The sequence below is a fragment of the Erigeron canadensis genome, chromosome 9, assembly GCF_010389155.1.
Source record: "Erigeron canadensis isolate Cc75 chromosome 9, C_canadensis_v1, whole genome shotgun sequence".
Lineage (NCBI taxonomy): Eukaryota > Viridiplantae > Streptophyta > Magnoliopsida > Asterales > Asteraceae > Erigeron > Erigeron canadensis.
The window spans coordinates 414,292-538,905 of record NC_057769.1 but is presented as its reverse complement, the minus strand read 5'-3'; the positions used below and the strand labels follow the sequence as shown (position 1 = coordinate 538,905).

Below are 124,614 nucleotides of genomic sequence, written 5' to 3'. Positions count from 1 at the left end.
TTTGCAATTTACATTCTTTTTTGTTTCCAAACGATTGATCTCAATGAACAAATGTATAGGCGTTGTAGTTTCTTTACAACTTGGTAGTTCAGGAGGCATATGTTGCAACATGTTATTTGTCATTTTTTAAAAATATCTCTTGTACACCACCATCAATTGCATTGTCTTCACACCTACCTTTTTATGTAAAAATTAGAATTAATACCATTATCAGGTTTTGATTCATAAACATGTGTTCTTTGGATAACATTATGAACTTCATCTACGAATAATGCAAGTTCATTATCATTAGTAACAATTAACAATCAAGACCTTGATTTTTTATATTTTTTTTAATAACTCATTTTTAAACATATATTTGATAACTAAAATAAACGGGAATTTATTTAAATATAAGTGAATATAGTAACAAATATTAACCAATTAATTCATTTTTGTCTAAAAAAATAGTAACAAACTAACTGGTAGCTGCTAGCTATAAGCTGTTAGCTGGTGGCTGAAAGCTAGAAGCTGGTAGTTGTAACTGTAAGCTGGTAAATGTAAATGGCTAATTGCTTGGAAAGTACCTCAACTTGTCACTTTTTACTTTATTGAAGTCAAAACTAAAAAGTGTCCTATGTTGGGGTCAAAAACCGGCTAAACCAACTATTATAGGTCTGTACCGGTTAAGGCATGATGTGGGACCGGTCATTACTTACGTGGCAGCCATGTGTACACCAAGAACCCCACTTAACAATATATTAGACCCATTACATCCCACTTAATGATCAAATTAAGCTTTTATCATCATCATCATCAAATAATAATTATTCACAACCTAATCATTAAAATATGGATTTTCCATGCCATTTGCAAATTGCAGACATATGCGAAACATCCAAAGATTCATATTTCCATTATGATTTTCACAAACCCAAAACACTTTGCTATACAAATACCCAGAATATTTTGCTATATTATAGATATAGATTTAGATATAGACGTGGCATTCAATACAATAAACAACACAAAAGGAATTTATCTTTCACTCATGAACAACACTCCTTGTCAATCAACACATTTCCTGTAGATCACCACCTCACCCACATCAAACGCCATTTTCGTTCAAACAACACAAAATAATAAAAACCCACAATACTTCTGATGCAAGACATTTGTTGACCAACTGAACCAAGAATATAGATATAAACATCTGTTGCCGGAAAAAAAACAACTGTCGTCGAAGATCTAATTTGCTAGAAACGAGATCTGGTATAGATCTGACCAATACTTTTCATTCCCTCTATTAAATACGAGATCTGTGAGGGTGGTTGTGGCGGCGCGATGGTGACTTTCAGCTTTTGCGGCGGAGACTACGAGACCTGGGATAGAGGCGGAGGTGGCATCGGGGGTTGGATGGTTAATGGTGGCGGTTCGTGGTGGTTTCCCGGAGCATAGTGGTGGTGTCTATCCATTTTTATAAATTTATATTTGATGATCTGATTAGAGAAGTGTGTGTTGGTTGTTGGAAATCTTGTTGAAGGTTTGATAGCTAAATAGAAAATCAAGGATATGATTTCCTTGATTAGGTTTATATATGTCGAAAGTGGGAAAGAACATCCATGGTAGATACATGAGCACTGAATTTGAATTTGTGCTATCTGATGGAAATGAAAGATTTATTTATCACTTTTTGGCTATATTTTGCTGCTTACATTTTGGTTTATTGCATTTTCTTTTTATTTCAAAAAAATTAAAAATTATTAAAATGATGATGATGACGATGGAGGTTGTTAGAATTAGAAGATGATCAGATGAGTTATTATTTGCAGATGCAAAATCCATATCATTAATATAAATTATAAAATAAATTAAAATGAAAATAAATAAAAAAAATGACTGGCTACCTGATGAAAAACTCAACATAGTTAGTTTAGCCGGTTTTTGACCTCAACATAGGATACTTTTTAGTTTTGACCTCAATAAAGTCTAAAGTGACAAGTTAATGTACTTTTCAAGCGATTAGCCAAAAAAAATACTAACTATGGGTATTTTTAGCAAAACTAACTGATAGCTGCTAGCTATAAGCTGGTGGCTGAAAGTTAGAATCTGGTAGCTGTAATTATAAGCTGGTAAATGTATTTTTTATTTGCCGGAGTAGCTGTAACTTTTAATAAAATGTGTAAAATTATCATAATAGACATAAATAAAAAATATAAAATTAAACATAGCATATACGTGCATATTCAATAAGTAATTATTAAGAAATAAAATCAACGTGATTTTTACTTTAAAAAGAAAATACATCAGTACCTTTAATGTTCAAGTTGCTCTTGGAATTAAAGACTCTTTTCAAATGCTTTGCTGTCCAAAGCATAACCACAAGCCATAAGTACCTTCCTTCTCATTTATGTTATATTAGATTGGATGTCTATCAAATATGACATCAAACCGTGTATATAAGAGGGTACCCAATGGACTCGTCCCTGAGCTCGTTTGATATCCTCAGATGAGTCCACACCATTGGATGGGACTCGTCCCTGGTTTGTCCGGGTCGTTCGTTCCTGCAGGGACGAATGTGTTTGGTTTTTTTTTTAAAATGCAACAGCTATAAATTCAAAAGGAATGAGACAAAACTAACTTTCACTATTTGGCAAGTTTAGCCCCTAAACGGCTATATAGTTCAAAACAGGTTTAAAAAAGTGACAACTATAGTCCTTAACGGCTAGTTTTTCAAAAAGGTTATATATACACTTCAAGTAAACCACCATTTGACACCACTCTTGCATATATTCAGCTATATTATACCAAAACACACTTTTGTATACATAAATCATCATGAACAACCAGTTTCATTCAAGTTTATCAACGTACACGAGACCCGATTTGTTTCCTACTGGAGACGATGATGAAGAGCTTTTTGGCATCATGTCCAAATGTGTTAACTTGCTTGAACAATGTGAATCATCAAGACCATACATACCCCGTATGGTCGTCGAAAGAGATCGATATGGTGCTGACGAGCGCCTAATGGCAGCTTACTTTAACGAAAACCCAAGGTATTTGTTGAAGAGTTTTAGGCGACGATTCCGTATGTCTAGACCTATGTTCATGCGCATTGTGAACGACATAATATCATACTCATCTCGCAATCCAGGTCATGTGCCTTTGCATTTTAAAAGAATGCAAAACAAGCAGCTTGATGCCCGAGGAATGCCTGGTTTCAGCACCATCCAAAAGTGTGTATGCGCCATACGTCAATTGGCGTATCGTTACAATCCTGACTCGCTTGACGAGTATCTACGGATGGGTGAAGAAACAGCAAGGTGTTATTTAGACTATTATTGTAAGTGTGTGTTCGAACTTTACAGGGATGAATACTTGCGTAGACTAACACCAGAGGACAGACAACGCTTGTATGCTCGACACGAAGAGCTTCATGGCTTCCCAGGCATGCTTGGAAGCATTGATTGCATGCACTTGCTTTGGAAGAACTGTCCCAAGGCATGGCAAGGTCAGTTTACGTGTGGTGATAACGGTCATCTAACCATTATGCTTGAAGCGGTAGCTTCATACGATAGGTGTATCTGGCATGCTTTTTTCGGCACAGCTGGTTCGAACAACGATATAAATGTTCTGAATCAGTCGCCTTTATTTAAGGAAATCATTGAAGATCGTGCACCTGATAGCTCGTTCACTGTTAATGGCACCTACTACAAAAAGGGTTACTATCTCGCAGACGACATTTATCCTGAATGGTTGACTTTTGTAAAGTCGTATTCATGCCCTCAAGATGAGAAGCGGAAGAAATTTAAAAAGTTTCAAGAAAGTGTCCGGAAGGATGTCGAGCGTGCCTTTGGAGGGCTTCAAAACTCATGGCACATTCTAACCCAACTAGCAAGATCAAAAAGCACGAATCGGATCACTCGAACAATGTACGCCCGTGTTATATTGCATAACATGAAGGTTCAAGACGCAGGGTACGCCATATGCTCACTTGAGGATGGAGACGAGATTGATCCAATCGTCTTACCGGAACGTACGTTCGAGGAAAGGATTGCACTTCACCAACGTACCGACAAGGAGCTTCGTGATCGCACTGTGCATCATGCTTTTCGTCATGATCTTACAAAGCATATATGGCGCCTCCCGGCTTAATGAGTGTTTTTTATAATAAACGATTGTTAATGTTTTTTTTTAATGTGTGTTTTCTTTATTTGAAGTATTGTAATGTTTTTTTTTGGTGTGTTTTTTTAAATAAATTATGTAATGTTTTTATTTTTAATGAAGTGTTTTTTATTCGTGTATGTTTTAGTTTGTTATAATTCTAGAGGATTAAAAGTGTAAAGTTTGGATAAATGGGTAGAGTTAAATAATTGGTGGGTCCAAGACTAGTCCTTGAAGGATGAGTCCATTGGGTGTATTTTGGGGGGATTAGTCCTTGGAGTGTTTTTTGCTGATGTGGCGCTGACAGGGATTAGTCTTTGGTGGATGAGTCCTCACCATTGGGTACCCTCTAATAGTATTTGAAAACGTTTGCAGGTTATTTATGTAAGTAATGCATCAAAAGCTTTTAGCTAGTTTATAATGCTAGCTTAAGCAACGTTTAGATCTAGAGCTTTTTGTTTAAGTTCAAAAGCTTGAAGCTCATTAACCAAACACAACTTTTTTAAAGGTAGGATCTTTTTCTTAAAAGCTTGAAGCTTGCAACTCCTAAAAGCTTGCTGCCAAACATACCCTATATATACATGTGTGTATAGAAATGGAGCAGGTGACTAGTTATATATTTATAGAAATAATGAAAAAACTAGTACTTCCTTGTGTAACCCATTTAAATGACACTTGTCAAGTTTTGGTTGGTTCATTTTATTTCTTACTAAAAATGTTAGGTGGTAAAAAACTTATGACCAAATCGGTAATTTTTTTTGTAGGTGTTCATAATTAAGTATACAACCTAAAAATTGACCATCTAGATAATTTTATCTATAAATAAAGTGCAAATATAAAAATATATATAAATTCTACAAGAAAATAAACAGCTTTAAAAATATTTCTAGGCCTGTTAAAAATATATAGAGCGATCACCTGCCCCTTAAAAAGCGATTTAGTGGAAACATTACTCAGGTTTGAATCTCTACAAAAGTAGCTTGAAAGGAAATATATCTCTATGAAACTAAAGGGTTCTTAGACATTTACCTTTTTTTTAAACATAATAGAGCGATACAGTTGTCTTTGTGTATATTATTTATACCTTCATATATATATATATATTATATATATCGTCGTAATTTATATCTATATAATAATAATAATCGACATCCAATGTGTTGTGTCAAAGGGGGTCAAATAATCCCTCTATTTTTCCATTCATGTATAAAGAAAAAAAATGATATATGTAGTTAATTTGATAAATTGATAAATATGTATGAAAATATGATGCTCGTTCAAAGATTATATTCATTCTTTTTCTCGATATCAACCTTTGATTTATGGATATTTTAAGATATTTTTTCAAACTTAACTCTCAAAACAGTGTCCATTATCTTTAAATTATCTCTAATACAACAATTTGTTAGCTCCTTCTATTGGTGGACATAATATATTATTTTATGAAAAAGATGTGTATTAATATGCATGCAAAGGCGGATCTAAGTGTATGGGACCAAGGGTAATGCCCCCTATGACTTTGAACTTAGCTACCATTTTATGTAGATTTATCTTATAGTAAATAACCTGCAAATTCAAGATTTCTTCAACATGTCCCCATATGAAATTATGTGTGCCCTCATCTAATCAATAGTTTAGTTTAAAGAAAGTGAAAGGTTCACAGAATTACAGGCGATGTTAATGGAGAATAGAGCTAGAGAAGTCCCAAGGAAAATGATGTCGTGGACTCCACTAGATGGTGATAAACCTAATCTAGTGGGTTGCAACTTGGGTCGTAGCCTTTCTTTTATAATTCATTTTACTAGTCAATTTAATAGTTGATTATCAGTTCTTTCCTTTTAGAACTTATATTTTGATTGTAAAAAAAATGAAATATAAGAATAGTTATACTATCTTTCGTTTTAAATACCATTAAAATAAAGTTCTTAATTAACTTATAAACGATTTACAAGATACATTTAGATACAAGTAGTTAATTTATATGATTATAAGAGTTTTTTTTTGCAAATTTTAGCATGTCCATTATGTCACGTTGACACTTGTTGGTTTTGGATCCTATATTGGCCACTAGTTTTACAACTCCTATTTCTTTGTTATTAATAACCTATCTAGCTAGTATTAATTTTGCTATTTAGCTGTTACAAAAACAAAACAAATTTTTTTTGCTCCCGTTAGGTAAAATTTCTAGATCTGTCTCTGTGTGCATGAGCAGTTTATTATTGTCAAATGTTATACTGTTTTTTTTATAACAAGTCAATCAAAATTTGCGATCATCACAACATTAAAAAACTAGTTTCAAATTATTATACAATAAAATGCATCATTTTTTTACCACTAAAAAGAATAATAAATGTAACTAGAAAAATGTAAATAGAGAAAGGGTCATTTACATCACATCCTCGGATCCCAATTCTTTAATGCAAAACCACGTTTTGTTAATAGAAAACGTGTTTTGATGAAATGAAATGGTCAAAAACAACTCAAAAGTCTAACAATTAGGCAAATGTAAATAACAGAGAAAATAGTATATATGGTTAAAGAGATTATGTTTTACATATTATTATATGTATGTATAGAAAGTTATAAATATTGAATATCAATCTCTATATTCAAGGTCTTAACTATAAAACAAAATATACAAATTGTTTATACATATAATAACGCGTTAAATGTAAATCAAATTTAAACATTTTATTTGTTTTGTTTCATATATTTTCCAAACAACATACGTATAACTATTTATTTTATTTTATATGCTCGCTCTCTGTCTCTCTCTCTCATTAACGGTTATCGGAAACTGCTTTTCAGCGCAACTGTTAATTTTATCATCGGTAAATTCGCTCTCATTTTCCCTTTACTTTTAATTATTATTACTTAATTATTCTGATTAAAATTGCGTTATTTTATAAATTACCGCTGTTATTTCCGTTAGCTGAATCGTTAATATGAAATCCACTTTGTTACGAAACGTTTATTTGATATTTGATCGGATAATCTGTCAAATTAATGGAATTATATATGTTGTATATATCATTATAAAATGTATACGTATATGTGTATACATACAATTTAGCAATATTTATGTGGTTATCTGTTTGTAAAAGTTTAGATTGGAAATGGATAAGATGTTATAGTTAGGTTAATGGTCAAGTGTGAACCCTAGGTGGTTTAGAATCGGTTTTCCGTGGTTCTATTTATCAGCTGTTTGCGTAATTCTTCGTTATTATGATGATATTTAGGTTACTTTTAGCTGATTTTGATGTTGTTTATAGTCGAGGTTAGTGCGCTGAAATGGGTAACAAAATTTTGTAAAAGTATATGGCTTTGTAATTTGTGTAAAAAAATGATTGTGTTCGTTGAAACGCTATTTCCCACAATGTATAAGGCTGTATAGGTGGACATACAAAGAGGTGTGTGTGACATAATGAGATAGAGATCCTACAAGTACGCGTAGACATGTAGAAGTAATTACGGAGTATTATGTTTCTTCTACATGAAATATGCGTAGTTGTTATATTGCTTTACTTCGTAATTGATAACAACTGCGGACTGCCTTGTAGTATATTAATGGGATAAAATTTGGTTGTGATAATGCAGCTTATTTTGCTTGTATAAAGAAACATGGACGAGACATCTAAGGTTTCATCACAAAAGGAGGTAAGATTTTGGATCTTTGAATATGTTTTTTTTTTGGAATTGTAATTTCCCTTGGTTGTAGCGTATCACTATCACAGATTATAACCACTTGTGTCATGATTTTGTGTTTCCTCAGGAGGAAGTCATCAAGAAAAAGTATGGAGGTATCGTACCAAAAAAGCCCCCACTTATATCTAAAGTAAGATTATCACCCTTTATCTGAACCTGTAAATTACGGGCTTCCACAGAATGTAAGGTAATTGATACAGAATTTGATGTCAGGATCATGAACGGGCTTATTTTGATTCAGCTGATTGGGCTCTTGGAAAGGTACATTTCCTCTGGCACAAACTACTCTTGCCCTTGACAATGAGATTTGCATCTAAAGCTTATTACTTATTAAAGTACAACACAAACGGACCAGAACCTATTCATGTTATATATATATTTTAAAAAACAATTACACTAATATAGTTTTAGAGACTCCAATACCTGCTTACATTATTTTAGCTAACTTATAACGTTACTGTTGACAGCAAGGTGTAGAGAAGCCCAAAGGACCTCTTGAGGCACTCCGGCCTAAACTACAGGTAAGCAATGCTTGCAGACTTATTGCAAGTTACATGATACTCCTTGAACCTGTCATCGTCACTGGTGTTCCATCTGCCTCCAGCCAAGCTATATATAAAGCTTGTCAACATGTTTTTCTTTTGGCATTATGAATTATTTGTCTTTCATATATCTATTCTACTACTGTATTTGGAGCAAGACTTTAATCTGACTTGTGAATCATCTTGCTTCTTACCTCGGTTTTGCACCCAGTCATTTTGGTTCGGGGTGTTTACATCTTTATCATTTACCAATTACCACCATATATGTTGCTAATGGTGCTCAATGTGCATGGATTTCATGTCCTGCTTGTTCAGTTGCTTGTTCAGTTACCCTTATATCACCTTTAGGACTCCGGACTGGTATCCTATTTTTTGTGTTGAATGTGTATTGACTATGGATTTTGTTTTACTATCCAGCCAACTCAACAGCAAACAAGATACCGGAAATCTCCTTGTGCACCAATAGATGGAGAAGGTACGTGTGCTAAATTTGCTTAACGTTAGGAACCAGATTTCGTTATTTTCAATGGAACTATAATATTGATACTCCTCCCTCTGCCCATATAAGAATGCAATTTGTTAGTTGGCTTATAGGGAAAAAGTTTCCACTGTTACTCAAATGTCTAGAATGTGCTTTGATGCAGAGGAACTTTGTGATCTAAATCCATACCATCAATGTATATGCATTTAGCAATGATGATAATCGCAGATACTTATTTAGATGATAACTGTCTTAAAAAGGAAATACTAATATTAAGATTAGCAATAATTTTTTATTCATGATGTGTTTCGGCTGATGACTCAAAATAGTAAACTATAAACGTTTCAAAATTCAACGTTTGAGTTAACTTTGAGGTCTAAGTAAAATAGCTTGGTTCTAGAAAGATGTCTCGAGTGAACCTTTTTCTGGACTTCTTGTATGAGCAGCTCAATACTAATGTGTAGAGGTGGCAAGCTTCACAACTTGGCTTATGTTTAGTGTGAATTGGGATTTTTGAAGTATGTATAGAGTGTGGTATGGTTGACCCGCTTACACTTTGCCTCTTCCTCAAATAGCTACTGTGTATTTATAAAAGGTTTGCTACAACAATATACAAAGGGGAATGAGTTAGAAATAGACATCGGGCGCCTTTTAACTTATGTGACTCTTTCCGCTTGTATTTATATATATTTTTTTGTCCTATTTGAAATAACACAACCCATTTGACCCATTCAGATGCAGAAGTAAGTGCATGAAAATCGCCATTGTTATGCTTGTGGTTCATTGTATGATGGATTGGCGTTGGTTCAAAACATCCCTGTGGATGAATTTCCATATTCTTCTCTGTGTCTAACTTTTAATACCTGATAGCTCATTGTTTGTTATGTTTTGTATAGATGGAAATAGTACGACTGCAGCAGAGGACACAGCCATGACTGAATGAGAAAGTGATGCTCCTCATTAATGATCTCATGAAGCTTCTTTGTTAATTGTCCTCTTTTTGTTTCATGAAACAATACCTACATTTCAACCATATTATGATACAAGTTTGCTACTTGCATTCTTCTTTCTTACCTTTCTTTTTTTTTCGCATCTGATTTCTTTATCTTCGCTGTTCAATTTAAACCTGTGCTTTGATCACCTTTCCGTGGTGGCTGAACCGATCTACTCTATCTCGATGCTCCAAAATGGCTTTTTTTACTTCTATAGATGAAGTTGTCCGATTCTTTTGTCATTGGGTTAGGCTTGAGGTAATTTAGTTGACAGGACTTGGATCTATCAACATTTTAATTGCCACTGCTCACTAAAAGGTCTAAAAATGAGGAAAATGAAATTAACAAATAAATCTAGTTTATCAATTATTCTTGTTTAAATGTTCTTTGGTAATTGTAATAGCATACAAATAAATGGTAGCACTGTATCAAATACAGATTAAATGAATAATATAACTACGCAAAAGTATTAGATTGTCAACCAACGTTAATCCAGATTTTGTATCAAATAAATGGTACAACTGTTGTCAAATATGCATTGGGTTCTGGAAGATCAGTTCAATTGCTTTCGGTTGATTTACTAAGCTTATGCAAACGTATTAGATTTGTCATTTTTGTTAAACTCAAATCTTTCATTTTTAACTTATGAATAAATAAATATAAGTATCAATATTAGTATACTAGCTAATTAACTCAGGTTCAATCCGGATGAACTTATAGACGCTTAAACGCTTTGCGAAAAAACCGAATAATACCCGGGTAACTTTAAAATATGTTGTCATTCAAATGTATAATAATAGGTTTAAAGAAGTTGAAAAGTTGTGATAAGTCATTATGTAAAAAACAAAACAAAACGGAAACAAAAGTTGTGTAGTTGTAGACACCCTAAAAGGCATACGGTTGGTAAAACCAAAAAAGTAAAACGTTATCCGGAAAGACATCATAGTTTCGGCCATTATAACGAAAAAATAAAGATGATAAAAATCTTACATAATAATAATGTGAACATTTAATAAAAATCTATATTAATGATATATATTTGGAAAAAAAAAAGATATTTTGAATTCAAATTATCTCAATGACAGTGTCAACTTATTAATCTTAAATTCTTTCTTTGAATTTGAACTTATTGATGTAACTTGTCACTAGAAGCCTTCTGCTCTCAAATTCTTGTCACCAGAAATACAAGAGAAAGTGTCACGAACGAAAAATGAATGAAACTCCCACATACTTCAAGCCAAATACGACACTAGCTTATCGATTTCATCTGGGCTTCCTATGAATATCGGAGTTCGCTGGTGAACCTGTTGATAGAAAAGCCATGGTTATAGACTTTTCTGGTAAACTTAATACTAATTGACCTCAAAGTGGTACCTATTTCATATCTGAAATGTAAAAAAACATTTTTCCATCTGTACCATATGTTTTATGAAGATCTATGTATGCAAGTTTAATTGGAAACCAAGTAAAACAAAACTGATATTTTGAAGTTGATGTCTGGTTTGGTTGACCAAAATAAGTCAACATGTATCATCAGAACCCAAGAATAAATTAACCTTTTTTTTTTTTTCTAGAAAATGAAGAATGAGTAACCTGCTTAGGTTCAATATCAAGAATCCTTTGAACACCATCTATGGCTTTCCCTCCTGCTTGTTCAACCAAATAACTCATCGGCGCACATTCATACAATAACCTCAGATTCCCATTTTTCGCCTTCTCGTTATCAGGATTTCCATAGATGCCACCATATAGCAACATTCTGTGAATCTCACCTACAAGACACCCAATGTACCTTCCTGAGTACGGTTTTCCAGCAGGTCCACCTGGCTTCCTTAGATGGTTAAGGTAGTTCTGCAATTTAGGATCAAAAAGGTCAAAGTTGCCTTCATTGAAGGAGTAAATTCTTCCTGATTTCGGTATCTTGATGTCCTCGTGTGTTAGAACAAATTCACCATAAGCTGGATCAAGCGTGAATCCATGAACTCCGTTCCCTATTGAAATAGTGAACACTACTGAGCTCGAGTACAAACAGTATCCTGCTGCTAATAAGTTGCTTCCGGGTTGGCACACACTCACAATACACTTCTCTTTAGCCTGGTCTAACTGAAGCATGAACCACAGATCATTTTTAGTCCATAAAGTATAGATCTGTTTCAAAATGCAAATCTAAACACTCCCTAGGAAGACTAAAAAAGGTAGTACATACCGTATCGTTGTCATAATCCACAAGGCATTGTTCATCAGGGGCATAAATGCCAAATATTGAACCGGTAGTTAAGGCAATGTCAATGTTAGCAGATCCATCAATAGGATCAAACACAACAATGTAGTTACCCGAATTAGTTTCCTCCACCGCCACGGGGACATCTTCTTCCTCTGACGCTATGATGCCCGTTCGTCCACTTGATCTCAAGCAGTTGCAGAACAACTACATGATTTTCCACCAAATATACACATATATATATTTTCTAGAATTTGCAAAGAAAAAAAGCCTCCACCGTCCTAAATTGAACATGTCTGGGTAAGTCCAGGGTACCAATTCACCATGTTTTAGGAGCTCTTTTAATTGCTTGCTTATACAAGCTCAAAAATTTCTTTCACATATTGTACAACTTATGTCTTATATATATATATATATATATGCTAAGATAGAGTAAGTTGATGATGAGAGAATATCGTACTACCAAGTATGTTTACTTATCTGATTATGCTTTGTTGAGATTGTATGGCTACTATCGTAGAAAGTGTGCTTTGTGACAATTATGCTTAGTGGTTGAGCTTAGTGGCCGGGCTTGGTGATTGAGCTTAGTGGTCGGGCTTAGTGATTGAACTTAGTGGTCGGGCTTAGTGATTGAACTTAGTGGTCGGGCTTAGTGATTGATTGAGCTTAGTAATAATTATGTATCGTGTTAATAGTGTATTCTACCCATACATGAAAAGAAAAAGATTAGATTTGGTAATGATTATGTATAATGATAATTTGTGTTTAACAAAGATTGTGGTTAAGGACTTTGTGTTTAGAGATGAGGTGTTGAGTGATGATCTTGTTAAAAAGGGTCATGTGATATTGTATGAGTATTTATTGATATGTGATAGTTTATGTATGATATGTTGAACATATGTGTGCGTGTATATAAATGTAGTATGATTTGTACTCACTAAGCAAAATTGCTTATCTTTTTAGTTGTTTATATTTTATAGGTTCAAGTTGATTAAAGGATAAAGCAAAGTTGGAGTAATTAGCTAAAGCCTTTGAAGTGAAGGCAGTGTAAAGTTGGTGTTAGTTAATCCCTTTTACTAGCCAAGCTCTTGATCAAATATTTTGAATGTGTTGTCTTTTGGGATGTAATTTGGTCAAACTTTAGGCTATAAATCTTTTGGTCAAACGTTAACGTTATGGTTGTAATGTGTTGGTTATGATTATTAGACTAGTTTGTATGCTCTAGTAAAAATGTATTTTGACATGTAATGTATATTTACAGTTGTGTCTAGTAAGTTTAATAGCTAAACTAGTTTGAAATTACAAGTTGGATACTAAATATTAAGGATAGGTCATGTCGAATTTTTAAAAATAAGAAGTCAAATAGAATAAATATGTCGTTCTATATTTGGGTCGTTTCAAATTTTCACCACCATACTAACCTATAGAATTTGGAAAATGCTAAATAAAAAGTTGTACGTTTTTATATCAAAAGTTCACTCATGAATTTTATGGTAAGAGTACAACTATTTAATGCATTTTAACGAAATTCCTTAGGGCTTCGGTTAGCAAAACCTATATAATTTGAATTTTTTTGAAACATTTGACAAAGATACATCTACTTAAAGATAGAATACTATAGATAGAAAGCATAAAACATGTTTGGGCACGTTTGGTTCGCGGAATGTTTTTGGAAGAAATGGAATCTTTCAAAGGAATTGGAATCTGAAGGAATGGAATTTGACGGAATGTTTTTGATTTTTTGAAGGTTCAAGTGAGGGACGGAATGAGATTTCTTCCCCCATCCCCAAGGAATGGAGATTCCATCAAATGAGTGAATGTTAACATTCCAACGGAATGTGATTCCTCCATCTTTAACCAACCAAACACACTAAGGAATGAAATTCAATTCCAATTTCATCAGATTCCATTAAATTCTGTGAACCAAACGCGACCTGTCTCTTGTAAATTCAAGATTATTTATCTAACTTCAGAAAGTCAACAATATATAGAGATAGATAGATATGATATATACTAGCTACCTCATTGGATATAACATCTAGTTTCTTTTGATCTTCACCTTGAATATTCATAGTGCCTTGAGCACCAGTCAAGTTAACAATGCTAGACCTTGCTAGCAAAGATGCAATTTGCTTACACGCCAATGAAATGCTTGATAATACTATTGTCAGTTCCGCATCAATGTGACCAGCTTGTTCTTGTTTTAACAACCATGTTGTTAAGTTTTCGATTTCGTACCGATTCTTTTTCTTTTTTGGTGTTGGGGTAGTAGCCCCTGCTGCTGCTGCCCCAGAACTTATGGCTTGACAAGAAAAGGATGAGTTGGGTTTTCTTGTGATGTTATATGGTTGTTGTGTTTCGTGGCGGGCGAAAAGGCGGAATTGGGAGGGAGAGAGGTGGTGGGATATGGCGGTGGACAAGAATGTGGTTGTTTCAGCCATTTGTTTTTGTGTGTGTTTTTGGGTGTTATCTTTTGTTTTAAAGTTTTGTAAAAAGGAACAAATGGGTGAATAGGATTTGATGCGATGGAAACAAGTTGCCATTGGTAGAAAATCACTATGTATGTTTTTTTGTTTGGGTCACAATTGACAAGGAAGGTCGTTCAAAAAAATTATTGACTAAGCGGTCTTTGGATTTTTTAAATATTTTTTTTCCATATATTGAAAAACTTGATGTTGATACATGATAATTTGATATGATGCTAAAGATTCTAGAGAGAATTTGCATATGTCATTTTCTTCTATCCGAATCGGGAATCTTTCTAGAATAATTCACGGCTATGATTAAACTTTACCTAAAAGAACTGTAAGGAAAAATCAATATGCTACTAGAAGTATAAAAGAAACATGTTTTTCGTTCATAGACTTCCCTCATAAAAATTATATGTTTGAATATAAAATCTTTCCCCCTTGAAAATCATGGTAGAAACATGCTGCTAGAAGCATACTACTTAACATCTTTTATATATATATATATTTTGTTTATCACTTTAAGAAAGCAATTGTACATTTGTAATTTCTTTTTTATTTATTAAGTTCATTATTATGTATATAAAAACAAAGTTTTGATAAAGAAAATTGGCTTCAGGACCTTTTTTCTCTCATAGTCTTGACGTTTAATAAAAGTTTAAATGAAGTTTTGAAGATATATATTTGACCAAGTACAAATTTTAATGCATCAAATTAATTAATATTGTAAGGCTGTCATTAACAAAACTCAAAAAAAAATAAATTGTCACCCCATTATTTCACATATTTCCATAGGGTTTAGTGCGCCGAAATATAATAAAATATGTCCAAAAAGTTATAGTGTGCAAAAACTAAGCTTGGCCTTTATTTTATGCATGAACTTGTAAAAAATGTTTATACTATGCAAAATGCATACGTGGCAACTCATATCAGCTACGTAGCACCCCATATCAACTGTCACGTGCAAGTTTTTGATTGGTCGGTCATGCTTTTTGCATGATATAAATTTTTTTTACTAAGTTCGTGCGTAAGATAAAGGTCGGACTTAGTTCATGCACATTATAACTTTTTGGACATAGTTGGTTACATTTCGACGCACTAAACTCTATATCCATATGTATAGATTATTGGCTATTTCGTCTTTGGTTCTATGTCATAAAGCATAAAATTAATTTGTTCTTTAACTTAGGATAACATATTGTCGTGTATTTAATAGCAAAGCTGCAAAGGGATCTAACTTGTGGGTGCTTTTAGATATATCTTCAACATCTAATATCTAATACTATCTTATAAAATATTTTGTCTTTTTTTTATAAAAAAAAATATGATTTGAAATACCCAAAATACCCTTATTTTTTATTCACTAATTTAAACATCTCTACCTAATATACCTATAATGAGCAGCTTTCCGATAAAAACAGATTTAAAATGAGAACGGTGAGAACAGTTTCTTATCATTAGATGAAATTAATTAAAGGCTAAAATGATCAGGGCTTTTTTGAAATATATAATAAAACTAATGGTAAATATGTCTTTTTATATATATTTTAAAGGACAAAATAGTAATGAAAATAAGTAGTTAAGTTATATATATATGAAAAATGCATCCCACGTTCATGGCAATTTATGTATATGGATAGTAACCTAATGGCAGTTTATTTTCATATTTAAATATTAACATTAACGATTACATTTGTGCATCCTGAAATAGATATTGCATCCAAATTAATTTATGTGATTATCTATTAATATAGTTATGCATCCTAAATCAATTTATAACGTAATTGTGCATCCAAAAAAAAGATAAAGAGTTAAGTACTTTTTTCGTCCTTGTGGTTTGTTGTTTTATCACTTTTCGTCCTCGCCGTTAACTTTTGGCTAAAATCATTCCCGTGGTTTGCATTTCGTCCTTGATCCGTTAACCCAGGGGCATTTATGTCTTTTCATCCATCTTAAATGCAAAATTCGTCCTTATGGTTTATCGTTTTTGCATTTTTCATCCTTATCTTTAACAATCCTCCAAACAAAAATTTAATCAAAAACTAAAACAAAATCAAATCAAAAACCTATATATACATACATATGAAGATGTAATTTAACACCAGCGATACAACTAATTTAATTTAATTTATAAAAATGTTATAAAATTTACTATAATTTAACTCAATTGTCAAAATATAATTACTATTCACTCAAAAAATACAAAAATACCAAATAGGTACTTTATTATAAAGTATAAGTTTTAAAGTTCAAAAATTAAAAAAATATAATATTAAAATATTACAAAAAAAATTTTTTAAAATTCAAAAAAATAAAAAATGAGAACACCGGAACAGTATTACCGAAAAATATCAAAAATGTCAGAAATAGTTGTACCGGAGTACCACCCCCATACCGGTATTGCTGGTAACACCGACCGGTATATACCTGTATTTAAAACATTGTATATACGTGTTTGCATTTGAAGGTGATTGAGTAGATTCTCAAATATATATATGTATATATAAGTTTTTGTTTTGTTTGAATAAGTTGTTACCATTATTTTTTATATTTTTTTAACGGAGAGGATGAAAAATGCAAAAATGAGAAACCACAGGGACGATTTTTGCACTTAAATGGGTGAAAAGACGAAAATGCCCCTCACGTGACTTGCATGTGAGGGGGTTAACGGCAAAGTTATAACGGCAGGGACGAAATGCAAACCACGGAGATGATTTTAGCCAAAAATTAACGGCAAAGATGAAAAGTGATAAAATGATAAACCACATGGACGAAAAAAGTAGTTAACTCAAAGATAAATAAACAAAGCAATTATTACAAGTATGTATCTTATTTCCAAGAAGGTACATCCCAAATTATGAATATTTTAATACAGTTATGCTTATTTTATAAAGTAATTATGCATCCAAAAGAAGATAAATAACCAAGCAAATCATCACACGTATGCATCTTAATTCCAAGATAGTGCATCCCAATTTATATATATTTTAATATTATATTATTGTGCATCCAAAATATATATATAAATAAATAAGTAATAATACAATCTTCATGGTTCTCTTTACCATCTCAGTTACACACATAAACTTTCAAATCAAATCTCAAATAACAATATGTAATTGTGGTCATACAATATGTGGTACACGTAGAATATGAAGTAAAAATATATATAACTGATTTACAAAAAGAAATAAAGTAAATAAAAATTCTAACTGTCGATCATTAAATCCTAATATTATCTTTTTTTTAAGTTTGGTGATTTGGAAGTCTGTTCTTACATGTTCTTATTTTTATATTATTCTTATTGGATGGTCACCCTACCTATAATAACGGTAAATTACAACCATTCATTTTTTCTCTTTATGATTAAATCTCAATAACTCATTTTTTCCTCATAAATCATTTTATTACTCTAATTCATTCAAAATCTTTTATCTCAAAAACCTTATATCAATAAATAATAAAAATTGTATGGGTGTTTTTAAAATTTCATGCTCTTTCATTAGAGATATCATTCGATATACTTTCGACGAATTTTTTAAATCCAAGGGCGGAACTTGTACGGCTAAGGCATTTGACTATCATACTCTATGACTTGACCTATCATCCCCACCATCTCACCGCCGCAACGCGCAGACACTATCTCTCGTGTTAAAGAAATGTAACCTGACTTGCAAGAATACTGTTTGTAGGTTAGAGCATGTGTCTTGACACTTTTCCAAGTAACTAGTACACGTAAACGATTAATTCAGATTACAAAAATATTATCTAGCCATAATTATCAAACTATTATTGCTCACAACATCTTTTTTTAGTTGGCTAAATGGAGATCATAAGTAACGGTTGCGGTAAAAGCATCTTATATATGTAGAAAGTGTATGAAAGATTTTGTAAGTGATATGACTATTGACTAATATTACAATTCATGCCAATCTTCATATCAAATTTTCTTGTAAGGCATCTCCTAAGAATCATTTAGTCTATGGATTTTCTCTTTAGTGTTGTCTAAAAGATTTTTTGGAGAGTACAATATTGAATAATTTATGCATACTATCATAGTGTAGGCTTTTCTTTTTGTCACTTTAGATAATGCAAAAAACCTCCTATGGAAGCAATGCATATATGCACCCTTTTTTAACTCCCACAAAGTGAAAGTGACACACACACACACACACCCTTTATAAGCCAAATTAGCAGTGTATACAGCTAACACTTGAAGCAGCAGCAGCTTAACAATGGCTAATTCATCTTGCTCGCTCTTTATGCTAGTCTGCATGTTCTTATGTTTCTTTACTTCATGTAATCCACAACCTTATGTTGTTCAAATACAGTGTTTGTCTTTGCAGATGATTAACATTGTTTTACTGTATTTCATAATAAATTGCAGATGGGGTTCAGCTGATTCTGGTCAACAACTGTAGGGAGACCATATGGCCCGGTTTACAAGGCGGTGCAGGCCATCCGAGTCCAAAAGATGGTGGTTTTAGATTGAGGGGTGCTGAGGAAGTAGTGGTTGATGTACCAGATAAATGGTCAGGCAGAATATGGGCAAGACAAGGTTGTGGTTTTGACGAAAATGGTAAAGGCACTTGCATGACTGGTGGTTGTTCCGGTCAGTTACATTGCCGAGGAACAGGAGGTGAGCCACCAGCCACGGTGGTGGAGATGACGTTAGGGTCATCAGATTCACCTTTGCATTTCTATGATGTGAGCTTGGTGGATGGATTTAATTTACCAGTAGCAATGGCACCAATTGGTGGTGGGGTCGGGTGTGGTAGGGCAGCATGTGAGGTCGACTTGAACATATGTTGTCCGTCGGCCCTGGAAGTGAAGATAGGAGGGCTAGTGGTAGGGTGTAATAGTGCATGTTTGGCAATGGCGTCTCCCAAGTATTGTTGTACAGGGGAGTATGCAAATCCAAAGACGTGTAAGCCTACACTTTTCTCGCATCTTTTCAAGGCAATATGCCCTAAAGCATATAGTTTCGCCTTTGATGACTCTTCAAGCCTTAACAAGTGCCGGGCTTCACGATATGTGATCACATTTTGCCCTCCTAAATAAGTAGCTTCAAATGAATTTGTGGAAGATTGTTGGTAATTTAAGCTTTGTAACTTGCATTGTACATGTACATTGTTTAATTAGCTGCATTTCAATTAATGTGTAATTAAAACTTAAATTTAAGGTATTTGTGTACTTATTGGTATGAACAAATGATACACATCACTCAACAAGTACCAGAAGTTTAAAGCAACAAAAACTAATACTATGTATTAAGACCAGGAGGCTAAGATGCATGGACTCATACCTTCCATTAACAAGAAAAACATAACACCAGAAGTCCTAGTAGATTTACAAGAATGTGAATATACCCACAAATACAATATCCATTAACAAAAAGGAACCGAACATGAACAACCTACACTTTGCACTTAAAGACCAGGGCCAAGTAACAAAGGTGCTCCAGATTTGTCGTCATTGTTAGCTGGTCGATTTGAACCTCTAAGGGGAGACGTGAAAACCTTAGACGCAACATCCGGTGGTGGTGCATCAGAATCCTCACCGGGAAGAACAACCAGCCCCTTCTCTACAAGGGATGATGGCTCATTGTAGTGTACAGTCCATAGGGAGTCTACAAGGCGTCTTTCATCTCTGATAGCAGCAAGATCATCGGCTGACATTAAGCTGATAGCACCAATTCTTTCTTCTAGAGCCTGTTTCAATTTCTCGTCATCTTCAAGCATACTACCTTCTGAACTTACTTTTTTTGCCTTGGCAAGCTCATAAAGACCCCTCAATGCACCTTCCCGTACTTCTGGATCTTCACTAGTGGTCAGGTGTGTCAAGATGCGTGGAAAGCCAAGCTCAGAGACAATATTGCAGTCGCTGGGATTCTCTTCGATCAAGTATTGAATCAAATTCAGTGCTTTCCTACAGTTTCATACATTCAAACACGAGCTAAATTAGACGAAAAATTGCAAAATATACATCAAACTCAATGAGACAGTTTGTGGGTATTGCTTTTTGGAAGTGATTACATAAAAATCAATAATCAAAACCATATAGTGAAAAAAGAGGCGCTATTTTGTTAATGTTTTGAAAATTTGATATGACTATCAAATAAGAAAATAGAACATTGACAAACCTAACAACATTATTGTGAAGAAAGAAGCAACATTTTTTTTAAGGAAAATAAAAGCATCTCAAATTCGGTGCATCATTGCTTATACCATTTTAATGAAAAATCAGTTTTGTTGCAGTCCATAGAAAATTAATTACAAGGAGCTAAAATAAAATAAAAGTATAACCAATTTACCCCAAAAACAAAACTGATTCTCACAACTTCTGATAATCTGTTCCGAGACACAAATTTCTGTTTTATAAAGATACATACCTCTGGAATCTGACACTTTCAGAGCTTAACGCATCTTTCAGACCAGCATAACCATTTGCAAGTCGGAAGGCTGCAACCCCTGGTTTGTTGTGCCTAATCAAAGCTGAAGTTGACAATGCAAATTAAATTAAGTTATTACAACCTTTGAAAAATCTTAAGGAATCACATGACAAAAAGACTACTTACAGGATATTGCACCAAGTGCCTTTGTCCGAACAATAAGATCCTCATCAGAAGTGAAATTGGTAAGCAAAGGTTCCATGCCATTTGCATCCATAACCAATTGCTGACTCTTTGGATTGTTTTGGACAATAGTACTCACAACCTCTGAAGCCTTGGCGCGTATATTAGCATGGGAGTTGCTAAGATATTTTAGTAAAGGGGCTAGACCACCAATTGAATTCAGATCTACCAAAATGAACAGGAACACAAGTTATAACTTTATAATTATAATTAAAATAGGACAGATTAATCTTATAAAGAAAAAAGAAATCTCACCATTGGCCATATCAATAGACTCAACATGATCTTGAAGTTCCTCCAACATATCTGCCAAAAAGTTAGAACCACAAACACATTAGTAAGAAAAAATATAGCAGAAACAGGGAAAACATACTGATAATACGATGATTATACCTTCAAGATCTGTTGATGTAACACCTTGCTCCTCCAAGATGTTGTCAGGAGTTTGCATGACAAGAGTGATCTCCTTCATACGCTTGACCACATCTATAGTCTGAGCTTGCATGGCTTCCATGAACCATTTCCGATCCTCCTCACTTTATAGTAATAAAAGGAAAAGAAAAAAGAAACATCACAACTTGAACAGATGCTATATAAACAATGATGATTGATTCGCATGATAGAAAATTAAATCCACTTAACCGAGTGCCTACCAGTGCCATTAGTTCATTAAATATACCATTAGTTCATTAATAATACTAAAGTAATCATATTGATGCCTATTATTCTGTATATGACAAGAAAACTCAAGGATAAACATAGCTAAAACGCTTCTTAGAAAAAAAGTCATCAAAAGCTAGAAACACACTAATATTTATGTCAGTCTTTGAAAAAATATATTAAACAAATTTAAATATCACTCTATAAGCCCGTTCCATCTATCATCTACATTATCCATCTTACTATCTATCTATCTATCAAAACTATACTATACACAGGGCATGAATATCTAAACATAACTACAATCTTAAAAAAATCAAAAGCCCATACCTACCCAGATATATAAAAACCCATACCTAAACAAAACAAAATAAAAATACACACTCTTAATTCTCTCTTTCTTCTAAGTCCTATCACACCAAACAGGCGTAAAACATCCAAAACCACCAGAAAACACCAAAAATTGACAAAAAAACGATTGGGAGCTGTCACATTGAGCAGGTAGAAGAGTATAAATTATGAAAAAATATAATCTTATGTTTATCGACTTGGTTAGCATATTGTTAAATCCTATAGCCTGATAGCCATATGCTTGTTGGCTGATGTAAATTTTCAATAACTCAAACTATTGGGCTTAAGCTTACTTCACAAAAACTGAAACAAAACCATAACCCTCTTGAACATTGAACTGAATATTTAACTAATATTTGATACAAAATCTCAAAATAATCAAAGTTTACAATAACACGCATATATAATCAATCCAAACATCAGATATATCTTAAAGTTTGCATCTTTATAACACATCTACTGATTTTTTTTTTTCAAACCAGCATCGATAATATATACATAAACAAATTTCTTGGCATAAAGTAAGCATCTTTGAACAAGAAAATATAACAAAAATCGAAAACTGTACCTTAAATTTCTTGGGTTGCCCGTCCCATCAGAATTTGCAATGCTCCACTTGAGCAAGCCGTCCCAATTAGGTCCTCCTTCTGCCATTCAATCTTTTGGGGAAAAAAAATACTTAAAACCCTAGTCGAACGTAATATGCGAAACCTGATTGATTATTGGATTAATTAGTTTGATGATAATATTATACGCATATATATATATATATATATAAGCGGCTTTTGAAAAAATGGAAACTTGGTGGATAGTTCTCGAACCTACCTGCTATTTTTCGCGAGAAGAAGATATGACTTTTATTAGGGATGTTTGGTTGGTACTCGTATTTGGTAATGATTCCATATTAGCTGGACACGGCTCTTATTTTTAACCTTTTTTTTTTTTAATCATTCCATCTTAAAGTTAGTTAAAGGGTAAATTATCATTGAACTTAATAAGATTTTAAAAAGAAAAAAAGAAAATAACAGACAATAAAACTCTTACAATTTACAGTTTTGGGGAGGTTCAAATGATAATCGTAAAATACATTGGGTAGCATGGGACACGGTGGTTGCTCCTATCAAGGTGGGTGGTTTAGGCATTTCCAAATTGAAGGATTCGAATGTGGCTCTCTTAGCCAAATGGATTTGGCGTTACAGAACAAAACCTGGGGCTCTTTGGCGTAGGGTTGTTGATGCGTTGTGGGTAACGTTGGCTCGATAAAGATTGGTGTTACAAAACTTAACGATTCAGAGGTGTTTGTGGTAGAGGTGAGTCGATCAGATTTTGGCTTGATCCATGGGCGAGTAACGCTTGTCTAAAGGATCTTTTCCCGTTGCTTTTTCATATTGAAAAGGATAAAAGATGTCTAATCTAAGAACGATTTTGTCATGAAACGAAAAGGTTTATTGGTGACCCATTGTGGTTCTTGATACCTATGTCTCCTGATGCGATTAGCGAATGGATTCGGTTTCGTGACCTACTAGACAATTTTCGAATTTCAGAGGAGAAAGATAGGTGGGTATGGCTGGGAGATTCTCAAAGTATTTCTCGGTTAAGAGTGTTAAGAAGTTTATTAGAAGTGGCGTGGACTATGGCGGAAGATACAACTTCAAATGGGTTTCTAGTGTTCCTAAGAAGTGTAATATTTTTATGTGACGGGCCGCTCTTGATCGACTTCCAACTTATATGACGCTTCAGGTATGAAACTGTAACTTTGGCTCGACTTTATGCGGATTATGTGACTGCTAGGATGAATCTATCGAGCACTTATTGTGCTAAAATCATATAAAAGTTTTTTTTTATTCATGAATGAAAACATACATTGATTTAATTATAAAACTAAAAATATTAAATAGATAGGCAAAAGCATGTTATATAATACTTATTACTCGTATTATATTATTAGTATTTGATTTGATCATTATAAGGAAACTTAAAATTAAAAAACTTAAAAGGGACACATGTTATTTAAAGAATGAGCCAAGTGTCAATTATAAAAAGCTATAATTCTATTTTAGTTTATTGGTAGATGTGACCCACTAGTTTTCTGAACAAATCATTCCCCATTTTGATTTTTTTTTCTTTTCCTCACGTAAAGATTTATACGTGTAAAAGATATCTATATCTACACTCAATTATAAATAAGGTAATTACAAAAATCATACCTAAGGTTTGCTCGAAATTACATTGGTCATACTTACAATTTAAAAATTATGTGAGTCATACCCACTGTTTTTAAAAACTTACACTAACCATACCTATCACTGATGGTCGTCTATTTGACCGTTAAGTCAAGTCACGTGTCATGCATGTGAGGTATCAAAACTGTAATCTCATGGATACTTCAGGTATTATCCTTGTAATTCACCAAAAAAATAATTATTAAGAATTTTAGAGTTTTATTTATACTTCATTTATTAAGTTGGGTAGATATGACATTTATTATGAAACAATAATTTTTATAATGAAAAGTATATCGAGAAAAATAATTGATACATGTAACACCCCAAAAATATAAAAGATAAATAAATCAATAATTTATGTATTTTAGTCCTTAAAATAATTTCTTAGTATTTTATTTTGAGATTCGGGGTTAATTTAGTTAGAACTTTAGTGGCTAGCGGATATAATACCCATTAAAAAGTGAAAGAAAACGTGGCATGATGGAAAAGAGTCCAACCATATGTTGTTGGTGATTTACACTTTTACTAGTTCTTCCATCTAAAATCCTTTCTTCCACTAGTTCTTCCACAATCTTCCAATCCACAAAAGTTGATATATGAAATTCATCCTCCTAATTTTATTAACTAATTCAAATAATAATAAGAAAACAAATTTGGGGATTTTGGTGTTCCTAGTGGTGGCCGAAAATTATAAAGAGGGAGGAAGAGAGAAGTGGAATTTGATATTGTTATTTTTCTTTTAAGGTAAGAAATCCTCTTAAATACTTAATTTTAATTTAGGGTTCTTATAATATTGAAATTAGGGTTCTTCCCATTTGAAATTGGGAATTTGAATAAATTGGGATTTTTGTAAGTTTGGGAATTTGTTAGAACCCTAATGAGATTGTTATGAGAAAATTTGGAAATATGAAAATGGTGTTTTGATGGTAAACCCATATTGGTGAAAATATTGTTTTAGAGTGTTTGGCCAAATTTTTATATTGTAAGAATCATGGAAAAGTTTTATGGAAAATGTTTTGTGTAGCCAAACACCATAATGAATTAGTTCATGGTGAATTCAATTAGATGACTGTGAAAGAGTTGAGTTTGTAGAACTCATAGATATTTACATAATGTGTAGGTGATGAAGATCTTATTGTTGAGTCTAGTAGCCATATAGTGCCAAATAGCCAAGTTAAGGTGAGTGTATATCCATATGATTATGTTCTTGTTAATAGAGGTCATAAGTGGGTAAATTCCTATGACCCATATGTTTGTTGAATATAAAAGCTAGTAGCTGGGTAAATTCCTACTAGCAAATATGAATGTTGAATGAAAGTTAGTAGGTGGGTAAATTCTTACTAGCAAAGTTTGATTAATGAATATGTAAGCTAGTAGGTGGGTAAATTCCTACTAGCATATTTGATGATTAAGACTAGTAGGTGGGTAAAGTCCTACTAGCATTGTCCATGACCATGTTGAAAATGATTTGTGATGATTTTGTGTTATGATTGATATGAATGAAATGGCTATCAAAAGATAGGCTATGTATGATGCTTGATGCACTAATTTTTTGGTAACTTGATTATGATCATATGTATATGCATTCACTAAGCGTTTTGCTTATGTTTTAGTTGTTTAACCCTTTTATAGCAATTGGTAGTAGCAAGAGCAAGATTTGACCAAGTGAAGTTAAGCTTGAAGGATTTTAGCCATCTTAGAGGTTGGCATTTTGGGTAATTTTGTAGAAAATCCCTTTGACTATTATGGCTCTTGATACAAGCTTTTGATTTGGGAGAACACGTTCTTTTGGTGGGAAAATATATGGTCATGTTAAGTTTTTGGTCTTTTTGTTCTACATGGATTTATAGTTTAAATGTATGTGTTTTGGTGATTTGTGGTTTCAAGATGATTATGTTTTGAAATGGTGTAAGTGTTTGAGTTCAAATGATAGTGAATTGGTGTTTTAAGTGGGTGCAGTAAGAGTATAGACGCAGACACGGCTAACTGTGCTCAGCGTCTGCAGTATTTTGTCTTGGTGATCAGTTTCTAGGAACACGGTCGACCGTGCTAGCGGCCGCAGTCCTTCTGTTCTTGAGCAAGAATTTCCGAGCTTCATTCGACGTTTTCAAGGTCCGGTACTTCTAAGATATGTTTAGAATAACATATTAGGAAGGTTCCAATTGTTATTTTTCAAATTCTATAACTTTTATTTTTAACGAAAATTTGCAATATTTTTCTAAGTATAAGTTTGTCTCAAATTTTTCGATTTTTAAAGTAAATGATTGTGATATTTTTGGTCTTCTAACTTTGGGCGTTACAATACAAGAATGCATTTATTATTAAACATGTCATTATTATTTTATTATATGTGTATAGTAACTATAACAAGGATGAGAACTATCAAAACCACTAAACTTTTCACTTTTATATATTATTATTATTATTAATTTATGATTTATTCTTTTTAATAGAAATCTATTTAAAAAATATAATTTATTCTTTTATATATTATTCTTTTTAATATAATTTTATAAGCCTAAACTTGTATCGTATAATGACATCCTATTATAATTTTTATTTTGAAATAGGTTTTTAAAAAAAAATATATATACATGTGTGTGTGTGTGTGAATTTTAATATAAAATATCTACCCACTTTAATAAATGAAATATAAATATAAATATTTTAATAATTTTTATTAGAGTGAATTATACAAATGATACCTAAATTATAAACATTACGGTTTTAATACATCACATGCAAAAAACGTGATTTGACTTAATGGCCAAATTGACGGCCGTCAGTGATAGGTATGGTCAATGTAAGTTTTTGACAATGATGGGTATGACTCGCATAATTTTTAAATTGTAAGTATGACCAGTGTAGTTTTGAACAAACCTCAGGTATGATTTTTGTAATTTACCCTTATAAATATTATCCACCCCTTTAAAAATAGAAAGTGTTACACAATACTTACATACAACAGTATGAAATTGTTATTAATAAATATCTCATATAAAAGAATTATTAGAGATTACCAAATTTATCTTTAATAAATTAACTTATACTCTAAACTCTTATCTTATACTATAAACTGTTTTTAAAAAGCCCCGGGGGTACGTATTATTTCCTTTTGTTAATACAAAAGATTAATTTAAATAATTTTACTACAGTACTACCTTGTTGTTGTTCATCATCTTCTAGGGTTTTCCAGGAACATACAACAAAAATACATACATAAAGATACATGAATAATAATAATAAATAAATAAAATAATTAATAATAAAAATGATATTCACACGCATTTCACGCTTTCTGTCTCGCTCGAATAACACCTTCCACAACCAACAAGTACTCTCTATCTCTCTATATACTTACAATAATTATACAATTAACTTATATATATTTATGTTAATTTTTGTATATATATAACATGATGATGATGACGACGATGATGATGACAAGTGGTGGTTGCAGAATGTGAGAGGAAATACTAGTTTCATCACCATTCACGGCGGCGGTGGACCACGGCACGTGACCAGCAGCAGCCCTACCACCTATTATTTTACCACTTCAATTACCACCTGTAATAAAATATTATATAATTCTCAAATTTTAAACAGCAACCATCACTTATTATCAGGAGGAGGAGGAGGAGGCTGCTGCTCACCAAGACTCTTTTCCAATCAAGCCTCCAACAACAAAAACAAGAGTAAGACCATATATATACATATGAATGGAAACACAAAGTTAGACTTAAATTATGGATGTAACGTCATAAAAAAAAATATGTACCAAGCTAATACATAGGTAGGACTTAGCAGCCAAACATCGATATAAAAGTTGAGGTTTTGATCATTATTATTATTATTATACTTGTGCATGCTAACAGTGATAATGAAAGTATTAAAATAATGTTTTTTTTTTGTGTGGATGTTTTGGTGGTTTGGTTGTTTCAGTTATGACTATATAATCTTGGAAATGGAATTGTGTAGATTACGAGAACTATTACCCAAGTGGAACGGTAAAGGTAAAGGTCACAGTGAGAAATGCGGACGGTGACAAATTTGATTCCAAAGGGGACGGTCACGAATCCGGTTCCAAGGGTATGTGAAATATGTTTTTATCTCTTCCTTGTCAAATGTTACATCATTTTGTTATTCCATCTTAACAATTTGTATACTAGTTGGAACTTTTCTCTGTGTTGCAAATGAAGATTGTTGATTATCGTGATTCAGTGAGTGACTGTATCAAAGACTGGTTGTGTTAAAATTAAAAGACTCTTAACTTATATGGTGCGAAAGGGTTTTTTTCTTGTTATGATTCTCTAGGTGAAGAAAGTATCAAGTAGTGAATTTGTTGGTTTGCAGGCCACGTATGACTAGCAGTAGAAATTTTTGCACGCCAAGTATGCCCCAAAAGGCTTTACATAAATACATATCACTGGGTACCCTTGAGGGACTGTATGAGGAAAAGTGCATCCTAACAATTGAATGGGGTAGATTCATCAATGATTGTTGGTCATCACACCCCTGAAAAGTGAAAAGTATATGACACGTTTCTATATTCCCACTGTGAACTAATGAAAGCACTTCATGAGATGTGACCATATACATTACTATAACTCTTGTATCATGTTAGCTTTTCATTCTTTACTTTTTTCTGATGTTCCTCAATTCCTTGGCTCGTTACGACCTGGCCTATGAAAAAAAATAGAGCCAGCAGAAACAAGCAGTATGCTCAAGGCTATAATCTTAATCAAAATTTTATCTACTTATTTACGTCAATCCACGTTGCTCTAATAGGCAAAAGTTTGTCTTGCATTTCTAGGTAATTATATCATAGGGATAACGTAATTGGTCGGCTGATCATATAGGGATGTTCTTGTTACAGCTGTACCATAATATGTAGTGTTAGGTTCACAACTCTCGAATGTTTACAATAATTTTAATTTCTGTATCCTATATAAATTCTTATGCTTTATATATTTAAGTTAACTGCAGATGCCTTCTATTGTGTTCCCAATCTTTGCTTAGACAAAAATTAAATACTTGAAGGTGAGTTGAGTAGTCAAACTACTTAGCTCCACATAATTCGTTCTGTATCCTATATAAATTCTTATGCTTTATATATTTAAGTTAACTGCAGATGCCTTCTATTGTGTTCCCAATCTTTGCTTAGACAAAAATTAAATACTTGAAGGTGAGTTGAGTAGTCAAACTACTTAGCTCCACATAATTCGTTGCACTGGGATAAACTTACCGGTTTGAAACATCGATCATTAAGGGCCAAACAAAAAATGTACTGATGCTCAGTTCCTTCGTTCGCATTACAATTAAATCAGTATAGCTTAACACTGCACAACCAGAAAGTCAATCCAGCAGCAGTCAACATGCCAAATGAGAAAGTCGACCTTTTGAAAATTCAACCACTGGGCCAAGTATATTAATGTATCTATAAATATTACTACTAACTTATTACATCATACTCTAGTGTCTAGACATCAAATATCGATAAGCAGAAATTTCTACGCTAAAACATAAGGGAATTATGTTCAACTAAGCGGAAGAAAAGTTTTTAGGTAGTTAATATTTTTTTTTCAGTAATTTGCTCTGTTGTGCTGGCCGAGTGATATACCTAGTTTTACCTATTTGTCATTTGAGAAGACCCATGAATTCTGTTGCAACTCGATTAACTTTTGATGTTTGATTTGCCTTCTGCTTTCTTCTTAACTTTTTTTTAATCTTTCTGTTATTAATAGCATCTAATAATGTGGTATTGCCAGGGGACTCTGGCAAAAATGACGATGGAGATAAGTTCAAGCAGTTTCCAAATTTACTTCCGTCTTTGCTGTTTTTTGCTTTTGTTTTGTCATCAACTTTCTTGAATACTGAAGAAAAGAAACAGGTATTGTTGCTTACTAACTTTCATCATATATTTGAATACCACATACTTGATGGTTGCAGTTCTTAAGTTAATTATATAGTGAAGAGATACTTGAATAAAACAATTAACCCATTTTGGTCTTATTTTGTTTCGGGTAACCATCTTTCTTTTCTATGGAAAAATGACTAAACTTTGAGAGTTCGATAAAAAAAAAATCGATTAGATTTCTCAAACTTCAATTGCATTAATAAACCCTAGAAGTTTCAAACAGAAAGATCTTGTGGGGATTTTGTTGGTGGTGTTGAAGGGACAATCATACAGTGGTTAGTGGTTACATGCTTACATGCTGTTGTGGTGGAAAGTTATCCTGAATATTAATGGAACTATGTAGGTTCTTCGTTTCCTTAAAAAAACTTGGTTTCCAAAAAAGTAATCAGATTATATATTTGCTCTGTCATTTATTTGAATGAAATTATCAATTTGTGTACTCGCATGCTCAGATCAGTTTTCAAGAGTTCAAAAGTAAGCTTCTAGAACCTGGTTTGGTGGACCATATTGTTGTCACCAATAAATCTGTTGCTAAAGTGTATGTGAAGACTTCAGTTTCCAATACATCTCAAATCAGTGATGAAGCTAGCCAGGGTCCTAACAGTGACATCGGGTCCAGTGGAAAATCAGGCTATTACAAATACTATATTAATATAGGAAGTGTGGAAACTTTTGAGGAGAAGCTCGAGGAAGCTCAGAAGGCATTGGGAATAGATACTCATAATTATGTTCCAGTCATGTATTCTGATGAAACAAATTGGCTCCTAGAATTATTGAGGTTCGCTCCAACATTATTTCTTCTAGGAACCTTATATTTTGTGGGCCGAAGAATGCAGATTAATGTCCCAGGTGGAAAGGGTTCCCGTGGAATTTTCAACATAGGAAAAGCACAAGTGACGAAGTTGGATAAAAATTCTAAAAACAAGGTAAGGTTGCTTTACTTTTACTTGCTTGTGTTGGTAATTTTATTGTCTAGCAACTCAAATTTTATTGTCTAGCAACTCGAGGAAAAATAGTTTGCATCACGGTGAATTGTCTAAGTGCCCTATCAGCACCAAACTCAATGCCATGTAAAAAACAACCTGAATGTGTTGAGAGTATTGGAGTAAATTTTTGAACGCTCTAGGGTTTTTATCAGCTGTCTGAAAGTTTGATTTAGTATGTGGTTAATCTGAAATAGGAATTTATCTCTGACTTTTAAAGTTTTAATTTAAGGGAACCCTCAATTATTATGCCAGGCACTGGCCGGTATCTAAGTGCCAGTTAAACCCTATATAAAAGAATGCCAACATTGTTGTATAAAGATAAGTATTTCACTTAAATTCATAAATATATACAATTTGTCTACCATGGTAATATAACCCATAATCTCTTGGTTGATGGGCACCTCACATTTACTGCTAGTGGCTTTGAGGTCTTTTAATAAAATTTACCAAAGTTTGATAGTTTTTTCCGGGCAGTAAAAATTAGCTACATGAAATAGAAATTTGACTCAAGTTGGTTACCTTTATATAAGTTAACCCAATTGAATTATTAGTTAAAGTTGTTTTCATGTAATGACTAGGTATACTTTAACGATGTAGCTGGTTGTGATGAAGCAAAGCAAGAAATCATGGAATTTGTGCATTTTCTGAAAAATCCTAAAAAGTACGAGGAGTTAGGAGCAAAAATTCCAAAGGGAGCACTTCTTGTAGGACCACCTGGGACAGGGAAGACGCTTCTTGCAAAAGCCACTGCCGGTGAATCCGAAGTTCCTTTTTTGTCCATATCTGGTTCTGATTTTATGGAAATGTTTGTTGGGGTGGGACCCGCCAGGGTCCGTAGCTTATTTCAGGAGGCAAGAGAATGTGCACCAAGTATAATATTTATTGATGAGATTGATGCAATCGGGCGGGCCAGGGGCCGTGGTGGTTTTTCTGGTGGAAATGATGAGCGTGAGAGTACTTTAAATCAGCTTCTGGTAGAAATGGATGGATTTGGAACCACTTCTGGAGTTGTTGTACTTGCTGGTACAAATAGACCTGATATTTTAGACAAGGCTTTGTTGAGGCCTGGTCGTTTTGACCGTCAAATTACAATTGATAAACCTGATATTAAAGGTCGCGAGCAAATATTTAACATATATTTGAAGAAATTGAAGCTTGATGAAGAGCCATCCCATTATTCTCAGAGGCTTGCTGCTCTGACACCTGGATTTGCTGGAGCGGACATTGCTAATGTTTGTAATGAAGCTGCTTTAATTGCTGCGAGGTGTGAGAGTGCTGTCATTACTATGGTTTACTTTGAGGCAGCTATAGATAGGGTCATTGGAGGTTTAGAGAAGAAAAACAAGGTATATAACTTGACTAAGTGATTTTGATCTATTTACTTGTGACTTGGTTTGGTTGGGCCATGTTTCATCTCAACGTGCAAGAAAACCTGAATCAACAAATCTTCAGAAATTTCTGTAAATATCGTCTTTTTCAAAATATTATATTATTATCAAAATTATTATTATTTATGTAATCATCTTCGACTCTCTAATTATAAATAAAAGCTACTCTCTAATTATTAATAAAAGCTTACGTTATTTTGTAATACCTGTTTTGGGCCAACCCAATCTAAATGGACCTGTTCAACCTGTACAAAGTTGTCACCCGTTTTGTCATCTGCCCACCTGGAATTTATTTATGAAGTTTCATGACGTCATAACTTTTTTTTTTCCCGTTTGAAATCATATATTAAGTTTCAGTTATGAAGTCTTTATGAATCCAAACGTGTTGTTCACAATTTGCGCATCTGTTTGTGGGTTACACAAATATGTTAGGTAACACTTGTGAAGTATAAATTTATTACATGCAGATAAATAATGAGATTTCATGAGCAATATCTTTTGACAGGTGATAAGTAAACTGGAAAGGAGGACTGTTGCTTATCATGAATCAGGTCATGCCGTTGCTGGATGGTTTTTGGAACACGCAGAACCGTTGCTAAAAGTGACGATTGTTCCTCGAGGTACTGCAGCCCTCGGTTTTGCACAGTATGTCCCTAATGAGAACCTCTTGATGACTAAAGAGCAGCTTTTCGATTTGACTTGCATGACGCTTGGGGGTCGAGCAGCCGAACAGGTGACTTCATGAACACCGAACCTTATCTTATATGTTGGTATTTCTTTTTTGTTTTTCTATTAGAGGTGGTAAAATGGGCTGGCTTGGTCATGACTCGTGATTATGGTAAAACAGACAGTTTTTTAAATAAGCCGTTACAGGTCAGGTTGAATTGGCCCAAAGCAGTGAAATGCCTTTCTGTAAAATTATTTAGTTTATCAATTTGACTAATAAACTATGCAATGTTTAACGACGAATTAATCTTTTGGATCAATTGATTTGAGAGGTTTTATGGATTAAATATATATTTCAGGTGTGTTTAAATCCATTTGGCCCATTTCTTTTAAGCTATATGTTCTGAGTTTCGTTGTGTGACTCATTCGAGTTAAATATTAATCTGAATCAACTTGCTCATGGATTATTGGGTTGAAATAGTTTCTATGTAGTACGCTTTTCTTCAGCTGTCAGGAACTCCTGAGTCCTGACTTTAGATCACTTAGTAAAATGTTTAAATCTTAGGATTTTGTGCCTGGTGGTCCTCATATTATATTATCTCTTGTATTCCTCTCTGATTAGCAGTTACCGTGAATTGCTTTTGTGCACTTTTAGACAAGAGAATTTCAATTTATAATATTGATATCTTTCTATACAATTGTTGGTTTATTTTATCCTGCAAAAGTTATCAAAGTTTTGATTATCAAGAAAGTATATCTAATTGGTTTTCGACGGCAATGTGACAAATGAGCATAAGAGTTTCTGTAGCATGTGTCTGTGGCAATAGCGTCCTTTATTCCATTTTAGCTTTTATGTGCATGTAGTCTGTTATCGTATGACAATGTAGTTTTTTAAGGCTCTGTAAGCCATTATTGTCAATCTCATCTTTCTAATGAAATGAATGGCCTTGTTAAGTCTGAATAATGACAAAATAGAGGAACCTGTTACTCTATGGATGGGTTGATTTGGCTATGACATATCTCTAATGGGGTCAAATACTTTTTCTAGCAAAACATTAAACGGCTTGGTTCTATTCGTATTTAGATTCCATGGTTTTTTTTTTTGTCAAGTATAAAACACTTTAGTTGTCTCTGAGCTTATCTGTGAGTCTGAGATAAGTGGATATAAAGGTTTAGATTCCCAATAACGCTTTATAGTAGGAAGTTGCCCATGTCTACCATAACCCATTTAATCTGATACCCAACCTGACTGACTGACTGACTGACTGATTTTGTCACATCTAATGATAAAGTTTGTGATAAGAGTGCTAAAGAACTGTAATGCTTGGTTTAGGTTTTGATTGGAAAGATCTCGACTGGAGCTCAAAACGACTTGGAGAAAGTCACAAAAATGACGTATGCTCAAGTAGCAGTATATGGTTTCAGTGAGAAAGTTGGTCTTCTATCTTTTCCTCAAAATGACAACGCCTTTGAGGTAACCAAGCCATATAGCAGCAAAACTGCTGCAATAATTGACAATGAAGTGAGAGAATGGGTTGGAAAAGCATACCAACGTACATTGCAACTGATCGAGGAACATAAAGAGCAAGTAGCTCAGCTTGCAGAGCAGTTACTCGAGAAAGAAGTATTACACCAAGAAGACTTGGTAACCATACTTGGTAAACGACCATTCCAGTATAGTGAACCAACGAATTATGATAGGTTCAAGGGTGGGTTTGTAGACAATGAAAGTCAAGAAAAAGCAAGCGGAAAATGATGATCCCCTACACCCCTCTAACCTTGTGACTCTAAGTACGTAGTTTTATTTTAACAAAAAATCACATTTGAGGTCAATTGTTTATCGCTCGATATTGAAGTTTTCGATTTATGTAGCAATACATGTCCTCTTTGGAGATTTAATGATGTATAGCTTTTGGAAGAATCCTGCCCGAGTTTGTTTTTGTTCTCAATTTATAAGAGTGACAATTTCCGACTCATTAACTTATGAAGCAGTGGATGTAGGTTATGATTATGTTCAAAGTTTGGCATTGGTGATATTTTACTGAACTTATATAAATTTGTTATTTTGTTGGCTTATAGAAGCTTCAAAAGAAACAAAAATATACATGTACACCAGGGTATTTGTTGGGGCAACATCCCGGATCCGTGAGTAAATCATAAGATCCAAAGTAACTTATTAACACATGACGGGATGTTTTGATAAACTGAAAAGTGTTAAAAACTCTTTTTGACGAAATCAGTAAGTTTTTGCAAATCATTCCCTGTAAACTCAAGCTAGTTTGATGGCCTTTTGGTAACTATTACTCACGTATATTTGATGCATAGTATGCATAGTATTGATTATCAGCATTTATGAAAAACACACAGCTGATGCAAAAGACTTGAGTTTTGATCTAATGATGACAAATCTGAAGATTTTCGTGGTGGCACTTGGGTCATTATCTTAAAATTCGAAGATGGAAGAAGGTTTGATTACTTAAAATTCAAAGCAAAACCGACAATACTATAAGGAATTCATTCATGGAAACATCTCTTACAGTAGACGAAAATGAAAAGAAAAAAAAATGAAAGAAGTGGCATATATTGGTTGCAATTTATGCTTGGAAAAGCTAAGTAGATAGTTGAAGTCAATTGTAAAAATAAAAAACTGGAAAATTTGTAGGATAAACTGCCTGCTGAAGCTCGTATTCTGGATCAAAAGCTTACAGGCATAGAGATGCTTAAAACAGAACTTCCGATTTCCAAATGGCGTAGTTAAAGAGTAACTATTTTTCATGTTTGTTGCAATTAGAAACATTTCCTGTGGACAATGGATGGCCCAGATTCATCGTATTCAGCCTTAGCGATCCACATCTGTAATAAACGTAAGCAATTAAGTATCATATATACACATGAAGACTAGATATATATACATATGTGTGTGTGTGTGTGTGTGTGTTTGTACAAGTATATGTGCAGAATTTGTCACAGTGACTTATAGATGGGTCAATGGAGGTTATATTTGACCTTTAATGGGTCAAATGGATAAAATCAGAAAAGTTAGTTTTATGCTTGAAGTTTTATGGCTTCATCTGACATATACCAAATAGTTATCTACTTTGGGTTGAACCCATTTCTCAATCCCGCCCAATTTTTCACCTCAAAGATCTAAACTCATCAGTCACCACCTGACTCATTACTCAACCCGCTTATCATCTGGTACTTACAACTGTTTCTACTTTCTATTTATGGATCCAATTTGAATCCATTAGATAAACTCATGCCTTTGGTCTTATGGTCCTTTACGTTAATACTTTCAATTCCAGTTGTGTCGTTTGGATGGTTCATACTAGATAGTTGATACTAGTATAACGGTTCTTCAGTAGTACTAAAATTCCTTTTTGTAGTGTAACATATAAGGAGTAGAGGTAGCAACATCAACTCAAATTTTATGAATTGATTCATGCTATATTTTACATCTGATGCGTAAAACGAAAAGAAGTTAGCTAAAAGGAAGGGGGTCAAATGGGCGGAAGGTCTCATAAAGTATAAAAACTCTCATAAATGTTATTCAAAAGTCAAATTATAATGAATAACATATTCACTTTGTGATCATCTTTGACACATTAACTACTAATCTATGGACAATTAGACAAAAACTGATTCGGGCCAAAGGGACACATATGGAAAATTACATGTTTTAACCCATTGCCCAACCCACCTGTTTTGCTAGATACATATAAAGCAAAAATAAAAAGAAATTGGAGAAAGAAATCACCTGCTGGAAGGTGCTGAGAGATGCCAAAATGGATCCTCCAATCCACACACTATACTTCCTTTCTGGTGGCGCTACGACCTTAATCTTCATGCTGCTCGGTGCCAATGCAGTAATTTCCTTGCTCATTCTGTCAGCTATACCCGGGAACATAGTAGTACCACCACTGAGTACAATGTTTCCATATAAGTCCTTCCTGATGTCCACATCACATTTCATTATGGAATTATAAGTTGTCTCATGAATGCCAGCAGCTTCCATTCCGATCATCGATGGCTGGAAAAGTACTTCTGGACACCTGAACCTCTCTGCTCCAATAGTTATCACCTGCCCATCAGGCAACTCAAAGCTCTTTTCAACCGAAGAGCTAGTTTTGGAAGTCTCTAGTTCCTGCTCAAAATCAAGTGCAATATATGCCAACTTCTCTTTCATGTCTCTCACAATTTCTCGTTCAGCAGTTGTGGTGAACGAATAGCCTCTCTCAGTAAGAATTTTCATCAAGGCATCAGTAAGGTCACGACCAGCAAGATCCAAACGCAGGATGGCATGTGGGAGTGCATAACCTTCGTAAATGGGAACTGTATGGCTCACACCATCTCCAGAGTCGAGAACAATACCTGCAAAATGATGGTAACACAAGTTGATTGGTTCGTATATTCAATCTGAGGATGCCTTAAGATGTGTATTTTGCAAGTGACTATGTACAAGAAAGAAGAAACCGGACTTGTTTTCATAAAAATGTTGCACTTTGTTATCAAAGCGAGAAACTTACCAGTTGTACGGCCACTAGCATACAAAGACAGAACGGCCTGAATTGCAACATACATAGCAGGAGAATTAAACGTCTCAAACATGATTTGCGTCATCTTCTCCCTATTAGCTTTGGGGTTAAGAGGGGCTTCTGTAAGGAGAACCGGGTGCTCTTCTGGAGCCACACGGAGTTCATTGTAGAATGTATGATGCCATATCTTTTCCATGTCATCCCAGTTATTCACAATCCCGTGCTCTATTGGGTATTTCAAAGTTAGAATACCACGTTTAGACTGAGCCTCGTCACCAACGTATGCATCCTTTTGCCCCATACCAACCATCACTCCAGTGTGACGTGGGCGTCCAACTATGCTAGGAAAAACTGCTCTTGGGGCATCATCTCCAGCAAATCCAGCCTGAATTATGACGACAAAATGTACTTAGACTTGGTAAATCGAACAAGCTAGGGGCAATCAAGAAAAGTAACTAAACTACAAAGCGTTGACATTTGACTTTGATACCTTGACCATTCCGGTTCCATTGTCACAAACAAGAGGCTGGATATCTTCTCCATCGGCCATTTTCTAGTATCTGCAAGAACATAACAACCTTATACTATTATACCACAGCTAATTAAACTTACTAAAAGACTATCAATATCGATCTTCTAGTACCTTACAAAATGATCAGATGTTCATATATAAACTATTGTGATCACGACTGAAATACATAAAGTTCAAAAGAATTAATGTGCACCGAATTGAAGCCTTTCGATCATATATATACTTATAAGATGATCAATTTAGCATAGCAAGCATAACATCACAAGTGATTTTGTTCATCGAAAACAAAGGTCATGACACGTTTACACAAATATCAGTTTCTTTCTTTGTTACTGATTTTTTTTTTCTCCCACATGTGCATCATGACACGTCTAAGCATCTAAAAGAAAAAATCATATGCTGACACGTCATGATGCACATCAATTTGCAAAATTTCACAAAGTAACTTTTTTTTCTCTTCTTCTATTGATCAATTTCACCTCTTTTAGCATGTCCTGTATACATATACGAATGAGATCTATCATATATTTTTAGTTTTTTTTGTTACATGCAAGACAACGACAATACGACATAGACAAGTAAAAGAATTAAAATCATATCATAACCAACGTAAATGTATATCATCACGATAAATGACTAGTACAAAAATAAGCCAATGAATCGATCTCACATTATGAACAAAATTGTTGTATGAATAGATAAATTTTACCTGTTAAAAAAAATTATGATTATTGATGCTGTGTTTTTGAGAGGAGAGATTTGAAGGAAATAATGTAGTAAAAACAAAGAGTAATTATTAATAGCAGGGGATTAAATCATAAATAATGTTGGATAAAAAATGGCCTAATTGCACGATAATCCGTTGGTTTGAATTCATGATTTTACGTTTTTTCAGGACCTTTTGTGAATGCTATTTCAGTTATATTTTATTCTTGCTTTTTTTTTTTGTCCTTTTCAAACGTTCTGTTACTGATGAAAAATGAATATATGAATTCAATTGTGGACTTTATTTGGAAGCAGAATTGGTTTGTGAAAAATTACAAGAAGTTAATATTGTAATCTTGTTATAAATCATCAAAGCTAGTAATCTTCTATATTTTGGACGTCATAATAAAATTTCTAAGAATAATGACAAACATAAAAAAAGTTAACGTCTTAAGTATGATTTAGATGTGATATTGTTCTTTAATGAAAGTTGTTTTTATTTATTTAACTTTTGTTAAGTTATTCGTATGTAAATTGTGGAAGGTATACAACTTACACATGTGTACTTAATTCTTATAAATTTTGTTTAATGTGTGTTTTTTTTTTTTTTAATTTTTTTTTTATTTATATTTTGTAATAAGTTATTATTAAAAAAAATCAAAAATGTAAAAAAAGTTAAAATGAATAAATAAAATAATTAAAACTATCTTCTTTTTCTTATTTCCTTTTCTCACATGATGTATCCCCACATTTATAGTACTTGATAAAAAAAAAAAAATCCATCATTAAAGTATGTCAATACATGAATTGTAAATAGAATTTTTTTATACTACTTTTTTTTAGAACAATAATATATTAAAAAAATACGGTATCTAGCAAAACACTAGACACCATAAATAATACAACGGTACATAAACGAATATAATTACACCGCCTAGAATAACATCAATACTTTGAAAAACTTTCAAAACCAAATAAAGCACACCCTCGATTATAAAACAAGAAGAGGGTTAAGGAACCAATTATCCCGCGAGACATGTAATTTTGTAAATAGATTTTCTTAGATCTTTGTTTTAATAGTTCAACTTCTAAAAAATGATACGGGCAAAATCAAGAGTTTTCAAGGAATATAGTCTGAAAGGGCTATTAATGAATAAGGTCTTTGATCAAATCCAGAATCCTAACAAAATCTAGTAGTAGTTGCTTTATGTTTGAACAGTTTCTTAAAAAAAGATAATATGGTTTTTCCATCACATATACGAGCATGATACCCGCACAATGCGCCATACAATGCGGCGGCGGTGACGGGAATGACGGTCTAGTGGTGTCAGTGATGGTATTATTGGTATTGGTGGCAGTGTCAAGTGGTTTAGGTTGATGTAAAGATAATGGTGAAATATTTTAAAATATAAGAGCTTAAAGTGTTAATTATTAAAATAAGGGTTTAGGGTGTAAATTAAGTCATTAAGGACATATATAATAATTTATAAAAACCCTTTCTATAGTGGGTGTTTATTAAGGACAATTTAGTACTTTCGTATGTAACATTTGAGTAACAAAATTCCTATTTGTAGGAAGCGAATAATTTTTCAAAAGGAGTATAGATATGGTAATAATTAACAATGTGAGAGACAAAAGACTTTATACAAAGTCCAGACTCATGGATAAAACTTAGGGGGTGTTTGGTATGAGTGTATCAAAGAGAATGAAAATGTAATAGAGAATGAATATAGTGGGAAAGAGAATGAGTATTTGGAAAAAGAATCAATTCCGTCGTTTGGTACAAGCAGGAAATGTATATATAAAAAATACTAAATTTTAAATAATAATCAAATTTAATACATATAACATCACTAAAACAACAAAAAAATTTTAAAATTTCCATTCCCATCAATTATCTACATTTCATAGAGAATTGAGGGAATGAAATCGATTCCCTATTCTCGATTCTCTTTCATATTCTCCATTACAACCAAACATGAGAAGTGTTTCTCATTCAATTTTCACCCTTTCCATTCCATTGTACCAAACACCCCTACGTGTGATGGAAATACATAAAATTTGAGTTTTTTTTTTTTCTTTCTGTTATCATCTCTTTTAATTAGTTTACCCTTGGATTCGGCAGCTTTCTCCAAGATCTACCTTAAAGGCGTCACGAAATCATCCTTCAAAAGAAGCCCATCGGCACCTAAATCTAGTATAGTAGTAGATATTTTTAAATTACCAACCACGAGAAGCTCACGAGGGACCAAATCAATTTGTTTAATGAATTTTTTTTAACAAGAACTTGTTTGACAAAATGCCCGTCAAATATGTTTGTTTCAAAAAATTCGTGGGTGTGGATGTAGTATTTATGTTATTGTTATTGTATAATAATAGGAAACTTTTGATATATGCAATAACTAACATTTGCGCTGTATTCTCGAGTTATATTTGTAAAGAAAAGAGAAGAAAGAAAGAGAAATGAACACAAGCTTTTTAAAAATACTCATATTCTTTTCCTTTCTTTCCCATATAAAACTCAAGAATAACATAGTGTTGGAGAATGGAAAAAAAAAAAAAAAAAACCTAAAATTGTTTGCACATTTACTTTGTTTTGATAGAAACAAGATTTTCATGAGAACTTAAGAATTTATAATATAACAAAGCTTAAAAGTCGATGATGTAAGTATATGTACTATAGTTGCTATTGTAGCAAAAAAAATTCTCGATCTTTACCTCGACACCCCGGCACTAATAGTACAAATCCATAAGCATCAAATGCAATATTAGTTGCTTTTGTTGAATCTATGTACATCCTTACTAAGAAATGTCTTTTAATTGATTACCCAATTACAAGCTTACATGTATCATTTATTAATAACCATATTATTTGATCCAGGTAAAAAGGTAAATACGTACATTTTACAATAATAATAACATGGTAATCGCATGATGCGACATCGGCAAACTTAAACGCATGACGATAATTTACATGTTGGTGCTGGTTATGTGCCAGTTACAACTTGGGAGTATGATGTATTGGTTGTTGACTATATGGATATATTACCTTTAGTTGGAAAATGAGACTATATGCATTAGTTGTTGACTTTTTTTGTTTAATTTGTTGGTGTCGATTGTGAATTGAATTAGGACAATTGTAGTGTTGTTCGTGTAGGCCCATGCATGACTCCAAGTATTAAACCCTTAGAAGAACGCAAAACAGAATTTTAAGTACCATGTTATGCAATACGTACACGTCAAGATCGAGACTACTATACATACCTAATTAAAAACCAGCCATGGCCTGTGCACAGGTCCATAAGATATGCCAGGCATCTGGGTTTGAACATATTGACTCAAGGTAGATATGCATGGTTCGAAGGTGAGAAGGCAACAGCCATCTTGATCAATCTCGTCGCTCAGCAACTTAATTCACAACATTATTGTTGATGTTGGATCTCCAAAGAGTATTCCGTATAGCAGAAAAATCACTCCTTTTCTTAAGTATCTAATTAACCGCAACATCAAGACCTTCAAATGTACCCTTCACATTCCATGTGTGACCATCCTGGTGTATGATTTCCTCAGGTTGACATATCTTTAATTATCCTCGATCGTTTCCTGAATGAAAGTCATATATGTATTTTAAGTATAAATGCAACAAAAACATATGTCTCTAGCTACGTGTTATTATAATTCGCGAGGAGTAGCTAGCAGGTGTTTTCAAAGCAAAAATAAAAAGCAAATTCTAAAGCAAGGCCGGTATATATGTACCACTTTCAGGAAATGATATATAGACCAAATGCTGATCAAGAAGTGTTGAAGAAACACATATCACTCCCTATCCAAGCTAATTAAACTTGCCTGTTTGAAAAACAACTCTATTTTGTTCTTGTACGTACGTACAGACATCTTGTGAGTGAGTATATCAAAGTTTCTGCTACAATTAACATATACCAACTAAAATCCCAAACACCCTCTGCTAAATATATATATATATATATATAGAGAGAGAGAGAGAGAGAGAGAGAGAGAGAGAATCCTTATTTTAGGAACCTTTATTTTTGTAGGAACTCTAAGAACCCTTTTTATAACTAAGTAATCAAAAGAGCAGTCTTGTACTTCAATAATAATCTAGCACCATATTAAAATTAACAAATATTGAAAACAAAAAAACCGCCGCATGATTATCTCTGTTATTAATGCATTTTCCTGACTTTCCTCTATCATTATCATGTTGTAAGCATTTGTGATACGAGCCATGTGATAGTAGACTCAAACCATCAAGCCCAACCTACTAATGACCCAACAGTTAACAAAACCATCACTTAAGGAACTAGTCAAAGTGTTATCCACGTTCTAATGCATATCCTACAAACCCAAGTAATGATATTTCCATGTTCACACGAGAACCAACGGGTGTTCATGAATGAACATAAGTCGCTCATGGTGTACACACGAGGATACATTCATATATGATCATAGATACATTTGCGTGTTCACACGTGAAAATATAAGCGTTCACTTGTAGATACATGAAAACCACATAACCATGGTACATGTATAACCACAAGAGTCTTTGGAACAAAGAGTTAGAGTAACTCTTAATTTAAAAGTGTTTACTTGTAAACACGTGAATGAACGACGAGCGTTCATCTATGAACATGAATATATTCATATATGATTACAGACTGTTCACACAATAATATAAAAGCGTTCGCTTGTGAACCGCTGTCAATCACATATAATTAAACATGGTATATGCATAACGACTACAAGAGTATTTGGAATGAAAATAGTACTTCTCAATTTACTTTTAAGGCATACAAGTGATCGTTGACATGTGAACATTCAATTATATGAAAAAGAGCCTAAGAGTATTAAAAAAGTTATTTGTTCATGTTTGATTCAAAAAGAAAGAATATTAAAAAAAATAAAGAAAGAAACAGTCAGGAGCTTTAAACGGATCGTCTATTTGACTATTTTGATGGGAAGAAAATATAGTTGACACCGGATGCCATCAATGGACAGAATTACCCTTTTGCCGTTTGAAACTAACCATCTATTTAATGGATTTTAATTAATTACATAATTCACATTAATCATTTTAACCTTTGATTAATTAAATCCAATGGCTACAAATGGTTCTCATAGTTCCTTCAAAGATAAAGGTTCTTAATTTAAGGGCCCTATATATATATATATATACGAGCATAATACCCGCACATTGTGGCGGAATTTTGTTTTAAGAATGAAATAGATTTGGGGTAGTTTAGTCCAACTGTAGAGGTGAGTATAGAAAAATGTATTAAGGTAAAGGGCATTTTAGACTTATCAGGTTCTTAATGACTTAAAGTTAATTTGCTTTATAAGGGAGTATATATGTTACCCTACATATATATATATATATATATATTAGTAGTATAAGCACTAATTAAACATTTAAACTAAATTAACATATAAGTCGTTGAAAGCCAAACCGGGACCGGAATTTAACGGGCTTTATCGTGTTTGGCCCGGATCATTTGTTTTCTCGGGCCAGCCCATGAAATGATGTATTCACCTCATATAATCAAAATAAGATGGCTTAATGGTGTTTAAAAAAAAAGAAGCAGAAAACTTATAAGGAAATTGAACATGAACAACATATCCAACTAACTGAATCAGTGCTAATAAAAGTATATATGCAGATATCATATAGATATATAGGAACACGTACTCATCGAAACTATAATATAAGAAGCTATATACTAATTAACGTGTGTCGTACGTGATCACTAATAGTTAATCAAAACAGAATGAGTGCTTACATTGTTCTGTGATGATTGAGAGTCGGTTGTTGGAGGGTTATGGTCGTCCGTTATCTGCAATAACATATAAACATGACTTAAATGATATACATAGAATTACGTACTACAGATCATTATATATTTAGAGACTGACCAAATGCAGATCAAGAAGTGATGATGAGGAAACATTATTCCCTATCCAAGCTAATTAATTAAAGATGCTTGCCTGTTTGTAAACCGACTCTATTTAATTTGTTTTGTAGAGACATCTAGCTTGTGAGTGAGTATATCAAAGTGTCTGCTACAATTAATATCCAACTAAAATCCCAAACACCCTCTGCTATTTATATATATTAGTAGTATAAAGCACTAATTAAACATTTAACTAAATCAGTGTATAGGTCGTTAAATACTTACATGATCACTAATAATTCAACAAAACAGAGCATGCCATTATTAATATATAGCGAGAGAGTATATATATATATATATATATATAATCAAATAAGAACCGTCTTAAAATAAAAATACGATAATATAGTTATTTTCTTTACTACCTTTATACCAATTTAATAAGTCTACTGTGGATGAAGCTGTCCAACACTCCAACCAACACCAATTTAATAACTCTACCAATTTAATAATAACATGGTACTTAAGTTAAGCTCATTTAATAATAACATAGTACTCGCACAATGACACGACAACAATTTAAAACGTATGAGATATAATGGCGGCGAAAATTTACAAGTTGGTGCTGGTTATCCTAGCTAGCGAATTATTAACGGTCGAATACAAATTCAAATATGAAAGTTTATTTTATAATCATCAGTGATATACGGTATGGTTATATGGAAAGTTACTAATACGGAAATTTTATACATATATGAAATCTTTATGTTAGCTTGTCTATATGCGACTATGCGTACTCTCTAAATACTCGTAAAAACCACGTTTATGTCCGGCTGTACTACTTATTAGAAAATATGTGTATCAATTAATTAGCTACTAAATTTGCTTTTAATTAACGATACAAAAATATATGATATATATATATATATATATTAGAAAAATGCATAATCCAATGACACATTTATAAAGCTGGTGACTCGTACTAACAACAAAATAATATATTTATTTTGAATGTAGAGTTCGTTTCCACTGTTCTCTTTGTTTTTTTCCCTTTCTTTTCTCTTATTTTTTTCCTTTTTTTTTCATCTCTATTTTTAAATAAAACTCAAGAGCACAAGCTTTTCAAAAATCCTTCTTATTCGTTTCCTTTCTTTCCCATATAAAACTCAAGAACACAGTGTCGGGGAATGGCAAAAAAAAAAAAAAAAACTAAAATTGTATGCGCATTTACTTTGTTTTGATAGAAACAAGATTTTCATGAGAACTCATGATTTTAATATGTACTTTAAAATAAATTAAGAAATTATAATACATCAAAGATTAAAAGTCGATGATGTGAGTATGTTCTATAGAGTATATAATTATAAATACATTTGTCAGCATTAATTAATGATGCTTTATCTAGCTTCCTATCGTTCGTTGCATATATGGGATGTCGAAGTGGTTTAAATACATATGTCATCATATATATATATACAGAAGAGAAAATAATAAGGAGCAACCAAAATCTGAAAATGCATTAGGAAATTAAAGCTCATATATATGATCGATCATTAAAAAGATTCTATCTATATATATATATGTTCTCTAATTATTTCGCGAGTACAACGTACAAACTTCCAAACAACACACACACATATGTATATATCAACATGCATGATCGAGCAACACCTAAAATTAATTACTAGAACGAAAAAGGGGATGGGGCGGCACTAAACAGACGATGCTTGTTACTTCCCACTGGACCATCAGCGACACCACTTGAGCTTAGGAGCTCAATCATGTTCCGATCAGGATGGCTACGTTGTTGCTCACATAGATCCCCCAACGATACTCCTGAAAAAATAATTATACATGTATACATTTTCAGATTTAAAAAAAAAATCTACATAAATCATGTATAGAGCAAATGCATGCATGTCATCTGCCCTTAATACCCATACCCCGCTTATGCATGGATTGGGTACTGTTGTTGTATATATATTTTTTTATCAAACACATTTAACAATAGAGGTCCAGTGCACGTAAGCTACTACGAGTCGTTAATAAATTTTTACAAATTAAAATATGTTGATAAATCATCGTATAGTACCTTCACCAATGGCTAAGTTGGAGTGAAGATCGACGATGTTAGGGCATTTGTAGTAACACTGTGGGGAGCAAAGAGTGACGACCGAGTGCTTATCAAGCAATGCGTCGGAAGAAATACCTGTGGCATTTCTATTAACGCCACAAGCCTTAACACATTCCTCTGTCTCAATGTACCCTCCTCCGCCGCCTAACGATGACATGATATCGATGCTTTCCACCACAACTTCTGATGTTCGGCATTGGTATGCCACTCTACCTTTTTTATCTTCAAAATTCTCCAATACACATCTCTTTCCCCAAGAAGAAATCGCAAATGAGCATTCCTCTTTTGTTAGGTCTTCACATATAATATTCGCGCCTACGAAAAACATTACAAGATCAATCAAAAAAAAAATTAAAATAGTTTACTAGTAGTGTGTGTATATATATATATATATATATGTGCAATGCAATGCATACCAAAGGAGGTTGTTCCGTGGAGAAAAAAAGATGAAACGACGACAAAAAGGAGAACCAGAAAAAACTTCATTTGGGGTTGATTGGAAAAGGAATTGAATTGAATAGAGAACACTAGTTTTTTGTGAGGATGAAAGTAATGAGAAAAATGGGGGTATATATGTATAGTAGGGGTGTCGAAAATGCATGCCTAAAAATAGAAACGAGTTTGCCCATGCATGAAGAACACTTTAAATCTAACTTACAAGTGTCCACTATACATAATAGTAATTTCTTACTGACATATAATATGTTTTACCAAATAAGAAAGTTTGTTAGAAGTAAGGTTGATCGAATTGAATACTAGCTAGAGGTATCAAATTTGACAAGGTGCGTATGCTAGCTAGCTAACTTTAATAAGTAATGGATCACTTGTGTTGGGTAAGAGATATAATATTCTTTTATATTCAAGATGGGAGTGTTTTTTTTCTTTTAAAGTATACACTATAAAGAGTGCATTATTTTGGTTTCATTTTTCGCTATTTTTTTCTTAATCAAAATATTAAAAAAAATAAAAAAATTTAACAAACAATAAAGATATAACTCACAATGAAACTAATGACATCCGTGATGTAACTCACAATAGAACTGAATAAGTTAGACCTATTTCATTAAAATTAATAAGGAAACATATAAACCACAAAAATAAATAAAATTTTATAATTAATTCAAAAAAAAAAAAAAAACAAGAATAATAAAAAGCATAATAAACCAATAAATTAGTAAAGCTTTATCTATTTTTTTCTTTTTGACGGCATATCATCCTACTTCAATTTTTAAATTACACTAATGACGGAATATCAGTCAAGATTTTCAAAAACCTTCAATAATTCACTCTTAAGAGTAGCCGATCGATCAAACGTACAAGGGCGAATTTGTTTATAATTAAAGACTTTGTTAATGATCGAACCACTAACTCACTAGGTAATGATGCTTTATATATATTTAATATATTTACAGCGATTTTATTAGTCAACACTTGAACTCAATAGTCATTACCTTTAATTAAGACGATCTATTGATTGATCACTACCAGAGAGGTAGAGAATGAAAAATCTGACGTCAAACGTACATTTAATTAAGCTTCGATGAGCAAATGCATCTAATACATATATGCATAGGTTAGTTTTGAATTTATATGAATTTAATTGATCAAATAATTATAAACAGAACATTACATTAAAACAAATGAAATGAAATATAACTACGCCACAACGACGGGTACTTTTGTAGTATCTTCATTATTATTGATCAGGACATGGCTTGTTTTATTTCCATCTTCTAATTTCTCGGCTCTATCTAATTTTCTCTGCATATATAATTGCAAGGGAAAATTAATCAATCATGCATGTAACTAATTAATTAAAACAAGTAGTGTAGCTTATAAAATATAAATTACAGTAGTATTACACAAATATATATAATTAAGAAAATAATGTATGTGTGTGAATAATTGAATTGAAGTAGCTAGCTAGCTTAACAAAAGTAATTACCTTAAAGGTAACGGCGACAGATACATCACCGGTGTAGGATTTATCCTCTCGGACCACCCTATATTTCCTGCTTCCCAGCTCCGCTTCCCCTTTCTCCATCCCCGTTAACACAACATCCTTCACATGTATCCTGCACATGTATATATCCATTCAATACTTCAATCCTATATATATATATCTTAAATTAAATATATGCACCAAAACTATATATATTTATCACCCAAAAAAACTAACTACATTTCAAGATAACTGATATATACATTGATTTTTGTTGACATATAGGTGATTGAAACTCATAATATATAACACGTAAAAGAAAAATTATATAAAGTTTTGGTTTTCTTACGTTGCTTCACCAACATACGCGTCATCTGAAAGTTTGTGTTTATCCATCACGCGAAACACAAGCTTTTGGGATGACTGCTTGCTCCCGCCTTCATCATCAAGTAGTGGCGGGTGGTCAATGTTAAACTCGAATCTTTGATCCCATATGGATTTCTTTCCCTTGCCTTGAGCAACTTTGCTAATATGTTTTTGATCACCATATTCAACACATACATATGGTCTATTAACAGCCGATGTGGTACAACATACAATACAACCTGCAGAAAATTATCAAAATGTTGTAAATTTTAAACACGAGATTAATTTATGTTTCCAAAAAAAAAAAAGACTAGTTATATTTCATGAAAATAAAGCTAGCTAGTAAAAGATGGATGGTTCTTAATTACCAAGAAACTTTCTATCTCTTATGCCTTCGGAATCCACCAACGTGACTTCTAATACACCACCACTGGTCATTTTTTTTAGTTCTCGACCTTTTTGTGATTCTGGCATCCACGCGGGCCGGATGAATTTTGAGGTATCGTGTTAATATACAATACAAGGATCAAATAATGTCTACAGTTTAGGAGTATCTTGCAAGTAATGAATGTGTGTGGAAGAAAGATATATTGTATATATATGTAATGTCAAACGGAACTTACGGAGACAGTGCTATTAACGTGTATGAGGTATTGTTAAAAGTCGTCACGTTGAATCATTAAGAAAAGGAAAGCCATCTTAATTGTCTTATTTAAGTAAATTTTTAAATATGAGAATGTTCTTTTTATGTGACATATTAACTTTTTAAATACATCAACTATGCATGCTACTAACGGTTTATAGCTATTATATATCAACCATTTTTATTATATATTGATGAAACCATTTGAAATATGATGAAAAGTCTTTCGACAAATGAAAGGAACTGCCTACTGCCATTTTTTGCAGGTTTTTAGTCCCAATACTTCGACAGTGTATGATCTTACCTATCAAGGTGGAGAGAATGCTTTCAGGTTCTAGGTACCTAAAAGTCTTTCGACAAACAAAATGTGTAATTTAGTTTGAATAATGCTAAAAGGAATGAATTAATAGAGAAAGAAAGTTGATTTACAAAGAAGTCAATACAAGTTAACCAATGAAGACTTAATATGCATTTGATGACAGTATAATGTAGTAATGGAGTGGTTGGATAAAACGTACATGTGCTAAACATTTAGGACTTTTTATTCGGTTAAATTATATGTTGTGACATGTATTTTACACAACTTTTGGTTGTATTTCTCATCAAGTTTTGTCATCAACCTCTAAATGTCCATATATTTTAATTTGTAAACCGTTTAGGGTTTGAAGTTCATTTATCAAGTTAAGTTCACATACTTTATTAAGTTTCTTCATCAAACATATATTACTTACTATTTAAATGATTGGTTATAAAAAACATACTAAACCTTTGATTATATACGGGAATTTTAAACTCAAAATTATCTTTCAAAAAAATATGGTACCGGTTCAAATTGGAGTCTTTGATATAAAAGTATATAGGTAGTGGATTTGAATCTATCCATCTCAAGTTCTCAACCCTACATGGTGGTACACTGGTACCCAAAGACAGGTGCCTCGTTGTCCCAAAGTTAGTCAACATGGAATGATTAGTCGAGTCCGAAAGACCATGGGTTTAGTGTTTTTGTTACCAATCTAAACTTTTTGTTATTTTTTCAAAGAGCGTCCTTCACATTGCTAAGTTTTTGTATAGGTGGCTTCAAAGTCATGGCTGATGATAAATGAACGCAAATTCCGTTGTCTTATTAAAGTTTGTATGACCTGAATATAAATTAGGCACAAAAGAAAGTATATTAAGTTGGGGGCTGAAACATATTAGAAAAAGCAAATGCACATGGACTATTATATACAAAGTTAATTAACAACTAATATGTTGATACTCCGTCTTTCATTTCGTTGATTGCATTCTCAAAGTCAATAAACAAGCTTAAAAAATTATAGGATATGAAACTTAGAAAGTCTAATTATGGAACAAGAGCTTATTCTCAAAGTCCAACTGATTACAGTCAAAACTGGTAGATGCTACTATGGTATTGGTTTATAAAAAAAAATAAAAAAATAAAATAAAATTGGTTAGCAAAATGGAAGGTTGCGGACTGGCGGTGTAACAAGATGTTAAAATAAGAAAAGGGTGATGAAAGAGTTGAGATGCATAACATATCTTCATTAAAACATTTCAGATTAAAAATGAAATAAAAGGGTAATTTATTGTACATCTTACAGTGGTATATGGATCAAGTTTCACAAAAAAAAAGATTGTCATAAAGGGAAGTCAATATAGAGGATGGATCTATTTAGAATTTTAGATGCACACCTAATCCAACTTGCAATACTATAAGATAATAATTCCAATATTATATCAAAAAGTCACCAAACGTAATGGAGTGGTTCGATACAATGATGTATTCAGTTTTGTCATCCTCTTGTTATTCAAGTAATATGTAATGATGTCTTAAACAAGTTTTAACTGTTTTTAGATGTCACAATACGAATTGATACAGATCAGGCAGTAAGCTAAGCTACTTTTTACCGCACAAGTAAGACGACTGCTTTGTTAGTCAAAACTCACACAACCACCAACCCTTTATCTTTGTTTCAGTCAGGGACTGAACAATTGACCACTTGGTTGAGAAACACCTTAATTCTCATTGATGTCATTAGGCCAAAGGGTCTCTGAGCATTCTCCATCTTATATATCAACCTCTAAGCTGTCAAAAACTTCATTAAGATGATGCATACAGATAGACAAAATTGTTAAGAACAAACCTGCAGATAAGAGAAGCCATTATCAGCCGTAACACATACTATTTTATGTTTTAAGAGACCCAAATCCCTTACGGCTATAGGATATTAATCAGGTGAAACATACTTATGCAAATCATAACGCTTAATTAGACCAAAAAACAATACTTGCACAACAAATCACTTTTTTTTAAGACTGATACATCAAACAAGAGCTTATATATTATTAAAGCAAATTATATATCTTCAACAAAACCAATGATATCTCCTTGCCCTGCATACTATATGATGCAACGTACGATCTTGAAAACTGTGGCTAAACCGTGAACTACAAAGCTCGTCTTTGAAACATTTTGGTGCGCAAAGCATAGAGGCAGAATTCTCATTTTATTTTTAGCTTCTTGGTGGTCAAAGTGCAATAACTAAAACCTCTAATGAAGATATCTAGTAATCAAACTATAAAAATTATACATGTACTTTTATTTTACTTTTACGAGCTTTATCATTTCTTAATTAAATCTGTCATATCCTACAGTTTCATTTTAAAATTATGTACCTCGATAAAACTTTGAGCAAAACCCAGATGAAAGGAACTACAGTGCCCTGCTAATTCGAGTGTCTATTATTGGGATGTTTGAAGATATGTCTAATGCCTCTGCTAATGAGAGTCGTTTATTGTTCCATGCAGCTTCTGCCCAACTCTTCATTTGCTCCCCTGCAGCCTTACGGTTCTGTTGAACACAAAGGGTTTCAGCATACCCACCTTCACAGAAAACCAAGACGTAAATTATATCGCCACTTACATTGGATGTAATTACTTAAAATAGGCAAAATTGGATGTAGAAGCTAATTATACCTCTTGCAAGGGCAATAATATCCTTCTGACAGAGTCTAGCATTTTTAACTGTCATGGCAATAAAAAAACCAAATCAAATCAGCTAATAAAAAAGAAAAGTTCCATGCCCTCATACATGGATGTGCAACTTGAAAGTGATTGTGTGATTTTATATAAATCGGAATCAGACAATCAAGTGTAATATATTATGTATAAGATTGTAAGCAAAGAATAGAATGTTAGCCATCTTGTTATGGTAAACGTCATATAGACAAAATCATGTGAACCACACACAACATACCTATAGGGATATACGTGTAATTATTTTTACATGAGAATGAAGCAAAGCAATTGGTATTCTTTTATTTACCTATATTTACTAATTAAGCACCGTAAACATATGTCATTAAAAAGTTGTGTCAAACTAATGAAGCAAAGCAATTGGTATTCTTTTATTTACCTTCAGTTTCCAACTGAGGGGCTTTCAGCAATTCTAGTGCTCTTCTATAAAGTCCCTGTGGATACACATTAATAGTATTATAGAAATAACATAACTAGACAAGTACTTAAAACAAATAGCATATGCTAAAAGTCCATATGTGATACAGTAACAGTTCATGAACTACCATCAAAATCATAGGACACAAAAAGATGATTTTATTTTGATAATTCATGTGACAATAGCCACTATGCTTGATAGTTCATTTTAGAAAGACTACCAGGAAGTGTTAGGATGTGTTTAAACTAACCATTTGGGTGACCTAAATTGGAAAGAATCAATTTTGAGTTCGAGAAATAAAAATTAATAAAGCTTATAAGATTTTGATTATTTTCAGATAGAGCGGTATTTAGGTTGATCCACAATAACTTATAATTGAGATAATTATGTGATTAGTTCACCATCCATAGCTTTAAGCTTGGGATGTGATTGGTAAAGAGGCTTGTTTGGCAGTAAAAGAGTTTTTTCATAATGGGAAATTGCTTGGGGAAATCAATGCCACATTAATAGCACTCATTCCCAAAATAAGTATGCCTAGTAAAGTGTCTGAATTTAGACCCATTGCTTGTTGCAATGTGATTTATAAGGTCATAAGCAAGATACTTACTAAAAGAATCCAAAAGGGACTGGATAAGATTGTGAATATGAACCAGAATGCTTTCATCCCAGGGAGACATATTCAAGATAATATCCTTGTAGCACAGGAACTTCTAAGAGGATATAATAGGAAAAGTGGGCCTAGAAGATGTGCAATGCAAATAGACATCCAGAAGGCATATGACACTGTAAATTGGGATTTTTTGGAGAGTATTTTAGTTAATTTTGGGCTGCATAGCAAGATGATTGGGTGGATCATGAAGTGTGTTACAACTGCCAAATTTTCCATTTGTTTAAATGGTGAAACACATGGATTTTTTAAAGGAGGCAGGGGATTAAGACAAGGAGATCCAATATCTCCTTATTTGTTTACTATGGTTATGGAAGTATTTAATCTAATCCTGAACAAGAACATTGCTGAAAATAAGGAGTACAGATATCACTTTGGTTGTAAGGACTAAGGAGATCAAGCTATCTCATATGTGCTTTGCAGATGATCTTCTGGTCTTATGTAAAGGTAATATGGAATCCATTAAAGTGATTAAGAAATCTTTAGATGAGTTTTCTCAAGTATCAGGGTTGGTGCCTAATCTTGGAAAAAGTGTGATCTTCTTTGGGAGTGTTCCCGAAAGAGAAAAGGTGGATTTATAGGAGGTATTACCATTTAAATGTGGGAAGCTGCCTGTGAGATATTTAGGAGTTCCTTTACTGTCCAAGAAGTTGGGAGTTAAGGATTGAAAGATATTGATTGATAAAGTCAAAAGCAGAGTGGAGTGTTGGAAGAACAAAAATCTGTCATATGCTGGCAGAATTCAATTAATAGCATCTGTATTAGCATCAATGCAAGTTTACTGGCCATCTGTCTATATGCTTCCAAGTTCTGTTATCAAGGATATTGAATCCATTTTTAAGAGGTTCTTGTGGAATGCTGGTAATGATATAAAAGGAAAAGCAAGAGTTGCTTAGAAGAATGTATGCAGGCCTAAAGAACAAGGAGGGTTAGGAATTAAGGACATGAGAAAATGGAATGCACTCTTACTTGTGAGACAATTTTGGAAAATATTGGAGAATAAGGAGTCTCTCTGGGCTAGATGGGTTAATATTGTGTAACTAAAAAATAGGAGTATTTGGGAAGTACAATGTGATAAATATGATAGTTGGGGATGGAAAAAGATGATTGAAATAAGGGACATGATTAAATTGCATGTTTTCTATGAAATTGGTAATGGAAAGAGTACATCTATGTGGTATGATAAGTGGGATCAATCTGGTCCCTTAAGTGACAGAATAAATAAAAGGGCCATGTATGATGCTAGGATTGATGAGGGTTGCAGAGTTGCTAAAATGATAATTTAGATGCTTGGAAGTGGCCTGATGGCTGGATTGAAATATTTCCTAGTATTAGGCTGTTAAAAGTGCCCAGAATTCAAAGTAATAAGGAAGATAAAGTCTTGTGGGTTACAAATGATAATCAAAAGGTTGAATTCTCAACTAAACAAGCTTGGTTTGATCTTAGAGATAAGTGGCCAGCTGTACAGTGGAGTAAGATTGTGTGGTTTCCTCAACTTATACCTAATCATGCTTTTATTTTTTGGTTAGCAATTCAGGGAAAATTGATGACACAAGATAAAATGGAGAAATGGCATGATGCAGGAGTGTTGCAATGTAGTTTATGCAAAAAACAACCTGATAGTCATGCACATTTATTTTTTGAATGCCATTTTGCAAGAAGTGTTTGGAAGGAGTTACAGAAATTTACATACAGGATGGGTAAGCAGAATAATCTGAATAGTTTGGTGAGTTTGCTGGCTGTTCAAAAGACTAAGAATGGATTAGGTGGGGTAGTGAACAAACTTGTGTTGGCTGCTGCTGTATATTATATTTGGCAGGAGAGGAATGCTAGGATTTTTAGAAAGGATGAAAGAAATGTGGAGATTCTGTGCAGACTAATACAGGAAAATGTTAGGAATAAACTGATGACAATTAGAGTTAAGAAGACTGGAAATGTAATGCAGATGGCCAAGAATTGGAGTCTGTACTGGAAGAATTGCTATCTGTTTGCTGTATGAGGAGTGCATTGTTCTTCAGTTGGGATTTGAATGTGCAGATGATGTATATGTTCTGTAAGGTCGATTATTGACTGCACGTGCGTATGGGAATAGTGAGTCATGCAAGATGGGACTACTTGGTCCCATACTAGTGCAGTGAATATTGAATGGCTGTGATCTGTGTGAAGATGACTTGCAGTGTGGTATTTAGGGGAATTGAGATGTATTCTGGGACTTTATTGAGCTGTAATGTTTGTGTACTAGTCTAGTGGATTAGATTTTGAATATAGTTTTGGGAAGTATTAGTGTCTGTATGGTACACTTGGGCTTGTCCAAGATTGTTTATATTGTACATTTGTAATTTTGATAGCAATACAATTCACATTTTCACTAAAAAAAAAAGCACTTTAGAAAGCGGATTTAAGGAACATCTATTGATATGTACTACATCTAACCTCTTGGACCATGAGGGAACTAGAACGCTCCATCGTTGCTTTATGCCGAAACATGAGAGCTATGCAAGTTAATATTATTCCAATCTTTGGATGGTGAGGACCTGAAACATATGCAACCAAAAGTATGAATAGGAATCACACTGAACACAAAAAGTAAGTGGCCATTACAACATAAAGATTATCAATAAGATAGGTGGCACTCCTAAAATGGCGATTTGGGTCATATTTAGCTACAAATGAAATGGGCAAACGAGTCTAAAGTCACCCAAAGTGTATATAAATGTTTACAATGGGGACACAATCAGAAAGATTATTGATTTTATTCAATTGACCCCTAAAACCAATGTAGCTCCACTTTTGGCGTACAAACCCCCCTCAAAAATTGTGAAAATTATACAGTATAATAATATAAATAATTTTGTACCCATATTTAACTGTTACAATGCCACATCGGCCAGGTATGGGATTGGTTGGTGGTTTATAAGTTTAAGTGTCCCCTCCTTTGAGCTAGCTTTTTGGAGCGAGTTCTAAACCTAGCTTGTGGCTTGATGCAAGTCTATAAAGGGAGGGGTTCATATCATTTGGTATCAGAGCCAACCCTTCGAGGTTCCAACAATCAGAGTGACGGCCTATCGAGTGGTGGCTTGGACCCAAAAAAGGGTGCCAACTGTGAACAACATAGCTGTGACCAACGAGCTCAGAGTGGTGGCTTTGACCCAAAAAAAGAAGGGTGCCGACCGTGACCAACATAGTCATAACCAACGAGGACGTTGGCTCTTCAAAGGGTGGAGTTTTGTTACGATCCCACATCAGCCAAGTATGTGATTGGTTGGTGGCTTATAAGTGAAGGTGTCCCCTCCTCGTATGAGCTAGCTTTTTGGAGTGACTTCTACACCTAGCTTGTGGCTTGATGCGAGTCTATTATGGGTTGGGTTCATATAATTAACAAATAAGCAAAAGGTGTTCCCAGGTCAGCCAGACCATGTGAATATTTAACTTTGAGTCGTTACACAACCCATCAACCCAACCATGTTGTTGTGCCTAACGCATACTAACCAAAACGTTCTTCAGTCATAGTTAGTGCCCTTGTCAATATCTCCTCCGCGCCACCAAAGTTCCTGAAGCACATAACACAGCTTACATCGCGTAACCAAACGGGTTTCAAGTAAGAAAAAGAAAAAATAAGTCCATAATAGAATTAGCTAGTATACCCCATGTGTGACTCAAGTTGTCCTAAAGCACAAGTGGCTGCCATAAGAATGTCCTCCCGTGCCATGTTACCAGCAGCCAGGTTATATGGGTCGTTATAATCTTTAGACTCTGGTATCTCTTTGATTACTTTCTGATATAACTGCTTTGCAGTTGAGAAATCCCGTGTTGTGTGCAGGAATTCAGCATATGACAAAGCATCATTTCCTGTAAAAAAGATATTAATATGTTTCAACAAAAAAGTTCTCCCATATGATATGAGTTATTGGCAGATCCAATATTTCCAAAACAAAATTAACTTTTAGGAGGCCTACTCAACCCATACATATGAAAACTCATTTTGGTCTGTATTATATCGGTAGCCAAAAAAATATATGATCCAACTTGTAACATACTTGCATTAAGTACTTGCAGGATACAAATGAAAATAAAAGATGTTGGCTGTCAGCCCAGAGGTTTGATCAACATATAAAATGTTAACCATTGTGACCCATAACTAATTTGACCCGTTAACCAACCCCCATAACCAACTTATTTTGCCACCTCTTGGTAGATCAACCCATGACATGAGTTGCAAGAGCTTACCAATGCCCAAGTTACCTTCAACATCTTTAAAACAAGACCGAGCTGCATAAACAGCATATATAATTATATAAAATCAAATAACCATATAAGCAACAAAATTTAACAGCAACATTTGAATATAATGAATGCATACATGAGTCTGCATTGCCACTAGCGAGCTCTATCAGGCCTTTTAATGCTCTGGCACGAGTATAAAATGATCCAAATCCATCCCCTAGTTCTGCTTTAATAGCATCTAAATCATTTAAGCAACCATCTGCTATCACTGAAGAAGTATCATCCTAATTATATACCGAAAAGAACATAATGAGTTTATCTATATAATATCTAAGAAAGACCAGATAAGAAAAAGGGAAATCGTTACCTCTCCTAATTCTAAATGAAGTCCAGCAAGTGCTTCCGTGGCAGCCACTAATCCAAAATCATAGTAACAACAGCATATTGAGTAAAAAGTATACAACAATCATTAAAACTAAAATACGTCAAGTGCTATCAATATTACTTGGCATTACCTTTAAGAGGATAAGAAGCAACCTCTAAATCCTTAAACGTGTTCAACTTCTCAATTGCTTCAACAATATTTCCTCTGTCAATTAATTTTCAGCAACATGATAAATGCATAACTTATTTTCTAAAAGGTTTATTGCACATAAATCGAACAGGCTGTCACAAAATTGTCATCGTATGTAATCAACGGTTCTCATATAAGTTATTTTTAGCATTCGATGGAGCAAACTTATATGCGGTTACCAATGTATGTAGGTGAGTTTTTCGATATGACATAATGACGGCATGTCACCATTTCACCCGGAAACTTGCATACATTGGTAATAGAATAAAAGCTTGTAACTTCGAACAGTTAAGATAAAATATGAGAGCCATTTTTATTACATTTGATTTTCGACAATAAAAATAAAATTAACCTTCTCTAGAATCAATACATAAAGATGAAAATAATAAAAAGAAAAAACCTTTCAGATAAGAGAGTGGAGATAGCAAGAAGAACATGTCCTTTAGAAATGGAATCATGCTGATTGGATTCGCATTGTTCTAAAACTAATAAACCTTGTCCATATGATTCATCTGCACAACACCCATAAATCATCATGTATACATACATACACATTTACACTAAAAAAAAAGAAAAAGATATATAAGAGAGGGTACCTGATTTGTGGGACCTAGCAAGGGAAAAAGCATAATCGATCATTTGGAGTGCAACTGGGTTTGGGGGTGGTGTGGTGGTGGTGGAGTATAGCTGCCGGACAGGCGGCGGTGAGCGGGAAAAGCACCTGCTGGCTGTGGTGGTCAGTTTGGCACCGAGCTTATACATACTTTTTATTTTGGTGTGTGTGTGTAAAATCAGGGAGAGGAGGCCGAGGGTTTTAGACTTGATTGAAGGTCGGTTACAACCAGGTTAAAACCTCGGACACCCAGACGCCCGGTTCATACAAATAAACTGATTTCATTTTGTTTATTTATTACGAGTAATTTTCAAAGCAAGATAGTTTTATGGTTAAAATTAAAATAAAACGTTGTATTTACTTGTTTACACCAACAAATACAGTACAAAACTGTTGCAAAGATTTTCATAATTTACTTACGGATTGTAATAATGTTTTTCTTTTCCTAAATGGTAAATTTAAATCACTGAAGTATTATTAGGCAATAAAATCTCATCCTCATGAGAAAAACTCTTTTTAGACTAGACTAACTCCAATGTTAAAGACGTACGTCCTTGAGCTTAAAAATTGAGCTATGAAAGCCAGATGTCGTTAGATTTATGGAAGTTTGCTATTTATAATCCCTATAGCCATAAAAAAAAAAGTGCATGAAAATTTAGATAAAACCTTATACATGACGGTTGAAGTATTTTTTGGTTTTTTATGTCTAATTATAATTTCGTACAAACATGAACCAATGGATTGTTTTGTGCTTGTTACAGTACCTATGCTGTCTTGTGATTATTGTTAGACCGAAATGAAGATATATCATTTGCCAAATGTCACAGTTACGTACAAAATTGTTGATCATAAATCTGTTTTCGCTATATATATTTAATTAGCTTTTAATTTGTAGCAGCTAGCATATATCTTTCCCTAGGCTAGGGTGGGTGTGGTTGAGTCAATCAGAAACATACATTCTACCTCTGTGACATGTGTGTATAGCAGAAATGCAGAATCATCATGGGAAATTGGTCCAATCGTTGTTCGATCTAGTAGTACATATATACATACAATTAATACACATATATGATGACAAAGGTCCGATCCGGTCCACACTACTTCATTATATATATGTGGATCATGAGTATGTATATTCATGCCATTACATTCAATTCCCTGTTTGCATGATCGATTTCATCATACATATATATGTAACATACATGGGCTCTACCCCGTACTTTCTAGCATCGCCTATCACCCCCGGCGCGGCCATATCTTGTTTTTATTATATATTAGTATCTATATCTATATATAATCGATATGAAAAAATATCTATACCGATTTTTTACTGGAGTATTAATTTACACATTTGTTGAATTTTGTAACACAGTGATCATGACCATCTTCTCCCCTCTTCCTCTTGAGACCATTCGTCAACAACATTAATGTATTAGGTCCATCTATGAAAGATAGATCAACCTGTTCCTCGTATATAGCAACTTGTTCCTTGATTAATACTGTATCGGGACTCGAAGGGTTCCCGTTTGCGTCCGGTTGTTTACGACACCTAACCAAGATTTCTTGCATCAACTCATAGCATGATTGTAGATTCTCCTGCATCCACTCAAATTAAATGACCCGTCAATATAAAATAATAATACATACATCAGCCCGAGATTAGACTTAAGTACGTAGTACTTACTAATTGTTGATCTTGTGGAATGAAGGTAGTGATGTAAGAGAGACATTCTTCATCTTCAAGAACGCATTTAAGTCCGCTCATGGCAACAACAGATGGTCGGTATACAAGTGATTTAACATCTACGTACGGTTATTCAACCCAAAAAAAAAAACACGTAAATGAAAGTAATATACTTGAGCAAAATTAAGTAGTTTTTGGATATATGCTAGCTAGCTTTTTTTCCAAAATGATCATGATTAGTTGCTTAAAGCTATGGATATATTTTGATGATGATCAATATATTTATATATATAGCCAATGTCTTGCATATTTATATTTGATAAGTTAGACTCAAAGATTAATTTAGTCAGACTCTAATTAATAATCACGTACATGCGTGATATGATCATATATATATATATATATATATAGAATCGAATCTATGTATGGACCTAGCTATAGCGGATTGAGGCAGGATTAAAACGTACCGAGTGAAGATGCAAGAAGCACATCATTAAGCCTTGAGCTTAAATTATCGACAACGAATGGCCTCATAACGGAACTCAATTCCCAAGTGATCAATTCGACATACGAATGAGGGGTGATGGAATTAAGTTCCCATCCTAAAGACCTCAATATCTTCAATTCCATTTTTTGGATCAAACTTGCTTCAAAACAAGACTCTAATCCATCCTGCCATTACGATAACATTCCAATTACTCCAATAATTAGTACTCTTTAGAACCGATAGATGATTATGCATGGGTTCAAAAATTTTTTTTAAATAATTAAGGTGTTTGTGTTTCTTTTATTGTCATTCTAATTACAAAGAAATTTATATCAAGAAAGCATATATATAACAATCTACGTACAATAAATAATTGTTATACAACCTGAATTTCATGCAATGAGGGGGGACAAGTTTCACCAAATTTGATAGCAATTGATAAAGACGCCAAAGAAAGCAACTCCATCATCCAATAACTCCAACCCTTTAACAACATAAAACAAAAAAAGTTAGTTATTTTCGCATTCATAATGCTTAAATATATACCAAAACATCCCATACAACAATAAAAACCAACAACACTTACATTGCATTGATTAGTCTCGATAAACCGATCAACATAATTTACTGCCTTAAACACGGTTCCCATACAGAAATTAAACCTCCTTTGCGACTACATAAACCAAAATTTCCCCAAAAAGTTAAAACCATAATAACATCAATCAATTAAAGTGAAATACAATTTACATATTTTAATTTGATCACACTCGAAAATCAACTTACATGAATGAACCATTGGATGGCTTTAAATCTACACGTTGAAACGAAAGCGTTGGATTCGAGAAAGTCTATGTATCCCGGACCAGTCATAAACTTGCTTTCTTTGGATAACCAAGTCACGAACGAGTGTTCACAATCTTGTTTCGTAATCGAGTGATTACCAAATTTTGGTGCATAATGATGATCGTTTACAAATAATAAGGAACCATCATTATTATAATTAGCAGAAGAAGCCATAGTTGGACTCATATCCCACACTTCATCACAAAGAAGAAACTCATCATTTGCATCATCGGCCTCCAATAATGCACCATTTTTTTGATGATCAACAATATTGCTAATGGTGCATGGAGTACTCATGATGTAATTTCTTTGTGACTTTGTGTGTGGAGTGTGTGTATTGTATGGTTATCTCTAACTATGTTAGTTGTGTACGTAGGTGGTGGTTATAAAAGGGCCGGGGGGCTTAAAACAGTTTTTGGTGAATGGTTGTGTTGGTTGGAAATTAAGAAAAGACACGTACCGCATGAAACGGGTAAATGCAAATGAGTTGTAAATATTTTAATACCATGTTTGTGTGTATTTTTATTATTGGTTGGTTTAACATTATTTACTGCAGTAACCAATTACGTGAAGAGGCACACGAGTGTTTTGATTAGACAGTGACAACGTTTTCATTTAACATTTGCCAACGGTTTGTATTAAGTTAGTTTTTTCTTTTCTTTTTCTTTTGTTTGTTTGGGTCAGGAACAGGATATGTGGGGGGCCACGCCTACTTAAGTGGGCCAAGCCTGGTGATCAACCGGAGAATATGTGAATGCAACTTGGTCTTATCACTTTGTGCTACTTGCTAATGGGCTAGTGGTCTTATAGATCTATTGTTAGTATGCGATTAATTAAATTAGATATATTTTTGTGTAGATATTTTTTTCAATGGTAGCATTAGAATTGTGTGAATCTTTTGTAAAGACTTCAAAAGGTTATTGATTAACACGTATATATATATGGTTCCATCTGTAGGCCTAAATAAGTTTTTCCTTTTAAAAGCTATGAGTAATAAAGGGGTGTTTGGTATGAGGGAATCATAGAGAATGAAAATGTAATAGAGAATGAAAATAGTAAGAAAGAGAATAAATATTTGAAAAGAGAATGGATTCCGTTATTTGGTACCCACAGAGAATGAATATATATATAAAAAATAAAATTTTAAATAATAATACATTTATTACATATAACATCTTAAAAAAAAAAAATCTTTTTTCCATTCTCATCCATTCTCTACAATTTGTAGAGAACGGAGAGAATGAAATTGATTTCCCTTTCCCCTTTCTCATTTCCTTTCTTTGTCGCAAACAAACAAGGGAAGTCTTTCCCATTCCTTTTCTTCCCTTTCCATTCCATTCCACCAAACACCCCCTTAAAGGTTTTTTAGCTGAGAGATTTAAATTGAAGATTTATCTATACTCCCTTATAAAGCAAACTAGCTTTAAGTCATTAAGAACCTGATAAGTCTAAAATGCCCCTTACCTTAATACATTTTTCTATACCTACCTCTACAGTTGGATTAAACTACCCCCGAATCTATCTCATTTTTAAAACAAAATTCCGCCGCAACGCGCGGGTATTATGCTCGTTTAGGATTATAAAGTTTAGTTTTGTGGAAAATTATGTACGAGTTTTACATATGGGATCTAAACACACATAATAATTGTTTCCCAAAACTTATCTTTTTCTCTGTATATACTAGGCTACTGCCTACTAGCTTGTTGTGGAAACAAAGCTAAGCCATACAACCATTAATTAGTAAGGCCAAACTCAAATAGCAAATTAAGTTTGAAAACAAGCTAAGCCGTATTAATCAGTTTTGAATTTGATTTATATTACGATCGATACTCATACTAGTGTACCACCTAAAGTCCAAAGCCCAGAACTATTGTAACATTTTACTTTAACGTATAATCTAACAAACATATGACGAATGATCAGGTTTGATAAACAGCTTTCGAGTTTATTAGTTATAAAGAAAACATATAAATCATGTTAGATCGCTAATTTGTAAAGAATTATTTTAAGTGAAAATGACGAAATGAACAAAGGGGAAGTGGCAGGGGGAACATTGACTATATCCCACATCGGTTGGCTAATGAAAGCAAAGAGTGAGGTTGGCTCTATATAAGAACCTCAGATGCAAAATGTAAAAACCACGCAGCCATGCAATGAGCACAAAGCGAACTATTCTTTCGCCTTTTACTAAAGAATACCGTGTGTTCGTTGTATAAAAATGGCATACGCTTATTTTTGGAGAGCTCTTTTCTTTTAGAAAAGACTCCAACCGATATCTAGTTAAATTATACTAATCTTTGTTATATATAAATGACAGACTCTAAACTCTTTCAAATGAAACTGGCGATAATCGTTTATTTGACAAGCGTTGTTTTAACTGTTAAATTTGTTTTAACATTGACGTAATTTTGGAATTTTATTTGTACCACATGAGAATTATGTCAATAGGAGATGAGGTTTTTCATTGTGGCCTAACCAGAGAATCCCTTCACTATTTCAAGATTGTATCTAGCGGGATTCGAAAGCAAGCCCTCATGTAAAAGCTTTGCCATTTAATGAATACCTCATGGCTATATCAAATCAGAAGACCTATAAAGAAAGAGTGCTTGGGCGACTGTCGTCAAAGAGTCCCGCTTTTGTTGGTTCATTACATTATATTGTTGTTGTATAAAAGTGGCATACGCCTATTTTAGGAAAGTTCTTTTCTTTTAGAAAAGACTCCAACCGATATCTAGTTAAAAGTTAAATTATAATCTTTTTGTTATACTGTTATGTTACCTGTGATTTAAATCCATCTATGTAAATGACAAAGACTTTCAAATGAAACTGGCGCTAACAATCTCAAACCACGTAATATTTTGTCGCACCATGTACATTTTAATCCATCTAGTGGCTCCTTTATTTACCTCAGCGACATGATCCAGACATTTTGAACCTTGACAAGTGTTGTTTTAACTGTTAAATTTGGTTTAACAACATGAAATGTAAGGTAATTATGAAATTTTGTACTACATTACATTATATTGTCTTTGTGAGACAAACGCAACTTGACTATAGGAAAGGAAAAGAGAAACAAAGCTCCACACCTCTCTTGGTAAGATATATTTACGATTGAAGGATTCGTCCCTCAACTTCACCAATACTTACTTCAGCCTCTTGCAATTTCATTTTTAGTTTGACAGATAAATGGCAAACGACTTCTACAAATAAGACATGGGAGACACATTAAACACATCCTAAGCGGTATTTTCATTGCACCTTACCCCTATGGTTAGTGGGTCGCATAGGAGATGGTTCTATGAGGAAATGAAACAAAGTTATAAAAAGCATTTAAGAATGGTTATACATTAGGTCATAAGTCCAATTATTATGTATGTAATATAAGGGTTCTTTAGTTTATCAGAAATGAATCGACTTGATAGATTACTTTTCATTTCCAAAGCAATAGCAGGGATTATTGAGAGATGGTATATCCCCGCTATCATTGCTTTGTCTGCCAGAAATTCAAGGATCTCCACATTTTTGTGCGCACATGCTTACATTAAGTATATGTATAGACATTGTAAGAACAGACTTCGGTTTATAACATCTCAAGATAAATTGAAACCTTTCATGAAAAGAACAGAACAAACACCCAAAATAAGGTTTCGTCAGATGGAGTCAATAGTTTCACAGTGCTACTTCTAGATCCGGCCTTCTATCAAGAGCTTCTATAGTTGAATTATCAGGGAATGCATCAGGATATGTGGCTTTGATCTTGGATTTCATACCTCTGAAAGAAAACAACACATTATTTTCCCTAAAATTATTATAAACATAATGGCAAAACTATGTTTAAACTGTTTCAGACCCCAAGTGCCAACCACATGGTTTATGTGAACTCGGCTTCATATAGTTCCAGTTGTATATTTGCTTTCAATCAGCTTCTATAGAATTAATTAAATGAATTTTGAACTTATAATTGTAGATCATGAAACACCAATACAGATGATACAAATACCAATCAATCAAAAAAGTGCACAAAGAATATACTGATTTCAGAAGACTTAACTATATTACCTGCTGTTCAATGCACGACAAGAGAATCACAAAACCAGACGTGAGAACAGATGCAATTTGAAGCCTAAGCATTATCATTAACTAAATTCGTTTGTTTATCTAACTTATACTAGTATGACTTATACGAGATATCAGATTCGGCTTACATATTCGAGTCATATCATGTTTGCCAGTAAATCCTAAGACTCACTTTACAACCTCATTTAATAACCTTATCTAAATTAATGCGAAGATTTGTTTTTACGCCTGGCAACGACGAGGTTGTTAGTTCAACTTCCAACAGGATTTGCGTGAGTTTTTCTTCTGGTTAAAAAAAAAAAAATACTGATTTCTGCTTCAAGCATATTTTCATATTCAAGAAAACAACCTAACGTAATGTGACTGATGCCAACTAGTGTTTACCCAATTTTTTTCGTATTGACTATGCACAAAGAACGTTAACCTGGTACCAATATTTTTGTCAATAATCTCAATCCATGATACAGTATGCACAAAATTTATGCAAGTATCCTCCCAAAACCACCAAAACGAGTCAAACACTCAACAAGTTTAAGGGTTCACCCATGGTCTTCTCTCCAATATTCAAGACTTCATACCTCTATTGGAAACTCGGGCTTTTTATGAAGTTATAAATCGAGATGAATACCATTGTTGAACATTGAAACTTTTTGTGCATCAAACTCCTTTAGTTGGTTAACTAAAGATAGTCACACACTCACATATACTCTACCAAAATTGTGAGATGATTGGCCACAATTTAGATACAGGGATACCAAGTTTTGTTTGTATTAACACGAAGAAAACAAGCTAACGTCAGTTGTCTCATCTTCAGCCACGATGGTAAAAGATCGAAGAGTATCCCGACATCATAGGATAGAAAGTTTGAGATTACAAGCAACAACTTGAGTATGCTTTCCAAAGGTACATGCATAAATACAAAGTCATTTCCAAACAAACTAAAAAAAACTATGTGAAGTGATCCTATGTAAGGTGGAATGTGAACTTGAATTATGGTCATCGGTCCCAATGTTGATTCTCTATCTGAAACGCAACAAAGTCTTCCTTATCGTTAACTTTTACTAAACAATAGCCTTTTGTATCATTTGTGCTCCACAATAGCGTTTTCTATCAATTTCACTAAACATTAACTATTTCTCATCTTCCAATTATGGCTTACCAATCTAGCATTACTACTGGGAACAAACGCCAACAAGTGGCTTTGCAATGCATTTTCAAAACTGCACTTTCTTCCCTATGAAAACTCAGATAATAATCACTTTAAAAGCCCAACACTTTTTTTCTCATTATTTTGATAGTGATCTGGGTAAGTTTTTATATACGGATATGTGACTTGTTTAACGGGGAAGGTTAAGTACCTTACTGCTATATAATATAATATAATACACATTTTTCTCAATTAAATAAGTAGGCGAAGATATATATATATATATAATGGGTGGGGAAGGAACCTGAGTTTAAGGAAGATATAATCTAAGTCAGATTTCATGGATTTTAAGAGGCGGGTATTGGTAGAAAGATGGGTGGAAACCTCGGAAAAGCATTGCTGAGAATAGTCGTTGAAATGTGAAAGAACTGCATTGCTGTCCTGCAGACGCCCCAATCTGCGTTTATTCATAATATATACAATCAACATCAACAGTACCCAATTCCCGGGCTACAAAATGTAAACAGTCTTACCCTATCCATGCCCCCAAAAGTAAATTCTAAAAAGAAATTAAAGAAAAAGTGATAAAAAAAAAAAAAAAGAAAAGGAAAGGGGGATATGTACATAAGGTGTTGCAATTGCTTGAGAGAATCCAAATCATGAGAATCGATTAGGGTTTTGAACTCCGATGAAACCTCTTGGGATGCTGCTGCTCTCATCGCTTCTTCTTCTTTCTCCATTTCCTTTCTTTGTTTCGATCTCTCTCGATTTTCTGTTTCTGTTGTTTATCTACAGCCACGGAAGTTTCTTTTTCTCCTTATCTTTCTTTTTTTAATTTTAAGTCATGTGATGTTTGTAATTCCAAACACCCTTTGTTCATCTACAACTTATAAAACTGTTATTGTTTTTATATTAAAAATTAAGATAATTACCGATGAAATTTTACAACTTGTTTTTTATATAAAGTTATCTTTCTTTTTCTCCGCAATTTTTTAACTTGATTATGGATATGTTTAACAAAAGTTATAGATTTGGTAAAGTATGTTAAGGGTGGATCTACAAAATAAATATCCAAGTGGGTAAATTTGGAAAATAAGTACCTTATCTAAACTAGAAGCACATTGTATACCTGTTTTTTTAACAGCAAAAACATTGTATACCTTTTAATTCACACATTGTTAGTTTTTCATTTGCATACACAGGGCTCTTATTTCCACATAAATGTAACCCATTGTCGTTCTCTACGTGGCAGAGGTTTAAAGGTAGACAATCTTACACGGGAGAAGCTGTTTGAGGTTCTATCTAACTAATAGATAGGAACCTGACCTATAACCTTTGTGTATTGACAACTTAATCCAACCATACTATCTATTTGACCACTTGGCTCTTACTTCCACATCGTTTCTTAAATACATCCCTCAAAGTACAATAATTATTGCACGATAGAAGGATAATATAGGAAAAATAGGTAATTGCATAAAACGTCCCGGTGATTTACACAAAATTGCGTACAAAATACACTCGCCGCAGTACAAAATACACCATCTAAACCGTTTATAAACACGGTGAATTATTCTTAGTATTTGTTCTGCAAAGCTTTGACATTCAATTACATATCCAACATTCATTTAGGTTGCAGGGCTAGAATAGCTTTGTGTGGTTTCATCTATATTCAGTTGAATTTAGTGAATTCCCAATATACATATCCAGGATTAGCAGCTTCAAAAAGTAAAACGAGGGATTACAATTGTGCATTCATACAATAAATACAAGATAAAAAAATTAAAACATAAAGACCAAAGTTCCATATGATAAGTAAAAAACCCATTGATTTTTCCGACCATACTGTCATTTGACATGGACAAACAGATACTCTTATTGCAACTCATAGGACGAGAAGCTGAAACCAGATCTTCCTTCATTGGTTGGTTTCAGCTCAAGCTTCTGAAATGGGCTGTAAAAGTGAAAAGAAAATGATTCATCAATCATCATCTTTACTTCGAAAAATAAGGTGTACTACAAACTGGAAGGGTAAAAAGGGCAGGCCATGTAAAGTTGGTAACGTATCTAACTGGATAAATCGTAAACCTCTGATATGAGTGGGTTTGGCATTTTGCCTACTTTTATTAACTTATTTATTATGTTGTCAATCTGTATCCTTTAATAAAACGAATTACAGGGTTTTACCCAATATAAATACACTATGGACGAGCTTAATCCGTTTCTTTTAAGCTATTTTCATCTCACCCATTTGACACCATTCACAATAAAAATGGATCAAAACCTCTACCGGAAACTAACCATAAAATGAACAATTTCATAAGTAAACACAAACGAAATACAAAAGATGAATCACCTGCTATTTGGATCATAATAGTATCCGTTGATCGAACCATCTACACAAGAAAAGCAAACATAGTAAAAGCCAGCTATAGTCAATCCGCAATCAGCTCCAACATTCACAAAGTATTGCTCTTTCCACCTCTGCAACATTACAGAGAAAACAGTAAGCCATCCAAAAATATTGGGTGGGTTATTAAATGGATGAAGAACCAAGTAAAACAGGGCGTGTAGTATTGACCCAAAGTACTATTTATCCTATTTACAACTTTTATAAATGAATGGCGTGTTAAATAAGACCACATATTAATCTAAACTTAAGCATAATGCTGATTTCTAGAAACTTTAAAATCGCTCATGTGACCCGTTATGTATGACTATATGAGACATAATCCATATCAGCCTGTTCTAAATAAATGGGTCGAACTTGCCACCGTTATCGGTGATCATGAAAATGAGGACCGGAATTAGATAAACCACCAAAATGATAACCAAGAAGACGAGATAAGCAAGCCAAATTACCATAAATATATACTGATAGTTGCTTAGATCCAAGGATTTGCCACCATCAACTTCAACTTGGCTCTGACAAGAACTGAATATTATGCATACAAAAAATAATTTTATCAATATGTTCTGCTGACATATGTCAAGGACTTACTAAAAGAGGTGAGAAAGATGGAAATTTTGTCCAATGATCTATGTCGACTTCTGACCTGTCACAGTAGCAAAGTAATGAATAATGAGAAAGATATGTCTCTTCGTATAATCCATCAATCTTTCCCCGTAATCTAAAGGAAATGCAGAAACTACAAATTATCATAGACGAAAGCTTTAGAGTAGAGAAGAAAGCTTACGTTGCTTTCCATTTGTTGGTAAAGAACGTATAATTCTTAGTATCAACAATTTCTCCCTCCCAAAAAGTGACCACCTGCAGTTGATTATCTTTGGTAAGTTGCATGAATACGCATAAAGCACGATGAACAGATGTATGGTCATTGTGACTGAAAAATAAAAACTAGTACATATTTTTATTGTGGAAGATGTCAAGAAACATGATTTTGCTTTATATTTTGTTCAAAGAGTATTTCAATATACAACAAAGGCCCAAACATGGAAGCACGGTTTTGTTATTCTTTCATATGAGTTCACTCACGATTGTTGCAAGTATTATCAGCATTGTGTAATTCAGAGCTTATGTTTCTCAATGTACCAAAAAAAGACTTCTTGTGGACAATGCGGAAGATTCATAGGGCGGGAAGAGATTTGCTAAAAATTTGGGTTTTAATTAGCAATTATTTAATCTTCCGGATTAAATAAAGGAAATTATATGTTTTAGCCCCCTCAAAGTTTGTGATACAAATTACTTCATGGCTGATTTTTATAGATGTAGAAGTATATTTAGGCCAAAAATTTTTTGACCCCCTTATATTGATGTTCAAGTTCCGCTGCTACACATTAGGTATATTGTAGTAATGACACATTTCACCCAAGATAAATGAGCATCTACACAAATAATGTATTATTTTATAATATTGTGTATCAACTAGTCACCGAACAAGAATGTGAAATTTAATTAGAAACAATTCCTAAACATGACACTCATGACTCATATAACTAAAGCTAAGATCATAAAAGTTGAAGACTCTGGTATTCTAGTTAGATCATAAAAGAAAGTAAACAATAAAAAGGATCCTGAGTAAACAGAAGCCTAGTAAAATATACCCATTAAATGTATGCTGCTTACTGGTGTATCTGCCATCGGGACATTTAGAGCTTCCATGGTGCCACACAAATATCCATGATTGAGGTCACAACCTTGGATTCGCACATTAACTCTCCATGCTTCCTCTTTTTGTGGACTTGAAACATTTTGAGTCCCGGAAAATGCCTGAAAGTTATATCAAAAAGCTTTATCAAACACTTGCTAATTCTAGATTGTGATACAGTAATAAGCAGGGAATAATGAGTATGCAAATTTACATCGAACTGACTTGACTTGATGGAAAAGATAAATTACAGAAGACAACATGCAAACGAACAAAAAAAGAAAAGAAATTGTGAAAACTGAACACAATTATTTTACCTCAATCTACCAAAATAAGAATCTTGACTTATGAAAACTAACCATTAGTCTAAAGTTTTGTTTCGCATTCGATTCCGATATACAAGTGAAAGAGATCTTAACGAACACCTTCCACTAAAGGGGGTGATCTCTAAGGTTAGCGAGATCCATTATTTACATTGAAACTGTTAGTTAACCCACTGATTGTCATTTTACTATACGGGACATCATGTGAGAGGGTGTATGAGGAATTTTCTGACCCACGGTCATGAAATGAACGTGAAAAACATACACTAAACAGAAGCGGGAATCAGAAGTATACAAGCATCCAGAAAGGTACTCCACCATACCGTGGATACCAGGGGCGGATGTAGGTAAGTACTACCAGGAGGCAGTGCCCTCTATGCTTCCCTAATATTTACATTCATACAATGTATAATGTTTTAGAAAAACAAGCCTTAATACATAACCTAATATAAAATCCCCTCCCTTCAAATCCATCAATGCCCTCTGCCTTTCTTGAACTCAAGGTAAAAGCTAGCAGAATTTATAAGATTGATTAATTTAAATGGCCCCAAATCACCAAATGTAACTTCTGGACTTTCAAAATCATTAAGATTATAATCAAACACACCTCTATAATAATAAAGAGGTGAAGTGCTCAAGCCTCCATATACCACACCAAAGCTTTGATAGGCCAACAATAAACTCCGTGAACGATTCAAGAAAACTGAAGAAAGATTTCGAGAAGGTTGATCTAAAATTTCTATATCAATATCTTGTGTCGCTGTTTCTATTTTTTTACTTTTATTTTTTGTTTAAAATAATTCTTGGTGTTTTATTTTTACAATATACGAATGTTCCTTTTCTTTTTTTTTTTAATCATTAGCACAGTTCATGTTTGATAAAATTGTTTATGAACATTTTATACTCATACAGTCATACACTTATATTCATATATCATTTAAACTCTATAAATTAAGAGTTTTAAATTAATTTGTTGTTCATTTTTGCTTGTCACATTTGTACATGGAAAAAGACCTACATAAACATTGTTCTATATTCTATTATTTGTCCGTGTATCGTTCGTTAAACTAAACAAACGAAGATTAACGAAACCATGTTAGTAATTTAGTATTCGTTCGGTTCCATTAAGATAGCAGGATTTCTTAACACTTCCAGGTATATATATAGGGAAAATGATGGGTACAGCAAATTGTACCCAAGCTTAGGTACTACACACACAAACATGCCCCCTGATTTTCAACTTGGTTGTACCTATCATACGTACAGCCGCTGTACGTATGATATCCCCATATATATATATCAAGAGATTTTAGTTTTGCCCCCTACAATTCATTTTCTAAATCCGCCTTGGTGGATACCACACCCGTTCATGGTAACCGCCACAACATGGTATCCCTTGTGCTGCGGTTGTGTGTGGTCATTCCGGGTAATAAAAAGTCCAGTGTGATGACAATGTTATACTTATTCCGTAAAATATGGAGTCCGGTGTGATACAACGTGATGTCTATGTGGCTGTATGATAGGGTTGTCTCAGTGCGATCACTCCAGAAGCTCTAATTTTGATCCGAGTATTCAAGATCAATGATGATTTGTCAATTGTATAAAATGGTTTCCTAACATAACAGATTCTAATTCGTTTTCTTTTTTATTTTGCTTTTAACTTGGTTTCAACCCGCTTTGAAAGTGGCTTCTGTGTCTACGATAAAACAAGAGTGCAGGATAAATAAACATGTGAAAAGATTACCTGTCCAACGCTTAAAAGTGAACAAGGTTGTAGACAAGTGTGTCCATGATTTGCACCTGAACAAATTAAATAGATATATTTGTAAAAATTAGTACAATGAAATTGAAAATTTACACCTATACAACAGCTGTACAAATCCCGTCAAGGTTATGAGTAGACAGCCTGACCTCTACCAAGAAAATTACATAATATAATATAATATATGTATCAATTAAACCTAATTTTGTAGCACTTTTTCTAGTAAAGAAAATACCTGAAGAGGAATTAGAAGGTGTTGGGGATTCCACCATTCGCACAGGCATTTTTATTATGTTTTAATTTTTATGTAATTTTATAAATTAAAAAATTGCTATTGTAGCAATATCTGCAGACTCAAAGAATTGCACAGGGAGATCAGAAGAAGGAAAAAAAAAAATTAAATAAATTTGGAAGTGAAATGTATGTATGGATATCAAAAGAATACAATTATATCCCTGGAGTTATGAGTTAGTTTCTACTAGACCCTTGGACAATGAGTTAAGTATAGTAGACCCTTGGACATCCGAACGAACATCTATCGACTCTATGAGTGGGAGCACATAGCCGGCCTGTATTTTGGTGGCTCTAAGCGGCACCAATTTTTGGGGCCTATTTTAAAGTTTAAGAAAAACCTTTTCTTTATGTACGAGAGCAAGTACTCACGCTTTGCGGCGGTGAAATGATGGTAGTGATTCCTAGGTTATAGAGTATGATGGTCATATGTCTTAGCCGTACGAGCTCCGTCCTCGAATTTAAAAATTTGTCGAAAGTATATCGAATGACATCTCTAATGAAATAGCATGAAATTTTAAGAACACCCATACAATTTTTATAATTTATCGACGTACGGTTTTTGAGATAAAAGATTTTGAATAAATTGGGAAATAAATGATTTAGGGAGGCGAGAGAAAAAAGTTGATTAGTTGAGATTTGAGAATAGCGAAAGGGTATTATAATTATTTTAAGTAAATATAGAATAGATAAGAGGGACATTTTGAGGAAATATTTAAAATCAATATTGAAAATTTCAAGTTCAATGTTGAAAATCTGGGAGAAATTTGTTTTATAATATAGTATATAGATATATGATACTTTGTAAATTACTTTGAATCATTTAGTTACATATCAATGGAAAATGTAACTTTTTTATTATTTAGAAAATGTATGAAGTGGATGGTTATCAAAATTCATGTAAGAATAAAGCAGCCTAATAAAACTTTGTTCCAGCCCAAATTGGAGGTCTTGTTTCCATGGGGGCCTTAAGCCCATGTCTAGTTCCACCACATTATCAAGCCGGCACTGGAGCCGGCCCATATGATCCTATCTTTATTTTATATAAATGTAAATTTAATTAATCAATCAATCCATCCTATAATTAAATAAAAAGTAACTGATTCTCCTTGGCATTCGTCATATCTCATATGTTAACAACTTCCTCATCATTTGTCTATGTATGTATCTAACAAGTTGCACAACTAAGTACCAACATAACAAAAACTAAATCACACGTAATCTAAAACATATGTCGCATATTTATTACCATCTTTATGATGGTGTGTGTTTTTATGGACGTATTCATTCTTAGTCGATATACATACCATCACAAAACCATAATAAAATCAAACTATATATTTCAACGTTTATTTTACTAAATATAAAATACGCCTGCAGACTTTGTTATGTTTTTTTCTATTTTAGCGGCTCCTTTGTTTTGCTAGCCTACCATTTATGAAGTCGATAGAACAAACAATGACTTCCGATTCGATTCAATTCAATTCAAGGATATCTGTTTATAAGTATTGAACAATCGTGTTAGGTAAGGTAACATTGGACTAAAATAGTAGAATGTCAAAATTTGATGTCGCATTGTATCTGATCCAACCTTTGAAAAACTCATTTACTTTTAATAATCAATTGTGTAATCCAACTAACTTCTTCTACTTATTTTTATCTTTATATATTATATAGAAAACAATCCTTTCGCTCAAATTTATAATTATTTATTAAGAGTAACTTTAATGTGAGAACCAAAATATGATGGAAAACCGTGAGAACTATTAATTTTGCTCTCTTTCTTCTATTTGGTGTGTTTTTTTAATTTTTATTTTGTGAATTTTTTTTTATTTTCTTTTAGCAAAAACTCATTCCAAAAAAAATTTTAGAATTCTTTTTTTATTTTCAAAAATCATATGCGTTACGTTTTGAAAACGTATGGATACAGCACGAGAGTTGCCCTTATCCATTCTAAAAGAGTTGTCATCGGACGCATATAAGAATGATATGAATTTAGGGGTCGCGATCCAAGAGATGGTGACGGTTGTATACGGTACGAGCGTATCACTTAAAGATGACCTTTTAGCGGTTCTCACCATTATTTTGGTTCTCACTTAATCACTTCACTACTTACCGATTATAATCAGACTAAAACCCACAATTTCTTAACTAAAAGACATATTACTAGACTAAAACTTTTTGGAATGGCATTCTTACTATATTCATGTACGATATTTGTAGATATTGCAACATCTAAAAGTAGCATAATTCCTGCCATTACACATCTTTTAAATAAAAATCTATATATCATTTTGGTGCTTGTAAAAATAAGCCCAATAAATGAATTAGAAAAGGCGCAATGTTTGTATAATTGAGGAGTTCGTTTTCCTTGTTTATATTATATCTATCATTTTCGCTTCGCTATAGTGGGGATTTAAAATGACCAAAAAAACAACAATTAAAAAGAATATCCCATCACCATCAAACTCCTAAAACCAGCCCAACCCCTCTTTTGGCAGTTTATATTTTTACTATATACAATACATTAGGCTAGGCCACACAAGTTGACACATGCTTAATTTGTGCTTTTCCTATGACACTAGCAATGCCCAAAAAGTATGTAACAAATCAATAAAATAATTAACATTTCTTTATATATTACATCTTCTTTGACCCGATCAACGGCCCGAGGAGTTAAACGCCTCGGTAATCGGCGCCGAGGCCGTATTGTATTGTATTTGCGAGAAGTAGGCGCTCGACGACGCATCACCAAGTCGACCCGAGTAGTCCTCTCGTATCTCCAAAACAGCATCAAAATCCTCTGGTAAAGGTTCCACCCCTTTCAGAAATTTCAAAACTTGTGACATGCTTGGCCTAACAGACGGACAACTATGCGAACACAACAACCCAACCTTAAAAACCACCTCCAATTGTTCGATGTCGTAGTCCCCTTTCAGTTTAGGATCAACCGCCTTCAACAATTCTTCCTTAAACCAACAATCCAACACCCAGTCGACCAATATCACTGCCTCGTTCCGCCCTTGCAACTCCACAGGCCTACGCCCGCAAACAACCTCTAAACAAAAGGCTCCAAAAGCAAAAATATCAGTACCGGTTGTGGCTTTCCCTTTTCTAGCCAGCTCGGGCGCGATGTAACCCAAAGTCCCGGCCAAATGCGTAGTTTGGGCCTCGGTCCCGTTGTTACTAAACCTTGCAAGCCCAAAATCCCCTAATTTAGCATTCAACTCGGCATCTAGTAACACATTACTCGCTTTAATATCCCTGTGGATTATAACCTCGACCCATTCTTCGTGCAAATACGCTAATGCTTCTGCGACATCTGTAATAATCTTAACTCTTTGTTTCCATGTTAAAATGACACCTGACTTTGAATTAAATAGCAAGCTATCTAAGCTCAAATTCGGCATATAATCATAAACAAGAAACAATTCACCTTGTCTTCGACAATACCCAAGAAGTCTAACCAAATTTGGGTGTCTTAACCGCCCTATCGTGGCAATCTCCGCCACGAATTCCTTCATTCCTTGACCAGATTCATGCCAAATCTTTTTAACTGCGACTGGAACTCCTAATTCGGGTAAAGTCCCTTTATACACTTGACCAAAACCGCCTTTTCCAAGCAACTCGCTTTCCTTAAACCCTTTTGTTGCCTTGTACAAATCTTTGTAGGAAAATCTATGCGGTCCATATTGTACCTCCCAACCTTCTAAAACTTCTGAAAATTTCCGCTTTCGTTTCTGATACAAAACGAAAGCGAAAATAGAAGCCAACAAAATAAGCACCATTCCAACTAAAGATGACCCAAGTGCTACAATAAGTGTCTTAGTTTTTGTTGATTTTTTCTTGATAGGCAAAGGGACAATCTTAGAGATATCAATATCTTGTGCCTTACCATTTATTTGAAAACTCCAACCAACAACATAAAATGTTTGTACTAAAACCCCTGTTGCCGAAGTAAACCCAACATACATTTCTTCTAACAAATAAGGGGACAAATCTTGTGGTATAGAAGCTAGTGGTTTTCCGGGTTTTTTCATCATTTGTAACGGTGCTAGTGTAACGTCTAAACGTTTTCTAACGCCATCGTAGTCGATCCAGGCTCGAATTTCCTTCGAACTTGCCATAGTCAAGTTGTTAAAAACCCCATTGTCGTCATAAAACCCTGCTGTTGTAGCGAAAACCGATACTATACTATTGATATCTAAACCAATATGATTGCTGTCGATGTCACCTAGCTCAAGATTCTTAAACGTGTCGAATTCAAGTGCTACGATGTGGTTCAATGTGTTTCCGTCGTTGGTTCGGTTAAAAAGTCCTAGGTGTTGAGAAGTGGATGCTTCGGTGACTGCTTTGGATGGTGCAAGGGCGAATGTCATGCCGTGGAAAGCGTATTGTGGGTCTTTTGGTATCATTCCAAACACAAACTGACTCGAGAACGAGTAAGCATCGCCCGTTGTCGAGTTTTTGAACCGGAATGGGCGAGAGTAGAAAGTGTGACCCACACCAGACTCAAGTGTTTCGTTGGTTCGAAACACTTGGCCATCTGGTTGGATTTCTCGAGCACCCAAAAGTTGTGAATCATTTGAGTTTTTGTACACGAAATTAAAACCATTAATGTTATCTGTTACTACACTTCTTGCGAGCAGAAACAGTATAGTTCCTACACGCAAGAACGTTAGTAACATAATATTGGACCGGATCAAGATCATAGATGAAATTTTCTTTTTTTAATTTAATTTTGTTGGAAATTTTTGGGATTTTGATTTAGATCGGCAGTTGGTAAATGAATCTATCAAAAAACAAGAGAAAGGAAAGATACAAATTGACCTGTCAATGCTCCAACGCAGACAATTTGGATTTATTTGCAGCAAATGTAGGAAAAAATACTTTCTAATTGAATTTGATAACATACAGATATAGCTGTTTTGATAACTCCAATGATTAAACAACAGCCTCAAAAGAGGCATTAACTATTTGAGATTTTTTAAATGACCATATTATCTTAAAAAGATAGAAATGTTTTTATTTTCTTGTTTGTGCTTTTATACGTGTATTATTTAGATTAGAATTAGAAATTAAAAATAATACTCGTAATAAAGTTTCTGACACGAGGGTTGATAATTAATTTTGTAATCATAGAGTAGTTGGTGAGATACAAATACAATATATCTTAAATATTGATGGAATTACTGTACTTTAGAATAATCTTAAGAGAATAAAAAATATATACAACCATGCATATATGGCCAAATATGACCAAAACATTGATCATAATAATATGGCTAAATAAAGTACATCATAAGGTATACATTATTTCATTAAATGAGAGGAAAATGGATTACTGAATGATCAGAAACATAAGTAATGAGGACTTGTATATGCTTACTACTATCACTAAAGTAAGGGTTTTTTTTATATTTATTAAGTGTTGAGTGTATTAAGAAGCTGAATACATAAATAATGTCAATATTAATAAAGTAAATATAAGTAATTGACTGTTAGTTTTTATTATTAAGTTAAAAAAAACGTAAAATTTGACTGAATGATTAAGTTTTTAACTATTAAGTTTATTAAGTATAAAAGGCCTTAGTCAATTCTTTTGCCACTTTCGGTTAAATAGGGAGTATCGGTTATTGGGGATTCATATATCCTCTTTGACTCGTAATTGTTGAATAGAGAGTGATATATCTTCACCATATTTAGCCATCTTTCACATTGGAGGTAGTAATGTGCTTTGCTTTCCTTTCACGGTGGACTAGTGGAGGTAGTAATGGGTTTAATTTTGTAATTATCGTCTACAAGTAGTTATTTGGTATCCTAGCTGCATATGTTATTAAAAAAAGAAAATGTCGCAAATGGTCCTTGTGGTTGGTCATATTCGCATTTTGCCCATTGTGTTTTTTCTTCATTGCAAACAGTCCCTATGTTTTCTATTCTCATTGCTACCGGTCTCTGCCACTAACTTCTGTTAGTTTTGACCGTTAATTCCCTCACGTGCATTGCACATGAGGGTATATCGGTTATATCCAGTCTATCCTTTCTCTCAATTCTATCAATCATCATCATCTTCATGATCATCATCAAGAAGACAAGAACCCAACCCAGATCACAAATAAGAATATGACAAAACTATAAATTTACACTGAATATAACAACCAACAAGAATGCATTTTTTCCTGATCTTTCAACAATCATCAATATCATTAACTAAAATAGATCTAAAATATATATATATTCCAATAATCTTAAAAAAAAAAAAGCAATAGGCTCATCTTAGGAGATCCAATAGAGCAACACTCAAACTTTAAAAAAAAAATGCGTATGAAAATATATAAGAAAACCCAAATTGGGATATGTAGATAAATGTAGATATAGGAATATTTTGAAGAAGTGTTCTTTTTGGAGAATTAATACCGAAAGAAAAAGGTAAAGTATATGATTTGGTATTTTTTTTTTTAAAGTATAGATACAGAAACCAGGGAAAAAAGGTTTGGGATTTCTGTTGGAGGAACTGGAGGGAATTCCCTTCCGGGAAAAAATTTATGGGAGTGATTGTATTTATCTTTTGTATTAGAGGTAGCGATGGTGATGATCATATAGCTTTGTGATTGTGGATCTGTAGTATAGACATAGATAAAGGGTAATACATATAGATGCAGATAGGTATAGATACATATATAGAAATATATATACGGGGGAAGGGAATATGAGGTTGTTAGGCAGCTAAGTTGGATGAAAAATTCCTTACATATCTTTTTTTAAACCATAAAAGTCATGGGGGTCAAACATTTATTCAAAATATTAAAATATTGGTATGTGAGGGGTTTTTTTACCCAAGTTGGGTGCATAACAGCCCCATACTCACTTTTCTATATATATGTATATATATATATACACATTAATAAATTATGTTTTTATCACAAATAGTCCATGTGATTACAAAAAGGACCAAAACGCCCTCACATGATACGCATGTGACGTATTTAACGGCTAAAATTAACAGAAGTTAGTGTCAGGGACTGCTAGCAACGAAAATGAAAAACCAAGGGACGATTAGCAACGAAAAAAACACAAGTGACAAAATGCTAATATGAAGAACCACAGGGACTATTTATGACATTTTCATGAGCGGTATGTAAACCTGCAAAATGCGTGGAATATGGCAAGGTTGTGTACAAAAGAATGCCAACCGGTAATTGTTGCTAGATATTTTTTATTTTCTATCTTAAAGCACTATAAGAAAGTTTTTGTTGCATACACAATGTTTATTTGTATCTATCAAATTAGGGATATAATTTCGCTTTAAGGCCCCAAAACGCTTAAACAGGTACTATAATACACTATATTCTTATAAGAATAAAAGATGAACGACAAACACATACAGTACATAGATATAAATATATTTTTATTTGTAATGTCAGTATTCAAAACAAAAAGAAGCAATAGATATGAAAAACATGATGACATTTATGTATATATGTAAATATAGAATTACTCATAGGATATATATTGCATTCATAATTGACATGAGATCTTCTAGCCTATTCTTGGTGGCCTGACAACATTTTGAGACGAGTCAACGAAGAGCCTAACTCGACTTGAGACAAAATCCATGGTAACAAAACTATCTTGAGGAATTATGTGAACCTTTGCCCTTGCCATCTCCTCCTTTATCTTCTTTTCCGCATCTTCCGCTTTCATTCCCACGAGTTCGGGCCAACTTGTTTTCATAGCTACAAATTATATATATGTGTGATTCAGTTAATTAGTTACAAACCACATAAGTAAAATATATATAAACTGAATAATATTTGATAAAACCATATATAACAAATTTACATTACTTGGCGAAATACGAGTAATATAAAGTCAGAGAGATAAATGAACTACTCACTTGGGAGAGGAGTTTGTTGGGGTTCCACGGGTGATGTGTTTTGTTGATTATCTTCTTCTGCCATTTGCAATTATTAAATAGCCACACTTTGTGAGTCACAAGAAGTGTTGCATACCACAATATATATGTATAGAGAGAGAGAGAGAGGGAGAATATATAACATTGTATAGATAATATGTCGGGTGACAACCTCAAGGCCGGGGTTGTCAGTTTGTCACGCTCGGATCAAAACGTACATGCACCTTAGCCTAATATAAATACTTTATTGAAGGCATGCAAGTGTCTCGTGTTTAAGTTCTGTTGGTAGAATCATATTTTGTTTTAGTGTTAGAGTCGGATGTACTGTTAAAAATACAAAAAAAAAAAAAAAGGAGTCGGATGTAATTTAGGAGGAGTAGAATAGATTCGGCCATTAAATCAAAAGAGATATAAGAAACGATCGAGTTTGGAAAACGTTACATATGTCAGAATAATAAATCATAATTGCCGGCCATCGAATAATTTATTAAAATGGATATATAGGCAGGAAAACAAAATCAAGCATCGTACCTATAAAATATCATCATGTTTATACTTATTTATTATAAAAAGTATTTTTTTTTGTCTCTTGGAAAAAAAAAAAAAACTTTAGAATTGACTCGTTTGTACCATTTGAAAAATACTAAATAAAGTTTTTAGATAAGATTTTAACGTACATGAAAAAGTTGTACATTTTCATATTAAAAGTTCATCCCTGAGTTTTGAGTTTAATGATAAATGTACAACTAATTAATGCACCTTAATGAAAACCCTTAAGACTTCATTTAGCAAAACTTTTCTCATTTATCTTTAGGGACATAAATTAGTTACATTAATCATTTTTCTATGTATAATACTCTTTAATGAATAAATCCCTCAAACCATAAAATAACTACACTACTACTTTTTACATCAATTATTTTTACATTAATGACCATAACATCACTTCTCCATTGTCGTTGCCATTATCGCTCGGCCGTCGCCACAATTATACAGTTGACGCTACCTCCATATCCATATGTTTAGTTTATAAGAACAAGACAAATAGAAAAAATCCTTTTGATTGTAAATTTGCAATCTAGATTGATATTTATCTATGTAGATATTTTATTCACATATTAAAAGGATGTTTAGGATTGTTTTTTATGTAAGATAAGAAGGTACACGTCTTTTTTTAGAAAAAAAACTAGATCATATCCCGTGAGATACACAGTTAGAGTAACATACACATTAAATTAGTATAGTTATTAAAACCTAATTAGGACTAAAGCTGAAAGTGGTGGTTCACAATAGGGACAAAATCTGTAATGAACTCTAAGCTAAATTACGAGATTACCCATTACGTGCCTGACATGTGACCTATTTTGTAATGGACGTTTATGGTCAGAATCAAAAGTGTTAACGGAACAAAGTTTTTTGGACTCGAACTGTAATTTATAAAACGTAAAAACGAAAGCTGCAAGTGAGGTTCACGACGAAGACGATTTCTGTAATTAACTCTTTGAATTATTATACCCTTTAAAATTGACTTTTGTAATTTGTGTCATTAATCAACATGTTGTTTTATAGATTCTAGTCTCACAAAAAATACTTTGTAATATGTAAATTTTGAATGAATTAGTTTTTAAAAAATAAACAAATTCTACGTAAATAGTGTCCGCGTGTTGCAACGATAAGATGGTGTGGGTGATAGGTCAAGTGATAGAGTATGATAGCCAAGTGTCTGAGCTGTACAGACTTCGTTCTCGGATTTAAAAATTCGTCGAAAGTATATCGAATGACATCTCTAATGAAAGAGCATGAAATTTTAAGAACACCCATACAATTTTTATAAATTATTGATATACGGTTTTTGAGATAAAAGATTTTGAATAAATTAAAGAAATAAAATGATTTATATAGAAGACAGAAAAAAACGAGTGGTTGAGATTTGAAGATAGAAGAAAATAAGTTGTTGAGATTTAAAGATATTATTGGTATATTAGATAAAATGTTTAAATTAGTGAATAAAAAAGAGGGGTATATTAGATATATCAAATCCTTAATTGAGATTTTTAAAAGAGGGCAAAATGCTTTATAAGTTAGTATTAGAAGTATTAGTTATTAGATATGTGCTTTGGAGTTAAAACGCAAATGAAAGTCTTTAGATTTATTGTAACGTTTCAACCCAAATGAAAGCGTAATTATTGAAAATCAAAACTTTAGACTTTATACTTAGAAAAATAAGGCCATTTTTCGCGAAAAGTCAAAATGTTGCAATTCAAGAAAAGACACTTGTAGTGTTCTTAAAATGATGTAAATAGACTACTATATAAGTTTCAGGACCCAAAAAGGTCAAACGAAGGCTCGGAAAAAAAACAAGGTTCGAGGTCAGTGGAGCACGGCCTTTGCACAGGGCAAGAGTCGTGCTCTGCGACACAGAGGTCGTGTTCACTGCTATACACCAAAAACACTCTTTTTGACGTTTTTCAGCATTTCGACTCACAATCAAACTTTTCCTTATCATTCCCAGATACAAATAAATCATAAACACATCAAATGTACCAAAACCAAGTTTACCAAAGTGACAAGTTACCGAAAGGACTTGTATCAAGAGCCATTAAGTACAAAAGGGATATTCTATCCAAGTTACCTATGTGCCAACCTTTGAGATGGCAAGAATACCTTCAATAACAACTTTCATTTCAAATCTATCACTTAATCAAATCTTTTCCCTTGCTACTATCAACTCCTATTAAAGAGTGAAACAACTAAAATGTAAGCAACGCTTAGTGAATGCATACACATATAATCATAACCAAGCTATGTAAACATTGTGCATCAAGCACCACATAAAGCCTAGCAAGCTAACCTTATCATTCATAACAAACATCACACATACATTTTCAACATGGCCATGGACAATTTGGCTAGTAGGAATTTACCCACCTACTAGCTCTTACATACAACATGACTAGTAGGAATTTACCCACATACTAGTTCTTATATACAACATGACTAGTAGGAATTTACCCACCTACTAGTTCTTTCAAACAATCAAACTATGTGTCATAGGAATTTACCCACCTATGACCTCTAATAACAAGAATATGATTATATGCATATACACTCACCTCAAACTTGGCTACTTGGCACTACAAGGCAAATAGGTTCAACAAATTATTCTTCACCACCTATACATAAATCAACATACAAAGTATAAGCTTATATTTACCACTTGACTAGTTCAACCTAGTCATACCCAATCACTAGCCTTCCTACACCCAAAACCCAACCCATTTGTCATTGAGTCTCATTTTCTTCAACAATAACACTAGGTAGTTCAACCTACCATTTTCATCAGCAATTCAATAACTAGTCAAAGTTCATCTTTTCTCATAAACTATAATTATCATATGAACTTATCAATTTCATATTCAAACTCAACACATAACTCAATCACAAACTAGCTTATATAAGGAATTGGGGAAAAATCACCATAGTTCAATTTCTATCAAAAACCCTCCAAATTGATTCACTCCATGAACCCTAATTTCAAAAGAAATATGAAGACTAGATTAGGGGAAATCAAATACCTCAACAATAATAAGAATTTTTAAGACTTGAATTGGAAATTCTCCTTCTTTCTTTTTCCTTTAAAATTTTGGCCACCACCCCTCTTTCCCATTTAAAACCCTAACTTTAAATTCCTTGATTGAAGATTAGAGATGGTGATGATTATTATTGTAATTTCTCTCTTTTACTTGGATGAATTAATCTTTAATTTTGATGGAAGTAAGAAGAAGATTTAGAGAAGTTCTTGGTGTAGTGAACAAGAGAAAAAGAAAATGAAATTATGAGTCATAAGAGGTGGGTGGCTGGCAATCCATGGGCTTGCCACGCCCCATAACACTTTTGTGGGTATTTTTTATCCGTCAAAGTTCGAACTAAATTAACCCCATAACCAAAAATAAAATATTAGGAAATTAATTTAATGTCAAAACTATGAAAAAGATTAATATTATATTACCTTAAAATATTTTGGTGTTACATTTATGCTATATTATGTCTTGTGAATTGTTTGATGTAAAATTAAAAATTCATCGAAGTTATCTGATAGAAAAAATCTAGATAACCAATAATGTGATTCGGTATTAAAGATGAGTAGATGGCCCATTTTATGGGCGAAAAAAAGAAAAAGAAATTATAAAATATATCAAATCGCATTTTTTTAGTATCTTATCGTTTTTCTCTTATCAATATTATTAGAAGACAGAACTTAAACCTGGAAAAGTAGACAAATTATGAATACCTTGAATTTAATAAAACTCTAACACGAAAAATGAATAGAATTTTTTTTTTACAAGTTAATTTTATTTCATACGCGTATGATGTGTGCTAATCGTACAACGAAAGGGTCCCGCACTAAGCGGATCTTAAATAGTCTTTCTCATCATATCACCTCCTTAATTGGAAAATACTGTCGAGGAGAACCTACCAAGGCTCGAACTCGAGACCTTGGAGTAAACTCCCCCGGGGTCGCCCGCCCATTTAAACTAAAGATAATGATATATATGTCTAATTCATATGCCTATATATATATATATATGCCTAGTGGATAATGATATATATAGTTAAGAGAAAATGTCACAAATGGTCATTGTGGTTTGTTACCTTCGCATTTTGCCCCCTGTGTTTTTCATTTTCGTTGCTAGAAGCCCTTGATACTAACTTCAGTTAAATTTCGTCGTTTAAAGAGGGCATAATTGTCCATTCAAGTTACACTATCACTATATTTACTCATGTTTTGTCCTTCTCTTTCATTAAACCTCCAAATTAAACTTTCCCAAAAAAAAACCCTAATCTTATTCTTTCACTTTTCTTCCTTCTTCACTGATCTACAAACACACACACAATCAATCATCATGCATTGTTTTTCATCTTTCTCTTCCGGTCACCACCACCAAAATCCGACCAAACACACAACTCTAAATCCAAATTCATATTTCTTTTTCTGAATCCTTCATCTCTATCCTCATTTTTAATCATTATCTATGAATCTATTATGAAGCAACAAAATGTATATCACAAGCCCAACATTAACTATAATTTATCCAAACTATTGCTTAAAAAAGCACATTAAAAAATACGTACATAATTGCTTACCAGAAGCATATTTTTAGTCCGAGGCATATTCAAATTGAATATCACAAATCTTCATGTTGCTATTAAATCTAAAATACCACAAATTAACAAAAAAAAAATCTAAAACTTATATCTAAGGACGATGATGAACTGCGTGTCATGTAACAAAGCTACAAACAAATGCCCACTTTCATCAACTAAGAATGTCACAAACACGAAAACGAACAGGTGGAGAATAACAAATATATGTCCATTTAAAGGTATTATTAACTCCTTTCTATTTTGTTTTTTTTTAATTTGATGCATTCTTTTTGGCACATACAAACAAGATTCACCATATTTGGCATCTTTTGCTTTCCTACAATAGATTATAGCGGATGGGGGTGGTGCTTCTTTCTAGCATCCGGTCCAATCAACCATCCAACACCGCCACCTCCATTTTTCTGGCGCATATATATATACTCCATCGGGGTTTTCTGTATTTATTTGTATTGCTTAAACATTGTTGATTAAAACTCAGAGATAACGTCATGAATCAAGATTTGATGAACTTTTACAAATGGGTTTGATTTATGATGAGAAACTTGATTAATCGAATTGGGTTTTGATTGGTAAGTGATTATAAAAAAATGATATTGGGTTTTTGAGTGATTGAACTAGTTGGGTTTTGCTGAGGATTAAAGAATCGTAGCTTTTTCTTGTTAACATAAATTAGATTATAGAAGATAAAGATTAGATAGTTATGTTAGTATATATATATATATATATATATATATATATATCTGGTGTAAGATAAATAGAATAGGTATAAACATATTAAATTCCAAATGATTTATGATTACAAATAGTCCTTGTGATTGGCAATAGGACGATTATACCCTCGCGTGATTTGCACGTGAAGGGTTTTAACGGTGAAATTTAACAGAAATTAGTGTCAGGGGCTTCTAGCAATAAAATCAAAAAAGTCAGGGACCAGTTACGACGAAAAAAAACATAGGGGGCAAAATGTGAATGTGACAAACCATAAGGACCATTTGTGACAATTTTTTTTATAGTTAAATTTGATACACCTAAAAATAAATTTTTAGATCCATAGCTCATTAGGACATGACGCTTTTTAGATCCATAGCTCATTAGGACATGACGCTATATGGACAAAACTACCCTCCACGAGATGTCTCATCCCATATAAAAGCCTAAACCAGTTTGGACATAGAACTTCCACATTAATACTCGTACTTGAAAAGACTTGTACTTATGCGACACGTGACACGTGTATGCACCGATTTTGGTTGAATTTTCATTCGTTATTTCACTTGGACGGTGAATGGCGCATGTTTAACAGAAGCATGCTTCAAATAGATAATTAATATTAGTGATTAGTAATAGTTAAATAATAATCTTAAATCGTCTTTAAGTCATGTGTTATGCTTGATCATGATGTCATTTCATCATGCTAAATCCTTAGACATCACAAGCTGCCACGCTATATTATTTTTGGTTTTCTTTCGATTAAAGTAATCAATGTATAAATAAAATGTTCATATATATGGATTTTGGTATTTTCATAACATATATAGTTTTACATATACATAATTTGGCATAAATGTATTTCAAATATATTTCATCTTACATTTCTAGTAGTTTAATTCAACATTATGAAACTAAAGTGAACATATATATATTCATATACGAGTAATTAATGATGAGTAATACGTACAATCAGTCTGATTATTATATACAAATAAATTAAAGAAATCTTAAAAGTGCTAAATAACCAATAATAATCTAATTAGTAACAATAGGCTATTAGGATGCTAAACCAATATACAAAATTATTAAAACACCTGCAGAGTAATATACGGTTCAACTAGTACGTATATATATCGTAAGTTTGTTTTAGTTAATAAATAAAATCTAAGTCCTGGCCAATTCTTATCCATAAAAGTCAAAGTATACGTAGTGTACCTTTAGTTTAATTTCTGTATGTCTTAAAAAAGTTTGGTTTGGTCCTCCGGCAAGATGCAAGGAATAAAAAACAAAATGTCAACGTTAATTTTACTGGTTGTGTAGCGCATCATGTTTGAAAGCAACAGTTATGTTTTCCTCATGCGGATAACTGCTACGTACTTCAGATCACAAAAAAGAAAAGAAAAAAAAAACACAAATACAAACACTTTATCTTTGTGTGTTTATATTTTACATGAAAAAAATCTAGATAAACATTTCCTTTTTGTTCTAATTTATTTTCTAAAAGGGATAGTATCCAAACTGTAAGTAACTTTGCAACTTTTCTTATTATGTATATAAATAAAAAATTTTGAACATTGTATGTAAGTATCTCGCTATTGAACGCTTATGTAAAAATGTATACGTGACAACCATATAAGCTGCCCGCGCAGAAGTTTTTGTTGACCAACGTAAAAATTTTACATTAAGTGTTCAATTTAGTGAGATACGTACATACAAAGTACAAATTTTTTTATACTTACATACAATAGTAAAAATCATAAAGTTACTTACATTTCGAGATACTAAACCTTTTTTTAAAACTGTTTGTATCAACATTTTTGGGTACTATTTTGGTCTGTCAACCGATTATCTTTACACGTTGCAAATTAAGTAGCTACTGATCAACCAAAACCGTTAAAACCACATTAAGAAAAAAAAGTTTGGTGATCTCGCGAGACCCTCCGCTACTAGATAAATTACCTTAAGTGACAAATGTTGCCACTTGTGAAATTTTTTCTCATATCGTCACTGCATCTATATATATACAGTATATTATATCATTGTACAGGTCACAAATTGATAATTGATCAATAATAATATTATCTAAAAGGAATTAAATTTGGAGTGTTTTTATTTTGATTGTTAAGAAATACACACCAAATTAAGTTGTGATGAAATCCTCCGCATGCAAGTATCCCGATAGCAGACATGTGTAACTACCATGTCCCTTGCAATTTTTATACTAACAAAAGTCCACCTATTATTTTTTTTCTAGTTAAAGTTAAACAAAACGTATGTAACACTTGGATTCAGTGAACTCGTACCACACATGTATATATATGTCCCCTTTTTCAACCTTTCTCTCATTCTCCCCATCTTTATATATATATTTGCCATATATAATTTGTATATATCATAATCATAATTGTTTGTAGAACAACGTACGTACGTAATATGGAAATAAAAAAACCAGCTGAAAGTACAACAAGAGCTTCTGATCAAGATTTAGCAATATGCACCAGCATTAATAATATCGACGATTTTGAACAAGAAAGTAGTAGGCCGTCTGCTTATACTTGTACATTCTGCAAACGAGGCTTCTCGAACGCACAAGCGCTGGGTGGCCACATGAATGTCCATAGAAAAGATAGGGCTGCCAGGTTACAGGATCAAACCACAAAGGGTAGTACGGACCCTAAGGATCAGCATGTACGTCCTGCAGATGAATCATCACAGTCCTCCTCGAGTGATGATGCTGGTATTATACCAAAGAGGCCATGGAGCAGTTTCACAGAAGAAGAAGAAGATAGTCCCGAGAGCCAAAGAAAAAAAGATCACGGTGCAGCTAACTTCAAAAAACCATCATTGCAACTATCTTTGCGTATTGAACCGTCGCCTACAAATGAATCACGGGTCATATCATCATCTAATAATAAAATCTCTACTTCTTTATCATCATCGTCAGCTCCAACAGAAGTAGTGGACCTTGAGCTTCGGCTAGGAATACATTCTCAATATTCAACATCAATTAACCCTGTTATACGAGACTAGCGCGCTTCAGAATTAGTTATATCCATCTCATGATCGATGATATGAGAACAGCCTACCTACAAACGGTTAACCACTTTTTTTTTTTAGAACGACGTCCTACATACCTTGCAGGCCAATCTAGAATATGATCTTATTAATTAACCTACCTAGCTAGTTGTCTTTGATTATTAATTATATATATTATGCATTTATGCTTATATATATGTGTAGTAGTATTCTCTTCTGTAATTCTTTTTATAGCCTGCAACCCTAGATGCATGGATTTCTTGTTCCAATTAATTAAGTCTCTTACTTATCAATGATCGATGATGAAGAAGTTTTCATGATCATATATTTATACGGGATAATTAGTATCTGACTAGAAATAATGTACGTAGTCACTTATATATATATGCTTGTACATCCAAAGCTTGTTTTAAATTTGTTTTTCCAAACTATACTTTTGGTTAAGAATTATTTTGGAAATATATTTTCTTCCTATTTTATCTTATCTCTCATTCTTTCAAACCATGTTTTATGAAAACTAAAATGATCCAAAACTTCTTTCATGAATCTGATCTTCAATTATTTTCACTCTTAATTAACTCAAGTAATTAAATAACTGTAGGTTTAGCTTTTGGGTTAAAATATTTTTTCAAATTTTTTAGATGGTTAATTTTTCATAACATTATAATGTATTACTTATCCATCCACTCAAACTAGCTGAAACATATTTGTTACTTTAAGTGTCCAGATTAGCGTAAAATCTTTTCATACATTTCATAATAATATATAGTGGGTGTTTTATGAAAGAAGAATAAACTCCATTTGAAAAGTTAAAACAAAAGGCTCTAAAAAATTGTAATCAAAGAAACCAGGAACTATCATAATTATCAACTGACTTAAAGCTAAGTATTAGAATTTCATGAATGCTGATTAATCTTTGTTGGAAGTACTAATTCGATGTTTTATATTCAAGTGAAAAGAGCAAAGGCTAAGAGATAGACTAGATAATTAAGAAAGATGAGATATAAGAGAAAAAAGGAGAAAATTTTTTTCCTAATTAATATTGTTTTTGAGTTTCAACTAAAAGCATAGTTTGGGAAAACAAATTTGAAACAAGCATATTTGTGTCCAACAACTTATAAAAAAGAAGCATATTTTGGGAATTTACTCCCAACTATCATTTTGTCCATTCTATGTAGCTGACTTCCAATTTTTCGTTATTGTATGTATCTACCTATACGTGACATGTAGCTGTCACGTCTCGTACAATGACTAATTGTTTTGGTTTGCAAGTTTCGATTGATCTGGTACATACATTAATAACAAATCTATTAAATTTAAGTTCCTACGGCAGACAACATCAAAATTGGATATATTGATTGATTACAGTTCAAGACGGACACAGAACCTATTTTTACTAGATCTAACGTTTTTAGCTAGCTAATTTAATCTACTCAAACTTAACCAAAGCTCGATCTTTAAGCTTCGGGTATATTTGTCTCATGTTTTAACAAAGTTAAAAGCTTAAAAAATTCTTCCCTTTCCTTTCTTTCTTATGAGTATTATTTTTTTCTTCTCTTTAAATTTGCTGAAAAAAATGTTAAAAGTTTAGTGTTTAACTTTGTGTCAATTTGTAATTCTTTATTTTTCCAATACCTTTTGGTGATTTGTAAGTGGCTGGTGCAATTGGTGCATGTACATTGTAAAAAGTCAGTCTAGTATTCTACTAGACTGCTTGTTCTCCTTTTGATCTATAATATTATAACCAGGAGAAGATATGATCAATAATAATCTAAAACCAATACTCCCCCTCAAGCTGGAGTGTGTAAATTGACAACACCCAGCTTGTCAAGTAGAAATCGAAGTTGAACAGCACCAAGTCCTTTCATGAGTAGATCAGCAAGCTGAAGTTTGGAATCAATGGGCATTGGACAAATCTCCTTAGATTCAACGCGCTCACGAACAAAGTAACAGTCCATTTCAACATGCTTTGTGCGTTCGTGAAAAACGGGATTGTTAGCAATATGTCTTGCGGCTTGATTATCACAGAAAAGGGTAGTAGAACTTAACTGAGTAATTCCCAACTCTTGCAAAAGCCAATGCAACCAAATAATTTCGCTAACAGTTTGGGCCATGGCACGATATTCGGCCTCAGCGGAAGAACGTGAAACAACGGATTGCTTTTTAGTTTTCCACGAAATAGGAGCTCCACCCAAAAGGATAAGATAGCCTGTTCGTGATCGTCTAATAAGAGGACACCCAAGCCAATCCGAATCAGAGTATCCAACTAAGTTTGTGCCACCTTCTTTTGGTAGAAGTATACTTTGGCCACTGGTAGCCTTGAGATATCGCAAGATCCTTGTCACTGCATCCATATGACTTTTACGAGGATCTGAAACAAATTGGCTAAGTGTATTGACTGAGTAGGCTATATCCGGTCGTGTAGCTTGCAGGTAAAGAAGTCGTCCAATGAGACGACGATAAGAACCAGCAGCCACCTTGGAATCGTCTTCATTTGTAACGAGCTTCAAATTCTGCTCAATAGGAAACAAGCTTGGACGACATCCTTCCATTCCACTATCCTTCAGTATATTGAGAGTATACTTATGTTGGCTCAAAACAAGACCACGAGAAGTTTTAGCCACTTCGATACCCAAAAAATACTTGAGTGGGCCAAGATCTTTTATGCTAAATTTATCATCCAAGCACCATTTGAATTCTTGTATCTTTTTGATATTATTTCCAACAATAATAACATCATCAACGTATATGAGAATGGATTACTTTGCTGGAAATTATATATGCATGGGGGTGAGAGACGGTTAATTTGTGTAAGTAAAAGGTGGTTGTAGGGACTATTTGAGAGGACCATGCATGGAAGGGTTTTGTAATTTCCTTGGGTCTGTTTTTCTTTCTCTCAGTTTTATCTGGTTTGACCCATTAGAGATACAACACACTCTGTATCTAACCCTTTTATAAGTAAATGGGTTGAAATCCTTATGTCGTATCTGCAATATTACACAATGCCCGACCCGATGGTCAGATGTTTATTGGGCCTGGATTCGTGGCATAGCATAGAATGCGATGCAAAGCCTTGTCTAGACAAAAGTTCATGTCTATGTGGTGGTTTATTTATTTATATATGTGTATAAAACTACAACATATATTATAGATTGCTCTGTAGATGTAAAAACATGATGTACAAATTCATTACATATAATTTAAAGAAAGTCAAAGTGAAAGAGTATGAGGTTTTTGCAAATATAGGTCACTTTTAAAACTCTTTAGTAAAAATGGGTTAGTTTAATATTATGTTGCAAATATGGGTTATTTTTGACAAAAAGTAAAACTAGGGTCCCACTAGAATTTACGTTATTCAATCAACACTCCATTTCTCTTTTCTGAAGAGTACGTCTCATTTTATTTCTTTTTACAAAATTAATTGTATTTAGTTTTTGAAAATTTATTTATCTATTAAATTTTTCTAATACAAATTTTATGCATCAGTTTTAAAAAATTCATATGATATACTATCATAAGAATATTTGTCCTCAATTTTGATCTTAAAAATATAGAAATAATAACCTCATGCATTGATCTGGGTATTTTAAATGTAATAAAACAATTTGTACAATAAATTTCAAGAACACATAATTAGATTAGTAGATGAATAAACAATTAAAAAAAATAATATCAAGTTATTAATTAATCAATTTAGGCAATACATATCCATTTTTTAATAGTGTTTAATTTTGGGTTGTAATGTTAAAAATAAATTTTAAATATTTAAAATGGAGACTTATTTATAATTTTTTTAAAATAAAAAATAAAAGTAACAATGAGAATAGATAATTATGGTAACAAGGAATATAATTGAAATTTTATTAACGTGTTTTTTTAACGAAACTTTTATTATTATTTTCAAAATTAAAATTGGTGCAGATATTATTTTGACTGTATCAAATTTTTTGCATGAATTGTTAAAATTTGATACATAAATAAATCATCCACCAGTATATATTAAATTAAATAACCTATATAGATCTTAAAAGTTTTGAATAGAATTAATTATGAATGAACAAATCGAACGGATGTCTGTTCTAAAAGATGGAAAGAGTTAGATGATATCTAGATTTTAGTGGGGCACTAGTTTACTTTTTTTCACAACCTATATTTGCAACACAAATTAGAACTAGCCCATTTTTGCTAAAGAGTTGTAAAAGCGGCCTATTTTTGCAAAAAGCTCGAAAGAGTATACTATTCATAAACTATGATTGGTAAATAGAAAATAATCAGATTTTTAGGTTACTCAAGGAAGAAAAATATTTGACTCAAATGTACATACCTAATCGGGCCATTCCATTGACTGTTTCTAAATCTTTTCATTGACCACGCCCAAGATATGTACCTAATGAGGTTTAAACTTTATCTTTCGTGAGGTTATCATGACACCTAACCGCCCGGTCACTTTAGTAGTGTTTATGATTGGTAAGATGGTCTTTTTTGTAAATTCCTAAATAGTTCGTGTAAAACATGATTATGAAAAAACATTTTAGTTCAATAATAATAGTATAACTTTTCAATTAATGAATTCTAAGAGGTTTCATGTACCGAATACACTTTCAATAAATTATTGTCTAAGTGAATTATAGAGTTGCATTGTATTTGACATTAACTGTATTTATTTTTCGAGATAATAATGTGCACATGTCATTTTGTAACACTTATTATTACGAGTTTTGCTAAACAAAGTCTTTAATTTTCTTAACGTGTATCAGATAGTTTACTTATTATAGAATTTACCATTTTTTTATTATTGTTATTATTATTATTGTTATTAAAGGCCGCATTCTACATAAAGTATTATAAATTTCACCCAATATAGTCATTATAAAACATATTAGTAATTAAATTAACGAAGATTAATAAAGAATACAAATGTAAATACGAATACATATGAATACGAATGTGGTTTCACCAGATCCAAAAATCCGATTAAATGACATGACAAATAAAAGAAAAAGAGGCCAAATTGGATAAGGAAAAGCCTTTATCGGAAACCCACACTACACACACAAACACGGTTGTTAAACCCTTAAAATAAACCATCATCCATCCATCCATTAATGGCATTTCTTCAAATCCTTCATTCTCCGACGATCTCCTCCCGTTTCTTTCCCATTATTCAAGCAACTTCCATTCACTCCGACCACCACGCTGTCTCATCTCCACCGTCATCAAAACCAGCTCGCCGTGGTCGTAAAAAATCACCCCCCACCACCACAACCCCTCCAACCAAGATTGACAAAAACCATGAACAAGAATCAGAAAGTTTTGATTTTGATGATGAAATTGACTTCAGTTACGAAGACCCACCATTAATATGTTGTTTTGGAGCCGCCCAGAAAGAATTTTTACCAACTGTTAGAGTTTCGGATCAACAACGTCATCCGGATATGTATTCGGAATGGAAGGAATTGCAATGGGACCCACCGGAATTTGCTCGTGCTCCAGGTGGGCCACCTTCGAACGTGGCGATTGCCCATGTGAGACTTGGTGGCAGGGCAGCGTTTATGGGGAAAGTTGGAGATGATGAGTTTGGTCAAGAATTGGTTTTGATGATGAACAAAGAGAATGTGCAGACTAGAGGCGTGAAGATTGATGGGAATGTGAAAACCGGATGTGCTTTTATGAAGATCGAGTTTGATGACAAGGGAAAGATGAAAGCCAAAAAGGTCAGAGATGCAGCTGAGGATTGTTTGTTGAGTTCTGAGTTGAATCTTGCTGTGATTAAGGAGGTACTACTACTACTACTATTACTAATTTCGTTGCGTTTTTATTGTTTGAAGTTATGTTAGTACTAATTTGGTTGCGTTTTTTTTTGTTTATCATAGAGAATGTTTTGTTTTTCTTTGGATAAAATATTTGTTATAGGCTTCTGGTTTAGACATTGGATTTGTAATTAAGGAATCTACACGTAGGGTACATGTAGAGTCGAGAGTTGTGATTCTCGTTTGACGGTAGGTGTAATCTATGTCTCCAGTATGCAGACTGTCGGTCTAGGTGGTTCTGGGTATTGAGATATTTTGGAAAGTATCCAGGATTTAATCCACCTAGGAGGAACCTAATTTATTTTGTGAACTTGGATTAGTTGGTTGAGCTCCCATCTATGTGGCTGCTAAGTGAGCTTGGCATAAGCCTGAGTTAGTCCGGAATGGACTAGTTAGGACTTAGGAGTGCTGGAAACAACTTTTTTGAAAGTAGCATTTTAGATGGAGTTTTTACTAGTTTCTATAAGTTGAGTGTTTTTGAGTTCAATTTGATGGTTTATGATTCACTAAATTTACCCATGTAAGAAAGGCATGATTATGCGTAGAGCTTCGAACAGTGGGCCTGTTAAAGTTCCTGCTGTAAAATTTTCTAGAATAATTATAGGACAATCCTGTGACTGACCATACATGAACACTAGAAAGTATACAACTACCTCTAGTTTTCAGAAATTTCACTCTTAACCTTTGATGAGTGAAGCTGAAAAAATAGGAGTGTTGTCACACAAGATAAGCACGCCACCCGCCTGCTGGCCGGGCTCGTTTTGAGACATTATGGCTTTGGGGTCGACCCTGGTAACAAAGAAAAATTCACTCATAAATGAACATTCTTATTTGAGAGTGGTCAAAAAAGTTTATTAGGATTGCCTTCAACATGTATCCTTATCATGTGAAGGGTTCAGTTGGTTCAAGCATGCTAAGATCTGTAAATGTTGTGATAAGATAAAGTATAATTTACTTCATACTCTTCAAAAGCTTTACATGGTAGTGCACCTGGTTATTTAAAATGAAGCATGATTGATGGATGTGATCAAAAGTCAAACTAACTTTGTGTAGGAGATTAAGGTTAGTCGAATATAAGTGATTAATATATACTTAATGATATTGTTATTTGATTATTAAATAATAGGTTTTGCTGTTCCTCTTAGTGAGGGTAAATCGATGTGCGGGTCAATAGATGTCATTGTAATGTTAATTATTGATCGAGTGATCTGAAATGTATGTAGCCATGTAAGTACTAAGTAATTCAAGTTGTATGTTAATGCGGGTATGGTAATGTTACTATTGGCGGAGTACAATGTAGTTATGCCCCTTCTTCCTGTAGTTATACCCTTCATACTTATACCGGGTCAAATAAAAACAATATATATAAATTAAAAAGACACGGATCAAAATGCTGCGAACGGATTGAAAGTTCCCCGAAGTGTATTTTATGTTCATACAACCTCCTAAATCGTTCTATTCAAAAACTTAAAATAATACTTATAGTTTTTGTAATTTTATTCATCGCATTAATTAGTTATTACAAATGGACAAAAATGTGTCTGCGGGTCATGCCATCACATTCCATCCTTTTTGGTACACAAGTACACCTCGGCTAAATTTGTTACCTATCCCGCCCGATCTCTACAGTGTCGAACGGGTTAGTTTTTTAAATGGTCAAGTTTGCAACAGAATAAAAACAATTCTAAAATAATCTTTCCTATCACTTTTAAATGGTCAAGTTAACTCTCTAGTGTCGAACGGGTTAGTTTTTAAATCGTTTCAGGAAAAAAATCTTTCCTATCACTTTTAACCACAGACAGACCATTGGAATAAAAACAATTCTAAAATAAAAAACGTTTGAATGCAAGGATTGTGATGTTTGATCCTTGATCGTAAACGGATTTTCTTTGAGGTATGTTTTCTTCTACTTTTATCTCCTAACAATCCCATTTTTAATATCTGTGCAGGCAAGGATCTTCCATTTCAATTCTGAAGTCCTTACATCCGACTCAATGCAAGCTACCTTACTTAAAGCAATCTCATGGTCGAAAAAGTTTGGCAGCCTTGTATTCTTCGACATGAATCTTCCATTACCCCTATGGAAGTCCCGCCATGAGACAAGAAAAATAATCAAAAAGGCATGGGAACAAGCCGACATCATTGAAGTCAGCAAACAAGAACTCGAATTCCTGCTAGATGAGCACTACCATGAAAGAAGAAGAACTTACGAGCCTCAATACTTTGCAGAATCTTATGATTTAACCAGAGAAAAAGGGAAAGATTATTATCACTACACACGTGAAGAAATCGCCCCATTATGGCATGATAAATTGAAGTTCTTATTTGTAACGGATGGGACACTTCGGCTTCATTATTATTCACCATTGTTTGATGGTGTTGTTGTGGGGACAGAGGATGTGCTGATTACACCTTTCACTTGTGATAGAACGGGTTCTGGTGATGCAGTCGTTGCGGGTATTATGAGAAAGTTGACTAGTCATCCAGAGATGTTTGAAAATCAAGATGTACTTGAAAGGCAGCTTCGGTTTGCTATCGCTGCTGGGATTATATCTCAGTGGACCATTGGAGCGGTAAGAGGTTTTCCTACTGAAAGCGCTACTCAGAATTTGAAAGAACAGGTTTATGTACCTTCAATGTGGTAGTTGTGTCCTGTAGATGGGATTAAAAGTTTTGTTAAGATTATAGCTTCTTATTCTGAACCAACTGTAAATGCCCGACTGACTAACATGAATGGGTTGGCTCATTTAGACCTAGCTTAGTTTAGCCGGGTTAGATTGGGATTTGTCTAGGTTGTTGTGCGGTCATTTGTTGTATCTGGAGTGTTTCGAAAATAGAAATGGAACTTTGCTGTAAACGTACAATGCAATGATTTAAGAGATTTGCAAACACCAAAGTATAATAAAAGGCACATAAAACCACTAGGCTAACGTAGGGTCAATATATACTCAAAACCTCCCTTGTCCTGAAACAATATGGGATTTGCTCAAGCTGTTTCCAACAGTCTAATGAGAATTTCCCTAACTATTTGGTTGATGGGTTGAGATAGACATGAACTTGAGTTAAGGTTTTACCAGTCGAAAAGTTTGTTTCCTGGTATGTTGTTCCTAACAGGGCTTCTGTGCTCGGACAATCATCCAGTATGTTTAGCTTCTAGTTTATAACTTGGATGATGTAGTTATCAAAAAATTTGCTTGCCATAGGCCTCGCACTAAATAACTTTAATTCTAGAGTTGACCCAGGTTCGGGTAAAAAAATCCATCTAGGTAACTTAATTCTAGTTCAGGCAATTCAAATTATGTGGAAATATATTCTCTTTGGGTTTGTGTTGAATTTGCTTGCCAAGGCCTGAACCCACTCATTATAAATGTGACTGCCTAAACAGCTCGTTTATTGATCACCCGATAAATCCATAAATATTTGCAATTTGTCCACTATGAGACTAAACCCAACCCACCACTTTTTAGATGATGTGTCACCTTATATACCCGCCAATTACTCCAAGGCCATTCGGTCTCAAACTAATTCTATGTCATCATACTAGTCTTCCATTTTGACCTCCTTCCACTTTGGTATGCCATGACTAATATAGGGCTAGTATAGTCCCAATTAAAATTATACTACGTGGGTCAATGAATTCCATACCTCCTATTGTTCCATATGTTCAAAAAGTTGCAGTATATAATAACCCTTCCTTCCATAATCCCAAATAAACCATTAGTTAATAGTATCTCCCTTTGCAAACACATACACAACAATTATGGGTATGGTCTTTGGCAAAATCAGGGTGGCATCACCCAAATTTCAAGTCCTCAACTCAACAGCCAACTATGAAATCCGTCATTACCCGTCGTTAGTTGTTGCAGAGATAACCTACGATCCAGCCGATCTAAAGGGAAACAAAGATGGTGGGTTCTCCATCTTAGCCAACTACATTGGCGTATTTGGCAAACCACAGAATACCAAGCCAGAGAAGATTGATATGACCACACCAGTGCTAACTAAAGCAGCGGAGAAGGTAGATATGACTACACCCGTCTTGACCAAGGTAACGGTTAATACTTTGCCACATGTGTTATGCCTAGCTAGGCGGAAACACTATTTTTTCATCATACTCTGGAACTTGATTTTTATGTATCAAAATTTTGAAATCTTATGCTTTGTAAATCTGTTGTGATGGTTTTAGTGACGTGGAAACTTGTATGGTTGTCACGTCAGCAAAAACGTTCATTCTAGAAGTCTTCATGGCAGTACACTTAATTCTCTTGTTACACACAAGGAACATATAAGCCTTAGAAAATAGTCGGTCCATTGATAAAACAAATCATAACTAACTAATATCTTTGTATTTTATATCAAAAAATAATAAAGGGAAATGGAGAAAAAGTAACAATGCAGTTTACATTGCCGGAGAAGTACAAGAAGGCAGAGGAAGCACCGGAACCGGTGGATGAGAGGGTAGTAATAAAGGAGGAAGGGGAAAAGAAGTATGGGGTGGTGAGGTTTAAAGGGATGGCAACTACAGAGGTGGTGGCGGAGAAGACGGACAAGTTGAAGAAGGATCTTGAAAAGGATGGATTTAAGGTTTCGGGAGAACACGTGTTGGCAAGATACAATCCGCCATGGACGTTGCCGCCGTTTAGGATTAATGAAGTTATGATTCCAGTGGAATGAAAAATGAAAGATATGTAGTTTTGTATGTTCAAAGACTAAACTTGTTGCTGATTGTAATGCCATACCAATATTAAATCTTGAAATTAGATCAAGTATATGTTGTAATTTATTTTGAAAATCATATACGTGAAAGAACATCTTGGTTCATTTGAGGTTGGTTTAGGCAATGTGCAGCTGAATTGTTTCCAAAATGAGTTGAGTTGATGTTTTACTATTTGTATAACTCTTTAGTTTTTTCAAATTGAAGTAAATATTGTACTGTAATTGATAGATTTGAGCTTGATTGATGATATATGGTGTATTTAGATCTAGTGTGTGTAATGTGTATTTATGTGTGTGTTGGGAGAAAGATGTTATTTGAATAGAATTAGATTTTATTATATGAAAAGACTAAGGGTATGTTTGGCACAAACGCTTGGAGCTGAAGCTGTGGTCAGGGCTTTGAGCTGTAGCTTAGAAATGGGGCTAGGAGTTGGGGTTTTTATTTCAACCCTTCTCCCAACAGCTTTTATTTTAAAGATCTTTCGGGGCTTTTAGGAGCTTTTGGGGCTGAGGCTTTTAATTTAAAATGTGTATCCTAACGGGGCTACCGTAATAAATGGAGTTTCTTTTTAAAAGCTCGGGGCTTTTAAGCTCCTAAAAACCCCTAAAAGCCCTCTACCAAACAGACACTAAGTTACAAATAGAATGTAAGGGGTATTTATAAATAATAACCTATTATCACTAATACCCCTTCCAATATTAAAAATTTACGATTAAACCCCACATTTTTATATCAAACAAATATAATAGTAAATTGATAACCATATAGCACATTATGTAAAAACTGTGAGACATAAGGTCTCCTTTTCGAATCTTGTATCAAACAAATTATTGAAGCTGGTTAAGTATAAATATACACCTTTTCAAGTATAGGATTTATGCTTAAGTATCGGAGGTTAATCCTGGATCTATAAGGCGTATTTGGAGAGATAATGTTGTTACTACTTTGGGTGGCGGTTCCTAATTGTTAACCACAAGACGTTACACCACGGGCAAAGTAGCCTAAGGAGTATGTGAGAGAGAATAGGGAGAAATAGAGAAAAAAGGTTCGTCAGTTGGTGCATTGGTTTTCTATTTATACATGTGTAGAGTTGATAGGGTTTAAGGATTTGGGTATGAGCATTACATGCTTGGGCCTAAATCAAACCCATGAGATGGGGTCATGTTCAGGTCTGAAGGTTTAGTTAGGAGCTTCCATTGAGCGGCGATACTCAAGTCCGGAGGCTACATCAAGACCAGAGCATAGTAGCCTCCATAGGATAAAAAAAATATTATTATCCCTAGGAGATGGTACATCATCATTGGTTTAATCAAGGTTGTGAAACTCGGGAATCGGGAGCGGATCAGAGAGGGGGGGAGACAGAATTTTTAAAAATCATATCAGAATCGGATTGGTAAATAGTGGGTTTTTTATGTATACAATAACAGTTTCTGAAATTATATGCAATAAAAAAAATTAAAAATATATATAAACTTCAAACTTAAACATAACATGATTTTTCAACTTAAACATAATTGTCTATAAACAATAACATAATTAATAAAGGCTTTTTTTTTAAAAAAAAGTTTGACTAGTCTTGACTGATACAGCCGATTCTTGACCAAGTAGACCCGAGTCTCGAACCCTGACGATTTTCAGATCAAGTATGGCAAACTCGTATCGTTAGTTGGCCGATACACGATCCGACTCGGCTGTATCGGGGTGTATCGGCCAAGTTTCACAACACCGGATCTAATCTATATTATATTAATAAACAAGCTGTCATCCCCCCTTTCCAACTCTTTACCTTTAAAATACTCAAAATACTGATGCAGGCCCAAGCCCAACTATTGAAAATCAGGCCCTTTTGTTTTTAGAAATTCAGACAAAAAGAGGCCCCCACAAAAATGGGCATAACTTTTGCTAGAGGGCTCCATTTTGGGCGTATGACCAGTCAAAACGACCGCAGAAACGACCTTTTTCTATGAGTTTTGGACCATTTTATATGTTTTTTCGGGTTTTTTAGATTTTCTTTTGGTTATAACTTTCGGCCCACTTATGTTTTGAGGCTCATTCGAAATTTGCAGCACTATTTATATGTATCAGAACATGGGAAAGTGATCAGTTTATGTTGAATCAAAAATTCATTTTTTTTCTCTTACACATAAGCGTGTTTGTGTAAAAAACCCTAAATTTCGGTATTCTTTTTAGAATCAACGAATTTTAAAAGAATTGTTTCTGGGTATTCGTAGAATCAACAGAATCAATTGTTTATCTTTATTCCGTCTGCGTCAAATACCCTTATTTTTCAACACATTCTTAACTTACACACTAAATCTACCCAATATATCCCTAAAATATTTTACACTCATATTTATCCAAAATATCTATCTCCTTAATTAATCAATTTAAATATTTCCACCTAATATCTCTAGAATATTCTTAATAAAGTTATTTACAAAAATTACATCTTTTAACCATAAAATAATTACACTACCATTTACGTCAATTACTTTTAGATTAATGACCACATCGTTATCACCACCGCCACTATTGGTACTTAATTAATCGTATGATTATGGAAGTTCACGGAACATGTGAGAGAGGGTAAATGACATCAAGTGACTCAAGAATGAAGCCTATGAAGTTACAAGACACAAGGAAGTGATTCGAAAGCCAAACCAAGACGCACAATAAGGAACAACAGCCACCAGCGCCGCTGGTCGGCCCATAGCAGAAACCGACTTAAACACCTATTTAAGTCGAACTAACCCTCAAAACCCTAAGAGATAGCCGATTCAGCAGCCCTAGCCGCCCAGTATCGACCTTAGTTCATAGTTGCAGATTCCAAGAAGGTTTTGGAGCTTCTAACACCTTCCGATCTTCATCCGCAGTCTAGATTTATCTTTTCTATTTACTTTATATTATCAAACAATGTCTTTTATCTTTACAGACTTTGTTATTCCTTTAATAATGCTAAGCTAGTAGGCTGAATACTTGTTTGGATCGATGTGATCATGTAGACGTTTTATTATTTTACTATGTTTGTTTAGATTCTGTTGGAGTGTGCTTTACTATTTATCGTAGATCCATGTTTATTAGTAATTTATGTTGCTATTGGTTTTATATCTGAGTTTAATTATGATGGTTTTCTATGATCATACACTAGGACTAATATGCTAGGACAGAAAACGACTAGTCAGTCTATAACTAGAAGTACAAAGCGATTCACTTATAAACGACTAGTCAGACGCGATCCTTTGACTTGGAAACGAGCATTGCTGTCACCGGAGATAATTATATCTGGCCATGGCCTAAGCTCTGAGTAATTAAAAGATGAATTAGTAACACAAACTTTAGGTCATTAATGCTTAAACAATGAATCTAGCGAGAATTTGTTTATAGGGTAGTGAATCTAACGAAAATCTGAGCCGTGATGAAGTTTCCAACAGTCTAACAAACCAGTAGGATAGTATTTGGTCGTAACATGAGATCAGAGATGCCAAACAAGTATTTTAATTTTATTATTGTTATTTACTTTTCTTTTCCTATTTGATTAACGTTGTCTCTCGACACACCCTGCGCCGGTAATACCGGATATTTAATTTAAAGTATTAGTTATTTAGGGGTTAGTGACAAACCCCTAAAACTACTAGAATTACATATATTACTAGATTAGATAACGCAACGCGTCCTTGCGAACGATCATGTAGCTTATCACTAGATTATACTGCATTGACTGGGTTCTCTGCTCGTTAGTGTGGTGTATTTTAAGATAGTTACTTGTACAACATTATAAATTTAAAGACAAAGATAAAAACTACCATCACCCCCCCCCCCTCTGGTTGCATTACGTGGGTACTCATCTCGTTACAAAGAAGAGTAAGTGATTTAGTTATAATATTATAATAACTACATTTACAAAACATGGTCTAAAAAAGCCATACAACATTATTAATTGCGTATTATAAGAAGGATAATCTCAGGTAGATGGATGACTTTTAATTTTTCAAACGTTTATTTTGGAAGGAACACCCTAGTCCTTGGTACTTTGTACCTAGCTTCTCCACCCTATAGGGAGTCATTACCGGGTGAAACTCTTGTTCGTAATAACACAGTGGTTATTGGAAGCAAATGAGATTCGAACCCGTGACCATGCATTCAATAGGTCTCCCCAAGGGTACCATGTGTGTGCGGAGACAGGTATCACTGGGCTAACTACCCATTGGTGACTTATATATACGAGTATACGACTTTTAACATGATTAAGTATTGTTATTGTTATAGGGGTCAACAATACCAATTGTACCAAAGTTCATGGTGTAAAAAACAACATTTAGTGTAATCTTTTTATAAAAAGAAAAAGATTAAAACAAATATTTTGCTAGTATTTCCCCTCACAATCTATCTTTATGAAAATTATGTGTGTAAATACGACTCAACCCCTAAAAATAAAAAAATCATGGAAGTATAAAGCCCAACGAAAAATTGTACCAAAGTTGATTGTGTGTTGGGTTTTTGATTCTGATTTTAGGCAAACCGACTTCAGCTTCAGCTCTAGTAAGTACACGTGGCATACTAAAAAGATGAACACGTGGGTTGAATGAACTCCACTCGATCCTCAATGCATCTTTTGTTTCAACTTGTTGTATGCAGTTTAAACCCCAACAAATTAACAAACAAATAAATACTCACAGAAATCAAATCTGTAACAAGAAAGAAAAGAATTTGAAATGGGAATGGTTTTGGGTAAAATAACGGTGGAAACACCCAAGTTCGAAGTGGTTAAGTCGGCAGGAGACTACGAGATACGTAAGTATGGTGCATCTGTAGCAGCACAACTAACCTACGATCCATCCCAACTCAAAGGCGACAAAGACGGGGGGTTCATGATCCTGGCCAACTATATCGGCGCCCACAAAACACAAAGCCAGAAAAGATCGACATGACTGCCCCTGTCCTTACTAGTACTACGAAGGTGAGTAATTAATTATATATAGTTCAACATTATTCGCTATTTTCCTTTTATTATTAATTCCTATTGTACGTTGTGAAAAAATGAATGAAAGGGAAAGCCAAAAGAGGAGGGCGAAGAAGGGAGTAGGGTGGTGACGACGATGCAATTTATATTGCCAGAAAAGTACAAGAAAGCAGAGGAGGCGCCGAGGCCGTTGGATGAGCGAGTGGTGATTAGAGGGGGAAAGGAAGTACGGTGTGGTGCGGTTTATATAGCGGGATAGCTGGTGGCTGACAAGGTGGAGGCCTTGAAGAAACATCTGGGTTTAAAGTTGCGGAGGAGTATCTGTTGGCAAGGTATAATCCGCCATGGACTTTGCCACCCTTTCGGACTAATCAAGTCATGATTCCCGTACGTTGTCGAATGATCCAAAGGAACTAATGACTACTACTGGAGCGGACCTTAATTGACCACCTCCAGTCCACACTATATCTATCTATCATCCGCCAACTTGATCATGCTTATAGTCACTCTAATCTTGTATACGTACTTTACTTTCTTTAATAATTGGTAATCTGTACGTTACATTGATTGGCCGGGCAGAGAATAGATTATGTGTCTTTTAATTATCTGTACGTGATCATATATTTGTCTTTTGACTATTAAAGGTCGGATTGTGGGTTCAATTCCCCGACCTAAGATTGACTCGTATCAACTTCATTTAGTTAGTTTTATAACTCTGTGGATTGGGTCCAGGTCAGGGTCAAATGGGTTAAACGTAACCTGATGGCTGTTTTACTCGACTAGCTAGTCGGCCGGCGTGCTTTGGCAAGTTAGGCGGGCTTAATAATGTTCAGATACTTGTGATGTGACCAAATTGCTATTTGAAAAAGTTGGCCGGCATGACCAGGTTAAACTGTATGTTAAACCCGTTTAATATTTTACAACTCGTGTTGATGGTTATTCCTTTGGATCACCAACCATACCATGGTGACCCTCATTAACTAAAATATATTTGTCAATGGTTTCAAGCCAACCAAACTGCATTAATTACAAATCATCATCATCACCCCCCCTTATTTCTCTCTCTCTCTCTCTCTTCCAATTTCTCTACCTCCTCCTCCTCCTCCTCCACCTGTTGTATCCCTCAACAACCAAAACCACCAACTTTCCCTAAAACAACAAAAAAGAAAGAAAGACAACTTTTGAACCTGAATTTGATACATACAAAGGTGGGTATGTTGGGATTTTGTTATCCAGGATATGCATGAAAATGGAGAGAAGAACAGTGACGCTAAAATGGGATCATTTGGATGAATTTGACGATGACGACGATGATGAATTCTTTGAAAGCACCAACCGTATGTCTGTGGTTGTCCCTCTTGACATGACTTTATCTGAACTCGACGATGACGACAACGACCAAGAATTTAATGACCCCCGGGTGTCTTTTTCCCAGAACCTCCCTTCAAATTTGATTAGGGAACCGCAAAAAGCTATGGTTGTTAATCCAGCCTCCACGTCTCAATATGATATGTGGATGGTCGCTCCTGGATCCATTACTGACCGGCGAAGAAAGCTTCTACAGGGCATGGGGTTGAATAGCAATAAAGATTTTGCAAGGCTATCTAGCACAACTAACAACAAACTTAGCAAAGCGTCTCCAAAAATATTGGTTTCAACAAAACCTGCCGTTACTTCTCTAGACACGAACATTATTAACGATAAAACAAAAGCAGGTTCAGTGGTAAAAGATTCTTCACCTCGTTTAAAGGCATCAGAACAGGTCAAGCATAAGCAGTCGGAGTCACAGCCACAAGCTCAGACTCAGGCTAAAGCGCAGGCCCAGTCTGAACCCCAGGAACATGCTAAAGCTGAGCCTCAACCTCAGCCTCAGGTTATATCCCAGCCAAACCAACAGCCTGAGTCGCAGCCTGAATCTGAACCACAACCTCAATCGCAGCCGCAAGCTCAGGATCAATATCAGGCTCAAGCTCAGACTTCTACCTTACCCCTGTTGTTAATTCGTTCTAGGTCCGACAGTGATATAGAAACTAGTTCCTTCAATACAAAAAGACGAAAACAGGAATTGATTGGTTTGATATCAAAACAATGCCTTACAAGAACATCATCCGAAATGGTAGCAGCATCTGTTGGATTATCATGTCAGTATGCCAACATTCTTAGAGTTTACAACCCCAGTAACGAGCAACGGAGAAACTCTTCTACATCTACAACCAAAATCAAAAACAATGCCAACAACGCGAGCTCAAGTGCACAATTGGATTCTTTCTTCTTGATCAAGAATCTAGATACTGGAAAGGAATTTGTGGTTAAAGAGTTCAATGACGAAGGAATGTGGAATAAGGTGAATGATCTACAAACCGGGAAGCAACTCACAATGGACGAATTTGAAAAAACAGTTGGGCATTCACCTGTTGTGAAGGAACTGATGCGTCGAACTAGTCACAAGAAAGGCAATGCAAACAGTAAATTCGCCATGACCAACTCGTATGTTAGCAAGAGCTTTAGATATAGCAAGAAAAAAGGAGCAGCAATTTTGAAGAACATAAAGGGATCAATGAGAATATCAAGAACAGAAAAAGAAAAGGATGACAGTGTAACGGCTAATACTTCATCAGCATCGTCTTCTCAAACCAATGAAGCTCAAAAGGCCAAAGGAGATCAAACCACTAAAGGAGATCAAAAGACCAAAGGGGAACAAAAAATGAAAGGGGATCAAAACACCAACGAAGATAAAAAGGCCAATGGAGAACAAAAAATGAGTGGAGAACCAAAAACATCTACCAACAAGAACTCAAACTCAGAATGGGTGAAAGCTAAAGCTCATGGTAAACCCTTGAAGGAGTTCTCAGCATTGCATCAATGTCAAGAAATCCAGGCTCATGATGGATCAATTTGGACCATGAAATTTAACTTTGATGGTCACTATTTGGCTTCTGGTGGCGAAGATAAGGTTATCCGTGTCTGGGAAGTTCAAGAATGTGACGTTATGTCAATGCGGTCAGGAGACGACAACAAGGGTTTAAGTACTCCTGAAAACAGGCCGCCCTTACCAGACAATTCTGTGACGACCTCAGACAAGAAGAAAAGGTCAAAGAACAATAAAAAGAAATCAGGGGTTCCTGAATACGTGAAGGTACCCGAAATTATGTTTGGGTTATCAGAAAAACCTGTCTGCACATTAGAAGGTCACCAAGATGATATCTTAGACCTATCTTGGTCGAAATCTCAGGTCAGTTATCAAGTTGGCACCAACATTACTCTCATGATATCTTGGAATTTATTTGGCAAGTATATTGACAACAAAAAAAATTAAGATCTATATTATCATGAGCAGCTCCTGCTTTCATCTTCAATGGACAAAACCGTTAGGCTATGGGATGTTGAAACCAAAAACTGTTTAAAACAATTTGCTCATAGTGATTACGGTATCTTCTGTACCATTTTTACTTTAGCTTGCTCTAAAACATAAAAAAGGTGTCAATTTATCTCACATGGAAACATGCTTTGTGGCAGTTACTTGTATACAGTTCAATCCAAAAGACGAAAATTACTTCATAAGCGGTTCATTAGATAAAAAGGTTAGAATATGGAGCATACCAAGTCGGAAAGTTGTAGATTGGAGTGATCTTCATGACATGTTAACTGCCATATGTTATTATCCTGATGGAGAGGTATATCAAATCATAGGATTATATTTAACTCATTATGATTTAAGAGTATTCCGATTGTAAACTAGATTAAGTATCTTGTTTTACAATTGAAGGGTGCCATTGTTGGATTACACAAAGGCGACTGCAAGTCATATAATACTACTGGTGACGACTAATGTTTTTCATCAGCTACAGACTATAATCTATTTCAAACTACTTGTTCAATAAGACTATCTTGTTATCCTGTTTTAGACTGCAAGCTCGAGCAGAAGGATCAAATTGAGTTGCATACTAAACCAAAAGCAGACCCAAAAAAGATAACAGGTTTCCAGGTGATATCAAAGTTGATGCAAGATTTATCTGCTCTTATGATAAAATACATAATCTTTCTTATATAAGTTAAGCAGCTTGATCATGTGCTCTGTAGTTTTCTCCATCAAACCCATCTGAGGTGCTAGTTACTTCTGCTGATTCTCGTGTTAGAATTTTGGACGGGTCACATGTCATCGATAAACTTATAGGTATCCCCTTCCGTTCCTTCTCATCTCACACAGATGTATGATTCTTGACTCGTTTACTCATAAATAACTTATATTGTATTACTTTAATCTCAGACAAGTCAAAACCTTTCAATAAATATAGAAAAGGGAAATGGGTCAAACACATTAAAAGTCGCTAAATTTATTTTCAATGCATATCCTTTCTAAAGCGATTTCTTCCCCAAAGATTTGAGTTAGTACTATTATACTACTTGGATCTTTTAATCAAAATCAATTTATCGAGTGCTTAAAGAATGACTTACAAATGAACAAAAAGGGGTTCCAGCTCAACCAGCTTGACTCACTTTGTCCCCTAGTACAACCTTACTCTGTTTTGACCCATATAAAAAACCTTGTTCTCGAATACATGAAGACGTATAGTTTGATTTTACAGGTTACAAAAATACTAGCAGTCAATTTATAGCTCAATACAGCACAGATGGGAACTACATAGTTTGTGCTAGTGAAGATTCACAAGTATACATATGGAAGCATGAAAAACCAAAAAATAATGGTGCTGCTAAACCTAAATATGTGACCACTACTTCTTATGAACACTTCTCATGCACAGAAGTTACAGTCGCACTACCTTGGCAAGGAAGTGGCAAAAGGTCCGGCCCACTTCCTGTAGACAATAATGGGAAGACTAAGAAGTCTAAGTTACCACCAGTTCCTAAAAAGGACACAGAAAAAGGTACAAATGAAGACTCGGAAGAGCCTTCTAATTCTGACACAGGTGCCAGTGAGTCTGGTGATGGTTCATTACAGTCGGATAGAGGTAACAACACCACGGCTGCTGGTAACAACAATGTCCAGTCAACGGCATGGGGGTTAGTGATTGTGACGGCGGGAGTGGGTGGTGAGATTAAGGTTTACCAGAATGTCGGATTGCCAGTTAAGGTTGGCTATCAAACAAATCTGTTTTAAGACCTCATATAATTCAAACATTTAGTACATCTAATGTTTATAAAATATGAAGGTCTTGATGTACAATTGTAGAGCACTACATACACTAAAATGTGTACAATAGTTTGTCAATAGTTCAGTAACTTGTAGAAGTTGATCAATTCAAGTCCACTTAACAGTTGATAAAGAAAACTAAGCATAACTCGCAACAAAAAAAGATATATCATTTTCCATATTAGAAATGTTAGAAGACTACAGAACTCCGCAACAAATTTGTGTCTAGAAATAAGTCAAATAACACATTAACCCAAAATTTTGGGCCGATTTAAAGGATTGCTTATCGGGTATTGGGTGGGTTTCAGGGCACTAAACAGGACAATTGTGTATGTAGTTATTAATACAATGAAAAAAGGTAAGGTTTAGTGAGCAAACAATTATTACTTCTTATCCTAATGGATCAGCATGTAGTGGAAGTCCCACTTGCTTTCATAAGTTATAATTACATTCTAAGACTAATAAATGCATAAAGTATTTTTAATTTACAAAAACCTATTTTAGTGAACAATTATAACCTTTCAAGAGAAAGAAAAAAGTGAAAAATTCATAAGAAACTAATCATTACTTTACAAAAACTATCCTGCTCCTAAACTAAATTTATACTAAGAAAATTAAAAAAAATAAAATATAAATGTGCATTTAATTCGAGGTCCCTTTGGGACCAAATTGGGACCAGTTTACAAATGGTTCATTTTCATTCTAATATCATACAAAAATTTAAATTTAGTTCAACTCCAGCATGGTTTAAACTAACACACACCCCTACCCATTAGGACAACCTAAGACATCAAAATGCCTGATCTCAAGAGTTAACATTACACAGGCAGAATTTCTAAACCAAATAAGCGAGCACCACTGTCAAGCTAAAAATCAAAATAGTTCAAGCAATGCTATACACAACTCACCTCAAGAAACTATTCTAGATACATAATTGAATAGCGTAAATTCATAGTAAACAGAGTAAAAACGAAACTACAAATACGGCTAAAGGATGACTTCAACTCTACGAATGAAAATTGACCATAACTGACAACATATTAAGTTCGAATTCTGATTACCTACAATTAGCACACGGAAAAAATAACAACAACACAAAAAACATGCACTAAATAACTTGCTAAAGGTAAAAAGAGAACCCTAACCTTTTACAAAAGACAACATCTGAGAATCTTCACTAACTTCATCTGGATGGTTAGTAAAAATAACCTTTGCATTTGGTCGATCCACACAAACACTTTTTTCTCTGTGGTCCGGTTTTCTGAGCACGTGGAATTCCGTAATTAAATGTTAACTCGTGCAATGGAGGAATGTGTTTGATGGCATAAAATCCAACATGAAGATATGATTCTTCTTCTTTTTCACGCAAAATTGGCTGCCAATACACATTAGGTGTACAACTGTGGTTCATAAAACGACCCACATTTCCCTTATTTTTGGCACTGACAATTAGTGGAAATGGAGTCTTTACGGGCTCATCAGTAGGCACGGGCTCCAATGGTTCAAAGGTTCGGGTAGTATCAAATATGTAATCATCATCACTATCGGTTCCATTGTCAATCACTTCACCTGCATACTCACAAATAAAGGCTCCAGCCCGAATGGGGTCCCAAGATCTAAGTCCCCAACCTTTATTCTTTGTTCTGAACACTTCTAAACGGAGTTTTAAACCCGTTTGAGAGATTCGGTTTCTGCAAATTGGAGGGCATAAACAAGAAGGACCACACTCATGAATCACTAAGTTATGACTCAGAAGAACACCAGCAGTAGAATAGGGAAGATAGCCACCATTTTTTTCAACACAAGGGCAGTTAGTGGCAGGTTGACATCCGTTAGAACATCTACAGCTTAAAGATTTAGAAGAAGCAAAAGGCTTTGCATACTTGAGACTAGGAGAGTAAGTAAAATATGCAGGGCCCTTTTCACCATCCACATCATTTACAAGACAAATTGGCAAATTTTCAGCCCCGGAAGTAAGGTCAGGCAGGATAACTCCAACCCGTTTATTGGCACCATCTCTCCACTGCTGAATTGATTTCCATAAAACAAATCCTTCTGGTTGACCTTTCATTCTGAGCATTTTGTACTTGAAAACATTGCAACCTGACTTTCCTTTCTCTATCCAAGACTCGTGGATTTTGTATACTCCATCATAAACATATATCTTCCCAGTTTGATGTGTTCCATCTTTAAGACCACGGACAACTCTTACCTCATTACCTCGATGCAAGCTCTTTTCTAAAGCCAGGTTACCCCTTTCAAGCTTTTGATCCATCACTAATTTATCATTTCTCTGAACACCACCTTGACCACTATAAATTAGCACCTCTCCATCGTCTCCATCATCTTCGTATCCTCCAGAGGAAACAATACTGACTGCCATAGGCTCTTCATCACCACTAACCTTAACACTCAGATAATCAATCCCAGCCATAATCGGAGCATGTAATCCCGCCAAACACAGTTCCATTCGGAAAAAGAAAACATCACCAATATTGACACCAGGTACTGCACCAACCCGTCTTTTAGTATTAGCCCGAGCTCCTTTATTCATTAAGATTGTACCTGCCCTCAAGTCTGCCCGTCTTGATATACCAGGTATAACTCCTCTTGCATCATCAAGCTGCAGGATCTTTCTCCTGAGTAAGTTATAAACCATGACTACCCGTTGTACCAAATCTTGATCACTGTCAGCCTGAAGAGACGTATCGATATCCACAAGATTAAAAGATCTCAAAAGATGGTTAACCAATGGATCAATATCAACTTCAGAGCTAGAAACAGCTACTGCCTGTGGACCCTTGGCAACCTTCCGAGCTTTACGCTTTCTCCTGATGGCATCACTACTGTCCTCTGTATCTATAGTGAACCCATTCTCATAACCATCATCTTCAATATGTACATCATCATGTGTTTCACGATTCTTAGACCCCCTCGGTCTTCCTCTACGCACCACATTGTTCTCTGTTGAGGCCGGTACTGGTGTCGGCGTCCTAAAAGAATTCAAAGGAACAGGTGACTTATTTTCTGCTGAAGCCGGTGTCCTAAAAGAATTCAAAGGAACTGGTGACGGGATAGTGTCAGGCGTTCCCTGATTCAGACCATTCGAAACATTTGGAATATTCAGAGCAGTCGGAACATTCAGACCAGTGGGAACATTCAAACCAGTGGGAAGATTCGGGCCATTTGGCCCACTACCTTGCCCCTGAGGCTCGTTGGGAACAAAAACAGGGAAAAACTTTGACGCCCCCGGAGGAAATGGGCCCGTTGGAGCTACAAACGCAAAAGGCAAAGACTGCGGCGTGGCAAACGAAGCAGCTGGGGACGGAAAAATTGGAACAAGACATCTTAAGGGCTTAACAGAAATAACCCTAGATTTATCTAAAGGAACCGAATCCGAAACCGAACCTAAATTGTCTTCCATGAATCTCAACCAGACAAACCCCTCTTCTAAAACCACCCTAAAATTAAAACCCCGATTACCAAAACATAAAAAAGATGATACAAAACTAACCAAAATTAGATTAAAGAAGCAAAAAGGTGGAAACTTGGACCACAAATTGAGCTTCAAAGTATCACCTGAAACATAAAAAGTATAAATCTTGGTTCAATTAGTCAGCTAAAAAAACTTTCAACTACATATTATAAATAACTAAAAAACCCTAAAACCCTAAACGGGAAGTTAATTACTAAAAGTAGATATAAAAAACATGTATCTATGTATGTATAAAAGACAGAAAGATCTGAAAGTGGTGATCTTGGAATTGATTGATAAGAAAAGAAAAGAAAAGATATTGAAAAGAGGTGAGATTTCAGGAATACAGGTAAGTGACATGAGATCTACTATTACCAAAGATGTATGTAGATATAGATATAGATATATTATGTACATGCATACCTTTTGATTGGTTGAGAAACAGAGTGTGTGTGTGTGTGAGAGAGTTTCCGGCAGAACAGAAGAGAAGTGATGGGTTTGGATTTTGGAGGCGCGTAGATATCGATTTTACATCAACTGCGATTTTTTCTATTATTTCGATGATTTCACATTGGTGAACAACCCAATCTTCTTCTAAGTATAATAAAACTACACTATTATCACAGGACTAAGCATTAAACATATTTCCTTTCGATAAATCTACAACAAGTTTTTGTCCATCTATAACAATATCATACAGTTATATATTTTTACAGTATCATATGTATATTTATTGTATATGACTAGTATATGATAAAAGTTTATCATTACCCATTACTTTTACTTCACATATAAACAAAGGAAAATGATTAAAAAAAAAAAAAAAAATTAAATATCCTTCTCATTTTCTTAATAATTTAATCATGATATGTGCATAAATTAATAGATAATATTATGAAAGAAAATAAATAGATAACACATCACACAAGTAAGGTTTTAAGGTTATTAGGATCATTATTAAGCTATTTTTTTAAAAAATTTAATAATTTATCATTTTTTTAAAACAAATTAGTCTTTCTTTCTTTTTGTTATCTTAACATTAAAGTTTCAAAATAAGTTTAAATGTATAGTGTTCTATTCTAGACTACTTTGATCTCTGGCATATTGCTAGTAATCTTTTGTTTATAATATATGCGCTTTTGACCGTTTAAAAAAATAATATTAGAAAAAATCAAAATAAAATGATTTTAAAAAATATAACATAAAATTTAGAAACTATTTTTCATATTTATATCACTAAAACAATTATTTTTTATGATTATATAAACGGTAAGAATTACTTTTTATGATCAATGACCTATCTAAATTTGTTAAAGTAAAATTAAATCTAAACAAGTTTAAAAATATATATATGATATCATTTAGATCTAATAACTCTAATTAAACTTATACTTTATTTAAAGATTCTAAGGTTTCTTTTTTATATATATTTAAAGATAATTCGCAAGTTACAACTAGTATAAAACTAAGATATTAATTGTTGTTCTATTTAAAGTTTTTATAACTAAGAGATAATTCACGTTTTTTTCAATTGTTGAGTTAGGTTCTTTGCTCTTTAATCTTATATTTTTGGTATATTCTATAGCTGACTTTTTGACTTTGTGAGTTTTGAGAGAAAAAATGTACGAGTAATACATGTTATATATTTTGGGCTTAGTTCACTCACTTGATAGCCTAAAATCAAGATATTGCCTTAAAATGATAGATCAGCCTATTAGGCTTACTTCTGTTATATTGGGCCATATGCCCATATAGAAGTTTTATAAACTGTTTCAAATACGTTGACACATGATCCAACAGACCAGCACTCCTTCCAGTATTTTTGTTTGTTCTATTCTACACAGGCTATTTAGATTTAGATACGTACTAAATGTATAAATCTTCTATTTGACTCCAGTGACTATTGTGATCGATAGCAATTAAAGTCTGTCCAAACAGTTGAAACTAAGAAAAAACCAAATTTAAAAGATTTGGTTTTTGGCACCGTTTTATCAAATACAAATCCTTGAACAAAAAAATAATAATTTTAGTTAAATCATATGTGTGTTCTAAGATCGAGAAATAGAGACTTACCAATGAATATCTGCTCATGTGTCTCTGATAATACGAGATGAAAGACTAAAAAGAGGAAGAAAAAAAAAACAAAAGAACTATATATGGGTTCATGTTAGCTAGGTTGTAAGTGTAACATTATATTTGACTTTAAGATAGTACTCGTATATTGTTTTGATATGAAACCAAGAACCGTGAAGGTTGGAGTAAGTCTGTAAGTGGCTAATATTTTTATGGAACCTACAGTAATTAGGTTTACACCTGATTGACATTGATTAGGGTGGAGGTTTCATAGCGTTGTCAATTACTATTAAAAACTAGAAAGGTTGGATGTTTTTATCAGGTGCAAGAGCCACGAAGGCCACCCAATGCTTCTCCCTGAGCAATCACAGCCCTAGAGTTGGCCCTGTATTCTAAAGTTTGAGCTTTGCTTAGATTAGATACAACATTGTGTAAGATCGAGTAACGTACAATCAAGTTCTCTATTTTGGTATTTTAAATGTGTAAGTGTAATTAAATCCGGAGTTTAAACAGTAGTTGCAATGCATTTTGACTGGCTTGGTGATAAAAGACAAGCAACATAAAAACCGAGGTCAAGAGTTTAGTTATTATCTTGTGTCTTTAGTTATAGTACGCGTTAAAAGAAATCAAAAATTGACCATAATTAAATTGACCTATTAGATAAGTCTTAACTTTTAACCACAACCATTAGATCAAATTAATAACATTGTTACCAAATTTATTATTAGGTATACACGACATTAGTCCCTCTATTATGTATAATTAGTCAAATAACAATATGTATTTAATAAGATTATTTTTCCGTGTAATACGCGAGATAAACATATTAATCTTTCATAATAACGTATTAATAATTATTTTATTTTTTTTTTAACGGCAAATTTGGGCTCAGCAGCATGCCTCTTGATATACCCAACTTCAATTTCAGATGAAACCCATTATGGGAAAACCCCTGTCTCCATTCCTGAGAGCTTTGCTCACACCAGGATTTGAACCCAAGATCTCTTGGTCTCAAGCTTCACCATATACCAATCCATCATATGATAATTATTAATAAGACGTTAAAATATGATAATATTATTATTCAAAAAGTATTGTGTTAATCTATAATACCTTATAAAAAATCTGGATTCCTCCCCTTAGCTTAATTAAGAACCTAATAAAACAAAAATGCCCTTAAAAAATCTTTCTTTGCTAAGCACCCTCTCATGTGATATACCTACTATTAAATAACTTGGTAAGTAGTAATTACCTATATTACCTATATCTTTTAAAATGTAATGTTAGTGAAAAAATGCCAATATCTTTACATATATATATAGTGAAAAGTTATTTTGAGAACCTTTTTTTTGCGAGAACATTTGAGAACTTTTCAAATCAAGCCCAACCGATGATTGTTCTTTACATGAAAATTGTTTTTTGATTGTTTTCTGAATAACTTATGTATAATTTTGAAGTTTATAATTGTGTAGAGGCATGGATTGTCATCCGTTATACAATTATGTGGAGATTTGGATTCTTGATCACATATGCACGAATATTGTTATGATTACATGTGATCGACTTGCATACATGTGATCATAGCAATATTCGTGCACATGTGATCAAGAATCAAAATCTCCACATAATTGTATAACGGATGATAATCCATACCTCCACACAATTATAAACTTCAAATTTACAAATAAGTTATTCAAAAAACAATTTTCATGTAAAGAACAATCATCGGTTGGGCTTGATTTAAAAAGTTCTCAAAGATTCTCGTAAAAAAAATGTTCTCAAAATAACTTTACCCTATATATATAATATCATTGTGGCAATACCCATTTGTATCCTAAGTCCCTCGGTGAAGGATTGGCTTGGGGAGACCTTGGTTCAAACCGAAGAGGGTGAAGATTTTACCCTTAATTAGTTGTTGTGCTCGTTGGCTATTAGGGGGATTTCCCCATAATCCATATGGTGGCATTCACGTAGAGACCATTAAGGATGAACAGTTCTACGATCGAATATTCAAAAAAAATGTCGACATATAATGTTATTCACTACTTTAAATTTAACAAGTTAAAGTTATATTAAAACTTTAGATGTAAATTAAACAATTCATATAAATGAGCATTTTAATCTGTTGTTAATTGTGATATAAAAGGGTATATATATATATATGGTATCATCTATTTTAATATGAAATTCAAATTAGAAAGTAAATTTTATTGAAACCGCATAATTTTATACATAAGTTTCTCGAGACTTATAAAATTAAAAGTATCCAGACTTAATATAAACTTATATGATTGGAAAGCAAACATTTAAAAAAAAAATTAAAAAATTTAAGCCTTTATAATGGATACATACTAAACTTTTACTACTAAGCATCACTAATACAAATATTATTTTTATTATATTAAAGAAATATATATATATTATTTTGTCAACCCCAAAATTACTGTTACATTTTCATTTAATTTATATAAACAATGTTCACTTAGTTATATTACCGATATTATCGTATGTTCATGTTGTTAAACTATAATTGTCGTAACCACACAAATATATTTTAAAAGTCTTTTTCTAAAATTTAATGATAAATTTATCATTTACCAAATAGTATATTATGACTATACTTTTTTTTAATAATTGTGTCTGATTTTTATAGTTAACATTTAGTTTAAAACAGATTAGGTAATATTTAATGTCATTCTGTTATTGTAATATTATGTTGATTTATTAAACAGATAATTGTTGTATTTTATAGTAGTTATTTGATATTTGATTTTTTATAAAATAAGAAGATAATATTTTTTTTGAGAATTATATATTACACTAAATAAACATGTAATAGTTACATTTAATTTTACATTGTTGTTGTATAGCAAAATAACAAATATATGTTACAAACATCAAAACAAAATAATTCTGATAATAATTATTATCATTTTTAAATTAATTTTATATTATTTTAATTTATATCATTATTTTTAAATTAATTTTATCTTGCGTATTATGCGGGAAAATAATCTAGTTGATTGTTAAAAGAACATTGTAAAACAAATATTAATATAAAACAAATAGGACAAGATCTTGACCCTTAGATCAAGGTTAAATTGATGTACGAGAATTCATGAAACAATTGATGCACAATGATTTTTTATGATGCATGGTGTTGTTTTATTTGTTTTAGTTTAATACTGGTTTTATTTTACCTAAAATTGTTAATTTTAGTTAGTGACGCATTATTATACGTACGCACCTGTATATATATATTGTTAACAAATTAAATATTGACAGTGTTTCGATGGCTTTTCTTTTGGATCGATGGATCGGACTTCAATTCAGTATATCCTATATATAACTTGAATTAATTATGAATGTTTTGGCATGCAAATATCAAAATCTTGAATTGTTTTTATGTATAAAGACAAATATGTTGTCATTATTAGCTAGTGAATATTATTATTAGTTATATAAATAAATAAAATATGTAATTAAACCAGCTGCTGCAAATTGATGAAATGAGACACACACATATATATTCGCCTCATTCCAAAAGGTTACCATGTTACCTCTTTTAATTCCCAAGAAGTCCTTTTAATTTGTTGGACTTCAAATTAAACATTATAATTAGATAATCTCAGTTAGAATATAACCATCAGATGAGTGACAGAAACCTAAGGCCCCACGCACGCACACCCACCCTATCGATCATTTTCTTTGGGAAATGATCATCATTTATATATGTCTATGTCTATATATACACTAGCTCCATTATACATGATATGATATTTTTTACTCGTATGTTTTTCTTTGAAGACTTACGTACGTACTACATATGTACTTGATTAATTGGTTTTCCCACATATATATTAAAATAGAGTGTCATTCAATTCAATTCTTCGCTATATATATCAAGTGTACGTACACTAAATTGTTTGAGTACTTTTAATTTTTGCTAGTGAGAATAATGCATGATCGTCGATCTTTTCTGTTAATACATATATATACAAAACGTACAGTCGTACGTGTAATAATATTAATGCTTAATTTTCATCATATATACCAAAAACTTTCCATCAAATATGCGAGACTATATATATATACGGTCTTTCCATTGTTTCATAATGTATGCACATAAATTCAGAATCAGCTAGATCCAATGGTATATCAAGCCAAGCTGGTGGATCAGAAGAATTCTTGGTTTATCCGATCCAAAGTCTTGAGTTCATTGATCTTCAGGGATGACAATTAGCCTTAGGTTTCTTCCATCTGAATACCTTTAACAGTCCACAGTCTACATCTCGTTGTTTAGGGTACGTTCAAGAATTCACCATTATACGGTAATATTTATCTGTTTTCATATCCCGAATAAATGTTCGAAAAAAAGATTGCTGGAATAGCTAGCTATAAAGTCATCATTTTATTCATAATTTTTCAAGACAAACAATAATTCTCTAATTAACTTACATTACCAAACTGATTAATCACCAGTCTCTAGTTTTTATATGGCCCCATGATCACCATATATATATTAACGTACCAGCAACATACATACGAAATTATTTAACGTGATTTATGGCCCCACATCTTATTTACTACAGTATGTAACTAGGTGTATTTTGTCCTTCTAACATTCTTTTTTTGTTAGTATAGCTAGTATGATAATATATATAATAATACCAATATTATATTATAGTCTTCATGTAAGTACACACATACTCCCTAAGAATATGACAATGAAAAATACACAAGGTAGCTAGAGTAAGAAGCAAGGAGAGTAACGAGGCATAAATTATGGACTCATTCGATCATTCATTCCAGATAACTAATTTTATGTGCTTAATTAATCATCAATTAATATATGTATTATATCAAGTGGGGTTACTAAACCGTGTCAGGGTTGAAAGATAAACAAAAACACAAGATAGCCAGCAAACCCCCCGGCCACTACTACTGCAGCCTCATTCAAATAACTTAACCCTACTACTACTTTTCCTAGCTAATTACAAACAAAATTTGTCACATCTTCTTCTCTTTTTCCCTAAAGATTCTTCTTGTAACTTTCACTTTCTTTCAAACTAAGATATACTTATAACACCACTACTACTGCCCATTTCTGTCTCTATTCGATCTCTAGCTAGTAGTAGTCTTTTGTTAGTTTTTTTATATATATATCCTTTTTTGTGTTCCTTAATTGATTATTAGTTATATATGGATCAGTCAAGATATTGGATCCAAAAGGAAGGAGCTAGTAACTGTTTGAATCCGCATGTGTTATCGTCGTTTGGCGATTCATGGGAAGAACAAGCGTTTGCGGAAGACGCATCTGGACCACACGGAGGGTGCGTATGGCCTCCAAGATCTTATACTTGTAGTTTCTGCAGACGGGAATTTCGGTCGGCTCAAGCTCTTGGTGGTCACATGAACGTTCATCGGAGAGATAGGGCCAGGCTCAAGCAGGTTTCGAGTCCAGATACCAATCAGCTGCAAGGAGTACTTCTGCTTGAACCTAATAATAATAATAATATTGTTACATCTAATTTGGATAGATCATCATGTAGTAGTGTGTTAAAAAACCCTAGTACCCCTAATTTTGACTTGGATCATCATCATGCTCTCTTTTCATCATCTTCTCCAAGACCTTCTATTCTTGGTCCTGCTTTCACTTGTTCTTTTGGTCAACAAAATAGTACCCCTATATTGTCATGGCCCAAGTTTGAACCTCAAAAAAGATTTCATATTGGTAACCAAGAAAAGGGACGTTATACACGAGTTCTTGATCAGTCGGACTCGATCATTTCAAAGAAGAATCCTCATCATCAAATTGAGGTTTGTGTTGCAAGTAACTTAAATTCACTCATTAGAAAAAGATGTGAGATGCCTATCTTGAATGTCAACAACGACGACGATGATGATGATGATGATGGGGAAGATGGTTTCATCTTCAAGAGAAGCAGGCGGGTAGATGATGATCACGACGCACGGTCTTTCTTTCCTAGAAACACTAGTATCTTGGTAGATGACAAAGATGCTAAAAAAGTAGTAGTGTCACTTGAACATAGCCCAAACTCTACTTTAGAGAACTTGGATCTTGAGTTAAGGCTTGGTGATCGCCCTTAATCAATCAATCAGGCGATCGATGCGTGTGCATAAGTTATATATGTTGTTTTTTAGTAACCGTATGTTGTTGTTTCTTCTTTCTTGATTTCCCTTTTGACGGACGTGTAGTAGTCGATTTAATTACAGCTTTGAGGGGCAGCCTTCTTCCTTGAGTATGATATATAACAAGACATGTGATGAGTGCAACAAGAAATTATACATGTAATTTATTTACTTGAATATCAATTGATTGAAGTTTTTGTATTGGACTCTAGCTAGCTAGCTTCAAACTGCAGATTGATTATATGGCTTCAACTGTCACCTTTTGTAATGAGCAAAAGTGACACCCGAGTACGATTAGCTAGTATTTTTCTATTTTATTTTGAACGACAAATATCAACAGATTGACCACACAATTATTTATCCGACCATTTGTGTACGTTTGATTAGACTCAAACGCAAGGTCTTGGCCGTGATCGATGCCACTTACATTGAATTAATACTATATGTCTAGGCTGGCTGGCTAGCTAGTTTCAATTCTGAAGCAAACGTACGGTTGTAGTGCTACAAGATTTGTTTGTCACGTCGTTACAATATGTATGTTCCATTAATTGTTCTTTGTTCTCCAAATTAACCTAATTAATGCCATTGCAATTGCTGATCAATAATTATTGTATGAAGTTTTTGTATTGGATGTATATTGGGCTGGCTTAATTATTAGGTAGCTAGCTAGCTAGTATCCAAATTAATCTTAAACAACAGAGAGTGATCAATTGTGCGATCTTGGGAAGGGGGGAGGGGATTTATTTGCACTGATGATCTCTGATATCATATATATATATAGGCCGATCGAGCCAAGATATTTGTGAAAAGGCTGCGTTCTTATATCGATCTTTTTTTGTGATTGAATTCCCCAAATTAATCTATTTTCTGGGCTTCATTTATCATGTGATGTCAGAAGAATATAATTATGCTCATCATGATATGAACATACATATAGAATTAAGCCATTAATTAATTTACATGCGCGCGCGCTGTATACTAGAAATTAATCAATTTAACTAGTCTATCATTCGCAATTCATGAGAAAATGCGTGATGTATATATATATA

The 124,614-nt window shown here is 33.6% G+C and overlaps 22 protein-coding genes, 1 non-coding gene and 1 pseudogene across 26 annotated transcripts; 11 read left to right on the top strand and 13 right to left on the bottom strand.

Annotated features, from left to right (window-relative positions):
- The first annotated feature begins 2,817 nt into the window (after window positions 1-2,817).
- Window positions 2,818-4,137, top strand: LOC122581401. Its single transcript, XM_043753627.1, has one exon. The coding sequence runs from the start codon at window positions 2,818-2,820 to the stop codon at window positions 4,135-4,137; it is 1,320 nt and encodes a 439-aa protein (XP_043609562.1).
- Window positions 4,138-6,868: 2,731 nt separating this feature from the next.
- LOC122582054 lies at window positions 6,869-9,947 on the top strand. The gene is made up of 7 exons (XM_043754400.1): window positions 6,869-6,977; window positions 7,744-7,803; window positions 7,919-7,981; window positions 8,065-8,112; window positions 8,319-8,372; window positions 8,811-8,868; window positions 9,771-9,947. Exons 2-7 carry the CDS (start codon window positions 7,768-7,770, stop codon window positions 9,815-9,817), a joined length of 306 nt encoding a protein of 101 aa, XP_043610335.1. The 5' UTR covers window positions 6,869-6,977; window positions 7,744-7,767; the 3' UTR covers window positions 9,818-9,947.
- A 957-nt stretch (window positions 9,948-10,904) lies between these two features.
- LOC122582064 (fructose-1,6-bisphosphatase, chloroplastic-like) lies at window positions 10,905-14,558 on the bottom strand. The gene is made up of 4 exons (XM_043754413.1): window positions 14,109-14,558; window positions 12,073-12,294; window positions 11,460-11,969; window positions 10,905-11,170 (listed from the first exon to the last, which is right to left on the bottom strand). Exons 1-4 carry the CDS (start codon window positions 14,526-14,528, stop codon window positions 11,099-11,101), a joined length of 1,224 nt encoding a protein of 407 aa, XP_043610348.1. The 5' UTR covers window positions 14,529-14,558; the 3' UTR covers window positions 10,905-11,098.
- Window positions 14,559-18,782: 4,224 nt separating this feature from the next.
- Window positions 18,783-19,665, top strand: LOC122580818 (thaumatin-like protein). The gene is made up of 2 exons (XM_043752978.1): window positions 18,783-18,854; window positions 18,943-19,665. Exons 1-2 carry the CDS (start codon window positions 18,791-18,793, stop codon window positions 19,614-19,616), a joined length of 738 nt encoding a protein of 245 aa, XP_043608913.1. The 5' UTR covers window positions 18,783-18,790; the 3' UTR covers window positions 19,617-19,665.
- Window positions 19,666-19,840: 175 nt separating this feature from the next.
- LOC122581630 (hsp70 nucleotide exchange factor fes1-like) lies at window positions 19,841-23,111 on the bottom strand. 2 transcript variants are annotated; one of them, XM_043753873.1, is made up of 7 exons: window positions 23,026-23,111; window positions 22,769-22,911; window positions 21,583-21,725; window positions 21,445-21,495; window positions 21,133-21,354; window positions 20,947-21,049; window positions 19,841-20,483 (listed from the first exon to the last, which is right to left on the bottom strand). In XM_043753873.1, exons 2-7 carry the CDS (start codon window positions 22,852-22,854, stop codon window positions 19,985-19,987), a joined length of 1,104 nt encoding a protein of 367 aa, XP_043609808.1. In that variant the 5' UTR covers window positions 22,855-22,911; window positions 23,026-23,111; the 3' UTR covers window positions 19,841-19,984. The 2 variants fall into 2 exon arrangements, with proteins under 2 accessions (XP_043609808.1, XP_043609807.1); XM_043753872.1 differs by lacking the exon at window positions 23,026-23,111 and having other exon boundaries at window positions 22,769-23,016.
- Window positions 23,112-27,587: 4,476 nt separating this feature from the next.
- LOC122581860 (ATP-dependent zinc metalloprotease FTSH 8, mitochondrial-like) lies at window positions 27,588-35,366 on the top strand. 3 transcript variants are annotated; one of them, XM_043754171.1, is made up of 8 exons: window positions 27,588-27,759; window positions 27,886-28,120; window positions 28,404-28,514; window positions 30,194-30,315; window positions 30,795-31,268; window positions 31,907-32,674; window positions 33,222-33,449; window positions 34,716-35,366. In XM_043754171.1, exons 1-8 carry the CDS (start codon window positions 27,697-27,699, stop codon window positions 35,136-35,138), a joined length of 2,424 nt encoding a protein of 807 aa, XP_043610106.1. In that variant the 5' UTR covers window positions 27,588-27,696; the 3' UTR covers window positions 35,139-35,366. The 3 variants fall into 3 exon arrangements, with proteins under 3 accessions (XP_043610106.1, XP_043610105.1, XP_043610104.1); XM_043754170.1 differs by having other exon boundaries at window positions 27,883-28,120; XM_043754169.1 differs by having other exon boundaries at window positions 27,874-28,120.
- Window positions 35,367-35,936: 570 nt separating this feature from the next.
- Window positions 35,937-39,237, bottom strand: LOC122580924 (actin-like). Its single transcript, XM_043753066.1, has 5 exons — window positions 39,159-39,237; window positions 38,408-38,477; window positions 37,909-38,302; window positions 37,140-37,753; window positions 35,937-36,235 (listed from the first exon to the last, which is right to left on the bottom strand). The coding sequence occupies exons 2-5, from the start codon at window positions 38,465-38,467 to the stop codon at window positions 36,170-36,172; spliced, it is 1,134 nt and encodes a 377-aa protein (XP_043609001.1). The 5' UTR covers window positions 38,468-38,477; window positions 39,159-39,237; the 3' UTR covers window positions 35,937-36,169.
- A 7,482-nt stretch (window positions 39,238-46,719) lies between these two features.
- Window positions 46,720-47,519, bottom strand: LOC122581399. The gene is made up of 2 exons (XM_043753625.1): window positions 47,150-47,519; window positions 46,720-46,893 (listed from the first exon to the last, which is right to left on the bottom strand). Exons 1-2 carry the CDS (start codon window positions 47,517-47,519, stop codon window positions 46,742-46,744), a joined length of 522 nt encoding a protein of 173 aa, XP_043609560.1. The 3' UTR covers window positions 46,720-46,741.
- A 1,277-nt stretch (window positions 47,520-48,796) lies between these two features.
- LOC122580847 (elicitor-responsive protein 1-like) lies at window positions 48,797-50,028 on the bottom strand. The gene is made up of 4 exons (XM_043753000.1): window positions 49,868-50,028; window positions 49,483-49,738; window positions 49,137-49,266; window positions 48,797-48,952 (listed from the first exon to the last, which is right to left on the bottom strand). The coding sequence occupies exons 1-4, from the start codon at window positions 49,971-49,973 to the stop codon at window positions 48,848-48,850; spliced, it is 597 nt and encodes a 198-aa protein (XP_043608935.1). The 5' UTR covers window positions 49,974-50,028; the 3' UTR covers window positions 48,797-48,847.
- Window positions 50,029-51,853: 1,825 nt separating this feature from the next.
- Window positions 51,854-59,913, bottom strand: LOC122582300. The gene is made up of 13 exons (XM_043754670.1): window positions 59,658-59,913; window positions 59,462-59,573; window positions 59,003-59,076; window positions 58,855-58,901; window positions 58,624-58,771; window positions 58,491-58,532; window positions 57,908-58,112; window positions 57,753-57,814; window positions 56,697-56,797; window positions 53,558-53,612; window positions 53,119-53,166; window positions 52,819-53,025; window positions 51,854-52,286 (listed from the first exon to the last, which is right to left on the bottom strand). Exons 1-12 carry the CDS (start codon window positions 59,821-59,823, stop codon window positions 52,856-52,858), a joined length of 1,230 nt encoding a protein of 409 aa, XP_043610605.1. The 5' UTR covers window positions 59,824-59,913; the 3' UTR covers window positions 51,854-52,286; window positions 52,819-52,855.
- Window positions 59,914-60,782: 869 nt separating this feature from the next.
- Window positions 60,783-62,784, bottom strand: LOC122580810 (putative cyclin-D7-1). The gene is made up of 6 exons (XM_043752972.1): window positions 62,629-62,784; window positions 62,432-62,518; window positions 62,231-62,329; window positions 61,826-62,030; window positions 61,359-61,477; window positions 60,783-61,270 (listed from the first exon to the last, which is right to left on the bottom strand). The coding sequence occupies exons 1-6, from the start codon at window positions 62,713-62,715 to the stop codon at window positions 61,013-61,015; spliced, it is 855 nt and encodes a 284-aa protein (XP_043608907.1). The 5' UTR covers window positions 62,716-62,784; the 3' UTR covers window positions 60,783-61,012.
- Window positions 62,785-64,832: 2,048 nt separating this feature from the next.
- LOC122584056 lies at window positions 64,833-64,952 on the top strand. The gene has a single exon (XR_006321408.1). It is a non-coding gene; the product is annotated as a U5 spliceosomal RNA (small nuclear RNA).
- Window positions 64,953-66,224: 1,272 nt separating this feature from the next.
- Window positions 66,225-68,776, bottom strand: LOC122582140 (kxDL motif-containing protein 1). Its single transcript, XM_043754497.1, has 3 exons — window positions 68,537-68,776; window positions 68,217-68,369; window positions 66,225-66,460 (listed from the first exon to the last, which is right to left on the bottom strand). The coding sequence occupies exons 1-3, from the start codon at window positions 68,650-68,652 to the stop codon at window positions 66,358-66,360; spliced, it is 372 nt and encodes a 123-aa protein (XP_043610432.1). The 5' UTR covers window positions 68,653-68,776; the 3' UTR covers window positions 66,225-66,357.
- Window positions 68,777-69,593: 817 nt separating this feature from the next.
- Window positions 69,594-74,505, bottom strand: LOC122582259 (glucose-induced degradation protein 4 homolog). Its single transcript, XM_043754628.1, has 8 exons — window positions 74,342-74,505; window positions 74,089-74,144; window positions 72,000-72,143; window positions 71,110-71,183; window positions 70,914-70,968; window positions 70,775-70,837; window positions 70,269-70,396; window positions 69,594-69,866 (listed from the first exon to the last, which is right to left on the bottom strand). Exons 1-8 carry the CDS (start codon window positions 74,388-74,390, stop codon window positions 69,788-69,790), a joined length of 648 nt encoding a protein of 215 aa, XP_043610563.1. The 5' UTR covers window positions 74,391-74,505; the 3' UTR covers window positions 69,594-69,787.
- Window positions 74,506-76,876: 2,371 nt separating this feature from the next.
- LOC122581975 (L-type lectin-domain containing receptor kinase V.9-like) lies at window positions 76,877-79,180 on the bottom strand. The gene has a single exon (XM_043754309.1). It carries the CDS (start codon window positions 79,107-79,109, stop codon window positions 77,058-77,060), a length of 2,052 nt encoding a protein of 683 aa, XP_043610244.1. The 5' UTR covers window positions 79,110-79,180; the 3' UTR covers window positions 76,877-77,057.
- Window positions 79,181-81,861: 2,681 nt separating this feature from the next.
- LOC122583823 (subtilisin inhibitor-like) lies at window positions 81,862-82,432 on the bottom strand. Its single transcript, XM_043756204.1, has 2 exons — window positions 82,295-82,432; window positions 81,862-82,133 (listed from the first exon to the last, which is right to left on the bottom strand). The coding sequence occupies exons 1-2, from the start codon at window positions 82,356-82,358 to the stop codon at window positions 81,937-81,939; spliced, it is 261 nt and encodes an 86-aa protein (XP_043612139.1). The 5' UTR covers window positions 82,359-82,432; the 3' UTR covers window positions 81,862-81,936.
- Window positions 82,433-90,622: 8,190 nt separating this feature from the next.
- Window positions 90,623-91,219, top strand: LOC122581398 (transcriptional regulator TAC1-like). Its single transcript, XM_043753624.1, has one exon. It carries the CDS (start codon window positions 90,623-90,625, stop codon window positions 91,217-91,219), a length of 597 nt encoding a protein of 198 aa, XP_043609559.1.
- Window positions 91,220-93,015: 1,796 nt separating this feature from the next.
- Window positions 93,016-93,777, bottom strand: LOC122581396 (secreted RxLR effector protein 161-like). Its single transcript, XM_043753621.1, has one exon. The coding sequence runs from the start codon at window positions 93,775-93,777 to the stop codon at window positions 93,016-93,018; it is 762 nt and encodes a 253-aa protein (XP_043609556.1).
- A 2,447-nt stretch (window positions 93,778-96,224) lies between these two features.
- Window positions 96,225-99,892, top strand: LOC122581274 (fructokinase-like 1, chloroplastic). Its single transcript, XM_043753469.1, has 2 exons — window positions 96,225-97,002; window positions 98,985-99,892. The coding sequence occupies exons 1-2, from the start codon at window positions 96,331-96,333 to the stop codon at window positions 99,678-99,680; spliced, it is 1,368 nt and encodes a 455-aa protein (XP_043609404.1). The 5' UTR covers window positions 96,225-96,330; the 3' UTR covers window positions 99,681-99,892.
- Window positions 99,893-100,112: 220 nt separating this feature from the next.
- LOC122582645 lies at window positions 100,113-101,856 on the top strand. Its single transcript, XM_043755068.1, has 2 exons — window positions 100,113-101,083; window positions 101,407-101,856. The coding sequence occupies exons 1-2, from the start codon at window positions 100,796-100,798 to the stop codon at window positions 101,707-101,709; spliced, it is 591 nt and encodes a 196-aa protein (XP_043611003.1). The 5' UTR covers window positions 100,113-100,795; the 3' UTR covers window positions 101,710-101,856.
- A 4,701-nt stretch (window positions 101,857-106,557) lies between these two features.
- Window positions 106,558-107,317, top strand: LOC122582456 (annotated as a pseudogene).
- Window positions 107,318-107,834: 517 nt separating this feature from the next.
- On the top strand, window positions 107,835-111,974 carry LOC122582518 (WD repeat-containing protein 44). Its single transcript, XM_043754923.1, has 7 exons — window positions 107,835-109,944; window positions 110,050-110,140; window positions 110,229-110,386; window positions 110,479-110,530; window positions 110,618-110,697; window positions 110,793-110,886; window positions 111,299-111,974. The coding sequence occupies exons 1-7, from the start codon at window positions 107,962-107,964 to the stop codon at window positions 111,829-111,831; spliced, it is 2,991 nt and encodes a 996-aa protein (XP_043610858.1). The 5' UTR covers window positions 107,835-107,961; the 3' UTR covers window positions 111,832-111,974.
- An 885-nt stretch (window positions 111,975-112,859) lies between these two features.
- LOC122582068 (histone-lysine N-methyltransferase, H3 lysine-9 specific SUVH1-like) lies at window positions 112,860-115,905 on the bottom strand. Its single transcript, XM_043754418.1, has 2 exons — window positions 115,763-115,905; window positions 112,860-115,443 (listed from the first exon to the last, which is right to left on the bottom strand). The coding sequence occupies exon 2, from the start codon at window positions 115,286-115,288 to the stop codon at window positions 113,060-113,062; it is 2,229 nt and encodes a 742-aa protein (XP_043610353.1). The 5' UTR covers window positions 115,289-115,443; window positions 115,763-115,905; the 3' UTR covers window positions 112,860-113,059.
- Window positions 115,906-122,614: 6,709 nt separating this feature from the next.
- Window positions 122,615-123,523, top strand: LOC122580990 (zinc finger protein 10). The gene has a single exon (XM_043753134.1). The coding sequence runs from the start codon at window positions 122,615-122,617 to the stop codon at window positions 123,521-123,523; it is 909 nt and encodes a 302-aa protein (XP_043609069.1).
- Window positions 123,524-124,614: the final 1,091 nt, after the last annotated feature.

Excerpts from the sequence above, each read along its gene's own strand:
- LOC122581401 (XM_043753627.1), top strand. The coding sequence starts at position 2,818 with ATGAACAACCAGTTTCATTCAAGTTTATCAACGTACACGAGACCCGAT.
- LOC122582054 (XM_043754400.1), top strand. The coding sequence starts at position 7,768 with ATGGACGAGACATCTAAGGTTTCATCACAAAAGGAG. Across the intron at positions 7,982-8,064 it reads AGCCCCCACTTATATCTAAA|GATCATGAACGGGCTTATTT; the intron begins GTAAGATTATCA and ends ATTTGATGTCAG. Across the intron at positions 8,869-9,770 it reads TGCACCAATAGATGGAGAAG|ATGGAAATAGTACGACTGCA; the intron begins GTACGTGTGCTA and ends TGTTTTGTATAG.
- LOC122582064 (XM_043754413.1), bottom strand. The coding sequence starts at position 14,528 with ATGGCTGAAACAACCACATTCTTGTCCACCGCCATATCCCACCACCTC. Across the intron at positions 12,295-14,108 it reads TAGATGTTATATCCAATGAG|TTGTTCTGCAACTGCTTGAG; the intron begins GTAGCTAGTATA and ends AAAATCATGTAG. Across the intron at positions 11,171-11,459 it reads TTGATATTGAACCTAAGCAG|GTTCACCAGCGAACTCCGAT; the intron begins GTTACTCATTCT and ends TTCTATCAACAG.
- LOC122580818 (XM_043752978.1), top strand. The coding sequence starts at position 18,791 with ATGGCTAATTCATCTTGCTCGCTCTTTATGCTAGTCTGCATGTTCTTA. Across the intron at positions 18,855-18,942 it reads CTTATGTTTCTTTACTTCAT|ATGGGGTTCAGCTGATTCTG; the intron begins GTAATCCACAAC and ends AATAAATTGCAG.
- LOC122581630 (XM_043753873.1), bottom strand. The coding sequence starts at position 22,854 with ATGGCAGAAGGAGGACCTAATTGGGACGGCTTGCTCAAGTGGAGCATT. Across the intron at positions 21,726-22,768 it reads GGCAACCCAAGAAATTTAAG|TGAGGAGGATCGGAAATGGT; the intron begins GTACAGTTTTCG and ends ATTACTATAAAG. Across the intron at positions 21,050-21,132 it reads GGCACTTGGTGCAATATCCT|CTTTGATTAGGCACAACAAA; the intron begins GTAAGTAGTCTT and ends TGTCAACTTCAG.
- LOC122581860 (XM_043754169.1), top strand. The coding sequence starts at position 27,697 with ATGATATTCACACGCATTTCACGCTTTCTGTCTCGCTCGAATAACACC. Across the intron at positions 31,269-31,906 it reads ATAAAAATTCTAAAAACAAG|GTATACTTTAACGATGTAGC; the intron begins GTAAGGTTGCTT and ends TGTAATGACTAG. Across the intron at positions 33,450-34,715 it reads GGGGTCGAGCAGCCGAACAG|GTTTTGATTGGAAAGATCTC; the intron begins GTGACTTCATGA and ends TGCTTGGTTTAG.
- LOC122580924 (XM_043753066.1), bottom strand. The coding sequence starts at position 38,467 with ATGGCCGATGGAGAAGATATCCAGCCTCTTGTTTGTGACAATGGAACC. Across the intron at positions 37,754-37,908 it reads TGCTAGTGGCCGTACAACTG|GTATTGTTCTCGACTCTGGA; the intron begins GTAAGTTTCTCG and ends ATCATTTTGCAG. Across the intron at positions 36,236-37,139 it reads CTCTCAGCACCTTCCAGCAG|ATGTGGATCGCTAAGGCTGA; the intron begins GTGATTTCTTTC and ends CGTTTATTACAG.
- LOC122581399 (XM_043753625.1), bottom strand. The coding sequence starts at position 47,519 with ATGTTTTTCGTAGGCGCGAATATTATATGTGAAGACCTAACAAAAGAG. Across the intron at positions 46,894-47,149 it reads CAACTTAGCCATTGGTGAAG|GAGTATCGTTGGGGGATCTA; the intron begins GTACTATACGAT and ends TTATTTTTTCAG.
- LOC122580847 (XM_043753000.1), bottom strand. The coding sequence starts at position 49,973 with ATGCCAGAATCACAAAAAGGTCGAGAACTAAAAAAAATGACCAGTGGT. Across the intron at positions 49,739-49,867 it reads AAGAGATAGAAAGTTTCTTG|GTTGTATTGTATGTTGTACC; the intron begins GTAATTAAGAAC and ends AATTTTCTGCAG. Across the intron at positions 49,267-49,482 it reads GCGTATGTTGGTGAAGCAAC|GATACATGTGAAGGATGTTG; the intron begins GTAAGAAAACCA and ends ATACATGTGCAG.
- LOC122582300 (XM_043754670.1), bottom strand. The coding sequence starts at position 59,823 with ATGTATAAGCTCGGTGCCAAACTGACCACCACAGCCAGCAGGTGCTTT. Across the intron at positions 59,574-59,657 it reads TGCTAGGTCCCACAAATCAG|ATGAATCATATGGACAAGGT; the intron begins GTACCCTCTCTT and ends GGTGTTGTGCAG. Across the intron at positions 58,772-58,854 it reads TTCATTTAGAATTAGGAGAG|GATGATACTTCTTCAGTGAT; the intron begins GTAACGATTTCC and ends GTATATAATTAG.
- LOC122580810 (XM_043752972.1), bottom strand. The coding sequence starts at position 62,715 with ATGACTGGTCCGGGATACATAGACTTTCTCGAATCCAACGCTTTCGTT. Across the intron at positions 61,478-61,825 it reads GCTTCTTGCATCTTCACTCG|ATGTTAAATCACTTGTATAC; the intron begins GTACGTTTTAAT and ends AACCGTACGTAG. Across the intron at positions 61,271-61,358 it reads TTCCACAAGATCAACAATTA|GAGAATCTACAATCATGCTA; the intron begins GTAAGTACTACG and ends GAGTGGATGCAG.
- LOC122582140 (XM_043754497.1), bottom strand. The coding sequence starts at position 68,652 with ATGGAGAAAGAAGAAGAAGCGATGAGAGCAGCAGCATCCCAAGAGGTT. Across the intron at positions 68,370-68,536 it reads AAGCAATTGCAACACCTTAT|ATTGGGGCGTCTGCAGGACA; the intron begins GTACATATCCCC and ends GAATAAACGCAG. Across the intron at positions 66,461-68,216 it reads TATATCTTCCTTAAACTCAG|AGGTATGAAATCCAAGATCA; the intron begins GTTCCTTCCCCA and ends GTTTTCTTTCAG.
- LOC122582259 (XM_043754628.1), bottom strand. The coding sequence starts at position 74,390 with ATGCCTGTGCGAATGGTGGAATCCCCAACACCTTCTAATTCCTCTTCA. Across the intron at positions 70,969-71,109 it reads ACCAACAAATGGAAAGCAAC|GTCAGAAGTCGACATAGATC; the intron begins GTAAGCTTTCTT and ends CTACTGTGACAG. Across the intron at positions 70,397-70,774 it reads ACTATCAGTATATATTTATG|AGGTGGAAAGAGCAATACTT; the intron begins GTAATTTGGCTT and ends GTAATGTTGCAG.
- LOC122581975 (XM_043754309.1), bottom strand. The coding sequence starts at position 79,109 with ATGATCTTGATCCGGTCCAATATTATGTTACTAACGTTCTTGCGTGTA.
- LOC122583823 (XM_043756204.1), bottom strand. The coding sequence starts at position 82,358 with ATGGCAGAAGAAGATAATCAACAAAACACATCACCCGTGGAACCCCAA. Across the intron at positions 82,134-82,294 it reads CCAACAAACTCCTCTCCCAA|CTATGAAAACAAGTTGGCCC; the intron begins GTGAGTAGTTCA and ends TATAATTTGTAG.
- LOC122581398 (XM_043753624.1), top strand. The coding sequence starts at position 90,623 with ATGGAAATAAAAAAACCAGCTGAAAGTACAACAAGAGCTTCTGATCAA.
- LOC122581396 (XM_043753621.1), bottom strand. The coding sequence starts at position 93,777 with ATGGAAGGATGTCGTCCAAGCTTGTTTCCTATTGAGCAGAATTTGAAG.
- LOC122581274 (XM_043753469.1), top strand. The coding sequence starts at position 96,331 with ATGGCATTTCTTCAAATCCTTCATTCTCCGACGATCTCCTCCCGTTTC. Across the intron at positions 97,003-98,984 it reads ATCTTGCTGTGATTAAGGAG|GCAAGGATCTTCCATTTCAA; the intron begins GTACTACTACTA and ends ATATCTGTGCAG.
- LOC122582645 (XM_043755068.1), top strand. The coding sequence starts at position 100,796 with ATGGGTATGGTCTTTGGCAAAATCAGGGTGGCATCACCCAAATTTCAA. Across the intron at positions 101,084-101,406 it reads CTACACCCGTCTTGACCAAG|GGAAATGGAGAAAAAGTAAC; the intron begins GTAACGGTTAAT and ends AAAATAATAAAG.
- LOC122582518 (XM_043754923.1), top strand. The coding sequence starts at position 107,962 with ATGGAGAGAAGAACAGTGACGCTAAAATGGGATCATTTGGATGAATTT. Across the intron at positions 110,698-110,792 it reads AAAAGATAACAGGTTTCCAG|TTTTCTCCATCAAACCCATC; the intron begins GTGATATCAAAG and ends TGTGCTCTGTAG. Across the intron at positions 110,887-111,298 it reads TGTCATCGATAAACTTATAG|GTTACAAAAATACTAGCAGT; the intron begins GTATCCCCTTCC and ends TTGATTTTACAG.
- LOC122582068 (XM_043754418.1), bottom strand. The coding sequence starts at position 115,288 with ATGGAAGACAATTTAGGTTCGGTTTCGGATTCGGTTCCTTTAGATAAA.
- LOC122580990 (XM_043753134.1), top strand. The coding sequence starts at position 122,615 with ATGGATCAGTCAAGATATTGGATCCAAAAGGAAGGAGCTAGTAACTGT.